The 144,179-nt window shown below is 40.1% G+C and overlaps 1 protein-coding gene across 1 annotated transcript; it reads left to right on the top strand.

The window, feature by feature from the left end:
* Positions 1-78,016: 78,016 nt before the first annotated feature.
* LOC137284271 (prolactin-releasing peptide receptor-like) lies at positions 78,017-123,834 on the top strand. Its single transcript, XM_067816020.1, has 3 exons — positions 78,017-79,024; positions 120,303-120,524; positions 121,903-123,834. Exons 1-3 carry the CDS (start codon positions 78,227-78,229, stop codon positions 122,164-122,166), a joined length of 1,284 nt encoding a protein of 427 aa, XP_067672121.1. The 5' UTR covers positions 78,017-78,226; the 3' UTR covers positions 122,167-123,834.
* Positions 123,835-144,179: the final 20,345 nt, after the last annotated feature.

The following is a 144,179-nucleotide window of genomic DNA, read 5'->3' as shown; positions in this document are numbered from 1 at the left end:
TTTGCTGGGTTATGTGCGTTGTTGGAGAGAGTGACATTATCAGCATCAGTACCCAGGGTCCTGTGATCACTGAGGTTTCTTAATCACATGTCCATGCCAAAGGTTTGAGTCTTCCCAGTCTGGGAAACCATTTCCGTTTACAATGACCTCCGATTAAGTCGACCATGTGAAATACATTTTTTCCAGTGCATTTCATATCAGACAAGCAGCTTTACATAACACAGTACACCGCTGTTCTTTCTCATTTCAGTCTGGAGCAGAGTCTTCAAAACACTGAATAAGATTCACCTATTTGTTCAGAAATGTAGTGTCAGTTATATATCGCAACATGCTTGGTCTAAACATTTAAGCTCTAGTTAACACATCTGGGATAACATGCGAGCGCTCTATGCAACCGTATCTATGTGAGGAGGAGACACCGGTATTAAGATGGTATGACGCGATATTCCATGGTCGGCGAACGGTATGGATGAATTCTACATTATCTTGAGCAGGGATTGAAACACCTTAAAACACTTTAACAGTTATTTACGTTTGAAAATAATTTACAGGATGTAAGCGGGAGCTGTTCTTTCTCATTTTAGTCTGGAGCAGAGTCTTCCAAACACTGAATAACATTCACGTGTTTGTTCAGAAATATAGTGTCAGTAAATATATAATCTGTAGTCTAGGTTTGAAAATAATTTACACGACGTAAGCGGGAGCAATGTTGGAGGTTTTGTTTCTAAATCCAGAGTAGCTGACAGACCTAGGCTTATGCACTATCAGATCATGGCACGAAACATTGTGCACACAAATGCATAGTAAACAGTTTCGGTGTGTTTGTGAACGTTACTTGATAAAGTGAAAGTGGAAACGCTATAGTACACTATAATAACGTGTTCTGCCGTAGAACTGCAACAACCTGTGAACAACTCAACGGTTCACAAATATTCTCATTCAACAGATGGTGCCCATAGCAGTTACTTCTAGCATGCACCTTAATTTATGATTATGCACCATGATTTATAACATGCACCTTAAACAACACCGTTCATCATGCGACAGCCAGGAATTACATTTGACAGACAAATGTGGCACTGCTTACTGCTCCCTGAGAGAGATCTTCTCATCTGGCAGTACTTACATTGAAGGTCAGGAATTGGGCACACTGTAAAACCTGGTGGGGTCTGGGGTCTTGGGCTGGGGTCTTGGGCTGGGGTCTTGGGTTGGGGTTTGGGGGCTGGGGTCTTGGCTGGGGTGTGAACTAGTCTGGGTTCATTGCATACGTTTTCTGTCCGAACCTGGCAATAAATAGTTGACACATGTAAACAAAGCTGTGTAGGATACAGCTAGATATTTATCACAGAGTACCAGTGTTATCACTATTAGTTAGCTGTTAAATATTGAAGTTAAAAAGATGTGGCTAAATTCCACAACATTGACAGTTTATTTTATAAATGTACATGAACTTATTGATGTCTTCCGAATTTAATAGCTATCATTTACAGCAACTGAATCATGATGTTTCAATAAATGTTTTACCATCAAAATGAGGTTACAGAGTTAGCCTTCTACTTGTTTGCTTATGTATTCCTTCACTATTACATGATTACTGGCAAGTTTGATACACAGACAATGAGGAAGAAACGAGGCAATACATACTGAACAAATACTACAATAAAATTTCTTTGAAATGTGAGAAACATTGTATTTGGCAATGTGAACATTAATACATGACTATATGTATTTCCTTAATATCAGAAGTCTCTGAAGACAGTATTCTATTTAGCATTCCGTTGGTGCCCATGTTATCATAATTACAACACGTTGAAGCCAAAAACAGTTTGTACGTCATGCTTGGTTGATTTCTCAGGATTAGGTGAATTGGGTATGGGAGAGTCCATATACTATGATCAGAGGGGATTTAGCGACCGTATTGGAGTGAAAGAATGACAAACCTCAGTGATAGATTAATGAGTGTCTTTTTCATGCATTACGAAAATGGTAATGGTAAATTATCACAAAATGCCCAATACCCGTCCAGCATGCCATACATATATGCATCATAAAATGATAATTTATCAACTGAATAATACCTAAATGTACTTTTATGATATGTATAACATCACATTTTAGTTAGAAGTTGCATGCGTTGAGCTTGTTAGATGTTTTAAAGATTAATGGAAAAGGTAGAGAAGGACACCCGCACTTGGGAACTTAGCTTGTTCCAGTGAGATGCCACGGTTCAGTGGTTACAGATATTCGGCCTTCTGTGCACTCTGCTTATGGTGATGTAGATGAAGATTACGCAGGAAAATTAGGTGAGGTGGGTATACTACGTCAACAGGCAGCTGTGGAGTCTAGCAGATAGTTTGTTGTTTAAACGTGTCTGAAAATTGTTATGTCTGACAAGGGAGATTATAATTAGCTGATGTTAACACATGTGATCTAACGATAGTTTTGCATTATTTAGCATGTTTAGGAAGGGATGGCTGTGGTGTATCATTTATTCTTTCATTCATTCACATATGTACTTCTTTCTTTTATTATTTCTTTCATTCATTCACATATACATCTTGCTCTTAATTCTTATTATAATTCATTCATTCATTCATTCATTGTAAGATTTCGACTGATACAGTAAACTGGCTGAAGTACTTTTCGAAGTTGCACTGGAAACGAACCAAGTCAATGTGTGCGCTGGAGCATGACGAGGAACATGTTAATTGGTACAAATGGTAAAGAAAGCAAGCGAGTGACCTATCACTGTTGTAGATTATTCCTGGTCTGAGTTTAAATTTTCAGTTTTCGAAAAAATGTTTTTCAATTTTTCATCCTTAGCACATATTCATAACAGCTGCATGTTTATTTTTGCCAAATCTCTTGTGAGAGAGCGGCCACAGTGCGCAGAGTATCTTGACTATTGTGAGTCCAGAATTAAATTGTGACGTGTTTTAATGATATGCGTTTTGTGATCAGTTGCGGGATTGCATTACCTTGATCCAAGGATATTAAAATCACAAGTCCAGCATTACCTTGATCCAAGGATATTAAAATCGTAAGTCCAGCATTACCTTGATCCACGGATATTAAAATCATAAGTCCAGCATTACCGTGATCAAAGGATATTAAAATCACAAGTCCAGCATTACCGTGATCCAAGGATACTAAAATCATAAGTCCAGCATTACTGTGATCCAATTATATTAAAATCACAAGTCCAGCATTACCGTAATCCAAGGATATTAAAATCACAAGTCCAGCATTACCGTGATCCAAGGATATTAAAATCACAAGTCCAGCATTACCTTGTTCCAAGGATATTAAAATCACAAGTCCAGCATTACCGTGATCCAAGGATATTAAAATTAAAATCACAAGTCCAGCATTACCGTGATCCAAGGATATTAAAATCATAAGTCCAGCATTACCGTGATCCAAGGATATTAAAATCATAAGTCCAGCATTACCGTGGTCCAAGGATATTAAAATCACAAGTCCAGCATTACCTTGATCCAAGGATATTAAAATCATAAGTCGACAGCTTATCAAGATCGTGCCCTAATAACCATCAATTCGAGAAGTGTTGACGATAGATACGCAGATCTTTTCTTATTACTTGTGTAATCTGTGATTTATGATTCCAGTGTATGATCTCCCTACCATTTCTAACAACTTATGTTAAGTACATTTGAAGAACATTAAACTGAATTTGAATTTAGAGTGTAGGATTTTACTATGATAATGGACTGACGTTTTAGTGCTGGTTGCCGCCTTCATTTTTTGTAACATTTTGCCATGCTGTAAAAAAGGTGCAATATAATAATAATGACTATATATAAAGCGCTGTACCCATCCACAAGGCACATGCTCATAGCATGTGTGTTTGTGTGTGTGTGTGTGTGTGTGTGTGCATATATTGAGTATATGCATGTGTATGTATATTGTGTGTATGCATGTCTGCGTATATTATATTTGTGTACGTGCGTATATTGAGAGTGTTCCAACTTTTCACACACAACTAAAAGGAAATCAAATGATATTATTCAAGTATGCACGTCTACTGTCACAGGCTAATGAAGGAAAGGCCTGGCTATCTACTTTTCTATTTTTCCACAGATTATTCGACACCACCATGACATAAAATGTAATCTATTAACAGTGTCCTAATGCAAAATATGTTCGGGCAATGAAACAAGAGGAACTGGAACCAACTGACCTTCGGTCTCCACTGATCACTGATGCATCTGGAGATGATATCTTGAACATTCCTGAATGCTCCCTGTCACATACACCCCAAACTATTCATACCAGCACTTCAGCCACCACCAGCCTTCAGTGTTATATTTACTGACACTTTATAAGGAGGAACGTCAGAGTTAGTTTGATAGATAAATGCTTAGTCTCTGAGTATATATTATTTTGCTTTATACGGAGCTTTAGCATTGCAGGGATGACTTGGCAGTGGGGTAAATAATGTCGTTCTCCGACTCTGAGACAGACCATTACTTGTAATGAATATTGAGATATCCTTAGTTTTTATTAACATACAGTTTCTTTTGTTTCATTATTTGTTCAATATTGGTGCATTAAAGTTTTACTTACGTGTTTATGACTTCTTTCAGTTTCGTTTACGTGTTTATTGATGTGTTGTTATTTGATCTTAAACTGTTTCGACACACCTCTTTGTGATTTTCAACATGTTTAATTTGACGAAAATGCAATGTTTTACAGAGACAATTATGATTCTTCTTTACTTGTTTGAAACTGAAATGGTAACAAATAAATATGTCACGATGTATGACAGCATTGTTCAGTTTTAACACTCTTATGGCATGACACTAGAATGCATGAAAGCTGTCAATATATGTTCGTAATGAAAACCATGAATTCAAAATCTTTGTGGATAAGATTAGAGATAACATAGCCCTTCTCCAAGACTAGACTGAATGCTAAGTGCATGGATGTATTGTAATCTGATCCTTTAAAGTGGTAGTCCAGGATGCTAGTTTGTATTTACATATTGTTTTAAAAACTACTTATAACTACTTTAGAGCCTTGTGTAAGTCTGTCTGTAAGACAAATCCGGCTTCTGTGAGCGTTGCCTCTCTCCCTAGACCCCAGATTTCCCTGGAGCTGTGCTGATGTTATGACTTGTGACAAATCCCACAACAGAGTTTGCTCTTTGTTTACAAATGCCATCTGATAGTACGTGTAGACCCCAGCCCAAGACCCCAGCCCAAGACCCCAGACCCCACCCCAGCCCAAGACCCCAGCCCAAGACCCCAGCCCAAGACCCCAGACCCCACCCCACCCAGGGTTTTACGGTATGCCCAGGAATTGTTGAACATATTTAAGTATTACTGTTAATTAGGTATTACTGTCAAGTTGTTGTCAGATTGGATGTTGGTGTATGAAGGTTTGTAGACGCTGTCAGTGGAGACTATGTGAGGCGTGATACAGTCACGAAGTCTCAGCTGTCCCGTCTCAGCAGCAGAAAAGTTGTATCTCCAGGGTGGGTGTTGAAACCTGTTGGTGGTGCTTCCAGGAACGTCATGATAACAATAGCGTCTGTGTTATGATATCAGTGTCATAGACAAGCACAAAGCAATACGCCCGCTGATGCTCCATCAATTCGTGGTAACAATAAACGAAGAAAACGATCAACCCGTAATCAAAATCTACTTGAATGTGTGCTGAAATTTGTCGGGGTCACAAAGGGTTACAGTTTGTTTGTTTGTTGTTTAACACCACACTCAACAGTATTCCAGCTGTGTGGTGGGGCTCTGGAAATATTCGCGTATGAACCAAACTATTCAGTGATCAACAGCATGGATATACAGAGTTGGGAGGTGATGACATGAGACAACCACATCAGACAGTTTGTCGCCTTTCATGGCCAGCATACGTTGCTGGGTTCAATCCTAGATCGTCACCGGTTAAGGTATAAAGATCTAAAGAGTAACATTTTCCAGTATACCCTTATATGCTTAATATTAGGTGTTGCTTTTTGCTGCATGGTGTAACGGAAGGCATGTGTGGTTTAGTACATTTATTGCACATGTGTCGTATAGTAATGTTCTTGAAGGACGCATGAGAAACAAGTAAGGTGAATAGAATAACTAGACATGGAAAAGATAGTTTCTGTCTCTACGTGTAGTGTTCACGTGGCATATCCTTTCGCTATGCTATTTATTGGAGTAATTGGAAAGTAAACCTACAATATATTTGGGATTCCTCTTTCTTAGTAAAGAATGAGTAAATGAGTTGAGGTTTTACGTCGCATTCCGCAATGTTTTAGCTGTATTTCGGCGATCTGTAGATAATCGCGTCCGGACCAGACAATCCAATGACCAATAGCATGAGCACCGATATCCGAGATTGGGAACCGATAATATGTGCTTACCAAGTCAGCGAGCCTGACGACCCAATTCTGTTAGTCGCCTCCTACGACAAGCGTACTCGCCTTTTATGGCAAGCATGGCTTGCTGAAGGCCTATTCTACGTCTTAGTTAAGGCCATCATACCACATTTGTTGGGTTGAGTCCCGATTCGAACCCACTTTTTCAAAGTCAGGCAATTAATCCATAACTCACAAAGTTGATGAGTTCATATTTCGGAGTTCCTGGTCTTGTTTGGTAGGGAGCATTGGATAACATTCTACCTCAAATAATGTGGCAAGTGACACGACGAATGTCTCGAGATGATCTTTACAGACTTCCACGTGGCTGATTGAACTTGATGAGAAGAACTACCATTGAAACCCTGGTCAGGTTACCACTGTCGTGATTTGAGACCAACTTCGATCGGATGGTAAGGCTTGCTGACTGTGGAGATCACGCATCGTTACACCCTAACGGTGTGGGCGGTTCAACTATACTTGGGTTGTCTGTAGTCCTACCCGAACGCAATCAACTGCACAATTTGCTAGATGTGTTACGAAAGTTTATGAAAAAAACTAACGGAACAACGGTAGCTTTAATAAATGAAATCAATATTCCAATAAATGCCCAGTCATGTGCATGGATTTTTCCACAAATCATTTACATGATGTCAAAAAAGATCGTATCTGTTGTAAACCAGACAATGATGTATTTTTGACTTGACGAGAAAAGGAAACCAATATATTTTTAATCGGAATGTATCAGCTGATGTTTGGGCTTGGTGCGCACATTGACCCCTCCTACAACATCGCCATCAGTCCCAGTGATTCGTGCACCTTCTGATCCGCAGATATCTGATTTGGGACGTTTAAGCCCATCATGACTGAACATTTGCTTTTCTACACAAGTTATCTTAGCGTATCATACTGCTCCCATCTTTAACAGAATATGAACTGGTCCCTCTTACCGACAGACTACGACCATGCTTCTACTTTATGCTTGCTTCTAAGTGACGGGTGATGACAGTTTCCATGATGTTTCTCGTCATCATCTCCCCTGATGACGTCTCCCAGTGGTTGTCGAAGGGCGTAGGCTGTCTGGCGATGATAGCGTACTGGGGAGCAGGTAAAAAACATCAGTGAATTCCTTGTCTGTCTGATAAGAGATGAGTGGCCTGGTTCTATAACACGGTATGTCATATCCAGAGTCCTCGATATGCAACTGCATGACGGAGCAGGTTGATATTACTGAACAAAGTAATACTTGGATGAGTTTAATAATATTTCAATTTTATCACGCCCTGACAGCTTCGAGGGGGTGCAATGCCCACCGTGTGTATTTGATGTTTTCTGGCTTGTAGAAACTACACGCAAGACTAGGCATATTCCAAGGAACCAGGAGGCCAAAGTTGCCTTTCGAACCAGAATTAATTCATTCACTCTGACGTCTACCTAACCACGTTGGTCCGACGTTACCCGGTCTTCGGTAACGAATGGGATTGTTTTACATGTATAGTGATCCCCTGAGTTCGTGAAAATTGTTTATGATCCATTACACTAAGAATGGCCACTGATGTATCTAGCTAAATATCTACCCAATATGATTCTGATCAGGTCATACTTCATTGGTTCCAAAGGCTTGAAAGTAGTAGGTTTATGTCTATCCCTCAGTTTTTCTTGTTAACAGTTCCAAGCTATACTGTGGGGAAAAATAAGGGATCACATGACAGCACACGTGTTCCCTTATTCTTTTCCAGGTTTCATCACAAGCTATGCGTTACAAAGCTTGTGAAGACATCTTGGGTAATAATAAAGGAACGATTATCCTTTCGTGTAATTCCTTATTTCCTCCCTCAGTATAGATAACCATACCGGCGAGCATGACTCACCAATAAGTGATAAACCCATTCCAAGTAATTCAAATGTACTGTAGTTAACTAGAGTATGAATTCACCAGAGATGGAATCTGGAACAAGAAAGTTAACAATAATACACTCAGAGGATTATGGCACACATTACTGATCCAATAATTTGTTCCATTATAAGCTGACCTGGTGTCTGGAGATTGTTGGGTACTTACACCGGTAGGCGTGTATTTTCATGGAAACGTGACTTAGGGAAGACTCAGGATTGTGTGAAATACTTGTACAACAGCCTTACGTGAGCTCTTACATAGACAGTCTGTTCGTGGCAAAGAGCTCGACTTGGTGCACTCTACCTCTATAATTTTATATTGAATATTAAACAGTTATTGATTTTGTTATGTACTCAGCTCTTAACAGACATTTGTTTACCCTATATGGACCATATTGACGTTTAGTTATTAATATAATAATAGTTCCATTTGGATGCTGAAATTTGATATTAACTTACAGTTACTGTATTATTTTATCAACTGTTTGCATGTTGACATTTCCTATTTCGAGTCGCCATATTGTACTGTTTCTGGGATTCTTTTCGCCTCGGCAAGTAAAAGTAAAACTATGTTTCATCAGTTTACTAGACAACCTTATGTGCATGGTTAAGTTTTACCACATTGGTATTATATTCTAGAATTCCTCTGAATACACAGCAGATACTAACAAACCTCTACTTTGGTAATATAACGTATTTCTGGAACATTCATCCGCGACGTTCCACGTTAAAAGTGGTCTTCAGCAATTTGCAAGATTCGACAACCGGAATCGGGTGGTCAGACTTGCTCACTTGAGATATGTAGACCATTTGCTGTTATCCGATTTCATTAGATCAACCACTTGGCTTTCCTGATTACTCACTGGCAACAGACACATACCTGTGATAGTGTTGCCCTCGGCTCAGTAACACAAATCATAGGACGTCCATGTGCATGCTGGAATGACGTATATGTTGGAAGGACAAACCAGTCCATGAATGTGTGTTAACCAGGTATGTCGTTGTCATGTTTTGACCTTGAAAACATTTGAGAGCTGGCTGCAGACTAATGATATCACAGCTTGTCCTGGTGATAGTGACAAGAAGAAGTTTGTCTGGCCATGAGACCGTTAATATGCTGGCATACCAGGAATTAGAGTCTTGCTGAATCCAAGCTTCTAATTCTCGGATTGTTAACTAAACAACCTTGTCGATGAAGAAACTACGAAATACGAGATAGCTTTATACGTATGACACACAATCTCACGTTCAAATCTGTGCTAGATATCTTTCATAACAATGACTCAGTTTAGGGCGGGTTTAACGGTGTATGACATAGGGTGCCAGCATTACGGCAACAGGCTACTTTAATACTTACAATCAGTTCCCGTTACCGTTCTGTCCGAATTATCTTTGAGGATTCATATGGAATAAAGACAACACATGTGAGAGCGTCACTCACTCGGACCGTTTAGTTATCACTGGTATTTGATATCCACCACCCCACACAATCACTCCAGGTTTATCACTCTTCTATGATGTAGACAATAGTACATACGTAATTGATGCCTTTAACACCTCGTAAAGACTCCTCATATTGATGGCTTGCAATTACACTTCATGGAACTTGTGTTGATAATGAAAAGGAATCCTTTGGCAATGAAGTTTGACTCATTTACACAATTTCATTGGTTGGTTGGTTGGTTGGTTGTTCGTCAACGGCACACTCAACAATGTTCCATCTATATGGCCGCGGTCTGCAGCAGGCAATCCAGTCATACACAGCATGACCATAAATCTGCGCAGCTGGGATAAGATGACATTTGTCAAGAATGTGTCAGGCTGTAAACTATTGCCATAGGTTTGTTATGTAGGAGTATAAACAGCCGCAGTACATGTCTGAAATAGTCGTACCACGTTTCGTAATGAGCAAATTGTAATATTAAGTGCCACTTAGGTTTACCTCCTTTGTTTCCTTACGTGTTGTTGCGTGAGTGTATTTGTGTATTATGGTCACATTTCGTATCATCGGTAATACTGTGTTAATGGCACGCCTTTACGGTAGCACTTTAGAGTTGCCTCCCTTTGGTGTGTTTTGACTGTTGCTGATTCGCGAAGCTTCGATACTTCGCTGAAATGCTCGTGAATCAGTGCCTGTGTATATATAAGGCTGGCTGGTGTGTTGACGGCACACACACGGACTTACACTCAGAAGTTGTGTCATCAGTCGGCCCACCTACATCTGTGTGCCTCTTCGCCAACGTTGACCTACAGAAGAAGTACATTTAAGAAGGCTCGGTGTGAAAGATTCAGTAGAACTGTTTCTCAATGAAAACCAAGATTTTACTGAGTTGGTGTCATATTTGTGACCCATTACTTTAGGTAACTGCAATGTACTAGAAACCTCTATTGTGAATCATTTTAGCTTGCTGTTTTGTCGATACATGTTATTGGATATTTTAGACTTGTCTATGGTATATTTCGCTGGTTCTGAAGGGATTTCTTATACCTTTTGTCACAGGAAATTGTTCACCGTAGCAGTGTACACATTATGCTATGACAAATCAGAATCCATAGTTTGAAAAGCAGTTATATTGATGAGGTATTGCTAAAATTGACGTAAAACTAAACTCACTCATTCAAACAATCCAGTAATTAACACCAGCCATATCTTTCCATAGTTAGTGCTGCCGTCTTAACATGATGTCTTCTAATGAATGCGACCACAGGTATTTTAAAGCGGTTTACATTCTGTGCGGTGTGACGTTACTGATAAACATTTAATTCTCCCCTCATTGACGATAATGAATGCTCCCATCTAGGGACGCAACTAGTGATGTAACGGCTCTGAGATCAAAGATCGATGCTCAAGTATTGTGTTCTTATTGAGCTGAGAAGCTACGAAACATGGTGTCAGAAGCGGTAACAGTTTTGATAATGGAATCACTGTACATGTAAATTATACTCGCCAGACACTGATTGTTGAATCAGTCTAATGTATGCACGAGTGCACATATCTATGCACGACGTGAGATAAAATGAGAGCACGTGGTCCAACTGACCCTTCTGTATCATAATCAACACAAGTATCTTACTGGTTCTTGCTCTAGCCTCAACTCTGTCAAATGACATTGTATTCACATTGAATCTCTCAGCATGTCAGACCACGAAGATCAACAAGCACCTGTTACCCCACAAGTTCTACATATGCCTGTAAACATTCCGTTGCCCCAGAAACTAGATCTGAAAGGGAACCTAGCCACTAACTTCAAGAAGTTCAAAAGAATCTGGAACAAATATATCACAGCAGCTAGACTGGCACATGAATCTTAAGAATTCAAGTGTGCCACTTTGAAGACATGTATTGGATCAGACGTTCTGGATGTCATTGAAGGGTTTGTGTTTGCCATTGAAAATGACCAGGAAGATGACGAAAAAGTGCTGAATGAGTTAACCAAATTCTGCATTGGTGAAACAAATGAAACATTTGAAAGATACTGCTTCAATAAAAGGGATCAGGAATCCTCAGAAAACATTGACATTTACACCACTGTACTAGAACCTGTAATTATGGGGATAAATGCAATAGCTCTAATCGCCGGGAAAATGACGAAGGAGGCTGTATTGGATTCAATCTTTCATATGTGGGTTCTGGTGAGCCAGAGTGAGCTGATAGTATTCAATGCCCTGGAACACTTAGGAAATTTTGGCCTTTCAACACATCACATTTGAGTTCAATACCAACTTACAACAATCATTCATTACAGCAGATTTGTGTTATAATGGACTTCTTTTCATTTACTTGCCTTAAGATACAAATGCCCATTTAAAATCTTACATGATATAAATAGTCTCACAATACATACAAAGAATAAAAGAAAAGTAAAACAGCCTAGTATCATGCACCGAAATTAATACTCAAGCATGCACTCACGTATATATGGTACGCAGCCTATCGAGCACATGGCGACGCATACACGCTACCGTCTGCAGTACACAAAAAGCACAGCAAATTCACCTTTGGGAACAGTAATGTGCCGAAAACTATACAATAAAGTAACATTATTCCATTTAAAAAGTCACTAAGTTTATAGTTTATTGAACATTTACAAAATCATAAATGTTAATCTATTAACTACAAAAAAGTTATAATACAAATACAGCTAACGATACAATAATATTCCACTATGAATCGAATTATAATACTTGCTTTACCCATACCAACAAACACCGAGAACATGTCATGGCAACACAAAAAATGGCTCACCTGTCGATCTCTGTGTCCCAATGTGAAGTGATGGTTAATTGCTCAGGTGCAACATGCAGAACCAACTGTTGACCCATCAACCAATCAGAAATGAGCATACCTGACCGCATGATAAACAATTTCCAGTGTCATGACCCGAACCGTGACTGACAGCCTTCACTATATACGGTGATCTCAAAATAAATGCATTTCTCTTGAAATGCTTCCTTTTCCATCAAGATAATTGATGAACTCCTTTCATCACTGCCACATAACGAAGACAGTTCAATAAGTTGTGGGGAATCAGAACACTAGAAAGCAACTTTTACACAAATCTAAGCTAACATTGCAAACATGTATCTCCATATGTAGGGCACATGAGACATCAACACAATAGCTGAAATCTATCAGTACATCAGAATCAGAAGAAGTGAAAGCCATTAAAAGTAGAAGGGATCATATACGGAAACAGAATGACACAGCCTATGACAGAAAAGGGTTCAATAGCAGGGATAAAAGAGACAGATGCCAGGATAGAAATCTGTGGGAATGCAAGTTCTGTGGACAGAAACACATATTCGGACGGGACAAGTTCCCAGCATTTGGCCATACTTACAAGAACTGCAAAGGAAAGAACCACTTTGAAAGAAAGTGTTTGATGACAGAAAGTACACAGAAGAAACAGTAGAGGAGTAAGGCCCATGCTGTTGCGGACTATGGCGATAGTGATGACTCTGAGGTCGAGGAAGAATTCATTCTGGCTATGGACAGCAAAGAACCGATTGCAAGTGTGATGATGAAGATGTGATGTTTCGGATGGACTGTGGAGCTACAGTTAATCTTCTTCCTGAAACAGTATAAATTGAGGTCTTCAAGGATCCACAACTGAAAATGTTGGATGAAACTACAACAACCTTGGTCATGTACAATCACACAGAGACTGTACCCATAGGTAAGAGACAGATCAAAATTACAAACGTCAAAAATGGAAGGAAGCATAGTGTTGAAACGTTGATTTGAAAGGTGACCAAAGATCACTTCTTGCATCAAGAGTTGTACAACACATGCAGCTAACCACCATGAACAAAGAGAACATCATGTCCATCAATCCAGCACAGGAAACAAATGCCCCTGGTCTAGAATCGTCCAGTATTGAGATGACTGATTTAACTACAGAATACAAAGATTTGTTTGAAGGTGAAGGAAAATTGGAAGGGGAACTTCATTTGGAACTTGATGAATCAGTAACCCCAGTTCAACTACCTTGCAGAGAAGTTCCTGTGGCCATGACTAAAAGATGACTTAGACAGGCTGGTGAAGATGAAAATGATTACGCCTGTAACAGAGCCAACGGACTGGATATCGACCATGGCTGTTGTTGCAAAGCTTATTGGAAAGATACGTCTCTGCATAGTTCTAAAACCGCTGAATGAAGCCTTGAAACGAAACCACTAGCCGACACCCACCATGGATGATATCTTGCCAGAGCTATCACATGCCAGATATTGTACTCTAGCGGACACCAGGAATGGGTTTCGGCACATCACTCTGGATGAGGAAAGCAGTCTACTCACTACATTTGAGACGCCTTGGGGTAAATATAGATGACTACGCATGCCATTTGGGATATCTCCTGCACCCGAAGAGTTCTAAAGAAGAATGGATAATGCTTGAGGGTGTAAAAGCTATCCATGATGATGTGTTCATATTTAGAGTCGGTCGGAGGGAACGATCATGACAAGCAAACTTGTTGCATTCCTGGATCGTTGTAGAGAAAAGGGCATCAAACTGAACAAACCAATGCTAAAACTGAAACAACCTGAAGTCTCTTGCCTTGGACCTATTCTTACAAGAGACGGATTGAAAGCTGGCCCTGTGAAAGTTGAATGTTGTACAACTGCCTTAATGCCTTTATTCAAATGTTTATTTAAAGAGCATATCTTTAAGGGGAAGGATGTGACGTTACTGATAAACAATTAATTCTCCCCTCATTGACGATGGGAAGGCCCCCACCAAGAAACGCAGCTAGTGATGTAACGGATCTGAGATTAAAGATCTATGCTAAAGTATCGTGTTCTTATTCAGCCGAGAAGCTACGAAACATGCGGGACAGGTGTTTGTTTAACTTCCTGCACTCGGAAAAGATGCTGGTTAAGGTAATCAGGTTTTCATTTTCATCACGGCTTCAAGATCAAACTATGCTCGCATATATAATAAGTCTTGTGGACTTAGTTATTTTCAAAGCCAAATTATGAAGTTAATGTACACTTCAATTGGAACTATTGAGTTTTGTGTACCCAACCGCAGCAGTTAATAACTCATGATGTGTCAGATTGTGAAAGGATGTCTGTACCTGCACAAGACAAACAGAAAGGCAATTCAAGGTCCTGTGTTGTCTGAACTGCACCCCAGTTCATTGCCATGTGGAATACCAGTCTGAATGTTTGTCAGATTTGGATTCTTTTGGATTCATCAACAAATCCTGGGCTTACTTCATTCTTTGTACACATTAGACAGTCGTTAGTGCAATGGCATAAGTGTTATGGTGTGTTAATTATTACTACTGGCACTGATTTATTGTATTGTCTATTGTGAATGTAAAAATAAAACCGCGTGTAATATATTGATCATCAATTGATTGCACTTGTGGCATTTGCGGAGTTCATCATTCAAATCTACACCATACTACTTTTATGAGCCATTCCGTTAGTTTCAATTTGTTCAATTTAAAAAAGAATGCATTCGCGATAGTTTCTCTCAAGAAATATTTGTTTTGTTCTGGAGAAACATCTCGTAGTTCAATGGAAATTACGCACACTGAATTCACGTGTACCTAATGAATGCAGCATTGGTCTTAAACTCAGAGTAAGCACCAACCGCGCATAAAACACGCCAAAACATGACAACCAAACTTACATGAGGCATCTTACAAATACGATGTCCCATTTTAGGGGAATGGAGGTCCAATATATTGATTCATTCACTTGTATAAATCTATAGAGCACGTTCGTCGTGTCTGGTGCTGAAATGGCCAGTGTAGTTGGGGCATATACTATATACATGCGAATAAAGTAAGGGAGTGCGACATGTTCGCTAACACTAGACAAGTATACGCATCATTCGCGTTCATGAATTCTTGCACAATGATTTCTTGAGTTCATCAAGTGTACTACTAAATGCATATTGCGTCCACGAGGCTGATGCCTGAATGGGGTCGCGACTGTAATTTTGAAAAATGAGATTTTCATGTTGAAAGGAGACATGAAAAGTACCACAAATGCACTAGATAATAAAATATGGTACCGTATCCGCCATGTATGAATGTCCGTGTGTAGACTGTTGTTGACTTAGTTAACACTCAGCAAGATTTTACGTCCATGAATAACAACGGTTACAACGAGTGTGCTTAGGTAGCATTAATTTCTTCATGATTAATTTCTTCATGTTCAGTTTGATCTGATCAAGTGAGTACTAATGCATTGCGTGACCGTGTCACAACTGGTTGGGTCTATTAATGTGAAGGGGTGCTCCTATGTCAGTTGATAGTCAACATTTCCGAACAGCCGAGACAAAGTCGCCGTTTGACATCTCAATGTTGAGAAATCGTCAGCAATTTTCTAACTTTCTTTAGACAATTAGGTTTAATGTTTCCTATACGGGATTTTAGACAGCAAGCAGCAGCAGTGAATCGGATTAAACCAAACCAGATAGCTTATGTCTCTAAAAACAATTCAATTAAAATATGAAATGATTGGGTTTTTTTTCATAATAGTTGTTTTCCGGAACAAGTTCTGTAACGAATGCAAGTATGTATGTTTCGCAAGAAGCATACAATAACATCGTTATCTGCTCCCCTATTTAATGAAGTCAACCCGACCAGCCGTTTGTGCCATTTGACCTCCCGGGTCATGCATATGTAGAGTAACGCTGGTCAACCTGAACAACCTGTAGCTGAGTTTATTCTGACATCATAATGGGTTAAATTTTTCATTTATTTTAAATTAATTTTTAAAAATAATAACCATAGAGTGCCCCTCCTCATTATCATTACGTACATACATTAAAAGAACTCCAGCTAATGACTGAAGCCATAGGATTTTTTTTTCAGATGAACAGAGAGACATGCCATAAAAAAAACTAAACTGACATTACTTCATCAATTGTATCTTCATTTTTATAGTGAATCAAAAGTGGTCGATGAACGTTTTATGAATTTGTGTGCTGTGTAGAACAATGCGGTCTTACACATGGACAATTAAATAGCAAAACGGTTAACAAAATTAAACAAATATAAAACTACTTTTCAGTGACTCAAGTTTCAGATCGTTATCGACAAGAATATGTGAGATGCTACATTCATAAATCAAATCTGCGGTTGCGTGTGCTTGAATATTGACTTTACACCAGTAATGAGCTTCTCTTTAAATATTAAAGATTAAAGTGGTGTCAAGAATGACATATCACTTTCAAGCATAAGATAATCCACACATGGATCAGCCTGAAGCTGTGACTATTGTAAATCTTTTATGTCGTTTTTACAAGTTATTTAGCTGACGTAACTGTTTCCCAAACGGTTTCATTTCATGTTGATTCTATTGGACAAGGTAACACAAGATCCACCGAATGTTTCATAATGGGAGCTGTTATTACATCATGGTTAATTCTATGATGGAAACTGGAACGTGATCTACAAAGACCGCTGTGGTTACAATAATATCATACATTCCAACATCTGTTTGGAAAATACGCATCGGCAGGCTAATCTAAATGATATACATAGCTGTGGTATCAATGTCATGGCCCAAGCCAGAGAATCTATTAATTGATACCTACACGTTAAGTCAGCGAATTTACTCACCCGAAGCGGTTTCAATAAGGATAGGCTTCAAAATACCAGTTCTCTCTTGGAAGTGTACAGAAGAATTTATGTCACTTTCGTTTCATTATTACAGATGATTACATGAAGGTGATATCTGTTTATAATAACGTCCCATAGTTTGTTTGTTCTCATTTCATAGTCTGTTATCGCATGTCTGTTAGGATTTGTTTCTTGCCGTCCACATCTTCCAAGCTCAGTACATCATCTATAATTGAAAACCATTTACCATTAAACATTTCGAAATAGCTACAGGTCTTTCGTAACATGCCAACCTACATGCAGTGTATCAATTTTAACTGAAAATTCAATTTACCATTAAACATCTCGAATTAGCTACAGGTCTTTAGTAACATGCCAACCACACTGGATGACGTTCCTTTGGCGTGAGAAGTCTTCATTACCCGTACCTCATCTTTGCCAACCAGCAGTGTGCCGCCGACACACATAGTAACAATTATGCCGGCCTCCTTAAATATGATATTAGGTAAGCGATAAAGGGCATGGTGTATTACCAGCAGGAATTCGAAATGGACAACGAACTTTTAGATGAACCATCTCGTGCTGATGTTTGTATTTGATTATGATTGTTGTATTTATGTTTTGTACATGTAAATAGTCCTACTCCAGTTTCAGGAGCTGAATGGAATAGCCTACCACAGTGTATCACTGATACCCTCCTTACTCACGGAATACTCACTCCGCGTCGTCTAGCCTTTGTTTTACAACAGACAAAGTACTTCATTTAATATCTAGCCGTCGTTTTTAAAAACAAAAGATAAATGAACTTGGACATAATTCTCACCCTCGAGAGTGCGCAGTGGGCCCGATATTAACATAAAGTTTGGCATATCTAATACATTAAAATACCTCACAATTGTTCCACGACCATATGGTGTTTGATGAAGGTGCTAAAGTACGCATCAGATATCGGCAATACGTCATAGAGATTCGGACAATGGCGTTAAACGGCAGGCAGATCGCTTTAGAGGCATCGTTCGAACACGGAGGTAAGTCTTCTGGTTACCTGCAAATGACGCATGCACCAGTTTTGATTGACAGATTCTATTGACTTCTATAAACACTGAAATGTGATATGCAACACCTGTAAGCATCTTAACAACTGGAACCTAATATTGTACTCGTGTTTTCTTGTGTCAAGTCTTCTGTTGGGACAAAACTTTCTTTGCATTCTCCCAACAAAGCAGATTTCAAAGAGGCTGTGGTACTTTACACCACACTACGATCAACGTCAATGCTATTTGTCCCGTTTAGAGACGTACTTTTACGACGACTGTGACGGTATCGTCCTCAAATATTTCCAAGTAGGATAATCTAGGACTGTTGTATCAGTTGGCTGGGTATCCGGAAAACCGTCCCATTGACACTATTGATTTCATGCTTCAGTTTCATATTAAAACCTGAAACGTATCTTTTACACATTCGTGACAGTGTTGCGCTAACCTGACACCAAACATCCTGGCCATGGCCTAGCTGTTGATTGACAGCCATTATGTGGCGAAATTACGCATGTATCTTAAGATTGTGCCAAATATAATTGTACTGGCTTCACAGGCCTCAAACAGAAAACCGCGGCCCTTCGATGGTAAAACTGTGAGATAGTGATATTCAGAAGAGGGAGAATATGTCATGGTCACATCTGATTCATTGAGGTAAAATCATGACACTGGGGATATAACACCATTGTGTACAAATCCAGCTGAATTATCATATACAAAACCGAGTGGTATGTTGAAGTAGGTCAGCAGAAACACTGCTACGTCCTTGAAACGTAATAATGGCGTGCTGAGATTTAACTCTCGATAATAGTGTTCACGCAGCAAACTGTTCACCATAATATAGGAGATTTTATATTTGTAATAAAACACTCTGATGACCACACAATAAGCTGTTCAGGATATATTTCATGACAATTAGAAGAGTGCGTCATGGAGTCGTCATTGTGGTAAGTGGTAGTCGGCATGGAGCTCAGATCACAATCAGGTCAAGTTAAGCAGCGTTGGACGCGGAGATTCCGTGGATGGTAGACCGTGTTTGACAACTTGACACGTTAAAATTTCTAGGACTTAAGTCCTGCCCCACAAGTAGCACATGATACATGTGGTTTCACCTGAGGGACGTGAGTTTCATCAATATTGCCTCTGTTCACTAGTAGAAAGAATGGGTACTCGGTGGGATAAGTCATGTAACCCTAACCTTGTAGCGCCTAACAGGTAGCCTGGGATAAACAGGGTAATAATTGTCAGATTGTTTGGCTGCTTGGATCATGCATTGGGCATGGAGTAATGCGTATGATAAATGGATCATTATTAAGTCGCTGTGTCGAGCTGAGTTCTGTAGACATGCCAGATCTTATGATCGTGAGTTCGAATCTCGGGTAGCCGAGACGACGTTTCTGGGTTTGTCAGTATCGCTGGATGCCCTTGGCCGTCACAAAACAGAAATCAGAGACCTGCACAGTTTCTGGCTTTCATGTAACATTAAGTTGAAACACTTCGACATAGATTGCCATGCCTATACCAGACAGTTCTGCTTCAGCACAGGACTCAAGGAATCCTCTCCATTCACAGTTTGCCTTTAATAATAACGTTGCCACTGCAGGATACAGGAACCCCGTGCTGTGTCATACTTGTTTTTGATGATACTGTAATGTTCTAAGGCTTGTTAACAAGTTCCGAGTGACAGAAACGGTTTCCTTCAAGTAATCACTGGCTGGTACCCATACTGTACAACGGTTTAAAGTTATGGTTAATTAGCTAGATGTTGTAAAACTGTAAACACTTTATACCACGAATGGATCTGTGCAATACTTTTCTTTCTTTTTTGTTGTTTTTGGGGGCGGTAACTTCAAGGTAACGCAGTGGATCTATTCTGGGAAAGATATCTAACAAACAGATTAAATACACATGGTGATTTTCACAATTTGTTAGTACGTTTCTGTTAGATACGGCTTCGTATCCACTTGTCTGTGGTCACGAGTGATGTATCTAGATCACAAACTCGATTCTCGACAGTGGGGCAACGCCCGTATCTTGTGACCGAAGAATCCTAGAAATCATTGTCACACGATCCCCATGGTAATATTCCAGTGCCTCATATCTATTTCGTTATTTCAGGTTGAAGACCAGTTCTTTGTACACACCGAGTGAAGGCCAAAAGATGAAACAACCCAAGCGGTAACATGATCCAGAATTTGAACCTTCACAGGGATAGAGGTTCCCGAGGTGGAGCACTTGTGAGATGGAGCGTGCCTGAGATGGGACGATCCCACAGGTGAAGAGTCCCTAAAGTTAAACCGTCCCCAGGGAAGGAGGGTTCTCAAACTGGAATGCCCCCAGTGATGCAGGGGCCTCTGAGGTGCAAGCATAGATTTCAGCTAGCAAGTTAATATGGTCACATATGGTTGTGCACAGTTATGTATTATCATATTGCGTCCTCATGCCATGATTGATATAGAATACGTTAGGCCTTCTCATATTGTTCACTGGTAATCGCCTGAGATTCTTTGTGTCCTACACCGTGTGCTTATTATTAGCTCTTGTTATCAGTTCTAGAAACTGCTATGGTGTCCTGTCCCACCGGTAGTATCCGCCACATACTGAAGCTGGGAGTGCATGAGCAACTTCTATCGATATGTGGATGTTGTTCCATACATTTAAGTGAAGTTGTTGAAAAAATAACCTTTAGTCGCTGTATCACATTTTACATTCCTCTTCACCAACCGTTTTCGTGACACCAAGTTTCGCCATTTGAATCTCCTTTGCATTGACATCCTACTTATGCATACGAAATATTTTGTACATGTCCTTCTGGAGAGCGCGAGTTCAATCAATTTAATCCAGTATGACTACATGAGAGATATCTCATAGCACTGTTATGCCAATCAATCAAGTACGAATATAAATGGGCATGATGTGAATTGATCATTAATTGATTAACAATCATGTCAAAAGCTCTCACTACAAGACAGTCAGATTTCCTTATTTTCTTTTTCATCAACCAAATGCCCACAATCCCTTCAAGATAACTTCATCATGTGATAAGATCCAGATGATATAATGTAACTGCTGCTGTTGCTGCTGTTGCTGCTGCTGCTGCTGCTACTACTACTACTGCTGCTGCTGCTGCTACTACTACTACAACTATTATTGCTACTACTACTATTACTATTGCTACTACCACACATACACACGCGCACATCTATATAAACTACATTCTATCTCCCCGTAAGTAAGCCTTAGGATAATTGCCGAGAAGCTAAGTCGCCGTGGACGTTCCAGATGAAAGTGTATCTTACATCGTATTCACCAAGTCTAGACGTTTGGCAAGAAAGGTTGTTTTCTTGAGCAGCAACTCTTGCCCTTGTAGAGAGGAAAGTGGAGTGTATTCAGTACACTGCAGATATATTTGAAGGGATGGCTGCTGGGGCGTTCTGCAACAGTGTTACCAATACGATTGTGGAGGCAGATTTTACTGCTTAAAACAAACATTCATGTTGATGAATGCACTGGATCATATACAAACAAAACATAATTTGGTTTAAATAACTTTATCTGCACAACCGCTTCAAACTAAACGTTTTTCGTTTCTGTCGTTTCATGTTCTCAGAGAACGCTAATTTTACTAGCACGAAAGACAGCGATATGGGAGTTCCAGAATAGGAACATGAATACCACGCTATCCGCCATTTAAAATAGGCTTCACTATTTTTGCAAGGTCGGAAAATAACGTTTGAATAGTTTTTATTCATCTGTTCCTTACATATATCAAATATTCATGCTACCCAATACTACCCTCCAGGACATGTATGACTTCAATATGAACGAAGCTGACACAAACATACCCAGTACCACAAGGGTTCGAATCTCTGTTTGGACAATAATTTGTATGAACGAAAATCTACATTTTTACAATTGTAAATGCTATGGTTAGCAATGTTTCAAATTTAAACGAAATCGGTGAAGAAATTACTTTTTTAAAAGAAAATTCTACTGCCACACTCATTACATTAAATACACAAGGGGCGACACTCGCGAGCCTAAGCACCTGTGTTAAAAGTTCATATTCAAATATAATGTATGTATTTTTTATGATAATGAATTAACATATTGAAAATACTGTGCATTTGTATGTATTTAGTTTGTAAAATAGTGTGTCAAGGTCATCGTACTGAGAAGTATATTTATGGGCATTTTTGTGTACATACCATATGATTCACTGTGTTTACTGTAGTTTCATTTCTGAATAATATTGAGAGAAAATTGCACACCGATTCAGACACTTGATGAAACAACATTCTCTGAACAAAACGTACACGGATGGATCTATTTCCTTTTACATATTAGACTTACCAAGTGTAGTGAGTGGGTGAGTGAGATAATATTTAACGCCACAACGACTTATTGCAGGCCTGTCGTGACGAGAATATCCTTGACATTAAAAAAAGAATTATATCCATATTATAAAATACAAAGAAAAAACTGTCGACGAAGGACAGTAAAATCACCAGGATATCACAGTTAGAACTAAAATTAGCGTGGAAAGTTAAAACGTATAGCACTATTTGGACAGTACAATATGAAACCTGGGCTATAGATCGTCAACAACTGAAGGTAGATCACCATACTAGAGACCATGGGTACTTACAATACCTTTGCTACGTGCATGGACACGAGGAGGATTTACACCATTCCCTCAGCCGTTGGCGAGTGTAAGAAATGCTAGCTAAAATTAACACAACAAAAATATAACGTTTAAAAACTCGGTAGACTTAAATTCACAAAAAGCTCCGTAGACTTAAATTCTCATCGAATGTTTTGGGAATTACGTACCCTCCAAGGAAATTATTTATCCCTTATGATGAAGAATTCAACAGATAAGCATGATATGCTTGACCGTGAGTCTCTCGGCACAAGGGATACAATGCGGAGAATCCTCACCTTTCAACAGGTATACATGAGTGACATCGTCGCATGATGACCACTTCAAATCGGGACTGACAGCCCAATTAGGTGTGACCTATACAGGGTTTTATTTCATGTAATTTACTGATACCAACTTGGTTCTCCCGCTTCTTTTGCGTCGGATCACGGACGTTCTAATGCTATCTTTGTAATCATCGTATGTGATAAGAAGTGGTCTCACAGATTTATTGAGCGCTGCCTTTGCAGCAAAATCGGCTATTGCGTTCCCTGAAGTACCAACATGGCTGGGTAAGCAACTAAAGACGACGTTGCATTGCCAGGTAGCAAGAACATTATACAATTCAAGAACATCTATTATACTATCTGGATGTTTACAAGAAAGATTTGTTCTGGCCTGAAGGCATGAAAGACAGAAAAGATTATGCAGTATGTATTTTTACGGTTTTTATTAATATATTTAAGACCTGATAATATAGCATTGACTTCTGCTGTGAAAATAGAGCTACAAGATATTGCTCTGGATCCAATGACAGTGGCACATGCCACCGCGCCACCACCCTTGGACCCATCTGTAAATAATGATTTGTATGTATTCTATTTAGCTTAGATCAATGTTAGGTCAGCTTGTGACCGAATCAACTGCGAAGTTAGAGAAGAAAGAAGACGGGATGGAACCATATTCAACAGCTCAATGCCGGCAGCAGAAATAAATGGTTTAATTCCTAAACCAAGAGGCGCCACAAGAGAATTCTGTTTGATGTACAAATCCTCATAAGGAGGATTAGAGACAGAATTAAAAGCAGGGTTAGACTCGTTAGAGTAAATTTGTGTTATATACTGCAAAGACAATTCCATACGGCGTTGAGTAAGAGATAGTTCATCTGCCTCAACATACAGACTGTCAACAGGAGCAAAGACAAATCCTTAGACCTAGGTGATGGACAGTATCTAAATATTTTATGTTGATTTTGCTGGCTCCACCATATACGATGGAGAATCAAGTTTGGAACGGACCAGTGATCGATAGAGGTGCATGAGTGTGGCTTGATTCCCTCCCCACTTACAATTTGAAACAACTTTCAACAAGTGAACTGCTTTCAGACATCTAGTGTTAGGGGATTTTATATTCGACAGAAGCGTTAAGTGAAAGTAAAAGGTCGGACCGAAGTACTTGGCTTCTTTAACAACTTTTATGGGAGTACCACTGAGAAACAGTTGCGGGTCTTTATGTGATTTATATTTTCTACAAAAATGTATGCAATTAGTTTTGGACTTTGAAAAGTCAGCTGCAGTTGTCGTTCAATAGTATGCATATTCTTTCCTCGACAAGAAGTATGAAAATCATCCACAAAAAAAGTGATGCATCATTTGAATCATTAAAACCTTGGATAAACTGTTGATCTTGATACTAAATAAAGTGACAGGCAAAATACTGCCTAGTGAGACACCCTGAACCCGATTGTAATGGTCAGACACTCGAACTTGAAACTTTCAGTCTCTTAAACCCTGCGATATAAAAGAGGTAAATGACCCCTCAAACCAAAATCATGTAAATCCTTTAAAATGCCTTCCTTCCAGGTAGTATCATACACGTTCTCAAGATCAAAGAATATCGATAGTGCATATTGTTTAATTACTATTGCATTTTCAACAAAGGATTCTTGTCGTCCTAGACGGTCAGTGGTACTACGATGTTTCCTGAAACCACATTGAATATTTTCTATAAGGTTATTGGTTTCAAGATACATGTACCATGTTTACCTATTTTTTTACCATTCTTTCGATTATTTTACAGACACAAGTCGTTATAGAGATTGGGCTCTAATTAGACGGGTCAGTGTGATTCCGGCCAGGTATTGGAATGGGAACTACAATGCCATTACCACAGGAAGCTAGGAAATTCCCTGAAGTCCATATTGAATGAAAAAAGTATTTAGCAACGTTTCCATACGTGATTCAGGCAAATGCTTCAGCAGCCGATAGTGGATACCATCAGCACTTGTTGCTGTATCATCAGCTTGCTCAAAGGCGGTATGCAGCTCATGTAGTGAAAATAATTCATTATTATCTTCAAAATGTAATCTTTTCTTCTCCTGAAACTTTTGAAACTCAGGGACATAACGTGATGAAGATGAATGCTTGAAAAGAGATTCACCAAGTTTATTTGCAATGTAAGTTTTGTTAGTTAGTAAATTATCACTATTCTTCAGATGGTGAACAGTAGACTGTTCCACACCAATGACATAGGTGTACGTGAATTTATCTTAGAAACATAAGTTCGCCATGACTGACGTCTAGTTTGTTTGAAAGCACGTCTAGCTTTGGCATTTAAATTGTAACGTTATCTAAATTATTTATAGTAGGATGTCGGCGAAAATACGTTTCAGCTTTCTTTCCTACACTTTCTAGCCTGTTTACATTCATTATTGAACCATGGCTTACTAATGTGTGGAACGACAAAGGACATTTGGCATAGTTTGGTCAGCAATGTTATTGAGTATATCAGACAAAAGCTGTATAGGATTCCCGCTGTTCACAAAAACATCAGGTTTTAAATGTTCAGAACAAAGTGATTTATATGATGACCAGTCTGCCCTGGAGAGGTTTCGTCTGGATAAAGGTGGATGATCAGCAAGTGATATATCCAGAGTGTGTTCCCGTAGCTGGATGTAAATAAGTTCATGAATAGTCATTAAAAATACATAAGTTATTATATGATATCAATTCCTCGATGATTTTACTTTAGTATTTGTGTTGACACTTTCTCAAATTGGGAGTGTCCGTTGAGATCCCCCATGACGAGACATTGCTTTGGAAGTTGTTCATATAGATATTGAAGATCTGAATGTTGAATAATTGAAGAGGGAGGTGTAAACAAACCGCACAGTGTCAGCACCACAAAATACAATGATTTGTGGCCCGTGCACCTGAGGTCTGTATGTAATTAGACAGACAACTAGGTGCGATACTTGTACACACGAAATGCTATTATGTCTGTGGGTTGCAAACAAACTGCATCCATTTTGCCGGATGACCTGATCGGACGGAAACCGGTGCAAACCCAGATTGTCAGTTTCAAATTCTGCTCTGTATTTGGACGAACGACAGTTTCCAGCCATGCAGTAGTTCACCATCATTTGTTTGATTGGATCGCAAAAAAATGCACAGAACATGTACTTACAAAACCCATCATTTCTACAAACATTCTTCATTTTGGATAACAATTTCTTCAATTGTATATGATGTGACATTTAGGTCTAGATTCTTATACCATTATTACTCATGCCTGACAACTGTATAGGAATACCCACCATAGATCAAAAGTGCCAGTCAAACCGATCACCTCTATATACACACAAAGAACTCTCTGCGTATCGGCAAATGTAAGTGTAAAGCGTTCGTTACCCTTGAGGGCACACCCACCCACTCGGATTGGGTTCGGTCTCCCGGGTGCTTTGACTGAACGGTTAAAATTTTGTCCTTTTCTTTACACAGCCAGCAACGTGTACCATATGTCTTGAGTAATTGATAATTGTAATTGTTTTGGTCTATCTAGCGCTAGATGTTTGATGTATGTGGTGTTCTAGGGAGTATCAGCTGATCAATGATGTTTGTTGAGAGTAAAATAGCTACTCGTACACGTTCCTGCTCACAGCTCCTAACATTGAAGTCTTCCCATTGCAAGATGCATACAACCGTTGCTGACAATGACAGGGGAGATTCCTCAATTGACGCAAGTCAAGATGACTGTATATAATCCACAGCGGCAGACAAATCGATATTTTATTTTCATAAGATTTTCAGTATAATATATGTTTTCAATTCTCTGATGTCTAAGGTGTTTGGGAACAAGACTATACATAGCTTTTTTTCTTGGTGTAATGTGTGATAAAACTGTTAATCATGTTCCTAGGAACACAGTAAGAAGGTATATGTCAGGTAATTACACTCACACACTTTATTTCAGCCTGGCGTTAACATACCTCTTCCAGATATGCTATCAAATTAACATCCTGATCTTCACTGCGGACTGTATTTTCATTCACTTGAATGTCATATATCTGAAGGATAACGTTAGATATGTAACTGTGGCGGTTATGGAGATGTTGCATCATATTTGGCCGCCTCATAGTGTGTATATTTCATAATTATGTGGCGTGCATTTACACAGTATTCCTGCACGCTACCCCAGACATGTATGCATTGTGCGGTTTCTTCTACAACCGAATGCTTTTTTATGGTGTAAAAACAGACATATGGATTTGCCACACATTATCCTAGACAACCCAGTCAGACACGCTATACTCACATCCTGGCGACCAGGCAGGGCAATAACAAGTATGATTATCATCTATTTGTATGACGCGTCCGGGTGTCGAAAGACTGATCTCTGTTTCTCCGGAGAAATGAACCCGGACGCAGTCGTGTACTTTTATGACTTAAAAGCTTAACCTATGCTTGCCTTCTATTGATACTACATATTTGCTGACCAGCGTGACAGTTCGAATACATAAACCATTTGCCTCCTCCATAATGTTTTTCTTTTGTAAAAATATGCAAAATACATGTATCGTATGTTGAAGCTCAGACAGTAATATCGCTGTGACCCATTAAAATGTGACGTCAATTCTCCGTCCACCGGGTCTGGCCGTTAACACTGAAATACATCAGAAATTAACAGCCTCTTTGAAATCATATCCTGAAATCAATAGCTTGCTCAATTAGTTTCTCTGTAGTAAATGGAATGTGTGTATGTTTTCATGATCTGAACGTCTATGGTGTGTTTGCCCTGGTATGTCTCGATGAAGAGTATGAGGACCTGATCGAGTCACGTTTACAGCCTCTGTAGAGGATATCGATGTTCGATTTGGTTTTAAAGGACGATTTCTGGCTAACCTATTGCCCTGTTCAATCTTAGATAATACTTGTGTTTACTCCGAAGCCAGATACTGCTCTCTTCGCAAATTGCAGTGTGTAATATACTGTGATAAAACTATAGAATTACATTCTATAAAACATTATTCATTCAACGAGATATAGATCAGATCAAAGGGCACACGAGACGGAGCACAATTAACGTTTCTTTGACATGAGTAGATATTCATCCTATGTATTGTTGGTAGGTAGTTGCACAACCGTTTCATAACATTAGTGTACATAATTGTAGTGGGTTATCGAGATGATTACCTGGTGGATCTTCGGGGCATGAAATTCCCCAAATGGGCATGCTGAGCAACATTAATTTAATCAATCACTTGACGAAATATCGAATACCGAACTAAATTGCACAGGTACTCTCAGGAAATAACCACCTCTTTTCGTACCCTGCACTATGTCTGTTTCAAGTTGTGGGTTTTTTCATCATTGAAATTGTACCGAAAAATCCTTCTTTTCGGTCGATTGGCTAATTCAGATTACTATATTCAACAGCAAACACTCATCCCTATTGGCCATGGGTCAGCATAGAGGTCGATATCTGGCGGGTATAGAAGCACAAAAGGATACGATGTCCCGTGTAAGTGTAATGCTAAGTTGGATGAAGAGGAATTATGTCTTATGACGAGTTGAGTACGTTTTCCAGCCGTGGCTAAACATAGTGTTCAGCATGTCGCAACTGTGAGTTGGCCACATGTGAAAAAGGTGTCGCAGGAACTTTGCGTTTTGGTAATTTTGAATGGATTGATTTCCTTGGATTGCTGTTTCTCAAAGCTAGGACAATATGTCCAGAGAACTCCCTAAGGCACTGTGAGAATCACATACTAATGTTTATCTGTTGATGCATCTGTTGGGATACGTATTTTCCAATAAAACTCTATCAGGGAAGAAATCTGCCTGTAGCTGGACCATTTGTTCACAATTCCCATCCCTCTGTCCGTAGTTGGTTCTACGTTGCATTGGAGGGTGTGCGGAACCCTCGGCTACCGAATGATACTTTCGTGACATGAAATTTTTACAAGAGAAAATGTTTAAATCCAGGTTCCAGATCAGGACAGTGAGTCTCAATCAATAACAGTACAAAATATACACCATTGTCTCCACGTTTAGATAGCGAACATACCCTACTGTTTAATACATTGGTGTACGATCACTGACCTTGAAAACCAAGACGGAGAAGACATTGTATGATCACCTCAGCAGGATAAATCTGTCTCAGCATTGGCTGACTAATTCCATCCCTTGCAATCTAACCTTTGTTATAGTCTGGTGTCGGCTATATTGCCAAACTACGTATTCACGTGGAGAGATACGATTGTGTGAAACGTTTCCGGTACTGCCGCCGTGGTTTTCGAGCAGTTCCCCGAATAATCACGTGCTAATTACTGTCGACTGACATTCGGAAGTTGCAGGCTTTGGCAAATGCTGAGACATGTGGGTGACATGACCTTTCAAGGGAGATTATTTCCAACCTGAGACTCATTATCACCTCACACAGCATCGCTGCATATTTCATACGTTCCATGAAATTGTCTCTTGTGTCTGCTAGGGGGGGAAAACACTGCAAAACCGTCAGTACTCACATACGACTTTATTGATAATTCAACATTTTCTTCTCCTAAGCTCTATATTGAGTTAGTTTTGACCGTGAAACATCACATGACGTTCCGCAAAGATTTCACATTATGGGGTGGTATTGTAGCACGTAGGGACTGAATGGAAGTATAGTCAGTGTGATATGTTAAGTGTAAGCCTAGGCCTGTAAGGCCAGGTGTTTTGAGCTCAGGAGATGGTCAGATTGTATAAGTAGGTTGTTTTCACAGATGCAAACTGTTTGATTGCTATCGATGACAATATAACAACACACATGTATCAGCCGCCTGTTCTTTCCGGACACCCGACTGTGCTAAACCAGTCCCTACGCTGCCCTATCCCCATTCCGTTCGTCTAGACGCTGTAAGAATTTGAGACCTAATTGGGGATACATTGGTGCGACATCTAACCAGTAACACCTAGCTGACGTGGTGAGTGATGATAGGGATAACATATGTTTCTGTTTAAACCGTTTTTATATCGTCTGAATTAAACTTTATCCATCGTATGTCATTGTAATGGAATTTCTGAACTACCATATACCGTAAACGTAAGAATTTGTCTACAACAGTTTCCTCTGTCATGTGACTGACGTACGTGACACTCTGCTAGATTACGATCCACACATGTCAAGGCATACTATTTTGAGTGAGTGATTGAGTGAGTGAGTGAGTGAGTGAGTGAGTGAGCGAGTTAAGATTTAAAGCCACATCGGCAATATTTCAGCCATATCGTGAATGAAACTAATGAAACTAATATACATTCATGGTGCATGTATACATGCAACATGTACACCCTACCAATGAGGGACAGTTAAATACTAGATTATCACAAAATGAGATAAAACTAGCTAGCACACATCTGTACAATACCTGTACATCTTGGACAATACAAAGTAACAATGGGCTACTAATCGCCACCAACTGAAAGTAGATCATCATACGTACAGTATGGGGACGTACAGTACAAGTGCTACCTGCATGGACCCCAGCTAGATTTACATCATCTCTTCATTCGCTGGCGTCCCCATAGTCCCTAGTGTGGTGACCTACATTCAGTTGTTGGCAATCTATAGCCCATTTTTATATTGTATTGTCCTCTAAAGTTAAACTGTTTTAGAATGATCTAATCACTAGTTTTACATTCTTCTCTGTGATATTCTTTTTAGTTTTACTGTCCTTCGTTGACAGGTTTTTACAGTATGCCATTAATTAAGATGTATTTTTGTAATTAATCGTTCTCGTCACGATTTGGCTGGAATATTGCCGATGTGACGTCAAATTTTAATTCAGTCACTCACTCATCCACTGGGATTGTAGTCGAACTTCGCAATACTCTAAAATGACAAAAAATACTAGGTTTAAATAATATGGTATGCTGATATGTACTTTAAATTTTCGGGACTCCCTTACCCGTACTGTATGTGATAAATACACAGTCATTATGACCTTTACATACCCGAATGGTATATTCTTGACCAAACAGTTCCTCTTGTTTTGTATCGGCCAATGTTAGGTTTGGGTTAGGCTAGTGGTTAAAGCGGTAGCTGTTAACACACAGACTCGATTCCCCATATGTGTACAATATGTGAACCTCATTTACAATATTCCTCGCTGAGATGCTGTTGGAATAGTGCCCAATGTGGCGTGAACTCACTCACTTAAGGGTACTGTACATGGAATGTGTAGTATGTAGGTCAATCCAGTAACCCCTTCAGTACAACCATGTACGCGGGGGGAGGGGGTGGGGGGAGGAGTTGGGGGTCGGGAGTTGGAAGAATGGATTTCTTGTGTTTTGAATCGTTTCAATGTGTATTGAAATCGTTTCAGTGCGCATTCAAAATATTTTTACTGCATGCGTACAATAGTCATCTGCAAACCGAGTTCAGATACATGTTGTTTATAGAGACGCACCCAAGCGTATGAGGACCACACAGTCCAAACTCTGAGATAGAGGTGAAGCAGAAAAGAGGAAATCCCTTTGAATTCTGATGACCTAGTCGGTTGTGGAGTTCATTGTACCTAACCTCCTCCAACAACGTCGGTTGTCCTTACTTCATCAATCAATACATCGTCTGATCGAAGAAACATCTCAAGTCCGAAATTTCGTCTCTTTGAAATCGAGTTCATTGTTCATTTTTCGTCTAGTCTATAGAGACTTTTCCAATTATTTTGCCACTACAAATCAAACCTTTGCGTTTTCTGAAAGATCATATCTATCTATGCAAAATTGGAGTCCATATCCAGGTCTTCATTTCACACACAATTCTGTGGCAGTTGTCTACTTTATGCCTCTGCTTGAATAGAATCGTGAGTAATTGCAGACAATTTGATTTATTGGCAACAGATATTCTAGAAATAGATGTCATATTTTTTAATTTCATCAAATTACTTACAGGTTGATCATAGTCCTGTGAGTGATGCAGCGTGGGTGGTGCTCGATAACAAATTAACCGTCAGTTTCATGATACTTAGATTTAAATTGAATACTGTACGTCTATATGCTTCTGCTGTGAGAACCTATGGACTTAATGGAAACCCACAATGTGCAAGGTAAGACCGAGTGTGTTTTACAGGGAAACTTATAGTCTTATATCATATGAATGTCAGTGTATGGGGTTGTGCAAGTTGATAATAACCCTATGTATAATTACGATGCTAAAGATGGCTGATTAAATGGTGATAATAAAAACGCTGAAGAGGAACATTTCAAGTTCCCTTATGCGTTTCCAAACGTCGTATGCGGTATACCATGGCCCAGTCGAACAGGTCGTGTATGGGCAATGCTGGTTTACAAAATTGTGAAAGGTTTGTCCAACTATCAATGCTGAGACATTTAATCGTTCCAACTGTGCTCTGGAACGTATACTTCGGTCCAGCTAGACAGGTATATATTTGCACAATTCTCCAGTGACTAATAAGCAAAAAAGTAGCCGAAACATTCAAGTCAACACGGCCACAAAAAAGTCAAAATGGCCTCAAATCCCTAGTCAAAATGGCCATACCAAAAACTCATAGACTTTTTGAAGTCAATATGGCCAGACATTAGTTGGTAACCTTGTAATACTTGTAACATATTCCCGGGTTATTTTATTTGATATCAAGGTGTAAAGTGACAAAAAGTAAGTACAGCAGACTAAAATGTTCCACATGGCTCAGCATGCCATCCGTGTAGAGACGACAGACAGCGAATAACTCCTCCAGGTTACGAGTGTCTGTCTTGCACTCATTTGCATGCTCTCTTTTTCCGGATGGTCTTCGTAAACACTTAACAGCCATGTTAAGGTTATTTTCAGCATTATAATACCGTATTACCGTATAACCTTTTGTTTATTTCTAAAGCCAATTTGACTTCTTTGTGCGGCCATTTTGACTGGAGGTTGTGACTTTTTGTGTGAATCCATTTTCTTCGTGTGGCCATTTTCATCTGTTTCTCCGTTAAGTCAAATGAAATCGCATAGCTAACCTGAAACTGGAGTTTCTAAAAACTGATCTTGCAGAATCATGTGCACATCATTATCGAGATACGTTGAAGCTTATATGTGCGCGTGCGTGCGTGCATGCGTACGTCTGTGTGTTTGCATGCATGTGCCATATCGTATTACTTAAGGCCACAACAGAAACAGGGTTGAGCTGAAAGAGGCACAGAAAGAACGCTTTACCACCAAGGGCAAACGAGTAGTCAGCAGAGAGTTAGACGTCAGCGTAATAACCATATAATTAATGAACGCAGTAACAGCTGATCTATGCGCTGGAGGCCTATGGGTTAATGAGAGATCCGTATTCTCAGTTTGACTTGAAGAGACCACGCAGCCGCTGTGATATTGTGTTATCATAACTTTGACCTTTGGGAAGTGTCTCCTTCCTGGGCAAGAGTTAACTATGTCATCAATCATCGAGCGTTCAGATCTGCTACAACCATTTCTCACACTAAATATAATCTGGTATGCGCTTCACTTATTAAAGGAATATATTTTTGCTACTTCAGTTATTGCCACTCTCAAAGCGATAAAACGATACCATAGGACGAGAAATCTATATCTGAATATTTGTTGCCTAGTGCCGTCGCTTACCCGTCTGGTGTTATCACTTTATCGGTTTCCTGTGACAGTACGTGAAGGAGCTACAGCGATGTGCCTTCTCGGCGACCACAATTTCCCTAGTAATTTGTCGAGATCCCTGATGGTTAAATTAGAGTTATCGTCGATAGACAAGAACGGTACCATATTAGTTCGTAAGCACAATAAGTAATACCTATTTACTGAATGAATATTTACATTTGTGTCTGCTTGTAAACCCAAGAGTTATCTCGCCGTGGAACCATTGGGTATATGATACGTTGATATGTGCGATTGCTATTTGATAAGATCAGCAGGCCGTCCCATGCGTTACGCAAATCCACCCAAAATGAAAGTTTAAGAAGGTGACTCAGAAGTTCTAAGACTATGATAGACTCAGATGATGGGGATACGAGGTCTTTGGGGTTTTTTAGCGGGGGATGGGCATGCTTCCACTATGGCCAGATTGTTACCCCTAAGAGAGAGTGTTGTTGGTCTTTGGATAGTTGTAGAGGCACGATCCACTTTTGAAGCAGAAAATTAAATTATCTGACGCTGCTTCAAAACGAGGTAAATGTGTGGATTGATATATTGGCAGAGGAAGTGTTGTGGACCGAGTTTATCCATGAATTGCATCACTCATATTGTCACACACACATACACATACACCCTCCCTCTCTCTCTCTCTCTCTCACACACACACACACACACACACACACACACACACACACACACACATTGGTGATGGTAATTGCAGATCCCTCTGACCTCCAATAATGATCGAAGCTGTCATAGTTTGATATTGGAACAAGAAACAGCGGCATCCGCCAGAAATGGCACTTGTCGCTGGAAACACCCCTTGCCAGACGACAGCACGGTAGCCTTACTTGAAACTTTCAATACCAAAGAATCCCCACTCACATTAATCCCAACGAAAATATGATGTCTGGACATATATTCTACTCAAATGGACCCTGTAATCACGGAAAGTATTTTACTTCACACGTCAAGTGAGCACTATACATGATCCATAGTTCCGAACATCCCTTTGAATATGACCAATAGTAAATAGATTCAACAAGTCCTCTCTGATGGATCAAGGGGTTTCAATCTCAGATTTATACACAAGCAAACCGTATTGCAGTGTCGAGGTGTTACTTATATTGGACATATTTCATATCAACTACTTCACATGTGACATAAATCACAACAAACTACCGGCATGTTGGACAGGTCTTCTCATAAGTGCAACTGTCGATGTCTGACAGTGTCTGACAAAGGACGTATTTCTCCACCAAAAGCAAACTTGTGCGAATCAACCTAAATGATAAGCATTAAGAAGCATGGGTCACAGTCAAGGGATGGTGGCACCAAGTGTTTTCAAATAGGTGAACGTGTTCTGCTGTTCTGCTACGACTAAAGGCCAGTAGATGTTTGGCGATACGGCTCTCTCTCTCCCTCTTTCTGTCTCTATATATCTTTCTTACTTCACCACAGTCCTTCGGAAACTAAACATTTCAATTATCCCACTTGGCGTGCTTGGCATGCATGATTTCCATTAGTTGGACTGTCTTCAGAACATATCATAATCTGTTTGTTTTTATGCATTATACACATGCATGCATTCATCCAAGAAGCTGTTTAATTTACCATGGCTACTTGTTCGTGTGTTTGACTCCATGAAGTATATGAAGTGGAAATGGAGTCATATGTCTATCCATTTAATATCTTCCAATTATTGGAATTACTCCAGAATCCACTGCGCATGTACTCACTCGATCAGCAGCGTGCTGTGTGCATGCAGGATTATCAGAGAGTGTATGACATAATATCAATAAAGATATAATCTGACTAGATACACACCACACCACCTTGTCTGTTTGAAGATTGACGGGCAGAGCAATATCTGTCTGAACCTTATGTGCCTTTTGATTTATGCCGTCCCAGCCTCCTCCTACAACATTACCCTTAATCCACCAATCCATAAATCACCGAAATCTGAAAACTATGAAGACCAGCAAGGCTTTCCATTAAGATGGAATTCAATGTTCGCGTTTGCTCTCTTCTGTACTGGGTCTTCTGAAAACGTTTCTGCACCAGATGAAAGCCTCCTATATGTCTTTCGAAGCTTGCACAGAGCATATGTCTCATCATGAGCGCCTTAGTCAAACGACATACCTGGTAATTTGGTGAAATATTTCGATATATTCAGATAAAACAAATAACTGAAGTAAGAGTAATTGTTTCAGTGCTTCTGGCATTGATCCAATGACCTCCAATAGGAGCTACAACTCCCGTCCTTTGTAACATCTCCAACCCTGGTATTACAACGGTAAAGGTACGACCTTAGGGAATCCTACATTAGATGTTTTGTAATCACTGCAATAGGAAAACAGCAATATTTGTAATTCTAGAACCTGAATAAACGTTTTGTCATCAAAACACATTGAACCATTTACAAAATCTACCACCAGATATTAGAATCCAATAGAACGTGTAGGACGTGTCACTGCGTATTTAAAGGCAAGTATCGCAAATGGCGATTCTGCGCGAAACACACACATGTAACTGTCGTGTTACATTATAAACAGACATATGTTCACTGTGATTTGGAATTGTGGAAAGAATGTTTTGAATTTTTCACTTCGTTCTTCTCTAAATGACAGATATGGAATGCGATATAAATACCATAAGAGCCAGAAATCATAGTTGGCTAGTTACGAGAACGATTCTAGATAAATATGTTTCTTAATCGAAACGCACTAATCTAAACGATAACGATGACTACGACATTGTGATGATTACGACATTGAAGGCGATGATGGTGATACTAATGTTGGTTGCGAGGATGTTTATACGGATAGCGTGTTATTACACATTATTAATGAAGTTTGCTGTCTTTGATGACGATTGGGGACGCGATAACTTCATGTCACAACTCAGTGGAAACATCTCGTCAGTTTAATGATACATGCAGCTGAGCTAATGATCCTTATCTGAACACAGATCAACATCGGTCCTCTTCAGCGTGAACAAGAAAGATAGAAACATGCTGCCAATGTCCAGTAATTACAACCATGATATTGATCGAGTTGATAGTGATGATAACATTAGCAGCAGTCATTTCTGAGTATAGCAAAACAGTGTGCAGGAAGGCCATGGTAATGATGTCAAATTAGTGAAAGATGTATCGATTTCGCAAACTTTGAATTTGTTAATATCTAAATGTGGATACTTCGGAAATGAAAGAGTTTTCACTCACTGGTTAAGTGAGTGAAGGGTAGTTAAGAACCGACTCACCCTTTTCAAGAAAAGCCAATGCCATCACTGACTTACAATGATCTATTATTCCTGTAATTGCAGCCACTGTTGTGCTGTTTAAGCCTAAAGGAATCTGTTCTTGTAGGTAACTCAGTTTAGTCATTCTTCGGCGTCGACGCATGTGAAGGGCATGAATGCACGCACTATCGCAGTCTAAAACACAATGTGGCATTATTAACACATACATTATACAACAACAAATGAAAATACCAGTCACGGTTAAATTCTAAAACACGTTATATTTGACCAGTTTCTATATGAACTTTGTGCAATCAAATTATGCTTACAAAAAGTACAAAAAGGTTTTAAGCAAAGTGGCATTAAGGAAACGTAAGGCATTAAATAGCAAACAATGCTTTACAAATATCGCTATATTCGTTTGCGTACAGGTAGGTATTTCAGTACCCGTGAAGGTCCCAGGGTAGAATAGGCCTTCAGCAACTCACACTTGCCATAAAAGGCGACTGTGCTTGTCGTAAGAGGCGACTAACGGGGTCGGGTGGTCAGGCTCGCTGAATTGGTTGAGACATGTCATCCGTTCCCAATGGCGCAGATCGATGCTCATATTGTTGATCACTGGATTGTCTGGTCCAGACTCGATTATTTACAGACCGCCACTATATATCTGGAACATTGAAACGTAAAACTAAACTCACTCACTCAGTCAGGTATTTCAGTAGTGCGGCGCAACATAACTAGGCACATTGCTGAAAGTTTCCTTAGACACTTCATGGTCACATACCTACCGTTATGTAAGTCGGTGTGCATGCACGAAATATGACCATGCTGTATGGTGACTCTCAGTAGTGATGTGCATTTTTCGTACATCAAGGAGTGCCATTGCATGCATGTAGATTATAAAGTAATGAAATCAAATCATAATTTCATATTTAGAAAATGATATGTTACATAAATGAAACAACGGTCACTCTGTAAATGTCTATTTGCAGTATATGAGGGTTTTTTGTGGCATGAGCAAAGAAAACAGGCTGGCAAGCAGAGGATGAACTCACTGTATTTTTGGATAGAGCAAGGAGTACGACAGATATGAACACAATCAACTTTCTGTTACACGTAAACAGAATCACATGTGAAATTCCCGGATGTTGTTGAATGAGTCAGATCATATAACCTTCATTGAATGGAGGAAGGTCTTCTCGGAGTGTTGATTTCTGATCGCATAGAGGAGCTCACAGGAGGATTTCATCAACTGAACTATTACTGTGATAGCCCTTTGCTAGTCACACCATATTCATTTTCAGCGGGAAAAAAAGAGTGGGTACAAATAAATCATCTTTAGCATCTTACGTGTTTAAAAGACATTCATTTCTTAAAGAAATAAACACAGCAGGTGAATAAGGTAATACGGAATATCTTTGATAAACTGTCCTCGATGAATCAGACGAGGTTTTCACAATATCAAGGATAAGAGAACGTGGATAAAGTATTGGGAGACCTATGACGTAGAGAACACGTGCTGCTGTCATGTGTCCCTGATGTAGGAAACACTTTCCAAGTTGCCATGTTTTAATGTAGTTTACAAACACGCACGCCTGTCTTTCAGGAATCGGCGCAGCTGCATGCTATAGTCATATCAACCTTCTTCACTACAGATGGATCGGTTGTCACGAGGCTGCTGCTCTTGAGATCATGGTGACATTAAAATGAATAAATACTAGAAAACGCAATATACGCGTACCAGAAATAAAAAAAAAACACGTAAAGATAGTCGATGAAGTTGGATGTGACGTGTTCTTACATTGGACTTAAGTAACATTCTACAGACTACCTTCTCTTGGTTAGTTAGGGACGTATAAGCCATGACCGTCTACTTCGCAACAGAAACATGGTCTTACGGAATTGTTTGGACTGAGGAAGTAAATTCTAAACTGCTGGAACACGCCTGTGTGCAATTACAGCAGATATGATCACATGAGTGTAAAGCAGAGAGTATTAAGGCTTTCCAAAGTTTCCGACCAGTGTTGAGGCGAGAATGAAAACAGAAACAACAGAAAACAGAATGAAAAACATTCGCCATTTTCTCCAGTGCAAATGTCACCATTTCCAAAATGTTCCGTCCCTATATTAAGTCAATTACCCATAATATGCAAATGCAATGGAATACAGTAAAGTTTTCAAAGGTAGCCCGTGCATTTCGTAGTTTTCTTGTGAATAGGGAATATAAATGACATTGATTATTTTGGAGAGTTTGATATTGATCAAAGTTGATCAAAGGACAAAGTGCAGTATATGACTTTGCGCAATTGCTAATCTAAATGCAACTTTTGTATTATGGTTCATTCTCATTCGGCGTTCTGTGATCGACTATTTCCCCCAAATCCACATGATTACTTGTCACATAATTCATGTTGTTGTGCATGACCGTGTCTAGGGTATCTCTTACAATGTCTTGCTAACCTGACACGAAGCAATTTTGCCATGACTATTGATTAGCATCCATTATATTGGCAAATTATGCATGCACATTGTGTAATATGGCTGTTCCAAATATGTCTGTTATGGCTTCCACAGAACAGAGTGATTCTATTCACGATCTAATTGTAGCTTGAGTGGCTCTCGGAAATTGTAGAGTTTGTCAGAGGCTGATACATGATAATAACATGGACCTTTCGGTAGGATTATGTCTGCCCTTCTTATCACCCCATACAGCACTGTTGCATACTTCATTGCTTTTGTGTAATTGTCCTCTTATTCCTACTCAACGCCAGGGGCAGAACCTCCACCACAGATCTTCTTCCACCATAGGACAGGTTGTCGTTGTGCGTTACATTCCATACACGTTGTTTTGGCTTTTCGTAACTAAAATCATGAAGGTGACAAACAGTGCTGATTCATTGATATTTACGTGCGTCATTTCTATCAAATCAGTTGGTTTAAATATGAACATGTGCACAACTGCGACTTGCTATAAACAGTAATATATGCTTCTTATCCAGACGTGCATACTGGCTGATATTCAAATAACAAGAATACTATTTAGGAGAATGAAGGTACATAACGTCTTCTACACTTTTATGCTGGATACTTTTCAAACCATTCAGACTAAAGATACCATGTAAGGAAGGATGATTTCCGCCGTTCTGAGCACATTTTTAGAAATATCACAATGTGGACACCATTGGTTTCACACATTGGTTTATGCCCATGTCAGAAATCGAACCTGCTTTCTCTGTGTGACCGGCAAGCACTTTACCAACTAGGCTACACCACCGCCCTATATCATGTAATAACCGACATGATTTCCATTCTATGAAGATTACCTTTAGCGTACAGCGTCAATGACGGACATTCAAATGCTGGTCTCAGCCATGAAGGATGCATACAGAAACGCATACACGTATACAGCAAAGAATTGAGTCGGTCTTTTTCTAATCACAGTTATTTACTATTATGCGTTTTCATGTTATGTCACCCATGCCCAAAATACATCAGTGTCTTCAAAGATTCAGCAGAGTGCTATTGGAACCTTCTCAAGTTCGTCCATTTGGACACTGTCAGTGCAGGGACATCAGCAGTGTTATTGTAAGACATATGGCCTAAGTTCAAAAGTATGTTGGTTCAATGAATATTGATTGAAAGGTAAAGGTTTGGAATATATGCATGTATCCATAGTTATTGCCTGAAGAAATTGGAGATTGTCAACAGCAGTCAGACATGACACGAACCGTTCCACATGTCAGATACGATGGAGGATGAATCTGGTCAGCTGGGAATTGGTTAGAATCGTAACAGAAACCAGTTCTTGTGCACTCTCGCTTCAATTCATACAGCATTTATAAGAAAATACTTCCCACATAGAGCCATCATCTGAATGAATAGAAAGCATACAGCCAAGTCAATATTAAGATTGGCAGGAAAGCAATATCAGTCTAAACCCTGTGTCCTAGTTGATTTATTTCTTCCCACATCCTCCTACAACATTGCCCCTTGACCAACAATCCATCAATCACCTACTCATGGTCTTCAAAACTTCTTTCCACTACGATGGAATTCAATACTCGCTCCTGTTGGCTGTTAGATGTATCTCATTAAATATTTTCTCCACGTCTAATCAGAACACTGTATTGTCACATGTCCACTGTCAACAGAGCAGTCACCGGAATCATAGGCGTTTTATGTACATGTATATATTAGTGCATGGGGTTGAAAGCAATTTAGCACTGCTTACGACGGCACGTGAGGGAGTGAGTTGAAATTCATCGTCACATCGGCAATATTTCAGTGACGAGTGACGAGAACAATTAATTGTTATGCATAGTAATTAATGGTAAAATATAAAAGCCTATCAACAAAGGACAGTAAAATCACTAGACTATGGCGTATAGAGACATAAAACTAGTGTATGAACAGCTAAAAACTTTAACAATATAGGCAATAAAAAATAAAAACAGGCTATATATTGACAACAACTGAAGGTAGATTAGCATACAAGGGACCATGGGGACTTGCAGTATATTTGCCTCCAGCATGGGTCACTTATCAAAGTATCCATACATATGTGTCGGCAGTATAGTGAACTGTATTTGACATCTTGCGAATCTGAATGAAATCAATATTTCCCTATCATTGAATGACTTCTTCCCTGATTTGCCTTATTATCCCCCTCACTATATTTTGTGCCTTCAGATATGTATTCGTTTATGTGCCTTTCTATTGACATGAACCCACCTCTTAGTGAGTGATGAAATGCAGCTCTAAAAGCCAAGTGGCATTTAAAAATTAGGACACTATGCAGTTAAATGTTGCTCTTTTGTAGACAGTAAATGAACTCCTTGTGATGGACCTTTATATGTTCTTGGGAGTTAAAACTATGATGTCCTGTCATAAAATATTTTCTACATTAAATATGCATGGACGTTAAAGTTCATTGCCATAACAAGCTTTATACGACGTGTACAACCCGCCAACAGTACGAATGTAGGTGAACTTTCCCTGTGCCAGGCAGTTAGTGAACTACAGACCAGTTAATAATAGTGACGACCAAATGTTTTTCTTGAGATAACAAGGTTATGAGATATGTTGATACGGTATTAGTTTTGTGTCTGTTACATGTAAACGAGAATACTAAAACAGAATAAAAAACATAAAATGCTTCCACCAAGCAACCGCTAATGAGAGATGTCATATAACACCCGCCATCATTGAAGGGCAAGCCTTAAAGAAATATATTGTCGTTCAGTAATGATATGGTCTCGCGTATCAGTCACCATACTTCAGGATTTGAAAACAAAGTCAGAGTAAGTGTAATCTTACTAACAACACCTCGTAGTGGTATGAGTACACACAACTATATAAATCGAATTATGAACAAATATTTGAGAAAAACCACAAGGGGAACATGTTATTCTCATTATGTCCGAACACAAGATAACCGGAATTCGATAAATCGGACTCTTGGGCTCTATTTGCAAGCAACCTTATCTGATGAAGCAAACACCTTTTTTCTAATTTTAGAAGTGACTGCAGTCCTCAAAATGCACTCACTTCACAGGTGTAAGCCGTCTTCATGTTGTTTTGCCTCCTTCAGACCTTTGTCTGGTCCTGGATCCCTCTGTTAAGGTAGTATACGTTTTCAGGATTTCGAAAACACATCTCGCCAATATTGCATTCCTTGAACTCTCTCGAGTTCACACCAAAGAACGTATTATAGGTATTTGCGTGACCAAGAATGCCGCGATGGACAGCTGTGTTTCAAATAAAGGTCAAACCATATTGAGGTCAAATCCCAAGATGTGGCAAACCCATTTAGTGTAAACGTGTTATGGATATCTAATACAGGTTCGTGTACTCAAGACAATACGTGCAAGTGTTGCTGAATCATGGTTACTACCATAGAGAATGATATAATAGTGTAGTTGCTGATTAATTAACTGTTTGGGGTTTTTTTATTTACAGTCATGTACAACTCAGATGGTTCCCGGATGAGCTAAAAGAACCATAATAAATAGGTTAAGTAGCTGATGGTGAGAGAAGATGTGAAGTCAAGTAAATCCAAGAGATCAGGATGACTCCACTTATATGATGACGTGCATACACCATACTGTGTCAATAACGGGTACATACTGACATACCATTTCATCCATAGTCGGACGGAGTATGTGGACCAGACTCGGCATGAAAAGCACCATGTACCATAAAGAACGGGGTTCGTATTACGCGGCCGGACACCAAACGACTGAATATTTTCTGTAACGGTCAGAAGCTTTATCCCTTGGAATGAAAGGACAAAAAGGGTCACAAAGAAAGAAAGCACTGTACAGCACCCATAGGTAATACCTTTTTCAGTAAGAAAGAAGGAATTGTGTAGCAACCTTTCCACTTCCGGACGTTGCACTCACAGACAGAAAGACGTCAAGCCGCCATGGGAAATCACAGACGCTTCTTTGGTGAATCAGAGTGCGCTAGCAGGTTAACATGTATATTTGATTCGGTTTGGACGCGGAATGGTTTCATAAGGGACTCGAGACATTGTGAAATAGTTGACAGTAAATGACAACTCGCATGAAGTTTATAAGATAACGCCACTGACCAGCCTAATAGAGTCTGAAGATCTCAGTTTTCTACGTAAACCTTGGAGGTTTTACACGCTCTTGTTTCTGTTCGAATGATTCATTATATAGTTTATAACAGATGGGGAATAATTGTGTTTGAAGTGTGTTAAAAAGTAAATAAAAATATCCATATAAAGTTTACATTTGTGCATATCACATTCCGGACTATTCCAGGAAGAACTTATGCTATCGGCTCTGAAATGTTGTAAAATATATACAACCATAATATGGAACCAGAGAAAATCTATTCAGTTTTACACACAGGGCTACTGGGTTCACAGTAAGAATTGGCGCAGCAATAATTACTTTATCATCCGAAGTTTTTTACCGTTTTAACTATTGGCATTCGGCACGGAGCAGTGGTGTGTTCAATCTTTAGACTTGTATTATTTTTAGAAGTGCGTTATAACCATCCTCTAATGAAGCGACATTATAGACTGTTCAAGTATACAGTTGAAGAAATCCACAGCGTTTCCGGGGTTGGAACAGCTGTCAGTCGGCTGGTTTTGGTAGATTTAGATGCTTATGGGCGACGTTTAAAGGATAATAGTAACTAACTGATAGAGAACAAACAGGAATAATGAATGAACTGAACTAGATATATTAAACTGTTTTACCATAGTAAGGTGAAGCAGCACGACTGATCTTAGATACATAAATATTCAGATTGTTATAACGCCACCTGCCTCCTGATGCCTGGATAAAAAAAGAACACATTTTCATGGAGGAACATGATGCTTCCGTTCGATAAATAGAAAGATACATACATCCCACATTTGCCTGGGTATCACCTTCGTCACAGTTAACATTAAATGTATCAAATGTGTCCTTCACATGACGGATTGCTTGTTTTCGAATTTGGAGCTATATGTTCGGTTTGGGGAAAAATAATGTAACGAATCTGTACTTTTCCAAAAAAGGTCATTTGGACTTTGTTCTTAAAAATGTATAAGAATGCAGACTTGATGTCGTCAGTATATGGCTGGAACAATGCCGATGTGAGGTACAGTCCAACTCAACTCAAAGTTGCTTCCTTCACTCGCGTCAAACTGATGCATCACGTTTATGAATAATACACAGAGAATACGTTGATTCTTGATTCTAACAGACTTTAATCTTGAAATAATATTCCTTATATCGCCATTGAGTTTAATAACCAACTCCTGGAATATTACACATCCACCATTGCATTGCTTTATGCCTCAAGGTGATTTTTTTTATGGCAGAAGAAGTATCGTGTCATATCTGACCCAGATCCAGATTGCTTCAGATGCAGTTCACACACTCGTGGATAACTCCCTCTTTATCTTCTTTTCTGACAGCTATCGTGGTTTTATCTTTGGACGCAGTTCCAACATGGCGACAGGGTTGTCATTTTCGACGTCGGGCCTTTGGTTTTTGCGTCAATTTCAGCTGTTAGTTATGAATTCCTATTATGATGTATGTAATGAGGTTTTCACTACTGAAGGCGTTCGACTTTTAGTTTGTGTGACGAACGATTCTGAACTGAGTATTTTGTTCACATACATGTAATAACATTGACAGGAGCTTCTGGATATTTACATGCGCGCAATGATATTGATATGATAAGTAGACACACATGCCATTTGATGAAAACGTAGTTTTAGCTATTTAATATGTTGAAGGTGTTTATTGGTTTTATCATCAGCTCCACACTGATGAAGAATTCAAGCACATGTTGGTGAAATGTATCGAATCTGGACCAGAGAAACGTTGTACATCGTGTGCCAATCAGGTTAGATTTCAACTAAACAATCAATCAATGCCACAATAGCACTCAGTCCGATCATGTTTAACAACTTCAGCAAAGATTATAAACATTGAAACTATCAGGAGTACGGTCACTTCTCAAAGTAAGCTTTGAAAGCTTCGAAGTCAATGTCACTGCATTTGGGCCGAGGCTACTAAAGAAGGCGGGCATTCTTTTTCAGTATTTCTAACCATGCATGTGTCATGCAGATAACTGAGGCTTCAGACACACAAAAAACATGTCTAGTGTATACTAGGGGAGTATAAATGGTTATTATATTCGAGTTATTTGACACCTCCTTTTAATCGAATCTGGATCAGTGAAACCAGTGAATGATAATATGAGCAACATTCAAAGACATCAGGGTACGATAGCACCCAATCAGCTGAGTGACATCACTCCCATATATTCAGTATCGATGTACGACGAACACATACAGCTAGTTACCTGTCCGTACTCACAATTCATATTCAAATGCTTATATAGTCATGGTGAATATCATTCTGTAACTGTCAGCTTAACAGGGTATAAAACCTTACACAATACTACCATAGCCTTAGTTAGAAATGTCAGTCAACACAGATCACACGTAACTAAAGTGCATTCTCTGAAATGAACACGTTTTACAAAATATACAGTTTAAAATTTGTAGTAATAAAATTTCACTAGGTCAAACTTTGTTCTTCCAGATGTTGTGGTAGTCTAGACTTGCCACATTCTGGACTTACATATGCTGCACTGGATATGTCTGTTCAGCTGGCTGCATAACAAAAAGCTTCTTCTATTTCAATGGAATGCGACTGAACAAGTCTTCTATGTGATCATGAGGTTTAACCGATTTGATATTTTTGCAATCTGCCGTTAGTATAATGCAAGCCAGCTCCTAATGCTGACACTAATGAAACTCACCAAAACAATAATCAAATAGAACCGCTATTGCAAAACAAATTAGCAGCAGTATCATAATTGCTGTATGAAAACATCATTTAGTGCAACAAAATGCGCGTTAAACTGCACCGCTAATCACGCGACAGCCAAGTATTAGATTTGACAGACAAATGTGGCACTATTTACTGCCCTCTGAGAGAGATGATCTACCCATCTGGCAGTACTTACAGAGCAGGTCAGGAGTTGTTGAACATATTCCAGTATTAGTGTTAATTAGGCGTTATCCTGTACCGTGTATATTGGAATGAACGGAGTTCCTTTCGCGGTGTAGCACCAGAAATACGATACGTGTTGCGATGAAGTTAATCACGTTTACTCCGAAGTCTTTGTTAGCATCGCCAGAAGAATTTGTAAAGGCTGTATAGAAAGGTACTTTCACACTTTGTCTGCCAGGAAAGTGGAAATGTATGGCCTTCTATTTGAGCACGTTTGACAAAGATTTTACTAGAAGCTTCGTCCTTCTGAAGGAAAACAATGCTGCTATGGAAGATATGCGCAACACCATCATCTTTCAAATAAAACTGGGAACAGATATGTCCACAACCACATTATTTATGAAAAATGATTTTCTCGTGTATTCATGTTTGTAGAAATATACTTGACAATATACATGACACTCTACTAACCAGTAGGAACAATTAATGTTGCCATGTGCCGCACTACGTATCTATGAACAGTATATGGAGCCTTATATTTGGCATACAACAGCTTTGATATAGAGTTTTTCATTGATGGCAACGGCCCAACCTTGTATTGCAAAGGTTATGGGTCTGCATTGATACCCACGGCCCAACCTTGTAATGCAAAGGTTATGGGTCTGCACTGATACCCACGGCCCAACCTTGTAATGCAATGGTTACGGGTCTGCACTGACACCCACGGCCCATCCTTGTAATGCAAAGGTTATGGATCTGCACTGATACCCACGGCCCAACCTTATAATGCAAAGGTTATGTTTCTGCACTGATACCCACGGTCCAACCTTATAATGCAAAGGTTATGGATCTGCACCGATACCCACGGCCCAACCTTATAATGCAAAGGTTATGGGTCTGCACTGATACCCACGGCCCAACCTTATAATGCAAAGGTTATGGATCTGCACTGATACCCACGGTCCAACCTTATAATGCAAAGGTTATGGGTCTGCACTGATACCCACGGTCCAACCTTATAATGCAAAGGTTATGGGTCTGCACTGATACCCACGGCCCAACCTTGTAATGCAAAGGTTATGGGTCTGCACTGATACCCACGGTCCAACCTTATAATGCAAAGGTTATGGGTCTGCACTGATACCCACGGCCCAACCTTGTAATGCAAAGGTTATGGGTCTGCACTGATACCCACGGTCCAACCTTATAATGCAAAGGTTATGGATCTGCACTGATACCCACGGCCCAACCTTATAATGCAAAGGTTATGTTTCTGCACTGATACCCACGGTCCAACCTTATAATGCAAAGGTTATGGATCTGCACCGATACCCACGGCCCAACCTTATAATGCAAAGGTTATGGGTCTGCACTGATACCCACGGCCCAACCTTATAATGCAAAGGTTATGGATCTGCACTGATACCCACGGTCCAACCTTATAATGCAAAGGTTATGGGTCTGCACTGATACCCACGGTCCAACCTTATAATGCAAAGGTTATGGGTCTGCACTGATACCCACGGCCCAACCTTATAATGCAAAGGTTATGGGTCTGCACTGATACCCACGGTCCAACCTTATAATGCAAAGGTTATGGATCTGCACTGACACCCACGGCCCATCCTTGTAATACAAAGGTTATGGGTCTGCACTGATACCCACGGTCCAACCTTATAATGCAAAGGTTATGGGTCTGCACTGATACCCACGGTCCAACCTTATAATGCAAAGGTTATGGGTCTGCACTGATACCCACGGCCCATCCTTGTAATGCAAAGGTTATGGGTCTGCACTGATACCCACGGTCCAACCTTATAATGCAAAGGTTATGGGTCTGCACTGATACCCACGGTCCAACCTTATAATGCAAAGGTTATGGGTCTGCACTGATACCCACGGCCCATCCTTGTAATGCAAAGGTTACGGGTCTGCACTGATACCCACGGCCCAACCTTATAATGCAAAGGTTATGGGTCTGCACTGATACCCACGGTCCAACCTTATAATGCAAAGGTTATGGGTCTGCACTGATACCCACGGTCCAACCTTATAATGCAAAGGTTATGGGTCTGCACTGATACCCACGGCCCAACCTTATAATGCAAAGGTTATGGGTCTGCACTGATACCCACGGTCCAACCTTATAATGCAAAGGTTATGGGTCTGCACTGATACCCACGGTCCAACCTTATAATGCAAAGGTTATGGATCTGCACTGATACCCACGGCCCATCCTTATAATGCAAAGGTTATGGATCTGCACTGATACCCACGGTCCAACCTTATAATGCAAAGGTTATGGGTCTGCACTGATACCCACGGTCCAACCTTGTAATGCAAAGGTTATGGGTCTGCACTGATACCCACGGCCCATCCTTGTAATGCAAAGGTTACGGGTCTGCACTGATACCCACGGCCCAACCTTATAATGCAAAGGTTATGGGTCTGCACTGATACCCACGGTCCAACCTTATAATGCAAAGGTTATGGGTCTGCACTGATACCCACGGCCCATCCTTGTAATGCAAAGGTTATGGGTCTGCACTGATACCCACGGCCCAACCTTATAGTGCAAAGGTTATGGGTCTGCACTGATACCCACGGTCCAACCTTATAATGCAAAGGTTATGGGTCTGCACTGATACCCACGGCCCATCCTTGTAATGCAAAGGTTACGGGTCTGCACTGATACCCACGGCCCAACCTTATAATGCAAAGGTTATGGGTCTGCACTGATACCCACGGCCCATCCTTGTAATGCAAAGGTTATGGGTCTGCACTGATACCCACGGTCCAACCTTATAATGCAAAGGTTATGGGTCTGCACTGATACCCACGGCCCATCCTTGTAATGCAAAGGTTATGGGTCTGCACTGATACCCACGGTCCAACCTTATAATGCAAAGGTTATGGGTCTGCACTGATACCCACGGTCCAACCTTATAATGCAAAGGTTATGGATCTGCACTGATACCCACGGCCCAACCTTATAATGCAAAGGTTATGGATCTGCACTGATACCCACGGCCCAACCTTATAATGCAAAGGTTATGGATCTGCACTGATACCCACGGTCCAACCTTATAATGCAAAGGTTATGGGTCTGCACTGATACCCACGGCCCAACCTTATAATGCAAAGGTTATGGGTCTGCACTGATACCCACGGTCCAACCTTATAATGCAAAGGTTATGGGTCTGCACTGATACCCACGGCCCAACCTTATAATGCAAAGGTTATGGGTCTGCACTGATACCCACGGTCCAACCTTATAATGCAAAGGTTATGGATCTGCACTGATACCCACGGCCCAACCTTATAATGCAAAGGTTATGGATCTGCACTGATACCCACGGTCCAACCTTATAATGCAAAGGTTATGGATCTGCACTGATACCCACGGTCCAACCTTATAATGCAAAGGTTATGGGTCTGCACTGATACCCACGGTCCAACCTTGTAATGCAAAGGTTATGGGTCTGCACTGATACCCACGGCCCATCCTTGTAATGCAAAGGTTATGGATCTGCACTGATACCCACGGCCCAACCTTATAATGCAAAGGTTATGGGTCTGCACTGATACCCACGGTCCAACCTTGTAATGCAAAGGTTATGGGTCTGCACTGATACCCACGGCCCATCCTTGTAATGCAAAGGTTATGGGTCTGCACTGATACCCACGGCCCAACCTTATAATGCAAAGGTTATGGGTCTGCACTGATACCCACGGTCCAACCTTATAATGCAAAGGTTATGGGTCTGCACTGATACCCACGGCCCATCCTTGTAATGCAAAAGGTTATGGGTCTGCACTGATACCCACGGCCCAACCTTATAATGCAAAGGTTATGGGTCTGCACTGATACCCACCGTCCAACCTTATAATGCAAAGGTTATGGGTCTGCACTGATACCCACGGTCCAACCTTATAATGCAAAGGTTATGGGTCTGCACTGATACCCACGGTCCAACCTTATAATGCAAAGGTTATGGGTCTGCACTGATACCCACGGCCCAACCTTATAATGCAAAGGTTATGGGTCTGCACTGATACCCACGGCCCATCCTTGTAATGCAAAGGTTACGGGTCTGCACTGATACCCACGGCCCAACCTTATAATGCAAAGGTTATGGATCTGCACTGATACCCACGGTCCAACCTTATAATGCAAAGGTTATGGATCTGCACTGATACCCACGGCCCATCCTTGTAATGCAAAGGTTATGGGTCTGCACTGATACCCACGGCCCAACCTTATAATGCAAAGGTTATGGGTCTGCACTGATACCCACGGCCCATCCTTGTAATGCAAAGGTTATGGGTCTGCACTGATACCCACGGTCCAACCTTATAATGCAAAGGTTATGGGTCTGCACTGATACCCACGGCCCATCCTTGTAATGCAAAGGTTATGGGTCTGCACTGATACCCACGGTCCAACCTTATAATGCAAAGGTTATGGGTCTGCACTGATACCCACGGTCCAACCTTATAATGCAAAGGTTATGGATCTGCACTTATACTCACGGCCCAACCTTGTAATGCAAAGGTTATGTTTCTGCATTGATACGCACGGTGTATACGTTACGTTGCTGCACAAGGAATCACACAGCAGTAACGCCCAAACTGCAAGATGTGATTAACTTCAAACGTTAATACTGTTCAGTATGCTAGTAGAGTTCCGCTATATACGCGTATTGCGTCATTAGATATATGCTTCATGGCGTCTAATGTTGGACACGAAAAATGGTATCTACGCAACATACACAGACCTCAGCAGGTATCCAGTGACACACTCCTCTACTCACCACCACGACCCCACCTGATTAACTGCATGAGGTGATCGCCAGACGATGACATCTTATGTGTGACTGGTGAGTGTCCTCGCACTTGTCAGATACCCCTCCTGTCAGACAGTTTGAAAGCATGTCGCGGATGACCCGTATTTCCAATAGCTGATGCCAGCCATAAAAACATGATCTAGTTCAACTGTTACCCCGGTTTCTAGCTACTTGTGCTTGACTGTATTGATTTTGCCTTCACAAATATTTTAATGTCAAAACAATGAAGGATATTTTTAATTTTAATTATCATGTAATCATTGATTTTTAAAGGAAATAGAATAATTAGATATATTTTGTATGGTATGTTTTGTAAATAGAAAGTCGGTATTTTAAAAACAAGGCGGTATGAATTGTCAACTGCGATTGTTAGTGGGTGTACCGTCAACGGGGTTCAAAATTAGCGTAAAATTAGTGTCCCCCTGAGAGGGTACGTCAGTCCCAAAACTTTCAAAGTGAACATTAGTCAGCACTGCATGTATGCATGGTACACTGACATCCTCGGTGTTCACCTGAAACAAGCACTGATTTTAATATTAGGGCGGACAGTACTACAGGAAATTATCCCCTGCAGCCAATACTTGCAAAATGTATTCAGAAATCACCCAATATAGGCATCAACTGTATGTAATCAGGAAGATGGTGAGTTAGAATCAGGAATATGCCTAACTTGACGTCATAGTCTTGTTTTTCTGTATATAGATCACCAATATCTCCACAATAGATCCCCGGTGACAGGCACGTACTATGTGGTGATACGTACGTTGGTACACAACACAACTGAGTTCGCGAAACACCAACTTCCTGCTAGGTAGCATCAGCGTATGTAGCAGTCAAGGACAACGTTATATGTAACTAAACCAACAACACCTCTCCCAGTATGCCAAATAGCCACTAGACCGTTATAGCCCATGGCTTGTTTACTCCAGCCGGGCCAGTATATCTCCACAGTTGTCATGCCGACAATATTTTATTCACATCTAATTTTGTAAACTATTGCTATTTTCTATATTCAAATTTCGGGCTAGTGCATTATTTTGTGGGCTAGTATCTTTCAGACATAGCTAGCCCGATCGACTGGCTAGCAAAAGCTTGGAAACTACACCTCCTCCCACCTCACACACATGCGCACACACACACACACACAAACACACACACAGCCCACCTCCTACCCTCTCGATCCCACCTCACACACACACACACACACACAGCCTACCCCCTCCCCCCTCACACACACAGCCCACCTCCTAGCCCCTCCTAGCTCACGCACACACACACACACAGTCCACCTCCTACCTCTTCACATCTCACACATACACACACACAGCCCACCTCCTACCCCCTCCCACCTCACACACACACAGCCCATCTCCTACCTCCTCACACCTCACGCACGCACACACACAGTCCACCTTATAGCTCCTCACACCTCACGCACACACACACACACACACACACACACACAGCCCACCTTCTACCCCCTCCCACCTCACACACACACAGCCCACCTCCTAGCCCCTCCTACCTCACGCACACACACACACAGTCCACCTCCTACCACCTCACGCACACACACACACAACAAAGAAAACCCTTATCTCACCCACCCATACCCGCACAGAGAGAAAGAGAGGAGGGGTGGGGTGGGGGGTGGGGGAGAGCATACGTACCGCACGCAACATCTGAAAACATGTCAAACCTGCGTACGGTTCCTCCACGGTTCCTCCACCTGACCTGAAATAACTGAAGTGGGAGGAGAAGATCACGTGAGAGGCTTTATTTTGGTATATGTGAGAAAAGTCGTCTATAAATAGAAATCACACGTATCTCATGGGTTAATCTGACTGATGGTGCTTGCCAACAGCTAGAGTAGTCAAGCAGGTGTCCTACTTGACACGAAAAGGCTTCTCTAAGATTTGATTACAAGGTCGTGGAAACATACACGCTTAAAATATTTTTCGTGTTAGGAACATCACGATAATACGTTCATGAACACATAGCCTTTCATCAGAGATTGACCTCATCATGAAATCTGTCACTTCAGATCTCGAAATCAGTGATTAATTTAGCAGTGATATACAAAAATTCCTCTCACTTTCACAAGTTTTCATAAACGGCCACATGATTTTTGCGTTTGAAGCTCTCTTGTATACAGATTGGTTCTCGTTTCAAAAAGAACATTCTGTACGATAAGGCTATCGTAATTCATAACATAATTGCCCTAGACATTGATAAAGTTGGCGTTCTCTTGGGCGTGACGTGGTAGTGGACTTTCTTCACACTGAAAACACAGACGGGAATACTTGCAAACCTCATTACAATCAGTTTCAGTATTATAGCTTTATTCAAACTACATACTCTATACACGTTCTGTAACATGACAAGGAAGTGAAAGGGTGAAATAAGTTTGACGAGTGGAAATGTAAGACTAGTTCTATGCAGGGATTAACTGTAGAAGTACAGGTAAAACATTAGTAAGCTTGGACCAAAAGAAATTCAAAAGATGAATTCCATTTTCTACATTACTTCATATAATTTTGCACATGCATATTTTGCACGTTCCGCACACGCGCGAACGAATAATACTGCCAGTTTATTCATACTACTGACTTCTTATGTGGTCTTAAACGAATGAGGGGTTTCTGAGGGAAACAGACCGCGTCGTGTTAAATGGTCATGTTTAAAAAGATTAAAAATGACACTTTTCGCTCTACGTTAGTGTGATACAAGGTGACTTTTCCACGCTTGGTGTGTCCACGCAGCACACTTGTTGCGGTTCAGCTTAGTTTTACATAATCAGACAAGTTTGTAGCATTGTAGTACCTTGGGCGAATTGCATGTTTCCTACACTCAAACATCGTTTCCTCCTATGGAAGAAACATAAACATGAAGGCGGCCTTCATCAATAGATGTTCAATTTTTCAAATTCGATTCTGTCTGTTACTCATTAATACAGTTTCAAGAGATTTTATGACTGAAAAAAAGACCCGTGAAGGTCCCGGGGTAGAATAGGCCTTCAGCAACCTATGCTTGCCATAAAAGGCGACTCAGCTTGTCGTAAGAGGCGACTAACGGGATCGGGTGGTCAGAATCGCTGACTTGGTTAACACATGTCATCGGTTCCCAATTGCGCAGACCGATGCTCATGTTGTTGATCACTGGATTGTCTGGTCCAGACTCGATTATTTACAGACAGCCGCCATATAGCTGGAATATTGCTGAGTGTGGCGTAAAACTAAACTCACTCACTCACTATGACTGAAAATAACTAATGAAAAAAAACATGTGATCCAAGAAGCGATTAAGCCTTCTACCCTAGAAAACATACATAGTACCGGTTCACAGGTATCATGCTAGCGCTCCACAATTATCATGTTAGCGCGCTCGCCAAGTTCTGATCTGAAGTGGCAGACATCAGGATGGAGACCTGAAGAAACGAAAGCCTAGCGTTGGAAGGTAGAACGTGCGGCTTATGTAAACATCAGGTAACTGAAGGTGAAGCACGTTATACTAGTGATGTGTGATGATCTAGCGTTGGAAGGTAGAACGTGCGGCTTATGTAAACATCAGGTAACTGAAGGTGAAGCACTTTATGCTAGTGATGTGTGATGATCTAGCGTTGGAAGGTAGAACGTGCGGCTTATGTAAACATCAGGTAACTGAAGGTGAAGCACGTTATGCTAGTGATGTGTGATGATCTAGCGTTGGAAGGTAGAACGTGCGGCTTATGTAAACATCAGGTAACTGAAGGTGAAGCACGTTATACTAGTGATGTGTGATGATCTTCGTTTTAATTCGTTGAAGCAAACTCAGTTATGAATGCTATACGACGTGTGAAAATTTAGCAACTTTATGTGTCAATACCTGCAATAATATTTTAAGAAGACGAAAATTTTGGTAAAACTATATGTTGCTTTTATGTATTTCAATGTCTGTTTACTCTCAAAACTCCAAGAGGAGTGGTTTGTGCATAAAGTACAGTGTTATATCTTATGGAAATATATATCTTTTATGGATTACATTTTAATGCAGACACAATGTGAGACTTTAACAAGCATTCTCTCTGTCTGTCTGTCTGTCTACATGTATCGTTTTTAATATACCCGTAGATAACGGATCAGATGAAAGTGCAAGTGGTACTTCATGTGTTTCCAGAATTCCACTCTCAGTAAAAGATATACCTTGTGAAGAAAGGTGGAAAAAAATAAAGGAGTATTTCATTTTGTATTTTCAGTGACGAGGTATACCCAGGTAATTAAATTTTACTCACGACATCAAACACAGCATTGGTTTTTTTCGTTCTAGGTTGCATTTTGTTGGACAGAGATGTACAGATTGTCAATGATATAACCACCCTCACGTCACTATTTTCTTCACGAATTTGCCAGGGCTTATCATGGACCACCGTGACTGGTTTGGAAAAATCGGTGTATGGAAAACAAGTTTATAAACGTTATAAATATAGGGATACCGCTTAACTATCACGTCTGTCTTTTGTTGATTAGCATATATTCATGGTTTGAGATGATGACATTACCGGTCAACATCATATTACTTTCAGTCATGGGAGAAAGCACACAGTATCCCCTCAGGAGAACGAACGGGTGATAACAAACCTACCAAATAAAAAGTGATGCTAGAGATACACTAGACACGATTTATCATTTAAATTGCATTTTCTATTCTGCTAGACATTGTCCAACAACCCAAAGCAAAGCATTTGTTTCAGGTGGTTGCTTTTGCGGTTGGAGTCTGGCCTCTGTTTGCAATCGCGAATGAAGTAAAAGTATAAACTCGTTCCACTTTACGGATCTTTGTAACAATCTCATTTATTTACATAATTATACATAGCTGTTAGGTTATTATGACGGCATCAACTGATCACGGAACTAATTTTCGGGTGTTTCAGCTGGGTCATGTTCTACTGGTCAATGGATATGAGTGCTGGGTTGAAGGTGGCGCCCGTCGCAGATATGGTCATGATATCCGCGAGTGAATTTGATGATCAATTAATTAGTCAATTGATAATGAACAATTATTGGCTGGTAGTTTGAACAAAGTATGTTGTTTTCCACGTAGGTGTCTAGATGTGAACGTATTATATTAATTTGGTTTAGCAAACCTTCGCACCTAAGCACTTACTTTCTGCCAATCACAGAGCAGGATAACAGTGATTATCTTGAATCAACTGTCATTGGTTAACGCTTTCATTAATACCAAGAATACCATTTTTTCACAACAAGCAACCTCTTCACAAGATCCGTATTGGATATGTTAGCCTATTTCAGACTGAATAAATTCCCCTTTGAACTATATATACATTCAAAGCACTGGTTGCTGTATATCGATGACAGCTTAGAGGCGAGGCTGAACGTTAATGATGTGAAAGGTCAGAAGCACTGGTGTTTAAGTTGTATACTATTACACATGGATACAAACAAGGGTGTAAAGTAATTGTTGTATGAATCTCCACTGAGAGTCGACTGTCTCAATGTTGAACACATGGACCCATGTTCATTGCGTAATTGCGACATCCCAAACTACATAATTGTATATACGCAAGCGAATGTTAAAAGGTTAAGAAGAGAATTCATAATCAAAGATGCATTGTGAACGAAGTCGTCAGCTTAGCCGAGTCATCGATGGTGTTTGGCACCTGGTGGACCTAAGAGAGTTTGGTCGTTGCTTCCTTTAAGACTACCATTGGTGGATTATAGAAATACCAATACATGATGCTAGCTTCAAGCATAGTAGAAAGCATCGTGTATATAAGTTTATATGGCACTGGAAAAAAGCCGGATTGTACATTACTGAAATAAATAAAAATATTAGTAGGAAATACCTGCTAGGGCCGGATTTCCGCGTGTTTCCACATTACTTTATTTCAGGGCAAAGAGTACCTTTGAAATATATGCTCATCGTCTATTTATGTATTTACAAGCACCCTTTTCATGTGTGTTATGACCGAAGTTGCTGTATGGGTTCAAAAGCTGATACTTCAGTAAAGGAATCATCTTAGAGTATTTCCAACTCATTCCTTCCAATTGTAACGGCACCGACATTTCCGAATCTACGCTAACATGAGTTACGGATAATTCCCCATGTGGAAAAGAGTTGTAAATTTGTAGAGTTTAAATGTTTTCATGACTTGTTAACACAGGACGGGACATCAAGGCTTTGTATTGGAACACTTGTTCTGGAACAAGATTATCACTGATTTTTCCACTTCATGAAATACTGGGTTTTCATTGTTTTATGTTCACAAATTCTAAACCCTTGACCATCAAGGTTCTTATGACCTCATCAAATTCCCACATAGCTAGGGGAGTGCTCAGCAAACCATTGTTACATAAACGGATCAACTTATTCACTTCCCATCGTCCTTTAATCAGTTCGTTGGACAAATGTGAGTGAGGTAAAGGCTTCCAGACAGTTTGCCTACGTGATGTCATTCATAACTGGGTTCGATAGATTTATGCACTGTGAATGTGTTACTACTCTCCTCTATCTCTCTATCTCCTACACTCTCTCGGTAAAGTACAGATTCTGGTATTTTTGTTGGGTTTTGTTGGGTCCGCAATTCAAACCCACACCCTGGGCATAAGGAGAACCTTCGATTGCATCCCTTTGTTCAAAACTTTGAGTATGTATCTTCAGAACTGGTTAGGGATCTTATCTTGCCATCCTTCAGACGAAGCATTCCAACAAACATTCTGTAGATTTGTTCCTCTCACTCGAACACTCTGCCATTAATTCATGAAAAATTATTGATTAGGGTACTGACTAACATCGACCGAAAACTAGCCTCACTGCCCCTGAACTGCATTATTTTCCTTCTGCCAAGTTCTTTCTGTAATACTACAGTCCTAAATGAAGCAAGTCTAGATTTTCTCAGGTTCTGAATCGCCCTTTTCGCTGGGGCCCCTTTTGAATTTATAATGAATTGCTTGTTTCTGTCAAGATTATAATATTCCATTGAGAGGTTCAGTGTTCGTCAACCCCCAAAACTGTCGATCTTAGTTATACTCTACTCACAACTATTGGTTGTATCTTCTGCATATCAGAAGTTTGCAGTCATTTCACTGACTAAGGTGTTAGATGGAAGCTAACTGTGGGCAAATGTTCATCGTTTCATGTTACGCATGCCTGTTAGTAGGGATTGATATGAATTCCTGCATGGCTGTAAATGCCATCAGTGTTACAATCTTACCAGACATTCATTATTTATAGCCTGCAATATGTGTATTTGTATATATTGTTCCAGAACTACCCTGTCTTTGGAGGACAAATAAACCATAATAATCCCCGTCAGGACGGGTCATGGGGTACTGCTTCATGAATATGGCAAAATCTGTTTCTAATGCCTCTAACTCGCCCGCCAGTGTCTCTACTAACGTATATGGTTGTTCTGAACAGCTGGTCTCCGTGATTATGTATAACTTCATGATAACCAATTGTGTTATTCACTTACGCCTCAGCGCATGCGGAGACCAGCTGTTATTGACGTTATAGATTGTGTTAATTATTGTGAAATTTAATCACTGGTACTTCTAGATCGTGAAGCTGACTTTGACATATATTCATTAATCTACCTATCACAAGTATGTTGGACGCGTAATTATCGGTCTTTGGCAAACCATGAGCGTCGTAAGAGTTGACGAAAGCCACGGGGTTGGGTGGGCATGCTCGCCGACTGGGTTGGTGCATGTCATCTTGTCTCATTATGGTCATGGTGCCTATCACCGGATTGTCCGGTCAAGGTGGTCAAGTCACGACCGCCTTCAAATACATGTAGATGGAATATTGCTGAGTGCAATATATTTGGTCCATACTGGTAGGCACCCTTTTGACTTTCCATTAAAACCCAGCGTCTCAGCCACAAAGGCTCTTCCTCAACCATGATAAAGTTACAAGCTGTGAATTTGTTGACAGACTCCGACGGGAGACCGAGTACCTGCATGCCTGTGTTAATTTTCTCGAGTTTATAGTATATTTCACAGAGTTTGAATGAACAGTGGTCATGCATAAGGTCATGAACGGAAATAAAATGACACGTAACCCATCAACTATACTCTATCTGTCTTTGTGTGTGTTTGTGTGTGTGTGTGTTGGGGTAAATGAGTGAATGAGTAAATGAGTGCATCTCTGTGTCATTCCCAAACATATCTAAATCAGCCATACATGAACATATAAGCCAGGGTAGATTTTGTATTGCTATAAACATCTTACACCTTGGCTATATCATATCTGATTTAATGACTTTTGTTTTGTTTGTTTTCCTTGTTCTAACTAGAAATTATTTACATAATATATATGTTACCCATCTCAGCGCGTCTCTTTCCACCCTGTCAGTTACGTATAAATTAGACAGTTTACAGGGGTAGGAAGTGTGAGATTCTACCATACAGACAGATATGATATCGCATTTATAATCATTAATAATCAGCTGTCATGTCAGTTTATCGCGGTCATGATGTAATATGAATCGACATTTATGAATTACTAAGCGATATATATATTGCATGTGACGCTAGCATCAATGGCTGCAATTTGTGACATTATTTTTGGTAAATCAGACAAACCATACCTTCATGTTTTCATTGATATTTTAGAACACTAGTTCTTCTAAAGCTTGACTTGGTGGTTTCCATCGGGTTGTCCCATTGTTGGCACAGTTTATTAAACGAACCATCGCACGTAATTTCAACTTAAGAAATGCACGGATTCGAAGATAAGAGAAAATCATTTTCTATGAAGCAAAATCAGCTGGAATGACAATCTACAAGTGACATGAACTTGAGAAGTACAGGAAAACACTAACGAGTCGGAACATAAGACATTTGAATGAGAGAACCATGGACAAAAATGCTAATCCCAGTCAAATTGGAAGATATTCCATTTACTAAGTGAGAATGAAGTTTAGGATAATTCTAAACCTGGTAAAGGCTATTTACACATGTACGACGATTGAACAGCATTACAATATTACTTCACACATTAAAAGTGGTATGAAAATGGCGGCCGTACTTTTAAGTTTTTTCCCATTCATCATAGTTTTCCAAATGATCTTTTATATTTATACCTTCGAAAACAGGTTATCATCGAGGGCCTTTGATGAGCGAGGGCGGTCGTGGTAGCTTATGCATATGATTTTCTATGGGAGTATGGAAACGCGCCGATACAGGCCTGTCTGCTCCTAGGGCGTTTGTTTACAGACAATAAATAGACTTTGAAGGTGACACCCACGGCGTTGTCTCTGGAGCAGAAACCTCTCTATGGAATCTCAGCTATGGTTTGTATGTTAGTGCTCCTGGACGGACAAGGCACAAGCCCTTTCCAAGCAACAGTTGCGTGCGGTACTACGTATTTGGAATGTGCATATTTGCATAGAATTGCATACATTTTAAAGAGGGTGAAAATTTGCAGATTGGAAGTTACTGCTACCCTCATCGTCCACCTGTTAGATGTTTCTCTGATTTTGCTCGATTTTCATTTTGAATATTTATCAAAGCATAGTACAGTGTGTAAGTCGATTTTGAAACTATGACAGTAAAGCTGAATGCTGCATTCCACCAGCTAACGTCGACTCCCAATTCCCAGTTCATAGGTCGATGACGTCAGACGTCAGAATGCTAATACCTGTGTCACAATGGTATCAGACCTTGCTGTGCTGGCGACAAGCTGGGAGTTGTCACACTGTAAGCAGTTTCTATCAAATTATGTTGAAAAGTAATAAAGAGAATTATAGTAAACGCCGTGAAATAATATTTTTTTATTAAACTCATAAACGGTTCAGTATAAAAGTCGCCTTCGCTCGTGTGATACCAAGTCATTCATTCGTTTAAGAAAGATAGTATTACAAGGAAGGTAGTTTAGCATCCTCTATATTTCAACTAGAAAATGATTTTGTGAGTAAATGGAAACAAGCTGCCCTTGCAGTTGGATCAAATTGTAACAGTTAGTACATTGTGTTAAAATACTCCGAATTAAGAGTAATAATTCTTGTATTTATACACTGACTACTTTGGTAAACAAACCGAATGTGATATTTTATATTGCAAGTTCAAGTATTTCAGTGAAGGATAGACACCTATACTGTACTAGCTAACGCTGGGCCGACCTGTCCTTTCTTTTTCCCTGGACCAGTGTTCGTCAATAGGTAGCTCACCAACAAATATTATTTTTAAATATTACTAAAAACATGACACCAACGAGGATCCCAATACCAGCCTTCCTCGCGTGGAACGGCTCAATCATCAAGACCACTTTGGCGGTCTGCGGGGCGATACTATTTGTAGTGTTAGCAGTGTGACTGTATGCGTGCGCATGTCTGTGCGTGTGTATGTGCATATGCGTGTGCGTGCATATCATATCAAATAGTTATGTACAGTATATACTGACCAAATATCTGTACCGATACAAGCAAACTAAAGAGCTGAAAGCTTGCGCAGGTTGCCCAATGGAGCAGGACTTTGTCACGGAATTGAAAGATGCAACAGATGTGCATCATCTGTCTGTGATCAACTGCACATGTTATACTGTCCAGCATTAAATGCCCCAAGACATCAGTTTCTTTCCCAGTATTGTTATTTCTGTAAACATCATTGTATTGAAGAAAATTATTTACGTAATGAAATGTGATTATTCACCGCTTAACTGTTATAAACAATTATCAAAACGGGACATTGTTTTAATATGTATCAATGTCTGTGTCAGTACATGTGATGTCGACCGTTATGTCGTTTCGAGTTCCTCGCGCCGTTTACAGAAGTAGCCTGACAGAAAGGCTTATCTCCAAACAACGTCTACGATGTAGGTCACATACAAGACCTCCGTCGGGACGTCTCGGAGTCGGTTTGAAGTTCATTAGGTTGAGTACACCTGACTGAAGATCGCCAACATAGTGATATCTGTACCAGTTTAGCTTTATATATCTCCATCCACGCTCTCTTGGGGCATCTGGATCCTAATTCAGTTAATTACCACTCGCCACTGATACCATTACATGTTGTTAATTACCCCGTTCACTGACTATACGAATGTTTCTCTTGGGCTGGAATACTATGCCATACAACTTACAATACCTCGCTGTCAGATTTCGCCTGCAGATGGTTCTACTTAGGGCACCGCATTGCAGTACAAAGGGAGTAACTGACATAGTCATGGTTTCAGAAGGTTATAGAAGAGAAATGTGTGTGTGTGTGTGTGTGTGTGTTTGTGTGTGTGTTTGTGTATGTGTCTGTGTGTGTGTTGTGTGTGTGTGTGTGTGTGTGTGTGTGTGTGTGTGTGTGTGTGTGTGTGTGTGTGTGTGTGTGTGTGTGTGTGTGTGTGTGTGTGTGTGTGTTTCATGGAGCGGTGGGGGTTCGTGTTTGTTTATATAAATATAAGTTGAAACAAAAACGGATATCACCCACTGAGTTGCCTTAAAGTGAAATATGAGAGAATTTCAATAATTTTCTGTGTGGAAGATAAAGTTATCAAAAACATATACCCGAAGTTTCAAGTACGAATTATGAATATTTACGTCTTAATCGCGAAAACAGTTTCTGTTATCTCAGCTTCGGCCATTATGCATATTTCGCTGGAAGTCACGTGACCTTTCCGCTCGTGACGTCAAATGTGACTAGCTTCCAAAGACCAAGCGCTCTAGTAATACAAGTTGTGTTGTTTCTGTCGTTTTAGCAAATGGTACGATACTTTATTCAGTTGCCTGGGGATGGATGGAATCATCGAACAATGAAAAGAGCCACCAAGTTATAGCAGATATTACTCCACTTGTCGATTGGATGGTGTCTGCTGTCAATGATGTACTTGAAACTGGATTAAACTCACCCCTTCAGAAACGTCAGACATTCCCGGAACCTAATATTCCTAACGATTATAGTGATGTAGACTGCCCTCACAACAGGAACCAGTGTTACAGCACCTGGTCCATCAAATATAATACATGCTGCCTTGGTTGTAGATGCGCTGGGTCATGGGGATGAATATCACGCTTTTCACATATTGTTGAATAATAACGCGACGTTTTAAGCGACCCGAATCAATAACAAGGTAAACTATCTAATACCGTTTCCTTAAAACCAACGATGGAATATCATAACACGGCAACAAAACTGATCTTTTCTATCAAACTGGATATTTCACTCATGTCTATAGTGGCAAAGCACACGTCTCTGGTGTGCTGTTAGATTATATCATATGTCTTCAAATGTGACCTCACGTTCTAAAATTAGCATCTTCTAGCTGCTATAAATAGCGACCCTTGTGTTAGGTATGATGGACACAAGCATAACGGTGAATCTGTGTTATCAAATAATTACCTCTCTCTCCTAACCTTTAAGCCGCCGGATCACGAGAACACCAAAGACAGTCCAATTATGTTAATAGCAAATACTGCATCCTTCACGACTCCTGGTCACGCTATGACAGTCGATATGCATCTTTATAACGTCAAATATCAAATGTTAGCCTCAGGCGTCAATTCAGGCTGTAACCATGCTGTAATGTTTGGAGGGCCATCTCAATATATAGTTCTTAATTAACACTGCACCATAGACTGTTTCTAGCGTTAATGTCTAATACTGTTTTCGGGTGATGGAGGTCCAAAACCTCTCTTTCCATCCTTCTGGCTTGGTGAGAGTATAGTCAAATTAAGACGCGCGATCAATAAATATGCAATATATAATCTGTTCAAAGTACCTGGCTCCGAATGGAGCGAAATAATTCACCATTACGTTCAAGTAATTTAGTGCAAGAATGTATGAACATCTAGCTGGGAGTCGCAATAATGAACTGAGATAATGGATTTATAACTTGTTTCTTTAAAGAATAATTCACAGAAGTTAGCCACGATCAAAGAAGCCATATTTTAAGACATGGTCGTAATGAATTTTCTGGTTTGCGAACACGTCATTAACCGCCAATCTATTTCGATGACGTGTGTTCACTAAAGCATGACCAAGATGCTGTGAGCTGTTTATAACGCTTATAACGCTAATTCATAATTATGAATTTTGGGATTTCATTCGACTTACCTAATGAGAATGCGGACACAATGATTGCTATTTGTACGTCGAATTGGGTTTGATTGACTGGGAATCTTAGGATGGTGTTGAGCGACAATAAGTCGAATTGGAAAACTTTTTGAAAGCCTCTATCGATGCGCCACAGTATTACCCTCACGTTTTGATGATGCCGGAAATGGTGGCGATAAAGAAATTTCAGTGAAACAAATCTTTAAGGTTTGAAAAAACAATGAAACAGAGCTCCCATAACCACAAAAACTACACATGTATGTCCTGTTTAATTAGCAACGACCTTACACGTATTACTGAAATCATGTAGAGACAACGAAGATTGAACTTCAGATATATGAATACTTTTGATCAAGTATTGAGATATGGGATTTTGTTTTCAAACAATATAATCACAATGCCTTTCTATAAACTAGCTGACTCAAATCCAGCAGATATCTAATGATTAAGCAAATTGCTTTACATGACGACGTGGTGTGAGTACATGAGTATCAGAACCCCAAACATTTGTGGGGAAGGCAACACCTGATGCAGGAGACAACAAATCACACAGGAAAACTGTGACGTTCAGCTGTGACTTGCAGTGTTGATACCCCAGCGGCGTTCTGCAAAACAAAAGTATTGACCAACTGGTTGGCTGCCTAAAGTCATTTTTCAAAAGAACGGGCAAATATATAGCCCGTTTCCTGATCACTCATCTGTTGCTATCCCGGCTTTGTACTGCTGTATAGATATGTTGACATTGCGTGCTCGTCACTGCCAATCATTGAGAACTGTGTAATGCGACATGTACATGTAGGCACACAATAATGCGCCATAGCTTCAAACTAATTAAGTATACATGTCATTCAGCCTCCATTCATTAGGGTTAGGGACCTCCATGCCATATTATCATTCAAACACATATCGCACACATAACGTTAAAAATGCCAATATATTGCACATGAGAAACGAATGTTATGAAAATAAGCCTTTGTTGTTCTTATCAGTAATGGTGTAAAATATACGGCTCTGATAACATTACGACGTTCGGCATGTTCATGGAAACACTACACTGGCAGTAGGGATGTCTATCGGCTTCAAAGATAATTGACAGGGAAAGAAAACAGTTTAAAGAAGAACCAGCTTCACACAGTCCCATTATGTATACTCTGTGTCTTACAAAAGTGTGAGAAAGTACGAGACTATCATCAACATATATCAAGTGTGGGTTTTATATCCCATGAAACGGCGAGGATGCAAATGTTTGATTGCAGCATCAATGCGTCGCCATAGCCCTGGTCATTTAACTGTTGACTATCATTGGCGCGAGTCTTACTTTTTCGCTGGAGACAACTGCGTTAGTAAATCTCCGTAACCAATAATCAAAGACGCCAATAAAGGTCAAACCCCTCTGTGGGCCTGGTGGCGTCCTTGCGCATACCCACAACCTTGCACTCGTTTACATACACCTTTCAACAACAAATCCTGACTTACTATTCCGAATCCGATCTGACACTCTTCTATTTACTTTGTTATTTATTTGGAATTTGGCTTCTTTGCATATATCATGTGCATGGACTATAAGACATTACCGTATGTTATATTTGATGCAGTCAAACAGTTATATCCATGGCCCAGTAACTTACGTGAACACTTAAGTGAACAGCGATCAAAAGTGGCTACGCTGAGAGTAAATGTGGTAGGTAATTAAATTGTCTTTATGTACCAGTTGTTGTGGGGAATTGGGGAGTATGAATTTAATATTGCAACAATGTCTCTTGGGAAAGAGTGAAACATTGCATTAGTTGCAGCATCAAGTCAACCAGTGTTCATACGGTTTGTGATACGTGGGACAAGACAACACTTACATCGCCTGCTCCAAACATATGAACTAACTGTTTTCAGTACGAAGCAAACCATCATAAACACAAATGTCATTTGAACTTTACCGAGAAAACGATATGTGGATTGGTGGACAACTCCTCTCATTGTAGATTTGTTTCTGTATGCATATGAATGAGAATTTCTAGTTGGGATGGCAAAATCAAAAACGATAATTTGGCCTAAAAGTCTACAGTTTACGTTATATCGATGGTCTAAACTCGCCCAACGACCATCAAATAGCCAACTGCCTTCCACTGATTTACTCACCTGAACTCGAAATTTTAGGGACAAGTGAGACCATCCGAACCGTTTAGATGATAAAGATTCAGAGTGACAACAAATGTCCACAAAGCTGTATGACAAAGGACGAGATGGCACCTTTCCAGTAGTCAGCTTCCCTTTCATGTCGAGCAGTATGCCGACAACTTACATTTCAGAACATTTGAAGTGCCACAGAGCGTGCTCTTTTTATCAGGATTTTAAAGGGCGTCATATCACTATTGCTCAAAAGCTGGTTGATAAGGTCATAAGGTCATAACATTCAATGCCTCAGTGCAAATGATTCAAATCTAAAGCAGTGCGTCAACTCAACTCTCAAAAATGTTCGTTTTCAATGAGAAACAGGTCCACAGAGCCAGTGGTCTTGGATGTAGGTCAGGCGTTGACGAAGAGGCAGACAGATATAGGTAGGCCGAATGATGACACAACTCCAGTATAAATCCGAGTGTAAATCCGCGCGCGTGCGTGCGTGTGTGTGTGTGTGTGTGTCCCGTCCACATTTCAGAAACTGCGGTAGCAATGCAATTAGACAAATATTGGAATCAATTTTCAAACGTCTGAAAACAGAGAAGAAATCTGTTCTAATTAGTTCAGATTTAAAATTTTCATTAATTCTCAACCGTATTTTAATAACGATGGCGTGAACACGCATGGATGGTTTTTGCCATATAGTGTTCTATCACTAGCACCTTCTGGATACCGGCCGTAATACCCCCTAGCACACCACATGTGTTCTGTGTACCAAGACCAATGTCATGCGGGGGTCACCACGACATGACTTTCTTCAACCTGGTTCTGCGTGTAACGTGTGCCAAGAATGTGGATCCACCAGTTTTACTCAGATAGGTCAACATGGTAATAACTCCTTAACAAATAGTTATAGCACACGGTACACGGGAGGGGTATTACTCTTATCGATTAAGACACTATGTATTAATGAATGTGTGATAGCACAATACTTGATTAATGAGCGAGGCAGGTTCTATTTAGATAGATATTACAGACTGTGATATGCCAGTTTACACACAATCACTACAGTCTAGCACCGTTTAAAGCAGTCCATGTTGCACCAAACAAAAGGGGAAGTAGCCATCGTGTATTGATTATTTATCAGCGAATAATCTACGAATTAAATTTGTGGGAATCGGGCCAAAGATATCGCAAAATGTATCTTGCTATCTTAATGTGCACACAAACAGATCATTCTTAGAGCGTCTGTCAGATACCATTTGTATAACAACGAGGTAATATGATCAATGTCATATCAGGTACCAACAATGTCATCCGTTATATAAATGCCAAGATTTTGACGCCGATTCTATGCATATTTCGTCTATTCTTGTGATCGCAGCAATGCATTTAGCCATAGATGTCTTGTGTCCTGACATGTGGCTCACTGCTTACCACACATGCATGGCGCGATCCCCACAAAAAAATTCCGCCATATATGTCGATTGTCAAGCTACGAGGATAATTTCACAAACAGTTTAATTATAGTTTCTTCCCAGACTTGTGTTAATTGGACAGAGGCTCCATAATGACTCACGATCAGTACAGCAGTCCCTCCTAATCTGACCTTTGGCCATCACCATCGAAGTGACAGTCACTACACTAGAATTTTGTCCCATAAATTGTGTTTGATACCAGTTATCTTTACTCGTTATGGGTTTCTTGCTGACAGGTATGTAGAGAGAAGGATTAACGTGTGTACGTAGGACTTATGTAACTACAAGTTTCACATGTATAGCGTATATAGCCGGTTGCAGTATACCCCTGTACCACTGTCTCTTTGGGAAGTACTGTTATTGATGAACTCCAACCTTCCTAGTCAAAAATGAAAGAGATGTGTTTTGCATCCGTTTTGTGACTTATGTTTCATGTTATAGCCTGCGCATAACCCTAGTGAAAATGTTGCTCTATATTACACGTTGACTTTCAGTGGCACAGGAAGATGTCTGATTCAATTCTCTATTTGAACTTGCTCCATGAACTCTTCGAGAAGTTTGTCTCAGCTATTGACTTGTTTCAGTTTGTGACGGTGTAGAAGGACACTGACATCACTGACAATAATCCGCAAACACGTAGTCATGTTATGGAGGAGATTTTACGACGAGATTGCGTATGAATGTGGAGAGGGATTTTTTGCACGCATAATTTTCAGATAAGATGCAGAACACGTTATCAGGTTGTTGCATGTATCAGTAGTTCAGACAAATACACGAAACCTGTGCATGGCCGGCTAAGGCCGACAGTTACAAAACTCACACGGAGGTATAAGTATCTGATCATATTTGTGTGACAGAAAACACACATGATAATAATATTGACGGCATGTAACACCTTTGGCGTTGAACAGCACTGCCATCACGGGTGTATTTTACGTTAACGCCTACTCACCCGTTTCGTGTACATCTAGTGATTCACTTATTTCTAGCTATCCATCCTGCAGTTTACAAAGGTATTGTCCCCTCTACGCCAAATCAAATCTGTTTCTGCTACGTCTGGCAAGGACTGATTGATCTCTTATATTGACATTCAACGTTACTTTATATGCTCATGTTATGAACGTAAGTATTTCAGAATGAAAATATCTGGATACCACGACTCGAGAATAGAACTCACAATGTTCACTTTTGAAAGAGCAAAAAGTAGTTTCATATCTCTAACTAACTCTTCAGACTAATTAAAACAGTTTGGTTTTCCACCCTTTTGGGAATGTCCAAACAGTATCATGGCTTGCTTGAAATCTGGCCCAGTCTTGAGCACGACGAGCGAACCCTTGAATCTCTGGGCTCAAGTATCCTTGAACGCCTAGGAGGTGTACAGTCAGGCTCATTAAACTCCAGTACAAACCATTATAAAGGAAAGAAAGATGCATGTTCTGATCGGTTGCTTCTATCATAAATCACATGAGAACATGATCACTTATTTTTTCTGCGTGCAAATTCCATGACTTGAACATAAAAGAAGACCACAAATGAGGCACTGCTTTATAACTGCGAAAGTAGAATATATATTTAAAAATATGAAATAATAAACTACTCAAAACAAGAAAAGAAACGCATAAGTAGTATTTTTCCATGTAACTTTTCGAATTTGAAGCATTGGTGTCTATCTAATCAGTATATCTGTGGTGAAGGCTGTCTGCAAACATTTCCTCAATAAATGCAATTTTGAACGGGAAGAAATTCATGCGTTTCCTTTTGCATGCACATTCCACGCATGTTATGTTATTCCAGTAAAAGTCAATGCTCTTGCGACAGTTAACAATTACTGAGCTTCAGGGCAACAATACGATTGGTCATTTGGAGGATTGGTAGTCTCAGTCTGAGATTGCAAGGCAACAGAATGTGTCACGGAGTACCATAGCAAGACTTTGGCATCGCTACCAACAGCAAGGGTCAACACGTGATCGCCCCAGGTCAGGTCGACCCCGTGTGACCACACTCGCTCAGGACAGGTTTATTCAGCTTCGACATTTGCTGGTTCACCACAGGTTCACCACAACATCCGCCACAACAATGGTAATGCCAGGACGCTGTAAATTGAGTACACGAAGTGGAAAGATGTGGTGGTGGAATTCGAAGTGTCATGGTTTGGGCTGTAACTTCCTACAGTGGCAGGACAGATCTCATTCAGGTCCAAGGCAATTCGACAGCTCGACGGTATCGTGAGGAAATCATAAGGCTTCATGTCCTTCCCTTCAATGAGCCCCCATAACGTCATTATTCGGCATGATAACGCTCGGCCGCATACAGCAAGAATAACAAGGGATTTCCTTGCCCAGAACAACGTTAAGGTTCTTGACTGGCCCTAACTATCACCGGATCTTAACCCTATTAAACATTTGTGGGACAAATTGGATCGTCGTGTGCGACGGCGTGACCCTCAGACGACAAAAAACCACTGATGCTAATGATGACCACACCAGATACTGACTGTTTTGCGACCTTGACCTTGGTACAGTTTCTTGCAGCATTGGACCATTAATATTCATTCAGGTTTTCTTCATGACTGCCCTGTGATACTGAACCTTAAGCGTATGAATTCATAATTTTTAGTTGTGTGTTTCTTTTTTTTTTTTCTTTTTTTTTCTTTTTTTTTTTGAGTAGTATACATGTATCTTAAATTCTCAGACAGCTACTGAAACGTATTCATAGATGTAACGGTCCAGAATCCAAGATCAAAGCATGACTCTCAGCGCTATGCAGCCATTTACAAGGTACACTGTCCTGATTCGCTAGTTCTATCCTTCTGAATTTAGATGTGCCGTTAGTGCATTTTACAAAGATCACTTAATTACAGATACAGATAAGATACATAGAGCACAGAGTCTACTCATTCGGGAAGCCAATCAACTTTTTGTATTTTCACAGCCTCGTTATTTAGCATCGGTTTCTTGGTCAAAGTCAATACGCTTGGCAGTATGTAGACTCTTCCTTGCTAAGCAAGGGCTATAACCATTAAACATGCATAATGTTGAGACGTTTCACTCCGGGCCAACGCAGAATAGCATTGTGCGGATTTATCCTGCGTATTATTGACATTCAACTGCCTGGTCACAGTTTCCTAACACCATAGACATGGAAGCATCATAGCCTCTCATATTCCCAGAGATAGGCACCGGCAATATCTTTTCATCTTCTCCGCGACCGACTTAAATATATTGTTCATGAGTATTTCATTTTAGACTTCGTGATATCTAGGTTGAAATGTCAATTAGAACTGATCACTGGATAGCGAGTATTACACAAATTGGTGCACGGTCACTATCTGAATGTAGTTGTCAAGGCGTTTCTTACCATTTCTAATACAACTGATCAGTTTCCATAGTTTAGCACACGACTCTCTTTTCATGGTCTGCCATGCAGGGTTGATGTCCGGTATGACATTGCTGTACTCACAGTAGCGGGCGTTATACAAGTCTACAGTTTGACATTGTCAGTGCACGTCGCAGTTCAGTGGAGGCAGGGTTCCTTATAGACACAGAATGTAATATCAGGAACAGATCAGTGTAACATAACACTAAACGCAAAGTACAAAGTTATGAGTAGTGTGAGGGAAAAATGATGGAAAGATACAACATGCGTCAAAGTACAAAGCAATGTCTATTTTGAGAAAAAGGTGAAACAAAGGTAAGGCACGATACAACATGCGTCAAAGTACAATGCAAGGTCTGATGTGAGAAAAAGATCAAGGTAAGACGCAACACGCATTAACATACAATGTAATGTCTGGTGTGAGAGACGATCCAGGCAAAATGCAACATGATGCAACACGCATTAAGATACAATGTAATATCTGATGTGCGAAGAAGATCACGTCCGGATGCAACACGCATTAACGTACAATGTGATGTCTGATGTGAGAGGAAGATCAAGGCAAGGTGCAACATATGCCAAAGTATAACGTAATGTTCGAATTGATGAAAGGCCAATCGTAAGAAAGGCTCCATGCCAAGCTTTTAAACGAATGTCAGAGTAATATATGCCACCATTACACATTGTAGTAGATACCATTCACAGCAGACCGGAGTCAGTGTCATATAAAGTTCAATATAAGGAAAGATAAATGTTCTGTTATGAAGGACAAAGAGTAGATACAATATGAGCAAAAGTTAAGTTGAAACCACGATTTGATGCATGGCATTTTCTAGTTAAAAATAATTATTCATATAGAAGATAACGCTTCGATCAAACGATATTCTGAGTGATCAATATTATATCTATATCTATAGCCATATTACATTGCTATTTTAACTACTTTCTGACCACTTGAGTGACATTATGTTTTCAGACAAAGATCCGCTTGAAGCTGTGTAATTTGAGAAACAGTTCGTCAACCATAATTACCCTATACACGGATCTGTTCCACGTGAGAAAGACGTACGTCACGCGGTGAGCTGAATATTTTACGTGACCAAATAGCTACTTATCATATACACCTTAAATGTCATAGTTCTCAGTAGAATGTTCATATCTTCTTTAAACATTAATCCCGCGTCTTCCTATTTCTTACCCAAGTCCACGCTCACGACGACAGACAGAGGACATCACAATGGTGTTGTACCTTGATATCTGTAATGCCGTCATGTTCAGAATATGGAAACAAAAGCGAGAACCCACATTCCCATAACCATACAACGTTAACAGCGACACCAGCAGCGGTCGTGACCACATGAGTGCCCGTCTGTATATATGTGCGTGCGTGCGTGCGTGCGTGCGTGTATTAGCTTTATAGGACGTCTTTTATCTCATACCTGTCTGTGGTTCTAAATTATTATAACAGAGATGTTTGAAGGAAACAACTGAGTACCTTCTTTTAATTATACATTTTCGTCTCCAATTTATAAAATATATACAAATAGTTAACAGGAAACGCGTCACTGGATTGTGGCATTTCAAGACAAGGCAGTGTGGTGGATATTTACATCGGTACGTCAGATCTGGTCTCATGTAGTAATAATAAAGACACGCAAAGATTAATCGTGTTCATTACCCAATAAATGTATAACCATCGCTCACAACTTTCGTTCATGTAGATGTTATAAACTCAGACAGAATCTCAGACATTCACACTGCGTGCTTAGCGTTTTCTCTATATGCACACATGCATTAGATATCATACCAATAAATCAATATGCCTTTTAATTCTGATGATTGCATTCACATATAAGACTAAACACATATTAGACTAAACAATCAGCGACATGTTGTCTGTAATGGTCTGTGGACATTCAATTAAAATCTTTTGCGATGAGGTGGGATTAACAGGTTGGTTTCACATCGCATCCATGCGAGTATGCCTGCCTTGTAGTGAACTCTCGGGCAGATGAAGGTGAACACCTTGTCTGAGCAAATGGTGAAGCACATACAGATATATGGTGATGTAATCCGGACTCTATATGTGTTTTTGTCATGCTTTAGGAACAGTGAGTTCGCAGTTTTTCAATTCCAGGTATTGCCACGATCAGTCAGACAGCGTACGAAATTAGTCTCTCTCTCTGATGGCGCTATTTAAAGTTGATTACAATTTTTGACGTTGACCAGGTTTTCTGTCTGTCATTTTGTAGAGGACTCAGGTGTTTCCAGGCGAAGTTTAAGAAACCTATTTGCCTTATCCTGCTGCCACGTCATAACACCCATGTTTGAATAACATCAGGGAAAGGACGGAGTTGGAAGAAAATAATCAGGTCTTAACCGAAGGTAGCTCATTGGCAGAATGATGATTTAGAAGAAACTGAATTGTGTGGTCAGCCATAGTTTACTTATAAACTAGTGTAAAAATTGTTGCCAGGAAACTCGATAGATGTGAGGACCTGATAAAAAGAACGGAACTCGCTTACGACCACTAAAGAGTAAGGTTATGCTCCACAGAATGATAACACATTACACTAACGAAAAGAGAAGTCTCTTGCCCACGTATTCCGCGTGTGAACTGAGAACGAAAGTACAATAAGTCATGCATTTAAGTGCATAAATACATCTGGTAAAAGTTAAAGCGAAATTGGTTGTATCTTGGTAGATTTAGTATGTTTTGGCGCATCATCAACACAAGCATCCGTGATACAACAGAAACGTTATTACATTTGCCGCATTCCCTCACGTTGTGATACCGGACAGTCAAACGATCAACCAGTGTATACAGTGCTTCCATGCGCCATAACGCAACAAAGTGTATACTCTCACAAGTTAGTGAGTTTACTTTTACTGTAATGTTACAATGTATGCGAAATGGAGGAAACAGAATTGAAAGTATTAACTCATTTTAACTCATTATCACCATATTTGTTGAGTAAAACATAGTTTCATTTCCAATGCATTACAGAATATACTATCTAAACACTGAACGCTTATACGCAAACAAAGGCTTCTCGTTATATATTCAGCACATAAAGAAATATCTCCCAGTGTCTATGAAAGTACAATACGTAGGACTTAGATATTTGAATCTCGGTTAGTAACTGTTTCATTCTTCCACCACGAGGTTTAATGGACACAGATCCCACATGTATGGAATGACATCCTGATCACAGCTCATCACAGGAAAGCATGACATGACCCTGCTGCACAGACTGCAGTTTTCTGTATTCATGATATTTAAATTCCTATCGGTGTGAGAATATATATATTATGTAACGTCACACCATGTCCAATCTGCATTAGACAGCCCAGCTATGTATGTCCAGCAGCTGGTCGGGTCCGTATTCACACACCGCTAGACACTTGAACTTCTGGCCACGGAGCCAAAAGCCGCGGGGGTCCAGTGCCCGCGACGAGAACTACCGCAGGCGAGTGCTGTTTCGCCGATCCTCAGACAGGCGTAGATTATGAACACCGTTCACGCTGCAACGGTGCGACGACATGCACTTCATTGCCATTTTTTTTACGACAAATGAAAGTAACTTAAAGACGATTGTATGTCAGCGCTGGAGAATAATTCTGTAGAAGCCACTGGGGGTAAATGGCTATATGGTGGGGGAAGGTGAAGCACTGAAATGCGTGGTGACACCAGTTGACGAAAGGTGACTTCAGAATAACTTAAATGCGTATGTAGCGTTATGAGAAAGTGAGCGTGTTTAAGTTTACGCTACACTCAGCAATATTCCAATTTTATGGCGGCGGTATGTAAATAATCAAGTCTGGAACAGACAAGCCAGCAATCATGTGATCAACAGCATGAACATCGATCTATGCAGTTCGGATACGTGTCCCGTTATGGATTGGTAAGCAGATGTTTTTTGTTCTTTTGATATGTTATTCTATTTTGAAAATTCGTTCACCTATCTAGACATTTAGAAAATTCTTTGTTGTGTAAAATACAAATTACATGTGGAGGCAGCATACGTTCCATGTATGACGTCAGTCATAACTGTCAACAGCGGTAATGAAATCAAAAGTAACGGTATCACAACATGCAGTATCTGGGGAAACACGTGCAGCGGAGGACACGGGAAAAGGGACATAACTCTCCTCTGCCGTGCTCACAGGTTTACCGGTTATGTCCTTTCTGGTCAGTATAATTACCGCATACAATAACATGTACGCTGCCAAGCTGTCAGCATCACTTGCTGTCACGTGACAGGATGACGGACGTCTTGATCAGCATGTTAACTCAGTGCTCACTTTGATTAGCACCGTATCTTCATGTGCATCTCAGTTTTATGTGTGTAACATAATACCACAGTCAGTGGTAGTCCTTGATAGCCCAGAAATAAAACACTCATGTGTTGATAAATTTATGACAGGAGTGAAAACATGATTTTCAGCTTGATCCTTATTGATGTAGTTGAACGTCATTACGGCTGTTATTTTTTCATGATATATATCACCACCATTAATAGCATTTGCATTAAATGATTTTGTTTGAGTATTTCTATATGAATATTTTATGATTATAACATGTGTAACAAGAAGAATATCAGATTTCGGATTTAGTTTGGCCCTTCTAATATATCGTGTAATGTGCTAATCATGCTGCAGAAAGATGGGATGTTTGAATAAGAAAATGTCGCCATGCATTGATCTCGGATGGGCCAGCATCTCTTGTAAACGTCTTGAGTGAAATATGAGAGGTTAGAGAAATAGATAAAAGTTGGAATGGTAAAAACAAAGTACAACAGGTACACTTGTTGAAGAGATAACAGAATACACATGCATGGGTGGTTAAAGGGGATACAACAGGCTTATTTAGATCTCAAGTCTGTGCAAAGGGTGAGAGAGCGAGACGTAGTGAGGGGAGGAAGAGATACAGATAGAAAGAGAGAGGGCAGGGGTTGGAGAGGGAGGTAGAGAGAGAGAGTGAGTCTAGTTTACGCTATGCTCAGCAATATTCCAGATTTATGGCCGTGATCAGTAAATAATCGAGTTTGGACCAGAAAATCCAGTGGTATCAGCAAAATGTGCATCGAGTGGAGTGAGAATGAGGAGAGAGAGTGAGGAGAGGGGAAGACAGGGATAGAGTGGGGGGGGGGGCGAGAGAGTGAGAGATACGGACAGAGTGAGAAGAGGGAGAGTGTGAGAGATAGGGATAGAGAGGGAGATAGAGAGAGATAAGGATAGAGAGAGGGGAGCAGGCAGTGGGAGATAGGCGAGAGGGATAGAGTGGGGGTGGGAGAGAGTGAGAGGGGGAGACAGTGAGGGGAGGGAGAGAGAGGGAGACAGGGAGAGAGAGGGAGACAGTGAGAGACAGGTAGAGAGAGGGAGGGAGACAGTGACTGGAGGGAGAGAGAGGGAGACAGTGAGGGGAGGGAGAGAAAGATGGGATATACAGGGAGGGATAGAGTGAGATACAGGAATATAGAGAGAATTAGAGACAGCGATAAGGGGGGAGGGGTCAGTGGAAGAGATAGGTACAGAGAGGGGCACAGAGAGAGCGTAAGTGGAATGAACAAACTGAAGGGAGAAAATGAGAGTAAAAGAGGGATAGATATAGAAAGAAAAGAGTTTGTGAGAGAGAAGAAGGGATATCATGTATATGGATGTGTGTTTGAATAGAATGGTAGAATGCAGTAAAATGTCGGTACAAAGCCTAATCTTCAGCTGTGACTTCAGGCAGTTTGAATCTTCAACCTCCATAAACTCACCTCTCTTGTCCGACAACAAGTAAGGCAAGTCGAGCGTATAGATACAAACGAATCTTTGTTTCCTTCATGAGTTACGCCAATCTGTGCACAACAGAAAATAACACAATCACTACCGTTCACTGACCCATCACAGCATCTGGTCGCACACAATTGAACGATTCGAGGTCCAAAGAACACATTCAGTGCCCATATACCGCTACAGGACTGGCCACGTCAAGGTAGACAGACTTTGCCTCTGCGATAACCTGTCCGCGACCTCTGTGGATGTGATTTGTAACGTGGATGTGAGTGGAAATCCTTTCTTGACTGTACCTCAGATAATGACCAATATGGAAGTGACAGGTAGATTCCTATAAATAGGACCATTTTGACGTCAACCTCCAAGTTGTGTGTGAGAAGTGAATTGGGCTGACAACTGTTTCAACATTTCCTTACAGAAGTTTCAATCAAGGAAACGCGTGAGTGTTTGTTCATGGATGACTATTCCCGACACATGGACCGGTCTGAAAAAAACCCTTCCGTTCCCCTGTCCGCATGTCAACAGGTGTAGGTGATAGCTATTGATTTTAAACGTGGAATGACGCACATATGAAACATGAACAATTGCTGTGTTCTCGGAACATGGTGACTACTCTTGATTGCGCGTATCGCTGATTTCTGTTGCACGTGCGCACGAGAGCGGCACGGGCTGTTAGAATCAATAGCTTCACGTTGCCGATACTTAGCAGACGATAGGAGAGGAGAGCGGGCTTCATTTGGTTATTTCCCGCCGTTCAGGTTGGGCCTTGAGAACGATCGCTTCGCAGGATTCTTCCCGACTTAGGATATTACTGTGGATTAATAGGATCATCGACAGCCCCATGGGACTTCCGGAAAAGGTGGCGAGAGGGATATGATAACTCCTTGCTCGCTTCTTTCCATCTCCACTTTGAGGACATGGAAAGTTGGGAGGGAAACTGCTCAAAGGTCCCATGTAAACCTCTGATGGCCGACACAACTTTGTCTCAGGTGGACAACCACACAAACTCCTCATCAGGCAATACTTCCGCCTTCGACATTCCGTTTTTGGTTCTGTCCGAGGACTCGAAAATAGGATTAATATTTTTATACTCACTGACAACCGTTCTTGCCATCATGGGAAATCTTCTCGTTGTTCTTGTGTTTTGTAAAGGTAGGCGATGTCGCACTGATATACGGCCGTTCCTCATCAACCTTGCAGTTGCTGATCTCATCATGGCCCTGTTTTGCATGCCATTTACTTTTACATCCGTCATGCTGAAAACGTGGCTTTTCTCCAAGCCCATGTGTCCTGTTGTGTTGTTCATGCAACACCTGTCAGTATCAGCAAGCGTGTTCACAAACATGGCAATAGGTATAGACAGGCTTCTGGTCGTCATGTTTCCGCTTAAGTCCCGCTTGACCAGTGCACGGGCAAAATATGTATTGGTGACAATTTGGGTATCCTCCATAGGGCTTTCGTCCGTTCAGCTGGTTGTGGGTAGGGCATATGATGTGAGAGTGGGTGATTACCATTTAATTGTTTGCGATGAAACATGGACGAGTCCCTTGTCAAGAAGGATTTTCACATTGTTTGTGCTGTTTATCACATACATAATGCCTCTCTTCATACTCTCTGTGACATATTCAATTGTGGGAATTCTATTATGGACGCGAACATCCCCTGGAAATGCTGACGAGGCTAGAGATCTACAACAATTAAAAACCAAAAGAAAGGTGAGTGCTGATTTACGTGTAAATCATACTGTGCACTTTTTTGTGTTTTGCAATGACACGTGATGTAATCATACTTTCAGACATGGTGGATTGTTAATATCTATTGTCAAAAAATGCCGAACCCGGGTTGTTCTTAATCTATAATGACGTTCCAATAATAACATCAGGACTTAATAACTTTCAAATTAATGTTTTGAATCTCTTATCTGTCTACGGTATTTTCTATAGACTATTTTCAATGTTCGTATGAAACGTTTCCTAATAATGATTATCTTGAAAGAATTTAGGGACCATTTAGATTACAAAAGGTTTAAAAGCTAATCATATGATTGATTTATCAGGCCATTCATCAGACATTAATGCCTACTCAGGTACCACGTTGGTGTTGAATTAAATCAAGTTCTGGCCAGCTGCACTTGACTTGGGTTTAACAGCAGTTTTAATAAAAAGTCACTTTTATTAGGAACATAAACATTATCGCCCAAGCTGTGAGATATAGATCTCGAACCCACCGTAGTAATACCGCACAGACGTAAACCCTGAAAACGTGCAAGAAGAAGTCATAAAACGCCATGTTCCCTTGCTCTCTGATCTGTCTAACGCTGGAAAACGTGACGATCAAACTACATCATACACGTACTAATTGGAGCCTCCTCGGATCATTCTGAAGCAGTAATTATCACTCGCTTGAATGAAACATACACCGCTTTTAAAAATATACAAAAAGTATGCCTCAAAGAGTGTATGAAAAAAGGCTGAACTGAAGTGAAATACCAATATGAAGTATGCTTACACTAGGATGTCAGTTCACCATAAAAACATAAATACATCATGTTTGTGTTTTGTAAACCCATTGTGACGATATGGTAAATATGTCACACAGGGCCACGTAAAAAAGCATACGTAAAATGAAAAGGTATAAAATAAAAGGTAAAATATACGCAGGTAAGTACGAATACAGTATGTTAAAAGGAACATGGTTAAGACATACTTTCGTATAATTCGGATGTCATAATGTTTTGCTTCCACTTGCACCTTGAAAAAATATACTTTTATACCTTTTCTATCGTAAACATGAAGCAAAACTCATAAAATATTCTTAAAATATTTGATAAACGTAGGCAAAGACAAAAGATCAAAGCATATGACATTGTGGATATTGCCAAGCGAACATTGAGTAGGCATGCCATTAACATCATCTTAGGATATACATTACGTACACTTATTTCATCGACGTTAAATGGGACGTGACATAGTTAGGTGGCGGACAGAGAGCAATGTTCCACTTGACAACTTTGATTTGACTGGGTTTCACTTTAGATTATGCCTATGTGTGTCGGTGTATATAATTATACAGATAGCACTGACAATGTGAACCGTGTCTCGTAATGCTGATATCTTGTACATTAAGTCAGACATTCAGGCACGCAATAGGTATATACGGTGTTGACGTCCAGAATTTGCCGACCTACTGGTTTCCTGTTGTCAGCACAATATACATGTCAGCCTGAACATTCTCTTACATACTTGATCGACTGCGTGTAAGCCGCTGAATACGGCTCGTCACGGTGACATGATTGTTCACAAGGACCTGCCTGTCAGCTGCTTACAAACAACAAGGGCACCTGTTGAAAACCTGTCAGACATATAGCTTTCGCATTTGTATCCCGCTGGTCATGAGCTCTGTTCATAACAGGTCCTGTGACTTTGTTGTTGTGAACAATACTGTTGTATTTGCTAGTATGTTTACACTTTATAATAGCTCTGCGAATGATGTACGATGATAAAAACCGTTTGTATTTATGCTTTCGCTACAATATATGTTTTAATCCGAATCCATACTTAGCATTCAGGTGTACTTTCTTTTCTTAAAGGATGATGAATTTATGGGAGTGCAGGTTTGTCAGTGCAGAGATATTTATCTTGGAATGGTGACTCTTGCCGCATTCGCACCTAGCTGCTCGTGTGATGTACCTCAGCACTGGAAGACACGTTTCTAGTTGTTACATTTGCAGGAGTAGCCTAGTGTTTAAAGCGTTGGCTCGTCCGCGTATCAATGTGTGAAGCCCATTTCTGGCGTTCCCCGTCATGACCTTGCTAGAATATTGCTAACAATGAGATAAAACCAAACTCAGGCAGGCAGCCATACTTGCGATTCTCAGTCTTGGCTTCAGATCATCATTAATCAACTTCATATCTTCTAAGTCGCCTTGTTGTGACGTAAGTGAAATACAAAGTGTTCTTGAAGCCTACAAACTCACCGCTAACTAGATGGTATTGCGTCAGTGATGTTATCATTACATTTTGCTTGAAAGCTCTGCATCCGACCATATTTGTTATAGTGTCGCCCCATGTATTTAATGTACTTACACAAACCGAGTTTTCATGACAAAATCACCTGGAGCGACTGGCGGCGTGGTGCTACTACGCAGGTCACTATACAGCCCCTCACTGGATCATAGATCACCCACTAGCATGACAACGACACGAGGCAGTAAGTCAGCTGCCGGACCATAACAGTGATCAATAACTACTTCTCTTTGAGTCTACTTCTGAAGTACCATCGTAATGAAACCAGCCAGTCGTGAAGTGTCCTGTGCTTATCTACCTAATACTACAAGTAATTTTTGGAGCTGTTCAGCCTCACTAACCGCCACACGGACGGTCTTCACCCATTGCGAAGTAACCAAACCAGACATTGACGAATAACCTACAGACGCTTCCACCCTCTTCCTGGTACCATTACTTACTCCTCTACCTAGTGTCCTTGGTCAAAACCACATCTCACCTTCCACCGTCTTGTTACATATGAACTGATGTATTGTAAAACAAATTCCTAACGTTGGAAAATTAATGTCATGAGTTCAATAAATCATACAAATTAGTGAAAATTTGCGAAATCTTACCAAACTTGTACACCAAAATGCACGATATTTGCATATATTTTGCATCAAATAGATGCGTGATCCTTGTGCAAAATCACCTGCATAAGGTTTGGAGTTGGTTCCACAAAGTTAGTGGAGAAATCAATCATCAATGCAACCATATCCTGACTGCTTTAAGTGACTCAAGACTTTTGATGTGAAGCATACTGCCTTGGGAATTAAAGTCATAAGAACGGCTCGCGATAGTTGTATATCCGTGGATATGCCTAGGATGAGTACCGACTGAACTGAGAAATATAATTTTCATTCATATATGAAACATTTCTAATACATATATTGAATATATTTGGATCCACTAAGGTCGTGACCTATGACCAGTCTGACCCCTGAGCATAATGCATATAGCCCCAGAAGCCTAGAGTCTACGACTGACCCGAGTTTTGAAGACGACATTTAAGGTAATCAAATTACCACTACCAGATCGCTAATGCGTTTTTCGTTTTCGAAGACCTCAATATACGCAGCACAGGTAAAAAGGTCACACTGAGGGAAGTCTATTTATTTGAACTGATAACGACTAATACCTTTTTCCAGTCTATATACTTTAACTGCCACCTCGGTGACATCTATTTCGGATGGGTGATTGAGGAGGTTAGTTTGTCTTAACACCCTTTCGACCGTCATTACAGTGTAGTAACGTTGGGTAAGCTTCATGTACCTAGGGTCAAATGTCACCCTGACGAATATTCAATACATCCATTATCTCAACACCAAACGATTCGAGTAATACTTGAGCAGAATACAAATCGACAAATGGTGTTCTAAATTCATGTAGTCAATATCGACGTCACTTTATTACAACAGGCAAAAAGATTTATTGTTGTCAATTTGTCGACACTAGGCATGTCGTTGTGATTTTCAGGCAGAATGAGGAGATTGTAATTGACGTAATTAATATATGAATCCTCAGATCAATTATGGCTCCATGGATATTATGTAACTGGCGCTCCAGATCTGTAGAGTTCCTCTATTAACTTGTAGTGCTGACGGTCAGACTGGTGGTTACCTATTCTCGCCCCATTGTTACCATGAATGCTGCTCTTGATTGCTCGTTAACTATCTATTCCTTAGTGGCAGTTGCATGTCAGATATGTTCCATACATAGCACCCTAATGAATATTTAACAGCAATCGACCTGTGGTCAAGGTTTATAGGTTGGGCGGTTTAGAGGGTAATCTCGCTGAGGACTCCGTGAGGATTAAATATTTAGAACACAACAGTGTGGTGTATTTGTGGATGTACGTGTCAACACCATGGTCTCGAAATACCGTTCAGCGTTTTTATTTGAATTTTGGCACCATGTTTTAGTGTTTGGTTTGCTGAAAAAAAACATGAAAACGATCTATATACATCATGAAGCGTGCGTCTTTTCTCTTCATCTAGTTCTTGACTCTTGAACACTCACATGCAGACATGACCAGTTTTACAAAGCAAACGTTAAATGAAGCTTAAACGGGATTCTTTACGTGGTTCATGTATTAATGTAAAATAAAGAATCGATGCATTTTATGTGTATGTTAATAAACAGCTCAATTTGCAACTACCTGACAAGGAACATTTTTAAGGGAAAAAGTAAGATCAACATCAATCTTCGTTTGTAACTTCCATCAAGCCGTTCTTATAATAATGCGTAATTGAGCCGCTGTATTGTATGAGCACCCAACAACCTTGAAGACACGTGTCGTGATGAAGTAGGTAGAAAAACACTAAACACTATAACTAAATGCCATAAATCAATGCTGCTTCACGCAACTGTGTGATGCGATAGCTAATCCCGCCTGTACATGTAATCCTTTTACGCTAGGAATACCCTTTTCTATGATGCTTTCAGGTATTAGTTTGTCCTTTTCCAGCCGAGCTTGAGAGCAGACGACCAAATATTTTCATTTCGTTTGCATTCCTTGGTAAACAGCCTATGTGAGACAAAACCGTTCACTTCAATATTTCCCGTGTTGCAGAACCCGTTTTCTTACAAGCAGACACATCACTTCACGCCAAACTAGTTCAACAGCTACATTGAAATTAGGTGACTTAGTGGAACTGACCAATCTCATAACCCATGGACGTATTGGACTGAAGGTTTGGTGATTCTTACAGCATAAGGAGATTACATCCGTAATAGCAAGCTCTGTCGGACGGGCTCTGTTGATGTAATTGGTCCTTGTTCTGTCGGAGTTCGCGAGCGCCGAGAGCATCAGTAGGCGCCAATCGTGTTGTCTTGTATACAAGTAACCTTATTACTAGGATGGGATAAAGTCTGCGCGGATAGCCTCGGGCTGTTAGCAGTACCACCGGGGAAAGAATCTCCTGCTCTTGTTGAAGAATATTAATTGAAAACAGAGTGAGATACGTTCAACAAGAGACGGGAGAGAGAGTGAGCTATAAATCTCTGATCAGATTCACATATGGCCGAAGCATAGAATTATTGGATCATTTTCATTCCTAGGCCTTCTGACCAGGACACATGGGGATGATGGATAACTTTTCCTCCTTAAAACATAACTTTGTGACACATGACATGTGTTATCCACGGCATATCCCAACTCGGCATACTCGTATAATTTACTTTGTGAGTTCGTGTTTGACCGATACATTCCTTCGGCCGTGTTATTAACATTAATGTAGATTCCACCATAACCTTAAGGGAGGATGTGTGTCTCGCAGGCACAATACAGTCTTATATGCGCCTCAGAGATATTTAAGAACTTCTTTGCTAGTGTCAAACAGAATACACTGATTGTTTGATTCGAATCCTCTGTTCTAAAGGTTTGCCTTTGGACTTACAAGGTCGTTAAACCCATCACCCTCATTCACTTATTCCAAACACTACTGTGTTTATACCATGAAGTAAAGGGATTAAGATGAAATCAGACACAAACATGTTTGTGAGGATGGCCGTCTTACAGAGCGTACATGCAATGGCAGACGAACGTGTTATGTCCTCTTTTCTCTGAAATAATTTAATTTACCATTACTAGTGTGTGACCTACTTCAGAAGGTGACAATGTTTGTCTACCCGTGATGAAGATATGTTTCAAAAGATGTTTTCATCGTATGATAGTGGGTTCGAATCCAAAACCTTATAATCCACTGAGTTTTAGATCGTCACCACTGGTGACATCTCCCTCATTAAGCTACCATGTCATATCCATGTAGCGTTACTGACTCTCTTAAAAACTGTTTGGAATACTCAGACACTATCTTAGGTATAAAACAATTTGAAAAGGCATAAACGACACTGGTCAGTTCGAGGTACCAATGTAAGTCCCAGTACATATCTGAATATTAAACGCCAGTGCCGGAGGATATCTCGATTAGCTGACGAAACAGATTCCAGTGGGTGGACAAGGTAATCTGATTTTGAAAATTACACGGGAGGATCCCCGAGAAACATGAAACCAGAAAAAAGGCAAAACCTTTAGCATCACTTAAATTGTTTGCCGACTTGATGTTTCTCCACACGCTGAACAAGGCAAAGAAAAGCATAATCTCGAGGTAATGTTGAGAACAGAGATGTATCTTTACCACAACCTGATTAGTCAAGTGAAGCGTACGCTATCACTACTTATTTACAAATTATGTCAACCACTTGCTTGTTGTTGTCTATCAAACGTCTCAGTAGACAGGAATCCTGGCATTTGATCACTCTGCAGCAAAGCGGAGGTGTAGACATAGAAACTCGCGGAATTTGGCATAAATCCATAGATTGTTTTTCTCATAAATAACGCGTGCTTGTCAATCATTTCCGGTTCGACGTTTTCAGCAGGGAGATCAGCGCCGTCTAAAGAAGACAAACATCTAGCCCGCTATGTTCACATGAGTTGATGTGCCAATACCGTTATACCCTTATCATTCCAAATATAGATTTAATTCGAGTGACGAATATTACCACCTCTTAGTGATCTCTTATTTACCTGTTATAAGACGGATCATCGCGTTCTTGACATTAAATATATCTACCTGTTCACATCACGCCACAAATATGTTCGTGGTACCATGTGGCGAGGGGTTCCCAAAGTGCAATCAAATGATGTCTTAAACATATAGGTGAGTGAATGAGTTAGTCACTTTGGATTAAACAGTGGTCTTTCAACGGTGGTCCAGTTATCTCACGCCGCCCGTCTAATTCGAGAAAATAACCTGAAGCACTGAGAAGGTTTCAGATGTGGCGAACAAGATTCGAACCCAACAATATATATTTCCCCCAGCGACATCATTGTGCGTGGCGTAATGCGACGTCTAACACTTTGGCGTCGCTATTTTCTACCAAGTCTTAGCGCGATTTGATTTATAGAACAGCAAGACTCGTCACATTCGTTTGTCGAAGGTTCAGGTTGAAAGGTCTATTTTTTTATTTCTTATCAAAGCAAACAATATACATTATGAAAAGGCACTTTTAACCAGTTTTTGAAGCATCGGGATAATGATATTGATAGTACATGATAACAAATCTCAAGGACAATAAGTTCAACAATCAAGGAGAACAGTTTGTAATGAAATTTATTTGTTTTTTTTCATTTATTTTTATGACATCTCTATAACATTTTTTAAATCATAATGATAAATATTTTTGCGAAACATTTTACGTGAGTATTGTGTTTATCACGTGTCGGTCTTGCTGTCCTTTGGTCAATACTGAAAAGCATGCCCGTGATAAGATGAGCTTGGTCCTGTTTCTGGCTAGAAACCTTCACCCAGATGTACATGTATTTGTTATAAACATTAACATCTGCTATTTTATGATTTGAGAATATTATATCACGTTATTTGTTTCCATTGACATCGTGGGACTGGCATGATAGCATAACATGGTGTCCGTCACCGTATTACTCCTTCGTCAAGTTAACGTCGCTGGGGCCGAGTACCTATATCGAGTACCTATACCGAGTACCTATACCGAGTACCTATACCGAGTACCTATATCGAGTTAAACTCAAAGCAAATGTAAATTGACGTCAATCTATACAGCCCGAGGAACCTAATGATGTGTGTTACTTTACAAAATGCGTATTTTGTTGAGCCGCATGCGTTCCACGGGCCAGACAGTATGTTCATCATTTCAAAACACACGAATGAACTGAATACCGTTCGTGTTGAACAGTCCTTCATTACAGAAACTGTTCTAAGGTAATGCAGGTCTCAACGACTGCATAAGAGATTCTGAGAGACCATGTCATGGATGATTGTGTGGTTGATGATAGCCGGAGTTCCGCACAGTTCACTGCAACATCCCAGACCACCCGATACCGAAATGAAGTAGCATGTCTCTTGAAATTATGCCGAAGTTGATGTTCATATACGAAGTAGCCTTCTGTCACATCTGGATGTACGGATCCACGATATGTTGACGGAGTCGGTTGCCATGTACGACATAGCTGCAGTGTGTCATTGAGGAACAGAATATGTACACTGTCTAAAACTGATATCCTACAAAACGTTAGTATGCCCGCTCCGCAACTGTGAGATTTTATTACGAGTTTCATCTGCTACTGAGTGCATGGCTTGATGTTAGCATGTGGAAATATACATTGGTTATACTTTATCGTTATGTTTGTGACGGGTGCTGGTTAATGCTTGCAAGTTTGCACGTACACAATGGTGTATGCCACACGCCAGCCCTAGCTGTAAATATCCGAACACCTTCTCTATTCTTCATTTCTTTTAGAAGTAAAGAACCAGGTTGCGATGACGTCAGGCTGAAGTCACGATGTGTACAGCCTCATCCACCGTTGTGAAGGTTCACACGTAGAATAAGCTAGTGTATACGCTGCATGGTCAGGGTATTGACGAGACCACAAGACGGAGGTACATTGATCCACATATAGTCATGTCATCTTGTCCCCCCAGTAGCCTGTGCTAGACGTGACTCTGACATCTGTGATACACCCGTAACTCATTACACCTTAAACAGCGACCCGTCAACTCCGTGTCTTGTACATACTCAGATAGTTAGGTGTTCACTCGTCGCCCAGTAACTGAGGACAGGCTAGTTCTGAAGGGCGCCAGTCAACTGCACATTGTAGTTGTATAAACAAGTGTAACGGTAATCGAACACAACTATTTACAGCAATAGTTGCCAGTGTATTACTATAACTTGAAAGGAACCACAAAGACTAACACATACGTTTGTCGGCATCTCAAGGTTCTGAACAATGTCGTCTCAACGGTGTTACAAACATGGAGTATTTTCGGTCGAAATGGAAAGCAAGTACAAGGAAACATAAATATCATAATAGCCATCCGATATTTTAATACCAGCGATATTCCCAAGCTTGTTTATGCCCAAGCTTAAATGCGAACTTGATGCTATCAATGGATGCCGATTCACACCAAAGGACCGTTACGGCCTTTGTTTCAGTGTTTCTGTAACGAATGGATGACGTATTTATGGTTTGCAGACTTTTTTGTCCCTCGGTGCGGAGCGGGGAACTATGTTTTCAGGAGCGTCTGCACGTACGTCCGTACATGCGTACGTACGTATGTACGTTCATCCCTATTCTTGTTCACGCGATATCTCATGAACTATTGTACCCAATATCTTCAAATTCGGTGACAGATACACTACCGGATTGCGCACACACTAGTGAGGTTTTGAGACCTTGAGCATATTTTCAAGGTCACCACGACACTTTGAACACTCTTTAACATATCTCATGGACTATTTTACAACAGTACTGTTGTCTTCGGTTGCAAAGAGCTGTGAATGTTGAATGTAGGAAGGTAGTGCTGGAAGAACAAAAAGTATGTCAGTGGTCGGGTATGTTTAACATGTACAATGTACCCGCCGTCACAACAAAAAGTAGTAGACAGACGTTAATGATGTAGTCGCAAATAATAGTTCCTAATTATAATCCATTGTCCAAGTAATTTGTGTAGATCATGAAGCTGCTGAAGGAGTCATTATGATCGCATTAAATTTCACCATCAACAGTTGCTTGATGAGTGAGTAAGTGAATAAGTTTAGTCTTACATGGCATTCAGCAATATTCAAGCTATATGTCGGCGGTCTGTAAATAATAGAATCTGGATCAGACAATCCATTGATCAACAGCATGAGCATCGATCTGCTACACTGGCAACCGATGAAGTGTCAACCAAGTCAGCGAGCCTGAAAACACGATCCCGTTAACGTTGGTCGTCTGTTACGGCAAGCATGTAGCCGTCTTTTGTGGCAAGCATGAGTTGCTGAAGGCCTATTGTATCCCGGATCTTCACGGGTTTGGGGCAGGTTAAGGACAGTGTTTCACTAATTACATCAAAAAGAAAGGGTTATTAAGGATTGATGAAATATGATCTCCAGTTCTCCAAATGTACTGGACAAATCTTACTGTTGTAAGGCAGTTGTAATCCAACAGAGCTGATACCGTTCATCCATTACAGAATGGACGTGGACAACGTGCCATGAAAGTTGTCTCTGAGACTACAGGCTGTGTTCTTATGTCTAAGATACGGATCTCTCCATAAGCAATTATTTAATGTCAAACTAGTACATGAATAATAAGATGCAAATTGAGAAAAAATATTATTTTTTCACATATGATCAAAGTTGTTGTTTTTTTAACAACCTCCTCATTCCATAAACAATGTATTTTCGTTACCATTTGTGTGTACGTGGATTTGAACGAATTCTATTCAAGCTCAAGATGTAACTGACAATTTGTGCTATTTGAAAGTTGTTATTGCAAATTTCCCTGTGTAATGTAGGGTGAACGTTATTCGTATGTTTGTAGGATCACATGCAGTGTCCCAAATGTCCTGGTATGAGGTTTTTTACGACCATGGAAAGAGTTTTGCCGCTTTTGTTCACATTAATCGGACCAACCTTATCTCGGTGACATGTGATATTTATAGCAAGGCTTTATGTTATAGCAATTTTGGAATGCTTTGAACACGGTCCATGACCGTTCGCGCGTCACGAATGCTAGGCTCTTTAGATGTTGCTATTTTCTGCCTGAACTGCAACATGCTTTTATATTCTCGTTTTTTGCACTGAGAGAAGGTTGTTTGTGGCTAAAGTATTACCTATAAATGGAGATGGCGTGCTTCGCCCCCTGGAACCCAGGTTTCACATGTCAGTTCCTGTGTGAGAAACCTGACTGAATGTTCAGGATAGTAAATGTGATAAAATTATGAACGTTGTCCTTAAAGACGTACTTTTACTGTTGCTCATTGGAGGACTACGAACACGTGTAGCAATGCTGCATATATGCAATGCATATATACATGAAATACTATTTAAAAGAGATCATCAACAGTCCACCAGAATTCCCATTGGCCTTAACTACAATTATTGCCTGACATAAATACACGACAGCGAAACCCATGTTCCATGTTCTGCTACAGAGCACATTACATTTGTCAAGTTTTCAAATGTATCCATCGGTGATACAAAAACTAAAACATTCTCTTTATATCGTTGCAGTGTTACAATGTCACAGTGTACCAAGACGCCCGCCGCACAGAGAACGCAACACAAAAACATAACCAAATAATTCACACTGGATACAAAAACTAGATGGCATAAACATGAAAGAAAAAATCTGAACAGGCGAAAATAAAATGTAGTACGATATCTCGAATGTCTAAAGTGTACCTTTAATATCTCGAACGAGCTGTATAACTGGAATAATACGTTTTGTCTCATTTGCTAAGAACATTTTTACTTTTGTCTCTGCCTTTGACTTAGCGCATAGGAATCGCACATATTCACTCGTTCGTTTTCATTGATTATGACGTGAGTCAACCGAACCCGACAGATACGTGCTTCTACACAGGTATATTTCTGTACACATAGTTTTTGTTCCGATCCAGATACTGATTTCAGTCTTATTTACACTTTCCTCACCACTTACATGCTCTATAATTGACATGGGTTGAACAGTTGACGTCAGAATAGACGCAGAACAGCAGATTTCGGCTCTACTTTTTGTTGCTGTCTGTTCTATCACATCATATGCTGAAGTAACCAATTCCTAACAAAATGCGAAACTTCGTTAAGATCATTAACCGACCTCAGCTCATTTTAGAAATAGTGCTATTTAAGGTTCATTTGAAATGGTGTCGCTTAACTGTAGCACTTGTCAAGTCACAGGCTATGATTGTTACAAACTGAACCGGGACAGCGGCATCGCTCTTGAAATTAGCTGGGTCCACGACGGATGGCTTAACAGTTAGCAATGTTCCGTTGCGAGTACTGATTGAATAATGTTCTACCTTTATTGAATATTCAATGGCACAAATGGAGCCGTAGTGGCTAGATTAAGTTTCCTTAATTGTTCTGAATAGTGAAGTGGTGTGAAGATCAATAGAAAGACTTTGGTTTCTTGTAACTATCCACGAAGACCTCGTCGCCGCCATCATGGATATTGCTTCTAACAAAAACCTCCCTCTGCCGTGCAGCGGAGCTGACAGGGAGCACTGTAAAAAAGACACGTGCAATCATGTTGTCCAACTTGATGCCAAGTAGCGTTGTCTTCAGAGCGTTAAGTGCTAAGAAAATTGATATAGAGGACAAAATTGGATTCAAAAGTCAAGTAGTTATCGTCGTCTGAAAATATTTACTTTAGCTGTCTGCTTTTCTCCCCTCGATACTAACAGTTTATGAAAGCAGGTTTTGATCACCGTTCATGTGTTCCTTTTGATGTTTTCGTAATGTTCGTTCAGCCTTTTTGTCTTATTGGTGCTTAAATGATATCCCATTTCATCGTAAAGGATCTGACTTGATTTTCCCAGGAGCATGACGTGGTGAATTAATCTCAATCAGTTTTGATTTCGCATTAACTGGTAATTGATTTGCAAATTGTACCAATCAGAGCCCTCAAGGGGATAATGTTTCGAAATGATGAATTAGGCTGGGGTGCGAAAGAGTACGGTTTTTAACCCTATGCAATACATCTGCAGAGCAACATTAAGTAGTTAATGTACTGGGGTAAAAAGGTAACACTGACAGGCTGCTTTTAACTCTTCCTTTGACTGATGTATCCTCTTGTCAGAGTCTGACGCTGGAGCTGGGACATCCTAATGGTTCGTCATTCTGAGGATTTCGTTTCGATTTCAAACGAAAAAAAAACTTCGTGTTTTCTGTCCTTTCATTCTATTCCTTGAATATTACTGAACTATGTATGTAGGCAACCTCGTGGTGGCGAGGCTCGATTCTTCAGAGCGAACTTCACAGCAACTTCCTCTGTGGGAACCATGTATGTTAAATTTGCAATTCTCAAGTCGACTTTATTGGGGCCTACTTTGGGCGAAATCAAATTTGTTTTCCTTGATGTTTAGGTGATAACTTTACGTTAAACATTGTTGACGTTGACGTGTCTGACAACACGTTCATATTACAGCCCCATTCCGTGAAGCATTTCATGTCAAATATTTAAAAAACCCACGGAGGTACGGAAGAAAAGTTACATCAGATGATAGTAAAGTATCAGAAACGTGATATTGTAGGCAAAATGAACCCCGTTGGATGTATGCCCGATCATATTCGGGATTGTCTTGAGAAATCAAGTTGATTAATTCATATGAATGAGTTTGACTTTTCATAGCATATGTGGTAAATAGTAGGAAGCATTAGTCAATCATAGCACAAACTCATCTGGCATTCTGCAACAAATGCAAATCTCAGTGAAATGACCGTGTTACATCGTTAAATTATATAAATAATTAAAGTTAAAATTAAAAGCATTAATAGCTGTGATACCTCTTTATTGAATTTCCCCTTCTTTTAAATAGTGTAGTATGTAGTTAACTACTATACTACTGGTGCATATACACTGTTTACATGTAATCTATTCTCTTCAGCAATCCAACCATGACCTTTGATCGGCAGATTATTCTTGCAAGTTCTGTATTTCATTGCACATGCAGCAATTCAATTCAATTTTCAAGTGAGCAACGACAAGGGAAAATTGGCATACTATTGGACGGATCTGGATTTAGAAAATTTATGCCATAAACTCTTTAACTCGTTCTCCACACACCTCAAATCCATGGGTTGAAGCTCTAAGACTATGCATGTTAAATATATCTTTTCAAGCATTTTCACATTTTACATCTATGTCTTTAAGTAAATGAATGGTATAGCAGGATACGATCATGTTAATCTAATTCATATAACCTTGTGTAACAAAGATTCAATTACCCCGGACAAGACAGAGGACGTTGGAGGTTAAGTCAGTGTGCGCTTATCACGCTCATTGCTACCTGTGTGAAGGTTGTTGGGTCGGTTGTTATTTAACGCAACACTCAGCAATATTCTCGCCCTTGACACGTTCTCCATGTGTCTCAGTGTGTCACATGGCAGTAACAGTGCATACCGTGTCTACATACTCACCATCCCGACATGTGTCACGACCATTCCTAGTGTCTCACGGTATCACATGGCACATGACAATGTGCTCGTTGTAGCTAATAGTTACCCTTATCGGAACCTGCAACGTTATCGGAACGTTACAACCTGCACTGACTGTAATTATTCTCTTTAGTCCACGAATAGACTGTCTCGAAGTGGTTAACACATTCCTGTACATCAGTAAGTAGTATTGATTTTAAAAGGTAAAACGTTCTTCATAACACACGCACACGCACACGCACACGCACACGCACACGCACACGCACACGCACGATACAAATATAGATCAATACAACTCAGTATCAGGAATCAGCATAAACTTTACGATTCCGACTAATGCACGATTCATTAGAAATCACAAGCGTTTTTTCTTTACATACTCCAATCGATCGGTGGTTAATTATCATTTTATGTTAATATTTGGCATGTTGTGATAATGGTTGTTGTTTTGGGAGACAAACTAATAATCGTCAACGTCTTCAGATTCATCCTACGGTGGTCATGTCCAATGTTTAGAGGTGTTCAGTTGTGACGCACACGTGGCATTAAAGATTACTTTAGAGGGTCAGTGAACTTTCCCTACTCTCTCTTGTGTAATGATGTACCAACTGACGCATGTACAATTTCCTTCCCATGGCGTCACTGACAGTTGTCCGTGGCATGTATTGTGGAACGGAAGTATTCAGTGACGCTCACTAATAGAGAGTGTAACAGGAAACTCGGCTCACATGGTCAAACTGTTTAGGCGTTGTCCAATTCCGATTGGAAAATGTCAAACACATGTAGTTGTTATCGTACGCTCCGGTGGAACGATGATACAGTTAACATGCATCGATGGCATTAATGAGTGCCAAAAGTACTTTTACGCGTACACGCAGATTCACTTAGCGGCGTTCTTGGCATTTTTCTCCGATTCCTACTTTTGAGAATTTGAACCGCGAGAGATTTCAATTTAATCAAGCAGGAACGTTACTTAGTCCTTAATATTAGGTTTCACATATCCTCACAACTTTAGCTGGTTTACCAAACCAAATCACTGCTCTTCAACTTTTGCACATATGACATAGGAGTCAATTGTCTACAGATTGATTGTATGCCTTGCTCACTCGCCCATACCATTGTTTGATGAGGAAAGTAGGTATTGTAGTGTTTCCGAGTTTCCCCATGGCCTTACGCCTAACTGCTGCATGGAGTCATGCACACTTGTTTATCGAATTAGCGTTCGTGATTTCGAAATAAAAGTTAATAAAACTACACGGGTTTCTGTTTAGAAATGCTGCAAGGTAACTTTAGCTGTAAAAAGCAGGATCATATCCCCCCGTCCAAACGTAATCAATATCTAATCAATCTTAGATGCAACTATCTTCCCCACAAAGTTATCAATAGAGGAACAGATATTGACGTGCTATATAGATATACGCATCACTGAATCGACAGATGTAGTTCCTCGTTCCATTAGGCTTGTAATCCCATACCTTCAAAGCTGTTGTTTTCTACAGTTCAAGGGTTCATGACCAGACAATCATAACAGCATCCAATGAAGCCAAGCATGTATCGTCACCAGAATTAAGTCATTCCAGTCCTCTTCCAGGACTGAAACAAAAACACATGATCAAAGAATTTCCACATTTGCCTTTTGTATATCATGTAATGTTTGTGGACTATTAAAAGGTCTCTTTTAAAAATTTTAGTCTGATATGATATTTCTTCAACTGTTTTCAAACCAACATGTTTACGCACGTCATGTTTGATGCACCACATATTGAAGCATTACATGCCATTGTATTTTATACTCCGATGTATCAGGATCTATATTCAAGTAACAGATTATGCCTTGCGAAATGTCATACATTCTTTACTGTGAAATATCTTATTATTTCCCTGAAATGACTTATCACATAATTTCAAACCTCTGCAGAGGCAACATCAGTTCGTCTGACGTACAGTGTATAATGTACTTGCACGCAGAAGCCTATTGGCTGTTTCCTTGGAAAGCAGCACCAAAACAACTGTTCAATTATGTTATTACCCTCCCCGCGAGCTGAGAGATCAAGGTCATGATGACGTCTATAACACGGTGGTGTCAAAGTATAAAACGAAAACTCTCATAAGTCGATCCTGATGAGGAGGACAAGATGACTGTCAGAGAGACGAGCTACCCTGCTCCAGTCTACAATACGGATTCACATCAATGCCGGGGACAGTCAAAATTCCTTTCATCATATGCTGAACACAATGCTTTCGTCCTGTCCAGCATGGTGAGGTTTATCACGATGGTCTGAGTTAACCCACGATTTTGACTGCATTGATTCATAAGATAAATGACTACATTTTCAAGCCCTTCTCTGAGCTGTTTTATTCTTTAAGTAAATATACTACCTCAAACTACCTCAAATATTGCAACATATGTCATATTTCGGATTTCACTTTCTTAGTAAAGTACAAATTCTGGTACTTTTTTTCGGTTGAGTCCCATCCGGGATTCGAACCCGCACCCTCAGAGTCAGGCACCTAATCGCCAGCACACAAAGTCAGCCGCCTAGCCCGCTCAGCCACCGCGACTTCCACTACCTCAAATATTATTATTCCACAGCTCATTGAACAAACCTGTTAACCCTACCAATTGATGTATGCATCATGTACCACGCTCGTGGCCTAACTAGGAAGGTTTTTCGCTAAGGCACAGTTAATGAGCGTCTAATCAGAATTACCAAAAAGCTTGGCCCAAGAAGAAATGGAGAACTATCTTGATCTGAATCAAAATCTTATATCTTAACTGTGATAAGAGGTCCATTAACCAGAAAATCATACACTCAAGACTCTTGTGAGGTCTCAATTTTGAATGACGTGTTTATATCTCTTATAACATCATGCATCCCTACTAGTTACACCTTGTGAGAGATGCTATGGTATAAAGTATAACATTTATACAAGGAAACTACACCAATAAAGAAAAGCAAGAGAATTTGCAAGATTGTAGGATCTTCGGTTGTGTTGGTCAGCTGTGTGGAGACAATAGACTGGCTTCCAGTATCATTTCCGGTTTAAATATGTGAAGTAATCATATCCATTTATTGATACAATATGTGATTCCTTTTCCCTGTACGGTACAATACGTTAGTTACTGATCCACTGCCATCACCAGGTTCGCCGTCATGTCGCCCATAACAAATCTTTGTACTTGAAGGTCGTGCGCTAATTGACCGATATGCTTTAGTTTCATGAGCAGCATTGAACAGTTGTGCTGTGCACAGGCAAACCAGCCTTATGACTTACGAGTACTTATCCTATAACATACCGTCGATTGCCTGTGTTACTCCTAGACGGGAGGGGTGCTTCTGGTATTCTGGATTCAATACTGCTCGTGAAAAGTGAAAGAAAGTGGGATTTATTGTTCCAGATTATTGCACCGCACAGAAATAGGTAGGAAACACTGTGTCTGGTCCTGGGTTTGCTCAATGTGACAGCAGGAACCATGATCCTGGACCCCGATCCACAAAGCGTTTGTAACGTGACGACCCGTCGTAACTATTGCCTATCCTGTGCTTTCGAATATTTTGGGGATCGGGACCACGTTTTACAAAACGATCGTAACATTCCGACTGTCGTAGCTCCTATGGTTCAACATACGACAGTCGTAGTGTTACGATCACTTTGTGAAGCGGGGTCCGGGCCCTTGAATAACTTGTCGGGAAATTCAATCATCAATCCACGCTCTGGCAGGCGCACATGCTGCTCTACATGATCACATCTTTACACATGTAGTCAACTCAGTTAGGACTTTATGTGTCTGTATCTGCATCCCTGACAGCCGAGCGCTTAGTTCAGTCAGTGTTGTAACTAGACAAGTCATAATTACTGGACGATATATGGACCATCCCAAAACCCAGTTATTGTATATTTCTTCTGCTCCAGTTTCTGTCAATCATACTCCGCCTGCGTGTTACCTCAGCTGTTTCAGCCTGGCATATAATTACCCAGTACAAATGTGCTCTTTATTCATGCATGCGTTATCAAGCATCTCCGCACCTCCCCGTGGAGATATGTATCTCATAGGAACTGTCACCACGGTCGCTGGTATTCATACCATAAAAGAAGCCATGGATGGTCCGATATCCAGTTTCATCGGCATCCTTGCGTTGTCAGTGAGAATTACTTTCTCTGTGTGGGTCTTTTTAAAGCAATATTAGTTTAAGATTCCCATATAAAATCTATTTAGTTTGTTTCTTCATAATTTTCAATAATTAAAATTGTAACCCTTATTAACTCTGGTGTTTTGGGTGGGGTGGTCAGGTTTCAGAATTGGTTGACAGCGTTGGGTCTTACCAATGCTATTGATCACTGGTTTGTCTGACCCAGACTCTATTGTTGTAAGATTTTTGTTTCATGGTTTCATGGCGTACTGCTTGGTGCGGTGGCAGGCGATGAATCACTTTCTGAAGCTTGTGACGCATGGTCGTTGTAACTGTTAACGTTGGGTGTTTGCGAACATGTCTTCATCACTGACTTAAGAATATCCATTAAAACAATGTTTTCATTGTGTTCTTTTTGCGCCTACGGAGATATTTGTTTCGTCATATGAGCGCAAGTATTCATTCTCTGGCATTCCCGTTTTTAATGTATTTAAATTCTATTTGTTTTTCAAAGTGTTTTGTGTTTCCTTTTTAAATTAAGTATACCCCCTTTAGATTTGAGCTTCTGTAATGACATAAGATTAGTCCGTCTTACGCAGGTAAACGCCTCGTTCGGAATTCCAACTCGACAACCGACGTTGTTTTAATCACTTATATCAGCAGCGTTCTTCTAATAAGGGTCGCTTCTCCCATTGACATGTAATGAAGAGGGTCAAAAGGCGTCGCCCTGTCACATTATTCTTCCCGATTGTGCTGAGGTCTTCTCATATTGGTCGCAGCTTGACCCAAGGAATGATGATATATAGAGATCACTTGCTCTCGATATTACTGGTACAAATGAAGCGAAAAATGTAGGCTTTACGGAGGCTATCGTAACATCCCAGTGACCTAACGGTAAAGAATTATCAATGATAGTTACTGATGTACGAGACCATGTCACAGTCAATATCATTAACGACTGGACATGGCTGCCGCTGAAATTCCTGGCAGACACCTTTGCTTCACTAAGGCCAATGACAAATCACATACCAGTAACCTACATTTTCAAGCTTAGAGCAAATACAAGATTCCAGCTGATCTGCATTTTTCATCGTTATCAAATATTTTTACAAAAGTGAAAAGACACGGTCTGTACGCGTGACCCGAATGTTACAACATACATCAAAAGCGTGTAATGCTGAATAATCAGTGACTAATAGATCAACTCAAATCAATATTCGCAATTACAACAGAAAACCTTGAATATCCAAATCATTAATGAATGCATTCATGCATGGAATTTTATGATGTTGAAATATGGAACGTATTGTACAAGTTGGCATCCATAAAGTCTTTTGTTCTCAAATGCACAACTGCTTTACAGTGTATATCTTATGTACGAAATGGACCGACAAACATCAACTGAGCTCCCCGATAGGCATGTCAATATCCACCATCTGTAACGCGTGTTTTCCATATATCACTTCAAGTCGGGGTCACCTGGTCCCGTTAACACATATACTGTTTCTCAACCCTGTATCCACATATTCACGTCTTAATTGTGTCGACGTGCACTCTCGGCCTGATTATGTTCTCAGATAAAGTGTTGAACCTTATCGCAAACCGGTAACACATATATATTAAAGATTGCTTGTTCCTTGTTCACACAGATCGTCCCTTCGTCATGGACATATGCTTTATCCAGGCGATTTTATTTCACACGTTGAAATTAACTCTTAATATGTCAATATAACATGTATCGCTTACAGATCGTCTAAATCCTCATTGAATACAACATCCATAAAGACTGCAGCTAGATGCGTGTACAGCTGCACACTTGCACACATACACGCCTCTACCCAGCAGGTGTTACAAAGATCGCCCTATTGCCCATTAGGTGCAATAGCTCACCCGAGCCGAATATAGAAGGAAAGTGAGTGGTGGACGGTTTCGAATGCTGGAGGAAATTTCTGTCGACAGGTATAATGATACTTTAAATATCATTGTGGTTCACATGTTCAAGGGATACGACACTAAAGGAAAACATAACCATCTTCAGGTGTTACAGGATAACAACGAAATACTCGCTCAGGGATTGTCATCTCGGTTGGTCTGAAACAATTTGAGTTCACGATTTAATTTATACCCAGACTAGTTTCAAAATCAACGTGAAAAAGTGTTATCTCCAAATTGAACGAGTGTATAATGTGTTGTTTCCTATAGCGGAGGTGCCTCGATAACGTGAAAACATATCATTCCGTTCCACATGTTCCCATCATGACCTCCTCTTGAACATGTTTGTAGAGACCAGACCATGTTATCAAACCCATGCCATCATAAGGATATGCTATTATCTAAATTTGAAAAACAAGTGACACAAGTCATAACTAGAACATTTACCTGATAATAGTAACTTTCAATGACGTCAATCGTTAAAAGTTCATGCGAGAAGTAGTTTTGAATGTTCAAGGTTAAACACTTACCAGATTGCATGCGTCATTCGAGGGGCCATGCAATAGGTTTCAGTACAAGGACCAGGGTTTCATCCCAACATGGAAACACTGTTTGAAACATAGTCTTCTTCCGATGACTGCACGCATGGCAAAGTCAATAGTATGTCAATAGTCACAGGATGTTAAAAGACGGTAATTATTGTGGCTGTGCTTGGTCCCCTGTATCAGAGGACTGGGCCTCTTGGATTCTTTATAGTCATCCCTTCTCCAACCACTTGCTCATACACTCGGACATATCCGTCACAATTTAGGGGCAGTTGAACCCCTTGTACCTGACCCTGACGATATTGCTTTAGATATCTTTATCAGCACAGATATTCGTAACTATACACGTGCAACATAATTAAGCAAGCCCCGATTATGTTCATATTGCCGTGAAACTAAGCACCAGTTGCCATCCGTGTGCATATTTGAAATCTTAAACGCCATTACAAAATGCAATGAAAACGGCAACGATGTTTTGTCAACAAAATGTGTCCGTGCACAATTAGGAAGCACGTCCTGCTTGACTGTTGAATATTCCATTTCAAGAGATAAGTATTTTAACTCATGAACTTTGAAGAATCTTTTTAAAGATATTAGTCCTCATTTAATTATTTCATTTTTACAAGCGTTGGATTTGATGACGGATTTGTAAATAGATAAAGATTTTACTGTCTGAAGTTTGAATTGGTGAGTCAGACAGTTCGTGGCTGTATCCTCGAGGGGGGTTGAAGTACTGTGAAGTTGTCCTCCTGGGTACTTAAGTCCCAAGGCATTCAGAGTGAATTTATACTTTCCACTGTTTTAATCGTAGCAGATGCGTTTTGTTTTCGGCTGAATGTGTCTGAATTGCTGGCAGCTGAAGGGATGATGTTAATCCAACTGGGGTTCATGGAGGTGGCAAAGGTATTGTGGGTCCCTATGGTCCATAGCGTGGTGATCTACCTTCAGTTTTTGGTGATCCATAACCCGTGTTTTGTATAATTATAATGTCATCTTTAATTACACTGGTTTAGTTTCACATGCTAGTTTTATGTTTATATCTGTGATAATCTAGTATTTGTACTGTCCTTCGATGGCAGTTTCTTACGTACTAAATTTATTAATTTTAATATTGATATATATGCTATAGTGTTCTCGTCACGATATGACTGCAATATTGCCGATATGACGCTAAATATTAACTCAGTCACTCACTGTAAATTAGGGGGTTGCAGAGTTCCAAAATTGGAGAGGTGGGAGTCTCTCAGTCTGAAATGTTTTCTATCATTTTCCGACAACCAATCACATGCAAAATGTTAAAAGCGTGTTTATACACCTTCTGCACGGATGACTGCTTTAACAATTGATACCCCACCTCATGCTTGTCGTATGTACGTGGATTTGCTCTACAGACAGCTGCTGCCACCCAGGGCGCCAAGCTGCTCCCAAACATGGCACGTCTTGTACAAGCTAATCCATTGCTTACGCTTGTCGTCCAGGAATGATCCAGATAGGGTCCAATACGTTCAAATCCGGGCTCATAGCAGGGCATTCAAATTTGGTATAACGCTGTTGGAGAAAAACTGTCAACAGTCGGGAACGATGTGGTCGGGAGTTGTCACCCATAAATACAGGGCGAGTGTCTGGTGGGTGGTTATCAAAACGTAACACAAGAACGGGATCCATAATGTCCCGGATGTCGTGATTGCCATTGGGATCGCCACGAACAGTTACCAATTCCGGTTTACAGTCATGGGAGAGATAACCCCAGACCATGACAGATCCTCAATCGTAAGGAACCAGTGCTCTGATTTTCCTGGCCTCACAACCACTATTCTTGGTCATCCACACTCAATGGCGCCTGTCTGTAACAAGTGACTCTCATCCGGCCAATGCACCTTCCTCCATGACGTCAAATTCTAGTGACGTCGGGGTAAACACTCCAAATGAGATCGTTTGTGAATATTAGTCAATCTTAGACTCCTGATCGCCAGTCCTGCCGTCATACACTGGTGCACTTTGTGTGGTTTCTTCTGGCAGTCCTGTTGCATGGACATCTGTTGGGGGAGCCATATAAGTGACTGACGTCTCATGACATACCGGCATCCTCCATTCCTGGAGTCTGTTGTTCTGGTAGTAGTTCCACTGTAACAGATACTGGTAAAATTATTAAAAGGTTACTGAGTTTTATAGTCAGCCGCTTTGAGTTAATAGTGCTTTTTGAGGCAATTTTGGGTAGTCTGTTTAAACTGCAGATTATGAGGTGTTTTGACAATTGATATAGCAAAACCCTTGTGATGGGGGAACCTGTGTAGGTTTTAGCTGGTACCATGTTTTGTATGGAATACTTGTCTTCTGATCGCTTTAAGCAACTTGGCAGACACGCTCACTGCAACAGCATGCGGAACTATATAATACCACTCAAGATACGTACATTGAAACATATCTGAATCTAAACAATACAATAATAAGAGGACGTACGTTCCAGTGACTTTCATACAACAAGTGATGTGTATCTTGTGCAAAGGCACTACACACATACAGTCCACTAATGGAATGGTGCTGATATTTATATCTGTGTAAGACTAGCGTCGATGAAACACACGAACTGAAGATGGCACATATGTGTGATTCGTGTACAGATGACGCAGAGCGTCATTGTGAGAGCATTATTCACTGTTGCGAGTGTTTCCTGCGCCTGAGTGGGGGATGAACCTGCGAACACAACCCGCGATGGAGGTTCTGTTTTTCATATTATATTTAAACGAAGTTCTTTTCAGAGTTGTGGTTTATCTGCAAACATCCTCAGGACGTTCAAAGTGATTGATCCTAAAGTTTGTTTTGTCTAATGGGCTATTAAAAGGCTTATTTCTGGCAGGCCGTTTTTAGGAGCGGAATAATTTCGACTTTTCACTAAATAAACACTGCAGGCAATCCTCCGACTAATGAAAGAAGGCATTGCGTGATTCGAAGACACTCCTTTAGATATGAAAAAACATCCAAGCATTTTAGACATTCAAAGGAAGGAACATACTGCCTGAACTATATCCACGGACTTGCAAACAAGAGCAATGTGTACGTTTATCTATGTTGCATTCTGTTCTTTTGGGCGATAAAAACTCATAAAACGGCAACAAATAAAGCAAAAGTTCGTTAACGGGACAAGTGCTTTGCTGTCATGCGCAAATAACCGAAAATGCTGTGTACTAGATGTGATACTTTCGGCATTCTTTGTCATTTTTCATCCAAACACACACTTCAAACATTAATGGGAGCTAATAGTTGTCAAATACATAAATATGGTTCAAATATACAAAACTATGTGACTATAGATTTGAAATGAAAATAGATGTAGATGTTAAGTCAATATTAATCAAAATGATTGCGTTTCAAGAAGTAACAGGAACAATCACATTGCATTGACCAGTGTTCCATCAGTATCCGTGGGAGGCGCCAGAAATGGGCTTCAAACACTGAACCAATGTTAACACTTCATCCACCAGACCACGCCTCATACCAATGTATAAGACTGAGAATCAACAAAAAGCGAATTAAAAATATTGTCCAACACGAATGGAAGGCTTGATTATACAACCGACAGTGTTTGGAGCCATGTCAATGGAACAGTGAAAGGAGGTGCGTACATCACCTGTTGGTGTTGTGTTTACACCCTCCTGACACATTGTTGGTTTTCTCGGGTTACAGAAAACTCTCACACTAATTCACGCCTATCTTGTTAATTTTCCGAAAGCTCATATTCGACTACGACGGTACTTATCGGTCTTAACTAAACACTTCTTCTCAGCATATAAGCAGCTGTAGTAGGGTAAACGCTGATTGATACCTTGTCTAAACTACTCAGAAGATAAACTCGACAATATAGAGACAACAAGGGAGGCTTCAACAGGACCAGGGGAAGTGAGCTAGTATCGAGGACTGGGCTGAGAGTTCTTCATTTAGGATTCCAATCAGCTGTCAGGCGCAGGAAATGACAGCGGGAGGAGGTTGCGGCGAAAATAACACTGACAAAATAAGCTGGGCTTGTGTTGGGATGGTGATATGCAATGTTTCTATAAGCAGAGTGGGTAGAGATTTCCTGAGTGGGCCTGACAGCCCCATTAGCTTCTTGGCGGTCCACTCCATCCCCGGATAGCTAGCGGCGTTCTGTTTAAAGTGACATGGAGTAAACCGGCTCCATTGTGAATATACAGTAGATTACTATTAACACTGAAGTAGAGTCAGTGCCAAGAAATTTGGCCTGAATCTAGATATAGAGTCAATGGCTTCACAGGGGGTCCCCTGCACGTGTTTATCTGTGACGTTACGAAGATATTAACAACGAGCGACAACAAATTAAGCTTGTTCTTACGGTAATAGGTTTAAAAATACCCCGACAACACAAACACTAGTTGTAACTTATTCGATGTCTGTCTTCCTTATCCCCATGAAAATATTTGGCATATGAAAAAGAAATGACTATGCCTGAAAACTGGTGTAATTATCTTACCCTACACAAAAGTGACGACAGTGAACTCTCCTTTAGTTCACGCTAGCGCAAAGCGGAACTATCTACTGCTGTGTAGCCTGACAATCTGACAACCACACTGCTGTACTAGCGTCGCCGCCATACACATGAAGATATAGTATCTGAATGTCAATCTCCACCCATTTATAATTGATAAACAGAAAACTAGTCCGTATACAAACGTCAATAGTATAAATAATAGATGAAACTGTAAGCTGTAATGGAGTGTTGATCGACCATCTACACCTGAGATTCCTCTTGTGGTAACATCGAAAGGTCATCTAGTTTCATAATTAAATCATGGAAGACCACCAACCTCGCACTATTGACCTACAGTGATGGTGTATCGGAACGTATTTGTTTAGTCTTGTGGTTAGATGGAAGAGAGTTGGGGGAGGGGGTGGGGGGGGGGTCACTGTGGTAAAGCTTTTTGTACCTAAACGTTTCTTAAAGTTTTCCTGAGATTAGTGCAAGCCAAATACGATACATGTCGTTAAAGTGTAACGGATTCTTTTCTACAATGAGTCAGGATAATGGTGAGTTGAGCTTTCTTCGGAGATGTCGTCAATGCAACGTAGGTCTGGTAAGAGGCTTTTCCCAACAGAAGCAACTGATCCGGATTCCTGCCTCGTGCTGGGTCGATGTGACAATACTGGAACATCGAAGGTCAGTCTGAGAAGGCGCAGACCGAAGGGACACTTTCCATCCTTTTCCTTTTTACTTTTCAGAGGGTGTAATAGTTTCCCTTACGTTGAACTGTAATTACCTTTAAGCAGGGTCGTACTACGTTTGTGATTTCAGATGAGTCATAGTCAATGTGTTGATGAATCTGTAGTAATTGTGTTTAATCTATTTGTCCGTGATGGTGAGCGGATCCTGCCCCACCAGTGCCACTCATCACAAATACTGCCCCGGAACGCTTGCATGTACAATAGCGGAACACACGACACCAGGAAACAATGGAAGTGCATCAGAGAACATCATGTCTTCGATGCCCCAAGTCAGACGGTAAACGACATTTCGTGAAAACCATGGCATCAGACAGTGGCTGCCATGGGTTTTTCTTTCCATCAGACTTGTTGGAAGGGTGCTGGCTAGCTCACTACCAATGAATATATACCAGAGGTCATCGAAACATCTGAAAACAAGCTCCCTCTGCCAAATTCCATATGTTTTCTACTTGTCATTGTGAGCAAGAAGCCCGAGCCGTATGTAAAATGACAGCTGTCAGCAGGACGGGGACGACTGGTGTTTATGGGGATGTTAATTGATTGCCTACATGTCAGGCATCACATCCACGTATTCCTCTGGACCACCCTTGGTCGTACATAGACGCAGTGGATACAAGAAGACAAACTGTTCTCACCGAGCACCGGGTCACTGTGCGTGACGTAAGTGAACCTTACGTTATCACGTGCTAAGATAAAGTGGAAAATGTAGCAAATATTTGAATTACTGTAAACAGGATCATCAAGCCACCCAGTGTTCTATATCACACAGGAGAATCAAAGTTCTGTACGCTCCCGACATACTCAGTGATAGAAGTTATGATCTAAGACATGTGGTTTATATTGCTGACGGTGGTCCCCATCAGCTGCTATCAGTGGTATTCTGTACGCCTTATTTGATGCTGGGAAAGACCACGAGACTAAAATCAGTATGGAAATAAGGAAGTTCATTTAAATATTTTGCTATCAGTTTCTGTGTGGACGAAGGTTAAACGATATTAATCTGAATCAGCGCAACGTGTGATCATCGAACACCCATGCCGGAGTAATGTATTATATCTATAGCTAACAGCGACCCCCTGATGTAGACCAACAACTAGCTATAATGTCTCTCAAATGAGCATATTCTACAGACGTTCATAGTAAACTAAAAAACATATAATGCAAAGACGCTCCGACTAGAAACCTTTCTTCAAACTTGCGTGGGTTTTCTTGGACATTTTTGCTTCATGATCTGCATGCCATACTAGCTAGGGAGGTGTAATAGTGTGTGCCTAGAATGCTTGTAGGTTCCATTCTGTGAGTTAATATTTATCGTCACATCGGTAATATTTTAGCCATATCGTCGATTCTGTGTACACCACAGTGTACCAAAATATGTGTATTGGCGGCACACATGTTTCTAATCAATGGAGTATCAACGTGCCATATAAATGTTTAAACCTGAAAACGATGTAAACTTACAAAAACTGGAATACACATCAGTTAATGATGCGTCACATGAAATAAGAAATGCGAGCGTGCTTATCATAAAACACACGTGTATGTCTTACATGAACGAATGCATTTGTAACAGAACATCCACTTTAATGGTCACACATATAAAACTGCACCGAATTATCTTGAGAATGTTAACTTCCTTAATTAGAATTATGTGGATGTCTGTTTTCTTTGCATCGTCACAGCAGAATGAGCAATGCATCATGTGCAGTTGTTTGTTGACATAAATCAATCACTGTCAATCTGTTATGATTAAACGGGGTTGATCAGTTCGCGTCCGCGGAGAATACACTGCATGTGCTCTTATGACAATAGCAAAATATTTGAGCAATCATAATTGCCCCATAACAACGAAAACACTTGGGGGCAAACACTGACGTTGACAAAAGAATCTATATATCCTTACATCCTGAAATGATGCAATGCGCAAGATTTAATCTCGTTGGCCTTTCCTACATTCGTGGCACTGATGTAAGATGGTGTAAACTGGCCCTCTGTGAGATGGGATACACTACACTTTCTAGAAGAGGTGTGTGATCATTAATGTCTTCAGCCAAAAGTGTTTCAAAAGTGTTGTTCTGTGAAGGCTCTCTGTAAAGACTACCAATATCAATATACAATCTTTTATTCCACCTTTTAAAAGACATCATTCATGGCGCAGAGGAATTTCCACTTGTTTCAGTGTGTAACTAAGACAAATTTGGGAACCACTGAACACAGGTTGTCTGAACAAGAACAGGGGTGTTCTACAGGTCGGGGTTGTACAGTCGTGCAGGGTGGTATTAAACCTCCAGTGACTGACCACGACATTTAGCAGTGTAACCTCAAAATAATTAACTGATTTTCTTAGTCTTATGAATGTGAAAGGTGCAGCCATATAATGGTTTATGAAGGCTGTGTGTCTTCTTGCACGTGTTCGTAATGTTTTTCAAAGTGGTAAACGTATTATAACGTAGGGATTGTGTGGTCGGGAAGTCAGTCCTGCTGATCAAATAGTGTTGACACCAGGTCGCACATGCCGCCCCATGAATGGTAACCTCTACAAACCGATCCAAATGTAAGTGAACTGTTCGCTTAAAAGGATCATGCACTCAGGATGAATTAAATCCAAAGAAACATGTTAAGCCAGAACTTCGAGTTGGGGAGGTTGTGAGTTCGCTTAAATTGCAAAAGGTGGCAGTTCCCGAGTTTCCAAGTGACTCTGTAATTCTTATATACCTAATGGGTGGCTACGTGATTGGAGTGTGTTTCATGAAGTGAAGTTTGTGTTTCATGATCACCGCGTGACATCTTCATGTATCATCACCTGTCTCAGTGCTTAATAAACACAGACCTCGATATAGCTGACATCGACACTTTTGTCACCTGTTTGTCGTGATTGATTTTGCCATCACAAAGGATAAATACATCAGTGTCAAAACTGTAAATGATCTGTTCATAGTATTATTCATTATCTATAGTTCCTGCTTATTAAAGGATGTAGAAATATTAAATTACCTTTTTGTGCATATACAATTTGTATTTTAAACATGGTAGTATAAATTAGCAGCTGGGATTGTTAATGGCTGTACCCTGAAAGGGCGGTGAAGTAGCGGAAGCTTTTTGACTTCCTGAGAGGGTACTTAAGTCCCAAATACTTTCAAAGTCAATTTTGCTCAAAGATACTTTTTAATCGCAGTAGTTTTGTTAATTTGGCTAAATCGTACTACCATAAAAGTGTTATTAGTTTTATTTTTCCACACTAGTTTAAATTGTAAGTGTGATATTTTAGCTGTTTTACTGTCCTTTGACGACAGTTTTTATGATATACACATATTCCTTTTCAATATAAAATATGTTCTCGTCACGATATGACCGAAATATTGCCGATGTGACGTTAAATTCTCACTCACTCACTCAGTCACTCACACAGCCACCCACTCACTCACATTCCGTCGAAAAAAAGACAAGATAATTATTACGATCAACATAAAATCAGCTGGAATCGCCTCGTGTCCGATTGTTGTTTTAATTGATGCTTTTTTTCCACTAACATTTCATCACTATTGTGCATGTGCTGCCATACCGTGCTTATGTGATAACTGTTGCACCACTGTCACCTGTGCTTAATGGGTTGTTAAAAGACTAGTTATTACTATTATCCACATTACATTATCACAGGCTGGTTATCATTACCATTAATAATGGGGATGGGATGATCATATCTAGTAACAGCCACGGAATACGGAGGACGACGCTTATTGTACCCCCGTGCGGGGTACTTTCCCTCGACCGGCTCCTGCGTTTCTCTAAGGCCCACCGCGACTCCCTGGTCTAGGAGACTGATAATGATTTCTCGGCTGGCGTCAGCAACGTTATAACTCCCATGAAGCGTATTTGATCCAGATTAACACTTCTACACATCGCCCATAATCAAATCCTGAGCTTAAGTCTGGAGCGATGGAATACATTGTTCCTAACTGACCATTACCAGAGCCAGTCCAAGTCCTTTGACACCTGCGTGTGTCTAAGTCTTTACCGGACTCGATAAGCAAGGATATAATTAAACGAGATGTTAATGCAACATGATCCCACATAATACCACTAACGTCGTTTAATAAATATGTCCTTAGGCTTATCTTAATTAGGTAAAAGAAACTGTATGTCGTGATAAGTATATAGTGATAATGAATTCCCTTGTGTTTACTTTACCAAATTTAACATATCTAATCGGATAAATGTTTATTTTGTTTCTGATTGGCCGATCGAGTAAAACACAGATTAGTCATAAAAAAGTTATTTTAAATACATAAGATAACTTACTTATCCTGTTGAAAGCATATCATTATTTACATGCTGGAATTACACACAGTTAAGTCCAGAAGGCTTAACTTAATATCGCAATAAGCCGGGCACACTGCCAACAGCTGACCCTGCAATTCTTGTTTAAACATGTTGATAGCGCAGCAAGAACGCAGGCTACTCAATTTAGGCAGTTGCACTTTGACTTCTAATAAGACAGATCCGTGTAGCACTGGTTCTATTGGTGATAATATCATGCTTTTCCAAAACAAATATGTTTGAGGTGAGTTTTTATCACTCTGTACAAAAGAAAGGTGTTGTGTTTGACGAGAAATTAATAAACAGTTCATTTATCAAAATCTTTATAAACATTCGTTTATAGTGTACAGTACACAGCCCTGTGCACCTAAGAGAATCCACGAATCTGTTGGTATATGACAAACAGCTTTCACATGAATACGTACAAACACCTAGTTGCGGGTACAAGGACGTGCAGAAACTGTGGACAAATGGACACCTCGTAACGACAGGATAGCCGCAATGACTCGGTGCGCCTTGTATGATCCCCTGGGAGTTGAGATTGATAACACGAGGTGCCGATGAGATATACATCTAATGATCGAGGGACAAAAATACTAGGGCCTTGAGCATGTACTAGTTACGTGGATTTAAGCTCTATGTTAATATCCTATAATAATATAATAATTATCGTGTGGTTTTCGTAGCTTGTTGATGACAGAGGTTTATTGCGTCTTTTTGTCAAAACCACCCGCCCTAGCTTCTATGTCCCCCATGACTTGTCAAAACAGTGTTGTTCTTACTCTTATTTTTTATTAAATACACTATGAGACTACAAAATGAACTGGTAAGAAATTGAAAACGCCAAAATGTAATGTTACAATGTATCGTATGATATTTTTCTCACCCTTTGTATGTGGGTAGGAGGTCTTAAACTCCATAGACTCTTTTGACTTGACGTCACATACATGCCGAGCAGACATGCCCACATGTTCTTACATCGCGCCGACATGCCCACACGTCCCTGCACCGAGCCTACATGCCCACACGTCACTGCTCCGAGCTGACGTTCCCACACCGAACCCATGTGAGCGAGTCAACTTACAACAATATAGGCTGCAGTAAACCACTGAGTTGTAAACAATGTTTTTTTGGTTTTTTTATGTATCCTGTACATGGCGCTCACATGAGTCGCCTGATTCACGATATAGATCGACGACAGTTATTAGTTAACCGTCCTCACCACACATTCGTCATAGGTGAGCATGTGGAGAACATTGGCAAGAACGTGACATAAATGTTTAGACGATGAAAGTACATGAGGTACAACCGCACAGAGACAACATAATGCTTCCCCACTCTTAACCCGTGCTTGAAAGTGCTTCCAGGTTTGATCAAGATATGCAATTACGTTAACAGATCGGTATCAGTGTTATCGCTTTCAACATGTAAAGTTAAGCATCCCGGGCTTGGTTTTGAAAGCTAGTGGCCTCTTACACATTCTATAATTGTGTGACTGTCTTTTCTTGTAAGTGGAATTTCCTGGTTCAAAGAGAGCCTAGAACAAAGCTTCCCTATTCGACGCTTCAGTTGCACCAGCAAAACTTGATTCAAACTGGCAGGTTCTTCAAATCCTGACGCCAGCAATAAGATCTACATATTGTGATATTTGTCAGTAAAATGTAAATATTAGGTGAGGTTACTCCACCGTTAGTCTTGGTTCTTGTGATGGTATTTGATCGTATCACAAAGGATCAGTTAAACCACCAGCAGGCGTCAACACACTTAACCTGCAATCAGAACCAGCCACTTCATACATCCCCTTTGTCAAAAAGTAGATTATAAATTGTAAATGTTCATGTCAAGGATAGGAACAAGGATAAATGTTAGATAACATCTATGTCGGTACGTTTATGCCTGAGACGTTAAACACGTTCTGTAGTTTGCGTGTGTTGCCAACTGTAGTGCCTCCACACTTTCAGGAATGTCGACTGATCTCTGTGGACCATTGGTTTGTCAATCTTTGTGATTCTGACCATTTACTTGATAGTATTCTTTTCATGCACGATTCAATATCCCAACCTGTACTTATTTTCTACCATGGTGCTGCAGACAGTCACCTTGGTGTCTCTTGTGAATCGCGATTGTCTTTATCGTGAAGATCACGTGAATCCGAGACGAGATAACAGATCTGGCGGCGATCCGGTCGTTGGGTCGGGTGGCCGCTATTAGCCGAGACCGTTTTTGTACTCAACATTAAGGTATGGATACGTGTGCGTCAAAGTCATAGGCCGTCGACCTCGCTGTCTGACCGTCATGAGGCGCTGCAGATTCTGGGACAATCTCATGCATAGTAGGCCTCGATGAGTGAATAAATGTTTTACAAATCGTGACGGTATCGGGCGCTTCTGATCCCACAACGTCAACGGTGACGTATTCGGTCTTACATTTGCCGTTCATCACCCTGTGCCAGTCACACTTCACTACCGATTGGGATGTGTTTCCAAGTGGTTCTTTATAATGTTAAAGCGTTACTAGTTGCTTGTGTGGCTAACGCTTTCATATATAATTGTATGTTTTAGATACTGCAAGTTATCGAAAAGCATCCCCTTCTGTGACGGGTATACTATATTGTAAGTCATTACAAAAACCATTGCTGGCTGCCCCTACACTACGACGTCAAACCACTCAACCCAAACCAAAAGACGGCTCATCATCAAACATCGTAGTTGTACGGGGTCAATCAAAGTGTAGCTGTACACGTCGCTACATATAAATAATGACATGAAAGCCGACCCTTCAGGCGTTTATTTAACCTTTGTTTTGTTGGAATCACAGGGCAAATCAATGCCAACAGTGCAGACCAGTACTACACACAATTAGATAAGCGTCAGAAACTAGGCGCCACGTAACTGTTTATCTTTTCCTGTCAACGCTTTGTTGACCATAACATAAGTCATCCTTTCTGTTTTTCACTCAAAGCAAACATTATTATAGGCATGTCAAGTCTCAGAACTACATGTTTAGTCACAGTACCTGGATAATACATGTTCGCATGGGTAATTCATGTTTGATTACAGCAGATGACGGACAGGTTCGTCTCCCCGTATGGATACAATGCTTGAAGCCCATTTCTGATGACCTGCGTCATAGTGTCGCCGTGTTATTACTAAAAGCGGCATTAAACTAAACTCACTCGCTCACACTACATGGGTAATATGTTTAGGTACAATAGACAGGCCATACATGGATAGATGACCGACATGTGTAATGCATTGCACTTAACACTTAACGGATGTCACATATTCAGTTATACTGCATGCACATGACTGATGCATGGGAAGATTAACTACATGCATAATGGACTGTTACTGCAGATGAATAATTCATGATGAGACGAAGTAAGTCTCATCTGTCATGTACTTTAGATAACAACATGAATATGTTAACATATATTATATAGGCTAATATTAAATGTTTTGTTCTACTGCAGTGTTAAAGTGTCCCGTTTCTGTGGTAACTGAAAGCAACAAATCCTTTTCCATAACCGTCCGGGACGTCATGGCACGATTCCAACAGTGCATGAATCAGTACACCGTATTGAAATAAAGTGTGCCGGTCCTTCCCCTGCGATAGCACAAGTCACGAAGACACAGACGGCAAATCATTGTTAACAAGACAAGGGCACAGGAATTGCATCTGACACATGCAGACACATATATAATTCTTTATGTGCCAAGTGTCACTTACACGAATTTCTGCTACATGTGCTAATGCGTCATTTAACAGTGTTCTACTAAACCAACATAACGCATGGTATGGTCCAACATGCTGTACCACAACACGCCGAAACATTCATATATCAGATCTTCCCGCTATTTTCATGTCATTTTGCAAGATGTCTATTTGTAATTTTAGAGAAGTGTACCGAATGAAACACTGTCAGTATGGTATTTTGCCACATGTCTATCTGTATTTTCAGGGCAATATCTAATGGAACACTATCGGCGTGCTATTCCGTCAGACTATACGTGTAATTTCAGAGAAATTTATCTAATGAAGCCCCTTCATCGTATCAACACATAATATGGGAGATCGTTATTTCGTAAACGACGCCGGTATTCCATGTACATCTCAAGCTGTAGGACGAATGACGTGACTTTGTACACAGAACTGCTTTTCTAGGCAACACGTGCCAGTTAACAGGCCCGTCCACGTAGTGAGTTATGCGTTTGGGAAGACAAGAGGTCTTGTGCTCGACCGCGAAGGGCGCCGTTATGGGGAAAGTAATTTATCATTATTGTAGATGATGAATTTATTGTTATCACATCAAACATGTTTTTACATCGCTCTTCTCAATAATTAATAAAGATGATATATTCCTTTCGGATAATTTATATGAGGGAAGGCATCAACTTTCTGTCAACTGATAAGTCAGAATCCACAGAGAGAGAGAGTTTAGTTTTACGCCGCATTTCCACAAAGATGTTTCATGCTGTAACTTTATGTGTTTATTTTGTGTACGTATGTGAAGATAACAAAGAAAATCCACCCGCTAAAAGTGGGATTTGCAGCCAGTCTGTCACAACTTCTACTCATCGTAGTTATAATCCCAAGCTTGATGCTCAACATGGGTGCGATATATGTTACCCGCGGTAGTGCAATAATCTGGCGTCATCAGGCAGAGCAAGTCCTGACCAAGTGCAAAGAAAAGACCGCCTCACTCACTACTACCAGTAGTTTAAGCCTCACTGCCAGCACCAACCAACAACTTAACACACGCAACAGGAGTGGTGTTATTCAGTGTATGCGTGATTTGTCACGATGCTCTTGCCATTTTAATACAAGTACAACATCCACTTGCCAAATGTTTCCAGTTTTTGAGTGAAACCAAGACTAACATCTGAATCTGCCTACGTGCGATATGAAAGTCAACATTAATGTAGATCTGCTGTTAAGAGATATCTTCTCAGGATTATTTTCTTCGCTACATGTACGCGTACGTCAACCTGTGTATATGCCTCTAAGCAATGCTGTACAAATTGGATAAGTGCTATAAAGAGAGGATAAATAAGACCTACAAGAAGCCCATAAAGGAGTGCTGAAACGAACTAGTAATGGACATTTGCGTACTGGACATTTGCGTCACCGGACAGACATCTGCAAATACTTTCACATATAATAACATACACCTTTGGATAGCGTCCTACAGGATTTAGGAACTAAAACACTCCAGGGCGATTTTCAAAAAGGTCAGAAATGCTACTGAGTGTAGGCTGATTTAAAGAGACGGTCTTTCGCCCATCTTAAATATCCCATAAGATGTTGAGTTTCACGTGCAGGTGATAGATGGTTCTCCAGACTTGCTGTCACCGTAGTGTGCATTACATATGTGCTGCATCCGCTTTCATACATACAGTTTACAGCTTTATGTCGAACTATGATGTGGCGAATCTACGGTCATCTCGTCACGAACGCTTGGTCTTTGTGTCTTCTAAATTCACGCATCGGTTTGTGGTTGTGCGTACCTCGGACCACTAAGTTAGTAGCCTAACAAATATATACAGAAAACTCTCCAAACACCAAAGTGAAAGCCTTATGAAATTGTGTCTTGATGTGGCTTAACAAACAGTTCTTAAATGGTACATCAACAGTCTGGATTTGACCAGTTAATGCGTAGGTGAAACGGCATAACGTGTACAGTCATATGTGATAATTTGATCATCTGATCTTCTTTGTGGTAATGTGTAGTGTTATTATGGGTCTGTGCCGGTTAGGATTGTTGTCTCTATACTAGAATATAGCACCACCGGCGTGTAGTCACGTATGTGTGACACACTTTTAACCATTTATATCAACCACAAGATACTTCAGTAGTTAATGCAATCCGTTCTATGCGATATCTAATATATGAGACACATATGACAGCAAACGGGTTCTAATTAGACCATTTTAGGCACAGATTGCTTTACTCAGCATTCATTTGGGTTTGTAGAGACGGTAGTCGTCTTTCATAAAGCCTTTTCTCAAGAAGCAATAGTTAGTAATGGATGGCCTCAATATCTATCATCCATGCTTCAAACATAATATGCACCCCCGCGGATTCCAGTCCATCATTCTTAATAACGAATGGCGCTGGCGTCCGAAAGAACAATGTCTTTAAATTCAATCGTTTTCCACGGAACGATGTCAGTTATGGCCAAGGAGGGGTCATTATGGCTGCATTAAGTAACGCACTCGGGTTAATCATCGACTGAGACATCTTCCACTTGGAAGCAAGGTTCAAGAACTTCCACACTGATCACAGAGTCTGGGTTTAGATTGTGGGGCAACTGTAGGAGAGGTCGACAAACTGTTTTAATGTTTTTCACATCAAATGCTACATTCGTCACTCGTAACGCTTAAAATATCACATCTTACATTGTCTGCTTACAAGTCCATGTCTGTATCATTATTAAGAAGATGACATGTGATCTCAGAGGAGTAGTGCCTTATACTGGAAATGTTTTGCCTTAAAGTATTCCTTCAGGGCGGTTGTGATCATCACGATTCAAGTGTATGTGGGATTGATACAAAGGTGCTATGCCCTTTTCTGTCGTCCCGTGCAATTCCAACAATATTAAACATGCATGTATAATAGGTGCTGTTTTATATAACAGTTGTCTCTTTGATGTCTTACATTTCCCCCAGCTTCAGTACTGTCTTGTTATAATGCGAATTATGCATTTGTTTTTATGTACTGTTGATGTGCAACACGATGACGTAAACCAACACATTAAGAAACACAAATAGAGTAGTTGAAAGCTGATATAGATCAACCTCAATGAATATTGCATAGTGTATCAAACCGCGATGACGAGTACGATGTACACCCGGAGGAAAATCGATGTGAGCTTTCTCTGAAGTTATGATTGAAGAAACAAATTGCTTACACGCTACAATGACAAGCTTGGATCCAGATAAACACATGCTGATTGATTCATCTTTAATTGACGCAATGCGTTTGTATGATTGTCTCGTTGCCTTGCATGTACCGATGACTGCTTGGTGATAACTGTAATATAACTGATGTACATAAACTCGATTATGGCTGTTGAATAGCTGATGTCACATCAGGGCGCCCTGGCAGAGATTGGGATGTTTTATCACAAAGGTTCACGTCGGGGAATATTCAATACTGAAATGTATCAGTTCATACACTATCGTCACGTGTTTGCGGTGCTTCTCGAAGATTCTCCAGATACCTTCGCACGGGGGTTCAAATCAACTATTCGTCGTGACTATGTTGTGGGTTTATGACGAGCATGTGTAGGAGTTTATCAAGGTGACCAACGTTAACGTTCCCCAGCAATACTTTTAAAGTCTGAACGCTGTAGCTAGTCCGTATTTTACAATTCCTGTTTACAATAGTTTAGAAGAAGCCGGTGGCGACTCATTTGTTATGTACACAGAACGGTGAGCTCACGGCTGGTTAATTTAGGCTCTCAAAAGTTCTCAATAATCAAACACTTGTAGGAACGTCATTTCAATACATAAATCAACGGTAAGAACGTCGTTGTTATATCGACCGTAGGAACATCACTTCGTGATTCCTGTTATACATCGACAGTACGAAACTTCATGATACCTGTTAAAAATCGATTGTTGTAACATCACTTCATGATACCAGTTATACATCGTCTGTATGAACATCACTTCATGATGCTAGTTACACATCGACTGTAGGACCACGTCTTCGTAATGCTTGTTGCACATCGACTGTAGGACCACGTCTTCGTGATGCTTGTTACACATCGACTGTAGGACCACGTCTTCGTGATGCTTGTTACACATCGACTGTGGCACCACGTCTTCCTGATACTTGTTACACATCGACTGTAGGGCCACGTCTTCGTGATGCTTGCTATAAAACGACCCTAGGAACACCACTTCATGATATCTGTTAAACATTGACTTTAGGAACATCACTTTATGACGCTTGTTATAAATCGACTGGACAACGCATACACTGCGTGTTGCATTGCAGTTAGAGGAAATGAATTACTTAACAGTGTCAAGGACATATCAGAAGGGCCTTCTAGACTGACGTTTGTTGTTTAACATATTAAGAATATTTTGTAGTTTCCGCTCTCTAGTATTACGCCCGATAAGACCCAGGTCCACCTAATCCTCAACAAACTGCGTGACGTCTTACATATTTGTAGCCATCTCGAGATAAAGTCATATTCTGTCAGTATACAAGGGGTTCTACCAGAAAGGCAACTTTTGGACACAAAAACAATCAGCAGGACCAGCCTTGGTTTGGGCTGAATTGATCCTGGTCATAAACACTGCCTTTTGGCATCTCTAACATAGCAATATTCAAGATCCCTCCAGTCATAAAGCACTTCGTAACCCACCACCCCTTCCACCGACCGCCATCTCCCTCCCAATCTCTATCCGTCTCTCTAACTTCCTTGAGTCCTGCCATCAACAACGTAACTATTCAGTTATCTAATGAAAATGAATATTTGTTTTGTTAATTTATGTTACCTCCACACATTGCTTGGTAGACACCCCTTGATAGTTGCATGATCCAGTTGAATTGATTGTGACAGTTTTGTATCAATTGTGACTTATTCAGCTGCAAATATGCTAATCTCACGCTTTGCAGAAATGCATTTACAAATTCCACTGTACAAGAAGCAATGACATGCCTTCCTGCCGTGACTGGAGTGACGATAGGTCAACGACAAAAGTGTTTGTCCCACATTAACACTCTCTACGAGGATGCTGTTCGCCATGCCTGGGTGCAGCTGTCGATCAATCAGTGCGTGTACATGGATATTCATTATCACATCGGAAACGCTGTTGCCAACAACCGTCGGGTAATGATTACCCTGTTTCTGGGAGAATTTGCTAAAGGCTTTCGATCTGGAGAACAATACTTTTTAACAATTATTAATCTACATCATTCCAAAGAAACTGGATTTTGTATAGATCGGTTCTGCCTGATTAGAGAATAACATATATTAAAGCCATACATTACTAACTATTGGTTCTTGCGAAAAGGCTTTATGAAGTCTCTACAAACTCAAATGAATTCTGCGTAAAGGAATCTACTATTAATATCTTTGGATTCAGTTGTCCCAATGATTGCTGAACTGCCCTCGATTCGAACTATCAAGTATTTATTTCCAAGTGAAATTGTCGGGAAGAATAGCAAAAATAATATTTCAAAGGACCATCAGGATATTGAGAATTTACCTGAAGAACTGCTAACCAAAAGCAATATAAGTGACATGTTTAACGCTTGTTAAACAGTATTCCAGTAACATCATGGCCTATCCTGTATGTTTGGGGACCAACTTTTAACGTGACCTCATCATAATTCATGGGTAAAGAGCATATCAAACAAATCAAGAATGATACTTGGACCATTACTCAGATTCGAACCCTCAGATTGGATCCACGTACGACTTAATAGATGAGGTGGTCGCGTCCCTTTTGAATCCAGTCGTGAGTTTCACTCGAACACACATTCACTACATATGTTTTATACATTTCCAAACATTGAAGAATTGCTTGAGATAGCTTAATGATCCGCGATCTCTCTTTTAGATATCGAAAACAGCATTTTTATCCTTTCCTGTCAAATGTGAATGGTTGCAGCTTTGAGATGCATGGCCTCCGTGTAGCCAAGAAGAGCGATATCCTACAAAATGCCAGAGTTAGCATTTGCTAAAATCTCAGACAGAAACATCCGTTATCTAGAGGTAATCATGGTCACATCTAATGACGCTCGAATCCAGGTATCCTTCTTTGATTACTTCTTTACGTCCAAAGCAATTTGAATCTGTGTTCCTAATACCCCTTGTCTGGACAGCGTAATGACGTACACTCTTTTGTAATGAACGATTCTTTATGGACAATTCCGATACGGGAACGCTATTGACAAATTTTATCTCATGACCTTTCGTGTGACATATATAACTTCAAAATGTCACGCGGAAACTCCATCCTATTTAAAACAGTATTGCTTTCAGGAATGATTCTTCTGCTTGTAATACAAACTGGTATGTTTGTCATGTCATGTCTTTTTGAACCAGTTCCAAGTTTCCTTCACAAAGCTGTATGCATTTCGCATAGATTTGAGATATAATAGGGCACTGATGTAAAAGGGCGTTTCTCGTCACTGTCCCAAAAGCCGTGTATCAGGGTTACACCGAGTAAGTGAGTTACGTTTTACGCTGCATATTGCAAATTTTGCAAAACTTTATAAACACCAGGAATGGGCTTCACACACGTGCCCATGTCAGGAATCGAAACCGACTCTTCAGCGTGACGGGCGAATGTCTTAGCCACTAGGCTACCCGGCCGCCCCTTATCAGGGTTACGGCATTCAGAGTCACAGGAATGTTTTCAGCGCGTTTTGTGGTAGACATGTCGCAAACAATTACAATTTTAATCATCAGATGTCCGAGCCAGTGACATACTCAAACGCACAACTGACTGTCCTTGGTTTGCGTTTGTGAGGGGTTTGACCTTATCATCACTCTTTAATAGGGATTCCTGAGTACATTCTTGTGATATGGTCAGAATCGTACCTTTTTCGTGCAGAATACGAACATGCGCCTTAACGAAACAAAGAATAGTTACTCTGTAATTTCAAATGGTAGGAGCGACTGCTTATAAAGGTAGGACAGGGCATCCTTTTCACGAACACCAGGTCTTGTCTGCGATGTGCAGCGATCCACACTGAATAATCATTACCTATTTTTCTCTAACATGGATATTTTCTAGTTTTCTCATCATGGGTTTGGCTTGTTGTTTGAATCTATGAATGTCCTTCCTGTGTTTCAGGTGGTGAAAATGCTGGTGATAGTTGTGTGTATATTCGGATTGTGTTGGCTCCCGCTTCATACATTCATTATTGTGATAGACTTCAACCCCCATCTGCTGGAGTATAAGTCGGAGCAACAGGAAGTTCTCTTTACTGCCATCTACTACTTTGCTCATTGGTTGGCAATGTCCAACAGCTTCGCCAATCCGATAATATATGGATTTACAAATGACAGCTTTAGAGTAAGTATGGAAGCATTCTTTTTTACGTTTTATAGACTTAATCCTTTCACAGACACACATATTTGCAGTGTTCATCCCCATAAAGTTCACAGTTATTTTGTCCTTTACTCAAATAATATACTGTTTCTGGAATATTGCAGACTGGGTATTCTTTTATAAAGATTGACGTTTATTTTTATTTGAAATTGAAATTGATTCAATATTGTTATGATATCTTAGACAAGAGAATCAAAACACGTACCCGGATGTGGTTTTATTGTTATTTTTTTTCCAACCCCCATGACCCATTATTCGTATATGTGAATAGGTCTTGTTTCATGGCAGCAAAGTCAGGTTTAAACGCCTCTATCGCTGTATCATTACCAAGGCAATTCCTTGAATGAATACTGTATCTAAACTGAAGCAGTTTAAACATGGTTTTATGTCTCCTTTTCATTGTATACACACTTTCATCTTCCATCATACTGATGGTACGCGTTTGCCAAATCGTAATGTTTAACTAACGATCATAACTATTTAACGTTATGATTTTGCATGGCAGCATTTCGGTAGGTCTCAATACTGTAAGCGTCCTGCACCCTTTCCCCCTGTTTCTTGGCAACTACCTAAATATCATGGCTATTGAGGTGTTCTGTTAGTCTATTAAGTCGATTAGGTCAACCCTAATGTATTGTGTTCCTACGTAATGAGTATTACGGGACTGGCGAGTGTATAATCAACGTTCTCTCTACACAGTAACGTGTAAATTCACTTACTCACTCTAAAATAATATGCGCTTGAACATCTCCTTTTTTCGCCAAATTGTAGACGTTGAGGCTAGCTGGCTTTATGTGTCTTGACCTGGAGGCTGCTCGGTTCCATGGTATCTCTGTTACAAACCATTATGGGCTACGCTGCCCTTAGAATGGATGCTTACATTTATGTGCCATCATAGATACTATAACATTGATATGATGTTGTATACAACCATTACAAGACTGCGCATATCTATGAATGTGGGAACGATAGGGATAAAGCGTTCGGTCGGTTTGGATTCCCCACATAAGTACATTGTGTGAAGTCCATTTCGGGGTAGCCTGGTGTTTATCAGGTGTTAAACGTTTATGGGGTATTACAGTTGGATGGGGTAACACATTATCCATTCTTACGGACACCTCAAGTTCTCACTCTAACCATACAGTACAGTTTTGTGTACACTGACAGGCCATTTTACTCAAACTGTGTTAAGATCAGTAAATCCGCCTTGATTTGCTACTGTTTAAATAATATCACATAGTTTTACGTTTACTGTACAATCATATCCATCCTAAAACATATAAATATATGTACATGCTGATGTTACTGAAATAAATAATGTATCTGTGATTTCCTCTTTCAGTCAGACTTAGCTGGCCTGTTCTATTTATGGTTCCCATTCTGTTCCTGCCTCAAGAAGATGGTTGTCCGTAAACTGAGCATGTCAACATACGAGACAGGCGTTCCTCGCCGTCAAAGTACAATGAGGAAACCGCCACAACACGCTGCAATGAAGCAATCTGTCAGAAATGGACATAAAGTGTATTTTGAGCTCAGACGATCCTTGTCAAAGGATGATGACGAAAATTGCAGAATCCCGTGTCTAAAATCATCCAATGCTGTTTGATGTCTTATTCATCACTATCTGCATCACTCATTGACACTTATCTTCATCAGTTATCATTTTGCGTCACAGCCCACAATCATGAAACATGTGGACTATCGGGTTTCTCACGTATACCACACACACATCTGTTATCATGTTGTCATTATTTGTACTGTGTGGAACTACACACACTTTTAGCAGATGAAGATAACTATATAACTATAGTTAGAAGAACTATATTTTTGTTATCAAACTAGTATAGTTTCTGAAGTATGGAGAGGAAAGCCAATTAGTAACTAGGTTCTATATCAAAGACGTCCATAGATATGTTGTCGAACTGGTTTGACATGGGGCTTTCATTGAGATGTACAACTTTGTGCTATTTCTGTTAATTATATTTCTGTATCGAAACGTAAGCACGTATTTGTATCTTAATGTGAACAGAAGAACAGAAACCGGTCAAATACCTAAATTTGCAGTCATAGTGAAGAAATAATATGATGCAAGCATAGTGGTAAATATGTATCTCAACATAAATTCAAAATTCAGTAATGCAACCTTACGTATTTTGAACTTGAGAATTAATACCAAGGTCAACACATTCAATTGTGAAAATGCTGAGTTCGTGAATGGCGTGTATTGACTGATTCAAACAGAAGGGGTTGTATTTCAAAATTGTTAAAAACGTAAATTCAGGAGTGATTATTATGCCCATTATTTGATACTCGTTTACTATAAAGCATTAATTAACATGATTACATACTGAAAATGCTGTAAAGAAAATTATCATCCAAATAGCATGTATTGCATACAGTGCTCGTGTACACCAATATCAGATGGCGTCAAAAGGGACAGATCTGCTTTTCAATACACTTGTACAATTTATGCATATGTGAATTTAACAGTGTCGTTGTATAGCGTTGCTATTTTGTTTATAAATGGCCCTGCTACTCAACATGGTTGCGCCTCAGTAACCCAGCCATTAGTTTACAATGTTTTTTGGTTGCTGAGTCTGACACTTGCAGTAGGTGCTGTAGGTTAAGACATTTGTGAACTTCACTGCTGTTGCAAGGGGGTATATGTTAATATGATATAAAGACTGACTGTTACATTTGCATCATTTCAGTTTGTCGAAAGAGGCGACTAACCGGCTCTGGTAATCAGACTTGCGCACTATGTAGATATATGCCATTGTACGTCAGTGTCCATGGTGTCAATCACTGGATTTTCTGGGGCCAAGTCGATTGTATAATGATCGTCGTCATTCCTGACCGCAGCATAAACACATAAGCACATGTCTGTCCTCAGCAAATGCTGTTTGGTGGTTTGTTTGTTGGGTCGATGGATCTTTATCTGTGAGTAATTGAGCCAGGGCCAGAAAATTCAATGTCCAGAAGCAACGCGTGTTCAGTTACAGTACAGAATAACCAGTTTCATGACTTTATTTATCATAGTGTTTTAAACCGGTGGAGAAATAAACACAGGGCTTTCCCTCTCTGCTGATGAACAGTGATGAAATGTTGACTCAGTATTAATGGCGAGTGTGTAACCGATTATGTGCAGTGTGACAGTCTTGCATATAGTCCTGAAACTGACCATTAGATCGTTATTCGACATTCATTTTTGAAACATTTATCATTGATGTTATCGTCTGAAACATGAAATATAAATAAAGAGGAATATAAGTTATGCCTGGCGTTTTGTGATTTTTCGTTGCGTTGAACGAGGCCGTATCTTCAATATTTGTATAAAATCAGGTACTTTTACTTCGAGGGTGGGGTTTGAGTCACCCAGTGGTAAAAGCGTTCGTTTGTCACACCAAAGTGTCGGGTTCGATTCCTCACATGGGTACAATTTGTGAAGCCCATTTCTTGTGCTGATGGAATATTACTAAAGGTGGTGTAAAAACATACTCACTCACTCACTCAGTCACTCACTTCAGAAATGTTTGGATATTTCATGAAAACATAACCTGAATGCACATTCACTGTCATTAAAAACAGTTTGTTTCAGTGTTTGTCGTTATTATGGCTGAAGTGTGTGTGTTTCTGTATTAGTCGTTATTATGGCAGATGTGTGTGTATGTTTCAGTGTTTGTCGTTATTATGGCTGAAGTGTGTGTGCTTCTGTGTTAGTCATTATTATGGCTGAAGTGTGTGTGTTTCAGTGTTAGTCGTTATTATGGCTGAAGTGTGTGTGTTTCAGTGTTAGTCGTTATTATGGCTGAAGTGTGTGTGCCAGTGTTAAAAGGCTTTAAATGTTATAAACTTTGTGGAACACAATTTTACATCAGGTGTTATATGCCGTTTTTAGCACCTTCCTTGAAAGATCTTGATTTTACCTAGGCCCGGGTGAAAAGTAGACACTACAGCATATTACTGAGTGCGACATTAACCAACCAACAAACCAACCAACGATTCAAATCATGGCTCAGCTGCAGCTTGTTCCAATCGAAACAGAAATTGTTACTCATGTGTATATAGAAGCAGATCAGTAAGGGGCATGGTTGAGACACCTACTTCGTGTCTGAATATCTTTGTCCAGTGTTCCACTCAGATGTGTAAATGATGAAGTCAACCATTTCACAAACTGATTTTTATTCACACTGGCTTGTGACGTGATAATGAATATTGTCACATCTGTAACAAAAGTCCCGTGGATTGAGGGATGACTTTTGTCCTATCCTGCACAGGGTCCAAAAAACAAATGTTTGAATAGAACTATGTGAAATAATGTTTGAAATTTCCGTGAATTTGGTAATTCTGAACTGACTAGGCCACACCAGCAGTAGTAACTAGAAGGCCAACCCCTTGTACTCAGTAACACCACAATTCGCATACACTGCAATCTCACCGCTGCCGCAGTTCGACTTTATAACGAGAACTCATTTCATGGTCAGTGAAAGGCACTAGCGTCACATATGTTGAACGATATTTAGGTACGTGTATGTACTGGTATTTGATGATTCCTTGATGAATAAGTCTCATTTGCCCCAGTAATACCCCAATTACCAAATATATATATATGAGAGGGACTGGATGAAACCTTCACTGACCTCTGTATCCCACACCCTCTCATAATGGCACAATAGAACTGATACTAGGTGCCTGGAAATGTGTAATTACCGAGTATCTCAGCTTCATTCGACCACAACTGTAAGCAACAAAGTGTATAAAATATCTCTTAATTAACACATTCCACATTCTCCTCCACCGATCATGTTGCCTGAATAAATTGATATATACATGCGTTCATCTAGATGTGCATTTACGGATAGGATGAAACATACAGCATACAGGAAAAACTGATTTGTCATCGATAACAAATGTAGTATTTCTCGCTGGTAGCCCAAGAAACATATGTATAGCTATGAAAAATCAATATCTGTTCAAACTATCACATGAAACAAGAGGTGCACTGCAATATCCATAACAAGACACAAACATACAGATACACACGCACACACGCACACACGCACACACGCACACATGCGCGCACATTGTGAAAGTATGTAAATATTTTAATAGTTGTCTTTGGATATGTGTAATATTCATTACAGCGGTTAAATTAAGTATGAACAGACGATATAACATAACCGATTGGCTGCTAATGTGCGGAAACATTCCTAAAAGTGTGTGGATTGTTTTAGGTCAATATGTTCCGCATACCTTTCGGAGTGATGGATCATTTTAACAAATTACCAGGCTAGGTTTTGTCCCTCCCACCCCTACCTCATCGCCCGGCCCCTCTAACCCCCTATACGTGTTCCAGCACTACTGGTGAGATGGAAAGATATGGCATAATTCAGGTTGAAAAATAAATTACATCAAAATGATCAAACAACTTCGTGTGTATTCTAACACACGGTTGAGTAAATATATATATTGAGTAATACTTCACTGGTGCCGTGTAGTTGTCTGTTCTCATATTTACCTGTCCGTATTCATACAGGAGAACATTCAGTACAAAGTATCGGTTATATGTGTATGTTTCGTCATGGCTTCATGGCATATACTGCAGTATGAGGGCACTAGCCGAACATAATGGGTAAAGGTCCATTGAGTGGAAGGAGTTTATAGCTCTAAGAAGCAGTTCAGCGCCGTGAACTGGAAACTTGCCAACAAATATGCGCTCTACCTAGATTTTGTTCGTAGAGTTCGAACTGGTGTGAGATCAGCTTTTACTGACAATATCACATTTAGCTGGCTAGTTTGTCATTACGGTTCAACCGTTGAAAGAGATTATGTTACGTGTTATTGGCTAAAATTAAACTTTAACTTGGGCTCTGCAATAACAACACCACACAACTCCTAAACATCAGCTTCTGGTTGCCTTTGGCGAAACAGTGTGTGTGTGTGTTTGGCTGGGGAACATGTTTAATGTTACAGCGCATCTTGGGCGAGCGTCTAGAAAGTTCTCTGGATGAGAAGGACTCGATAAGAACAGTAGATGAACATAGTCGGTCTTCGCTTGTTGACTTGACTAGGATCGATCTAGCAAACCCATCTATAGTTGAGCAAGTATGATATGGTTTGTAATAATGCCGGACTTTCTCTGATAGACCGAGGCGCATCTTACATTGTGATATACGTGGTTATCTGTTTGAACATTAGAGAATTCATGTACACAGAAAGTAATTGCGAACGACATGTAAAGGATAAAACACGAGCTTTTTGGTAGCAAACCTCAACCCCCGGAAGAGGGTTTTTCCAAGGGGTTACATTTGCTGCCAAAACCGGAGGGGTGAGGGTTCGAAACCAGTTATCGTCACTACAGATTGGAAGTTTTCAATAATGTGATATTTTACGATGGGTAACGCAAAGTTGCATCAGTCATAATTACTGGCAATTTCAAAACCTCATGTCAGGTTAAATGACGACCATTTCAACATCTAGGTTACACAACGGTCGAAATTTAACCTGATATGAGGTTTCGAAAGGTGTCCTTCAAAACCTAGATTTAGAAATGATCAGTGCAGAATCAGAGCAGAGGTCAACCTGATTCGGGAAGGAACCTACTTTATTTTGTCCACTCCACCCCCTTTGGAGCATAATAACCTTAGAACCTCCAGTGAAACTATTAGGAAAAACTGCTGGTGAAAAGGCGACCATGTCCGACATAGAAAATAATATTTGACGCCATGACCAACTGACAACACTTCAGGTAGGGATAGAAGACTTTGAGTGAGAGCAGTCAGGAACACAATATGGCAACAAGTAAAGATAATTAACTGAATGAACACCCCAAAGTGATACCATTGACAGTGGTACCTGATTCAGTAGATTTTTCACGCTGAACGGATTTCGGGGTGGTTCGCTGTTAGCAACAGCAGCCTAGTTTCAGAGCTAAGCAACATATTTCCAGCAAACCTACACATGGTCTTCTTATAAACCGCATGCTAAGATGAAATTGTAGATCGTGAATATACATTTAAACTGTAGGATTACATCATTCAATATCTACAGTACTCATAGATTTCACGGTGTGGTCATCAATTGAAACCACGTTTAAAAAGTTAAACTAACTGGGTTCCAAAACTTCAATCGTAGGTGCTGTCTCCTTAAGGAACGGAGAGTTCTTTGAAAGCGTATTTTCTCAAAATGTTTTTAAGATGGTTGCTTGAGAACTATCAATATCATCAACCACATCCCAGGAACTCTGCAGCTAATGTCTGTGTGCAGGCGATGTACACGAACACAACGTTCATCCTTCATCCAAGGTAAAACATCTTGCTCAAAGGCTGTGTGATTAACGACTTCTTGTGTAACAACATTTACCTCTTTTAAGTGTATTTCTGTAAAGTATCACGCCAAATCTCTATCCTTGTAGCGGAACATCTGGACCGTGTCATTATCTCTACTTTACAAGTCGTGATGATAATACTCCCAGAAGAGACAGATTAATAACAGCATCATAGCATGTCAACATTGGTTATTTGACGTGGACACTTGATAAAAAGTTCTAACGTGTATACTTCTTACAATTGATGATAATGTATGCCACCTGTTTCACCTTTGTCTGCACTCCCGTCGTATCCTGTGTTGACAGGCGCACTTACACACGCACACCTGTACTATGAGCATGTGTTGAAATCACACTGAACCAGACCCAGTCAACACGCCCTTATTTTATTGATTGTAGATGTTGTTTCCGTACCAGCCAAAGGAAAGGCGAACGGTGCTTTGAAGATGAGATGAACTTGCTTGACCTGTGACACCATGGTAAGTAGAAATACTGCACTTCAAAAGATCCCAGCCTCGTAACAAGCGATTGCATATGGGGCTATAAGGGGGTTGATTGGTGGTGATGTCTGTCCTATGTAGGAACCGGAAATTACCTCAAGAGCATTGATTACCTGTCGTTATCTGTTTGAAGCTTGATAATGATGTGAAGAAATAATAGACTGATGTTTTCATGTCAACGAAGGAAGTATACATGTACGTGAAGAGAGAGAGATCAACACCTGCATCATTGAGATATGTTTCTAAGACTGTAATGAAAGATTTGACGTCATGCATTGACTAGTAGCAGGAAACACCTGGCACCAGCGACACAATGGCCAAAATGTTCGTCCATGCATGCCGTAACTACGAAGGTAATCCTCTCATCTACTGAGCAGCATGTTGAGCTGTCTCATCCCGCCGTTGGCACCGTGAACCTTGCTCCGAACCGGCCTCGCGTTAGAGCGGCACATGCAACTATAAACTACATCTCTGGTAAAAAGCGCAACTTCAAAAACAAAATCAAATTCCCAAAGGCACAAAGTTTAAGACATAATCTGGGTCTAGTTATGGTGTTCTAAGCTGTAATGTATTCTCGGGGAGACTATAATCCAAGTGGAATCCCGTATATTTCTAACTCGAGTGCAAACGCTCTAAAACCGAGCTCTAAACACGAGATTGCACATATTGCCCCGAGAGACCGCTCTCTAATGACCCGCTCCAATAAAGAATGATCCAATGACAGCAGCGATTGCAAATTTTGATTGACTGTAATGGAGAAAGCTTCTGTTTTTTAGCAAGAGAAAAGTCTGAGTTGGAACTGTAATTTCATTAGTGAAATGTGTGCATAACACATCATTGATTACCTACTACAAATATTGACAAATTCTTGGAGGATTTAGAGGACAAAAATCGCCATGGTAACCTTATTTTGCTCCGGGCGTATACTTTCATGTCTCAGTAAGTGTCACATAACTGGCGTGTTTTAGTCGGGTATACATTTGGGAGATACATATATTGTATCTAGATACCTGTACGTAAATTTGGAACCGCATGCGTTGGTCCAAGGCTGCAAATGCATGAATAAGATTTATCTACTCTCGTAGGACAAGATGAAATTTCAAAGCATGTATAGGCCCAATCCATATATGGGATTCTAGGATAGCCTGTAGGTTTTATGTGAAAGTGCTGCATCTGTGTAAGTTCCTTGACTATTACTGAATGCATACAGGTTTCCTAGATATTACTGAGAAACACGCGGTTTATTTTCTTATAATAGAATTTTAACATAGGTGTTACATAATGTAGAAGGTATTGGATGCAACTCTTGTAGGCTTAAGCAGAAACCTCACTATCATCCAGAGTTATCTCCCGTGATGTAGCACATGGCAGCAGAAGATAAAAGAAAGGGATTTTTAGATGATTTTGAAAGGGGTGTGAATAATGCAAAACATTTATCAAGTAACCATGAAATTCTTCTAAAGAATGTTGAGTTGGGACTTAGCACAAGAGCGGCCAAGGAAGCTTTGTAAATCAGATCACTGGCAACTTCTTCAGACTGTGGGTAGGAGAAACTTGAAAAGGGTTGAGAATGTCTGAAAAGAGATGGTTAACAGAAATGGTTTTACTCACATTTCAAACTGTACTGGACTGTTGAAACCTTTTCAACACATGCTGCCTATATGTGTAAATAGAATGTAAATTTTAAGAGAGTCTAAAATTTAAGTAATCTCTCCACCAAATCCAAATTGTCTACTATGTTTGAGTTTAACATCGATTTCAGTTCATTCTGGAAAATGTGTTTTCTTAGATTTGGGTAAATACTCAAAATAACTTTGTTTTGAGAAGTCGGGAACAGAACTTATGATAATATGTATCAAAGAGATCCTTTTCGACTATGCGTGAAGGCCTAATCCCGGTGTTGGCACATGTGAAAGCCACAAATAAGGACAACGGAACTAGAAGTCGCCTGGTATGAAGAAACACTGTGGACACATTGTCATCTCATAATAGAATCAATCACAGTTTTCACCTCGAACGTCGAAATCTTAGTTTAAAACATCCAGTGTGAAAGAGCCGTAATTCCAATATAGCATTGTCACCGTCGTGGTCCCTGATAAGCAACCACACAAAATCTGTATGACTGAACCATAGGTACTCATGTCTGATACTCAACTAGCTTCTGTAACTACCTCACTGAATACATTTCTTTGAGATTCAGTAACTGTTCTTACTCTAATTTTTCACCTAATACCGACAGTTAAACTCGTTTTGTTTCTGGTCTGTACCTTCCTCCATGAAATTGTCAAAATTACTCAGGCATGGGAACATTTAACACTTTTTAATGTACTTTTAGAAGCCCGGAAGACAAGGTCCGGATCGCCACTACAATGTAGCCTTCAACACGCGTATTTTACCACAAGCTGCTACGCATCAATGACAACGATGATGTTTGATGTATTCCTTAGTTATCATGCATCATAATGTTTCCGTGTCGGTTTGGGTTTTGTTTTGTTTTTGTTTTTCATATTTCTGACTGCCTTTGAATGACAGTGTGTTAGCGACACGTGTTTCAAGGAAACCAGTGGTGGCAGATACCTTTTAGTGAATAATCCAGTATTATCATTAGTCGAAATGTTATTAACACATGTATGCCTGGGATTTAATCGGAATCGTGTAATGGACTTTTAATGGCTTTTAGAAGATATTTACGTTGATTATGTGGTTTGTTTGTTTTTTTTCTGTACGTGTTTTCAACATAATGTAGATGGAGTTTGTACTGAAAGACAATGGCAAACGATGAAACAGGATTGCATTTTTGTCTTCTCGCTTTAATATTGATCGATGCCAGTAGTGATCCTGGCTTGGCGTCAGAAATAGAGGATTTTGATTTGTGTTTACGGCATATGATCACATTGGGATCAATTAGCAGTAAATGCGTTCCGAGAGTATAGCACTGGTGACGAAACAGTGATTGACAAACATAGCCAAGAAAGCCTACAAAATGAAGGAGGTCTCTGAGCTCCTATTCATTGTATTTTTAATGAGCGGTTTGTTTCTGTAAAATATGGTCATTTGAGGGACTAGACAAGGGCGTAGAGACAATCGTCTCTCAAATTAAGGTTTTTTCTTTGGTCGTTTACGGTTAATTCGCCATTCACGGTATCCCCTCAAATACTGATCTCCGGTGAGCTACATGCACGAAATGTTACATTTAGGCTTATGTCTTTGTGCCTAGATTGAGAGCAATATCTCAATGATAAAACAGAAATAACAGTCCACGAGAATAACACCACACTGCTGGGTCAATGGTAGTTAACGACTTGGCATGTCGTAAACAACGTATTACCAATATGCTGTCGATATCCTCCAAGGATAGTTTGAAATCATAAGAGCGGATTGCCTCGCCTCTCTTCTACATGACTAGTCAAAGTAGAGTTTAAAACGATGTTGTGAACCTTTTCATCAAAGCCCAATTCTTGTAACCACGGGGATAATTGCCTCTTTGAAAGCAGTCGGGATTATAATAGACAATTTAATCTACTAACCTTAAATAACAACCCTCTGTCAGTTGTTAAAGATAAATCGGTGAATTTTATAATGAACTAATTAAATCAATTATGGTCCATTTTCGCAAGTGCAGAATCCTTGAAAATTCTGAAGATGGCCACGGTAGAGGGGGGAGGAGGTTGCTACGGAGAGTGCTCACCCTTCTGAACAATTCCATGGAACAAATTCTCACATAATACATGAACCTAATTCTGTTGTATCGAGGCTCGAAAAAACAATTGTTGTTGATATTCGTTCAGGAGTCTATGGTATTGTATGATTGGCAAGTCGTTTTTGTGCTGAAAGTTCGAAACCTAAAACTAACTGACCATACTTTATTCATCACAATGCGCATTAATGTTTCAGCAAAGTGGTAAACATCTTAGACGTCGCGTTAAATCAGGCCTTCCTCTCCAGCTATCATTACTTCAACGATTGTTTGAAGCACTGACAGTTGTACATAATAAGCAGGGGCATCAGTCTGACCATATCACGAAGGGATAAAGTCGAAATAAGCTTCACATGTTTCACCATGTGCGTAGTCGAACGTGCTCTTTGGTTGATGGTATTCGAATTGGCGTTACACCTCTAGTTACACATAGATATCTTACTTTCTTCTCATGCGAGAAATCATCTGTAAACAAAGTTCACATCTTTTCTCCTTATACTGAAAAAGAAATCTGTTTTGACTGACGATATATACAAGTTGTCAACACAACAACTTCTTTTACTGATTCTACAATTCAGGAATGGTCCTGGCTGCTGGTTGGCACGTCTCATGGAGAGGGATGTTTAGCTGCAACACTGTTGCCACCTCCATGGTAATGTGTCGTGTTTTAATCTGAAACACAGGTACGCTAATAAATGACCTTCTCAACAACATCATTAGTGGAACCAATGTAATTAACATCTCTCAGCAAGGAAACACTTCACCTCATTGCCCGTCTACTATATACTTAGATCTACCTCATTCTGAGGAAGCCCCAGACTAATTTCTACTATCTCACACAGATAGCTGTCTCGGCATGGTGTATCTGGCACACGTTGCACAACATTTATCATGTGTGTTTATGCTACTGTTTCCTACGTGATGCTTACAAACAAACAGTACGCGCTAGGTGGCAGCAACAGAGAGACAAGAACATGTGCTTATGTACCCCTGTCTTCCCTAATCCTCATAAAGTCTCAGCGAGAAAAACCACAGAGGATATTATTAATACGGTCTTACCCAGCTGCAGCGGAAACCACATGCACACTCATATACCCTATCCCCCATAGCGATCCTCTACTAAACAAATCAGCTTTCTTCGTTGTGTGCTGTAGGAACCTGCATGTAGTGCAATGGGTCAATGGTGTTTCAGTTTGTCAGAATTTGGTAAACACAATGGTAATACTTGGATGTTCCTGCAGAGCAGCTTGAACATATGGAGAGTATGGAGAGTATTGAGTTAACTGAACATCCATTCTTGGGGGAGAGTATATCTGAAGTGCCTCGAACATTACAGGACAAATCCGATACGCTAATCATCTCTTAAAACTGTGATGTAGACACATTTGTCCTAAACATATGCTTGTGATATAGCCGGAGTGTTGAGTTTTATCTGTGGTTTCAATGTGTAGCCTTCTGGACAAGTTATGATTAATAAAACCCTTCTGTTATTTATAATTAACGTTTGCTCAATGAAGAGTGATGCTATATTCTTTCTCCGCGTACAGTTCCTTCACCAGTGTGTGAAGTGTGTGGAGTCACAGTGGAACTGATTTACGTCATGGTAATGGTAACCTCGTATTACCGTGGGCCAAACTGCCTCGTAAATCACAAAGCTATTTCCTCATTACTGTACAGATATGATTACATCGGCATGGATGCGCGATGATGGGTAGCTGATAGTGATTGTTAATGACCTAGAATAGTGTAACACTACATACTATTAATTCCTGAACATTTGTTATACATTCCAATTCCTATCGACAAGACGAACGACTTACGTTGAGTGTTCATACATTTAATCAAGATAATGCATCTTCACTATGTATGACACAACACATTAGCTTGTTTCCATGGTGATTCCCTCTAAACATTCATGTACCTATCGCCACAGTTGAACAGCGGCTGTCCATTTGAATTCGACGTACAGTACTTCAGTACTTCGTGAGGTCATAAGGATCTCATCGCCGTCATCTCATGCTGACACTAAGTCAGTCTTACAATGCGGATTAATAGAACCACTTTACCTTGACAATTAGATCCTTTGTTTTGGAAACAATTTTGTTGTAATAAACTAAGTATCGTCCCTCATCTATGTATCAATGACGGATTAAAACAGCGGATGTATACGTGCAAGCTTCAGCCTTGACATTCCACCGATGAAGATGTCTGGAACTTCCGATAAGATTCCCGTCAGAAACCAGATATCACGATGTAGCGAAAGTCAATGTCGTGAATATCTGTATGTGGTGTCGAGATGCTATCTCAGTGACGCTTTGTAAAGAAGACCATGTTGGCATGCAAATGTATCTAACCATCGCTTTCATAGGGAAAGCAACACACTGACCGAATGTAGCGGCGACAAATATACATGTTTCCTTGTTTACATGAGTCTGCTGAATAATATTCTCTTCGACCTGGCGAGTGAAGACTTCCTGAGCAGAGAAGAGGAGGTCAGTCCAACGTATCATTCGGTGTTCTGTATACGGCGTGTAACGTATCCTTCGGTGTTCTGTATACGGCGTGTAACGTATCATTCGGTGTGCTGTACCCCATGTAACGTATCATTCGGTGTGCTGTATACGGTGTGTAACGTATCATTCGGTGTGCTGTATACGGCGTGTAACGTATCATTCGGTGTGCTGTATATGACGTGTAACGTATCATTCGGTGTGCTGTATACGGCGTGTAACGTATCATTCGGTGTTCTGTATACGGCGTGTAACGTATCATTCGATGTGCTGTATAAATGTATAAACATATGTTGAGATCTTCAATCGGAGGTTGGAAATTATTTTCATGTCAACTAGTAGGCTTCACTCGTTGTACCCATTGTGAATCGGACCCGGGTCTTCGGCTTGTCGTGCGAACGCCTAAACCACCAGGCTGTCAAACCTCCCCCGCAAGAAGAATAGAAGCATGTTGACGTAATATGTATACACACGTGATCTTGCTTGCTCAGAGGAAGTACACCACACACATGACTAACTCCCTACCTGGCTGGATACAGATGACTAAAATATTGATCTAATCAATTAACATTGAGATACAAACACATTCATTGATTTTGTTATTCCTTTCCCTTTCTTTTACATCAACTTGTTTTATAGATGAGAATTGATCTCAAATGTCACCGAGTATGATGCAAAGCACCGCGATACCTCTCATACATTCCACAAGCTGATAAGGTTAATTCAACAGGACAAATAATCTCATATACTGACCATTCGTCATCACACAAAAAACATCACTTGATATTGGGGGTCCCCTAAAACGTTCGCAGAATTACTAAACGTGCTATCAGACCCACCGTCTATATTGATTTAGTGTGTGGATGTGTGGCATTAAGCTGTGGCTATGGGAACAATAGAAACAAACCGTCACGTTTTCTAAATTCTTTAAAACATTTTGTTTAACTATCACTTCGCTAACTAAACTATATCACATTAAGATGAAGTGGTTCTATGTTTAGATTCTTATAATAAATCATAAAACTGGTGATTACGAATTCATTTGTCAAGATTCGTATGAATATATAGAAACAAGATTAATCCATAAGAACTCTCCCCTCAGAATATACGCATGTGCCATTAAACCCTGATTTATGATTAGGGACATTTTTGTACTGATTGTGAATGATCAAAATATTTTTTGGTTTACATGTAGGACAACTTTCGTGTTCATACGACACAAATACCCATTCATTACTACGTGCTTGCACCAGTGGAAGGAGATATGATGACGCTTGTATATTAATAATATGTCTGGGATGGAACTGAAAGTCAGTTTTACTGTATAAAAGGCCATTCATGATAATCAGGCATTACACCGCGACAAAGACAAACACGAACATGACATCCCGAACTGTGTCTAAAGTGCTTCCTACAGAGTGTGACACAACCCACAATCCACGAGCAAACCATGGATAGGTCAGATTGTCTTTGACAGCTATTATACATATGTATAAGTTGGTATGTACGGAAACGCCTAGTGCCACAGCCTGATTTTTTTTCTATCTCCTAATTAGGACTTAATACTTCCTAATTAGTACTTAATATCTATTAATTAGGACTTAATATTTCCTAATTAGGACTTAGTATCTAGTAGTTAGTACATAGTATCTCCTAATTAGGACTTAATATAGGCCTTAGTATCCACTAATTAGTGCATAGTATCTCCTAATTAGGATTTAATATCTACTAATTAGGACTTAGTACCTCCTAATTAGTACATAATATCTGCTAATTAGGACTTAGTATCTTCGAATTAGTACATAGTATCTCCTAATTAGGACTTAATATCTACTAATTAGGACTTAGTAGAGTTTAGAGGATTGCACTGGGTGGAAGCAAGATGGTTGCCTTCATTGTTTCAACATTGATTGGAACAGCCTTTTTAATTGGAATTGGACTTATTGGTTTTCATTTGTAAGCACCATCATTGTAATGGGATTCTTGAGAGGCATTTAGAAGTTGCTGAATATAATAAGACGAGTATACTGATGACAACATCTTTTTATTGTCTATATCTACTAACTAGTCTAGGAGATATTAAGTACTAATTAGGAGATATTAAGTACTAATTAGGAGATAAAAAAATTCAGGCTGTGGCACTAGGACGTTTCCGTATGTATGTGATATAACAGTTCTAATGAATACATTATATTCACGGACAAAATGTACAATGCTTAATCGTAAAAACAGTGAATTGTTAACAATACCCAGATTGTTAAATTGTTAAAAAAGACTTTGTTGCTTCCAAGGATGTCAGTGTTTCAGTGGGGTTAACGTGTTCTTATGTATCTAATTAATGAAGACACGACTGACTGACGGGCTTCACTAGCATCCAGATGTTCTGTAAATCCGTATGAAAATCCATCAGCTAATCCTGTCATCACACATACTACAGTTTCTAATGATAAAGACTTTTATATTGTAATATTTAATGTGGAGGCTAAGACAAGGTCTGATGTAAATACAAAGTGAATTACACACTTAGTCGAAATCAATAGTGGAGACAGCAAAACCTCGTTGAATTTTCTGAATTTGTTGTGTCAGACGTCACACGTCACACACTCGGAAACATTTTCTGAGTTATTCATGGGTTAGACACAAGGCAGAAGTATGCTAGTTTCGCAGATAACATTGTGTGCACATTCCGGCAGCGAGTCTGTGATACCCCTGTCTTTCTGTATCTGCAACCGATCTCACACATCCATCCTTCTGTTTTCCTTCTTTCCCCACTGACAATATTCATGTCTCGGTTTTCAGATCACAAATCTTCCCCTATCTTTCATTTGTTGTTTGTATTACCATCTTAACAGTCGTCATTTGGGACAGAAACATCCACACGTAAACTCAGGCAGCCACAATGGGTATGAAGTACACGAATAACGATCTACTGTTACAGTACGACTTCCCTTGACTGCCTTTGAAAACCAAACATATAATTTCTTAACCAGAATCAGACTCTGTGGCATCAAAACTCTTTGATACCTCCTCGACGCGTTATTAGTTTCCTAAATTAATGTAATATGTTTATGAATTATGTTTTGCTTCCGTATAAAAAAAAACATTTACAGGAAAACTTGATACTTAGTCAAGTAGCCATCTGTACCACTGTTTTGTCCATGAATAAATGTTCACATTTTGTGCTTTGAAACTACAGTACAAATTTTCAAATGTACCCGCAAAAACTTGAACTCAAAAGTTGCCCTATCTCTTGACTGGAGACTCTGTTGATAACGGTAAGTGGAACTTCAAAACTCACTTTGTGTCAAAAGCATCTGCACTAGGATACACATACATCCAAGCCGTCAAACAGTGTTTTGAATAATCAGTATTTGCGGTTGAATGTGCTGAGGTTATCAGTTCATTCTCACTAACAGATGAAATCTTTTCACATATTATTAACATATTTTCACAAAGTTCATTGGTAAATACCTCAACGCATGAATTGTCCACTAACAGAGTGCAGCCACTCCACTGGCGAAACAGTGAGCCTAGCGGCACCTTAACGAAGGCGTTAAAATGCATGACACCAGACCCACAACATATGCATATCTATTTATGTAACATGTGGGTGATATCAACATGGATCTGTGCCACTCGGATCCGGTGACAACAACCAAGAAAGAAACAGTCATATATACACCTGATCACCATTGTCAGTCGTTTAGGATGTGGCGTGAATTCATGTATTATTTTCGTATATATCGTTATATCTGAACTGTCTTTGAATTTCAACTCACGCGCTGTCAGACAGACAGCAGCCAGTGGTAATTACCTGTCAATCTGGAATGTTATTTGTTTCAGGTAACAACACATTGTATCCCATATACACGGCAATCAAAGTTGACAAAAAGTAGTGCAGACAATGCAGGTGGTCCGCACAGTAACTGTAGGCTGATGATCTCTCTCGTCTTTCAACATTCAGTTATCTCCTTCAGTCAGAGATTGAGCGTCGTAACAAAGATGCAAAATTGGTTATTTTCATTATCTGTGTTTTTAAAATCAGTCTAACACAAGCGACTGTTTGTCTACTGCTTGAAGGTGGGTTTGCTGGCATGTTATTCAGTTATCGCCCCGACCTCCCGTTTACCTTGGGATGTTGGAAGACCCATCCCTCCTTCACTATCTATCGCATTTGGCACTCTGCGGAAAATTACTTGGAAACTTACATGGATAAAGGGATGCAAATACTCCGCTATCGTATGATTACAAAGATAACCGGAAGTACTAAATCTGAAGTGACAACAACGTTGGGAGTGATACGCCTGGTATTTAAACACTCGAGAAGATAAGCGGGTAATATGTTCCCAGTGATGCATGGAGGGTGTCCCGATTATCCCGTCAGGACAACATAACATGCACCGATCCCTCCAGCTTCTCTAGAGGCATTGTCGATTCAAGATGACATTTATATGCAAATATGAATTCATTTAGTTTCGGTAAGTTTTCGGTATAGTCACTACTTCGTTACTCGTTTTATTTCACGGTTGTGCACATTCATAGATATAGTAGTTTCATATTTGTCTTATTTTACGCCTTGTTACCCAAGTTGCAACTAACTAACTAACTAACTAACTAACTAACTAACTAACTAACTAACCGGGAACAATCTGTTGGAGAACTGTGTGTGAAACCAACGAATACATCTGCTAGAAATAGCATTAGATTTCACAATTAACAATTTTCACAAATAAATACAAATCTCTGCGAAGGTATCACAGTGGCAGTGCAAAATAGAGAGTCAGTCTACAAACGAGTGGCAGTACCAAAAAAATTACATTCACCTCACAGAAAACAGTAATCACACATGGGAGAAAGGGTTCGGTTGAGAGTTCCAGACTTTAAAGTAATTCTAAACACAATGTTGTCCTTCTTGTGACTTTTGAGATGTAATCAGGAATGTGAGACAAGAATCAACAACTCGCATTATATGCCTTGCAACTGCTCTATATCATTCTGTAATATTTTGTCCAAACCTGGCAGAGTCTAAATAGAGCATACGACCATCAGGTTTGACAAAGTCAAGTCAAGTGTATGGGAAACCTAAACATGTGGATCCTGTAATGGATCCGGAGGGAGGCGTGTAACTGAACGTACATATAACTTCTAAACCGACGATGAGTACAATACCCTGCCTATATAATGCTGACTGGCTGGACAGTCAGCCACTACCAGGTGTGCACTTCATAGACAGCTAGGCCAAGTATGACTATACGTCATCAGTACGGTCATCAAGATACGATACCACGATCACACGAAGTAGTCAGTTTTCATGGAGAGATCCAGAGGTTCCACTACGCGTTGTCTGTGGGTGACTGCCACAACCTTAACTATCTTCACGTGTGAGAGGCGTGTGAAGAATCAGTTGACAAATACTGTAACAGTCCCTGATGCTGATCTCATCGGTTCATGTTGAATTTTGGTGTGGCGATTAAGCGATGAAGTAATGAAGTGATGAATTTAGCTGACATTCATGATGTTTTCAATTTGCTTCAAGTATTGAGATAAGTCGAGTGAGGGGGAGAGAGAGAGAGGGGGGGGGGGGGAGAGAACAATATACTTATGTTTCTCGTCAATCTTGAAAGAACACGTGAATGTACGATATGTTCAGAATGTTATGCAGTGGAGATATCATATCATGGTCCGAAAATCCGATACAATGAAACAGGCAAGTCGACATTGGCTAGGAGGTGTCGAGTGTGTCCTTCCTTGGAGCGTGACATACATACATGCATATTACATCATGTCGGCAACACCGCGTCGTTTTGACAAACATTGTGTTTCGAAATACTCAGTTTATGAATGGCTATTAACTGACCATACGCTTTGTTACTCCTCGAGGGTTTCCATGTATCACTCTTGATCTTGCGCTGGTATGTACTTCTAGTATGTGTTTTGTAGAAATGTTGATAAAATTTCACGTCCCAGAAGAAGCAAACATTTCCCACAGAGCAAATAGTGAACTACTCGGCCGCGGTGAGTGAGGTTATCCAGGTACCGCCCAGTCGTCATGATTTAATACACAGCTACAACCCGTCGTAACTGTGTCTGCTCTCAGCTGAAGTGACATCAGTTTCAACCATTCACGATAACAACGTTCAGACTGCAACCACCCCTCTGTATTGGATCGCTCCGATACCTCCTCGCTCCCTCCGCCTCGCTCCTCACTGCATATTTTGCACTTACCGTCTTAGAAGTTATTTTTCTGTTTTCGCGGTTTGGCGTGATTATGAAAAATTAGTAGAAATACACACTTAATCACTCGATGGTGAACACAAATTTACGCGGAAGAAGAAAACAGCATGATAAACATCTTTAACATATTTAACTTGTGTCATTTTTATACAAGTAATTATGAAATAGTCTGGTTTAAGTGATTGTGCTTGTTGATGCTAGGCTAAGCTATTCTCATGTTCAGTTTGTGGCGTGAAGACAAGAATACGATGAAAAATATGACCTAGTGGTTTTAGCATGAAAGAGTACTATAACATCCCTGCATCCCCTATCAATCCATTCAAGAAACATCTATGCTGATTGCGATTAATATCATCAATGACAACCCTAAAGTGATACATGACTTACGCTGCTGCAAAGCGTAATAAATTCTTGAAAGGCGAATCTTAAAACAAGATTCAAAGGTACGAATAGAGTTGGGAATGTAGAGAAGGGTCGGGTTTAAAAGAGATTGTACTTGGATGACAAGCATGGGGGTAATTGTGTTGACTCGCGAAGAAGGAAGAGGTCGTTATATTCTTGCGATTGGATTCAGAGACGACAAAGATGAACGGGCCAAAAGGCAACGACGACCTCGTTGTTGGAACGAACCAGACGCCCTCGGACGGACGGAATGTGATTGCGCGTAAGCCTATGCAAAAGTTAAAAATCCTATATTCCTCAAACATAACTCATTCCCAAAATAATTACACGGCCTTATCACAGTGAGTTCTGTTGCGACTGATCATCTGAGAAGACGCTGGGTGGGGATGATGAATGGTATGTCTACTCATCCCCAAACCGGTGATGAAACATCCCTGGTATTATGGCTTGACGTATAATGACTTACACGCCTAGAATGTCATAATTTAATCGCTGGCGCCAAAGTAATTATCAGTTATTTGGAAGGTTTCTTGGTTTATTAAACATTTCGAATTCGCTGACGACTGGTGTATGTAGCGTTATCCACACGTTCAAACATTGGGGAAGTTGTATGACAATCAAAACGATTGTTGTTAAGTATCTGCGGTTCAGACAATATTGTTTGTTATATACGTTAAACATCACCTTCTAAGGAAAGATAGACAGGAGACACACACGCACACACAGCTCATATCCTTACACGGTCACGCAACATAATTCCCTTCATGCTTCTAGGGAGAGCCAAGAAACTGCCTCCGTTACACATCCGCACACGCACGCACGCACGCACGCACGCACACGCGCACGCAAATGAATACACTATACTGGCTCCGTATCTCACGTCCATTGCTGGTCTAATTTCACGTCGAAAACCGGAAGTCGGTTAACGATTTGCAAATGATAAATCAAGCGCTGACGTTAGGACCTCAGGTAGTCCAGAATTTATACCCGTACAGTAAACAAAACAACAGTTAAAATATGTATGGCACCAAAGTAATCAGTACCCAGATATTATTAAAAACTTCAAAACCCTGACTTCATACATACTGGGGTCTATCTGCCCATACAGTTCCCAGTGATGAATTAACACCATATACGTGTGCCTTCTTGCCTGGTTCGCTTTCTGTAATCATCCCAGTGACACACATGTTCCCCTCGAAAATGACAACATTTCAACATATAATTACCATTTGCCCCCAACCTGATGAGCTGATGGGTGAACGAGTACAAAGTATCACTCTATGGGCACTCGGTCTGTCACCCACGTCCATCGCTGTAACAAGACGCCAATCACAGGAAACTATAGTACTGGGCTTGCAGATGTACATTCTTACAGCCTACAGTTATTAGTGGCCGGCCATTCGATATTCTCGGGGTTTGGATACTTTCAATAAAGTTTCCAGACATGCCATTTTGGTTTGGGATAATGTTCTTATTTTTGTTACGTCATCTATTTGTCCAGCAAGTTTTACCCGTGAACATCCGGGTTAGGACTGATCCTCGCTATCCCATACTTGTCGTGAAAGGCGACTAACGGAAACTGTTGTCAGGCTTGCTGACTTGGTTGCCACGTCATCGCGTCCCAGTTCGATCCTAAGATCGATGCTCATGATGTTGATGGATTGCACTGGATTGCCTGGTCCAGATTCGATTATTTACAGATTGAATAGTGCTGAATGCGGCGTAAAACTAAACTCATTGATGTTACTGGTAACGACATAAATGAGTTATGTTGTATGATAAGTTAAGCATTCAATTTACTACAGAATCTGTGAAATATTTCACGCCAAAGCCTTGAGTTGTTGTTGGAATATTGCTAAAAGCGGCGTAAATCTACACTTACTTTAGCTGCTGAAGAATAAAGTGGCAGCTTGAAATTTCATGAATGAAATAAAATGAAATTTTCATCTCTCTTTCGTCACTTCGAGTCTTATGCATGTTTCACTATTATTGAAGTGTTCCAGATCATCGATTTATCTGAAGATGAAGTTAAAGCTCTGATCCATCAACAAAAAGGGGATCGAGTACAGTTGGCGTCCATGGGAATATGACTCTCCTCGCCTAAATGTTTTCCCACTGGCATTGCTTCAGTGGTTTAAGTGACGCACAACAGGGAGTATTGGCATCGTATTTACAGTATCTTACAGTTTACTTACGATCGAGATGCTCAATTAGTAAGTAACGATTACTTAACCAAACTTTAAAGTGTTACTTACTAATTATTTGTCAGTAACATTTTAAGGGTTTGGTTAGCGCGTTCATGTTCTTGTTCGTGTATTTTCGATTCCTTACACACAACGCTGCATTTCAGGACAAAACGACAAAGGGGTTGCAACACTCACAAAACAATTCTGTGTGCTTTACTATGTGTGATGTGGGACAACAGACGCCACTGCACTGGCTGACAGTTGTACCTGCATCACACATATATGTCTTTGAATGGTTTCCGTTCAGCTCGCCAGCAAGCACGGCTATTAGAAACTAAAGAGATTGATTATATCGATATCCAACGTGGACACCCAACTTCAATTTTCTCAAAGTAATGTAACTGTTGATGCCTCACGTGAAAGATTTCGAGTTTGAGTGATGTTTACGGAGAATGACCGGGCTAGTCGGATTTTTATAACTATCAATGAATCTTTAAAGACTGTTTGAGATATTTTGTAATCATCTACTCATTAGCAACCAACAAGAACACGGCAGACAAAAACTGGTACTGAAATCGATACATATTTCTCTTGATTTTAGAAGGAGTTGCCGTACGAAAATTTGACGCCCGATGCATTTAGGCTTAAATAATATTAACATTGAGATAGATCAAATTATTTTTCACTGGAAACTTCTATTGACTCTAAACTGAAATGTTCCTTTTTCGGCGGTGAGACTATGGTTTCAGGTTGTGTCAAAAGA

Source organism: Haliotis asinina, chromosome 5 (genome assembly GCF_037392515.1).
Source record: "Haliotis asinina isolate JCU_RB_2024 chromosome 5, JCU_Hal_asi_v2, whole genome shotgun sequence".
Classification (NCBI taxonomy): domain Eukaryota; kingdom Metazoa; phylum Mollusca; class Gastropoda; order Lepetellida; family Haliotidae; genus Haliotis; species Haliotis asinina.
The sequence above is the reverse complement of the archived record's forward strand: the minus strand, read 5'-3'. Positions and strand labels throughout refer to the sequence as shown.

What these genes read in the sequence shown, in the direction of transcription:
- LOC137284271 (XM_067816020.1), top strand. Translation starts at nt 78,227, where the DNA reads ATGGAAAGTTGGGAGGGAAACTGCTCAAAGGTCCCATGTAAACCTCTG. An exon ending in AATTAAAAACCAAAAGAAAG is followed by an intron (nt 79,025 to 120,302) that starts GTGAGTGCTGAT and finishes CCTGTGTTTCAG; the next exon opens with GTGGTGAAAATGCTGGTGAT. An exon ending in TTACAAATGACAGCTTTAGA is followed by an intron (nt 120,525 to 121,902) that starts GTAAGTATGGAA and finishes TTCCTCTTTCAG; the next exon opens with TCAGACTTAGCTGGCCTGTT.